The sequence below is a fragment of the Berghia stephanieae genome, chromosome 5 (assembly GCF_034508935.2).
Source record: "Berghia stephanieae isolate SIO BIC M18660-M18661 chromosome 5, UCSD_Bste_1.3, whole genome shotgun sequence".
NCBI lineage: Eukaryota > Metazoa > Mollusca > Gastropoda > Nudibranchia > Aeolidiidae > Berghia > Berghia stephanieae.
Window position 1 is genome coordinate 42,371,806 of NC_088364.1, and position 144,179 is coordinate 42,515,984.

The 144,179-nt window shown below is 35.5% G+C and overlaps 4 protein-coding genes, 2 long non-coding RNA genes and 1 other non-coding gene across 10 annotated transcripts in view; 3 read left to right on the forward strand and 4 right to left on the reverse strand.

Annotated features, from left to right (window-relative positions):
- Positions 1-16,182: 16,182 nt before the first annotated feature.
- Positions 16,183-36,947, reverse strand: LOC144972954 (uncharacterized). Its single transcript, XM_078914807.1, has 14 exons — positions 36,788-36,947; positions 32,049-32,370; positions 30,698-30,794; positions 28,036-28,169; positions 27,118-27,189; positions 26,611-26,681; positions 25,657-25,730; positions 24,937-25,097; positions 23,796-23,968; positions 22,363-22,473; positions 21,278-21,339; positions 20,527-20,586; positions 19,770-20,024; positions 16,183-16,518 (listed from the first exon to the last, which is right to left on the reverse strand). Exons 1-14 carry the CDS (start codon positions 36,826-36,828, stop codon positions 16,277-16,279), a joined length of 1,875 nt encoding a protein of 624 aa, XP_078770933.1. The 5' UTR covers positions 36,829-36,947; the 3' UTR covers positions 16,183-16,276.
- Positions 36,948-45,483: 8,536 nt separating this feature from the next.
- On the forward strand, positions 45,484-67,329 carry LOC144972955 (putative ATP-dependent RNA helicase DDX5). Its single transcript, XM_078914808.1, has 13 exons — positions 45,484-45,637; positions 55,764-56,052; positions 56,375-56,471; positions 56,753-56,886; positions 58,281-58,346; positions 59,507-59,648; positions 60,213-60,373; positions 60,666-60,838; positions 61,395-61,505; positions 61,695-61,756; positions 62,275-62,334; positions 65,423-65,656; positions 67,073-67,329. Exons 1-13 carry the CDS (start codon positions 45,597-45,599, stop codon positions 67,246-67,248), a joined length of 1,746 nt encoding a protein of 581 aa, XP_078770934.1. The 5' UTR covers positions 45,484-45,596; the 3' UTR covers positions 67,249-67,329.
- A 6,870-nt stretch (positions 67,330-74,199) lies between these two features.
- On the forward strand, positions 74,200-81,794 carry LOC144972956 (uncharacterized). Of its 2 annotated transcripts, none has more exons than XR_013645460.1 (4): positions 74,200-76,083; positions 77,362-77,474; positions 78,002-78,063; positions 79,141-81,794. It is a non-coding gene; the product is annotated as an uncharacterized LOC144972956 (long non-coding RNA). The 2 variants fall into 2 exon arrangements; XR_013645459.1 differs by having other exon boundaries at positions 74,200-74,530.
- Positions 81,795-84,525: 2,731 nt separating this feature from the next.
- On the reverse strand, positions 84,526-87,516 carry LOC144972957 (uncharacterized). The gene is made up of 3 exons (XR_013645461.1): positions 87,403-87,516; positions 86,202-86,381; positions 84,526-85,872 (listed from the first exon to the last, which is right to left on the reverse strand). It is a non-coding gene; the product is annotated as an uncharacterized LOC144972957 (long non-coding RNA).
- Positions 87,517-102,583: 15,067 nt separating this feature from the next.
- On the reverse strand, positions 102,584-111,013 carry LOC144972958 (group XIIA secretory phospholipase A2-like). Its single transcript, XM_078914810.1, has 4 exons — positions 110,770-111,013; positions 109,584-109,651; positions 104,085-104,253; positions 102,584-103,561 (listed from the first exon to the last, which is right to left on the reverse strand). The coding sequence occupies exons 1-4, from the start codon at positions 110,963-110,965 to the stop codon at positions 103,449-103,451; spliced, it is 546 nt and encodes a 181-aa protein (XP_078770936.1). The 5' UTR covers positions 110,966-111,013; the 3' UTR covers positions 102,584-103,448.
- Positions 111,014-111,270: 257 nt separating this feature from the next.
- On the forward strand, positions 111,271-111,342 carry Trnag-ucc (transfer RNA glycine (anticodon UCC)). Its single transcript has one exon. It is a non-coding gene; the product is annotated as a tRNA-Gly (tRNA).
- A 5,153-nt stretch (positions 111,343-116,495) lies between these two features.
- Positions 116,496-144,179, reverse strand: part of LOC144972959 (equilibrative nucleobase transporter 1-like) — a 41,425-nt gene continuing 13,741 nt past the window's right edge. For 2 of the 3 annotated variants that reach the window (XM_078914813.1, XM_078914811.1), the window contains exons 2-11: positions 141,329-141,624; positions 139,651-139,806; positions 133,800-133,846; positions 132,916-133,085; positions 132,146-132,329; positions 131,097-131,279; positions 129,963-130,064; positions 128,441-128,630; positions 127,742-127,856; positions 116,496-125,744 (exon numbers count right to left, since the gene is read on the reverse strand). In XM_078914813.1, coding sequence (XP_078770939.1) covers positions 125,640-125,744; positions 127,742-127,856; positions 128,441-128,630; positions 129,963-130,064; positions 131,097-131,279; positions 132,146-132,329; positions 132,916-133,085; positions 133,800-133,846; positions 139,651-139,806; positions 141,329-141,585 — 1,509 coding nt within the window. In that variant the 5' untranslated portion in view covers positions 141,586-141,624 and the 3' untranslated portion in view covers positions 116,496-125,639. The remainder of the gene's footprint in view (positions 125,745-127,741; positions 127,857-128,440; positions 128,631-129,962; positions 130,065-131,096; positions 131,280-132,145; positions 132,330-132,915; positions 133,086-133,799; positions 133,847-139,650; positions 139,807-141,328; positions 141,625-144,179) is intronic. The other variant, XM_078914812.1, reaches the window with a different exon arrangement.

Sequence of the window (144,179 nt, forward strand, 5' to 3'; positions counted from 1 at the left end):
ACTTGGTCATTTGTCGGAAAGCCTTGCCTTTCATTGTGACGTAAAACACAACGTAGAGATATAGTCAAGAAAGAGGAGTAATTCTCATTGTTGCTCATACAAAAGGTAGGCATTATGGAGACCCAATGATAATCTCCCTCAATATCGCCATTATTAATCATTAGGAGGGTCTCCCCAATGCCTTTTCCCTCCTGATATTAGGGAGACTCCCAAAATGTGTAAAAAAGACAATTTTTCATGTCAAAATTTCACATTTTCAAAGGCTAAGTTGCCTCCCTGTATCTTTAATTCTTTGAGGTAGGCATTTGGTGTTGCTCAAATTACGCGATAAATGGTGTTATGTTCGGTCTCCCACAACGTGCAGGACAATTAAAGTATCTTGTAAGGTGGTGTTAAGCCCCCCATAGACGCCGACATCCGCTGGTAGCGGGACGGATGACCTATCGCTTTGACCCCATCCCTGCGTTTATCGCAGATGATTTTTGCCCACATACGGGGAGATATTTTTTTTAGGCGATCGGCGATCGGGGGCGTGGCAGTATAAAAAAGTGGACAATTTTTTTCGGATTTTCGCTGTTTTCACGTCGGATTCGTGATCAGCGTCAAATTTACAATAGGTTTGATACTAAGAACTGTGTGTTTACTCCAAAAATTGGTGAAATTAGAAATAAATTTAATTAATAGTGAGGCTATGTGGCCGACAGAACCGATCCCAGTTACTGTCTGTTATTCCATCTTTCGTCTTGCCACAATAGTGATTACTTCTCACTAAATTATATCAATTAGACTGTTGAAGGAACGAAATTGACATCATTCCACTCTTTGTTATTGTATTAAGGCAGTCATTTTGGTAATTAGTTCTCACTAAATTATATCAATCAGACTTTTAACGTTCAAGGTTACTCGTAGTTTTGTATGACGGTACGTTATTTCCGACTGGTGGATGTTGCGAGCATTTTACCTAAACTCATAGCATCAATAACCGTCCAAGATATTCGCATCATATGTAGCAATAGCTATAATAATCTAACATGTCGAGAGAGAGAGAGAGAGAGAGAGAGAGAGAGAGAAGAGAGAGAGAGAGAGAGAGAGAGAAAGAGAGAGGGAGAGAGAGAAAGAGAAAGAGAGAAAAATTTACTTGCGCTATATATACCGCTATATTCAATAAAGGTGCTCAAATCACTTTATAAGGGTCTTTGGCCAACATAAAAACATGTTAGACGAGACATGACTGTTAAGCGATATTGCAATTGTTTCCCGACAGAGACGACGCTGTAAACAGCGAGGTACTCATTTTAACAGTGAACAAGGTGAGAGAATGCGAGTAAAGAGCCTTTTCCAAGGACTCAATTATGCGCCACTCAGAGCGGGACTCGAATCCAGTACCGTCCGATCCAAAGGCGAGTGTCATTTCACAAGATCACATGCATAGCCGCACAAAAAAGTGATGAGAGAATAGATTCATATGTATTGAAGGAGGAGAGAGCGGATGGAGTGAGTAAAGTTCTTGGATATTTATAGAAGGAACCAAATTGACGTCACTCATCTCATTGTTATTGTTTTTTGACACCCTTTTTTGATTAGTTCTCATTAAAATATATCAGACTATAACGTTCAAGGTTCCATGTAGATCTTTGGGCTGGAGTGATATTTATGGCTGGCGGACTTTGTGAGTATTTTAATTTAACACAGAGCATCAATAGAAGGAATGAATTTGACGTTAGTCAACCCGTTGTTATTGCTTTTAGACAGCATTTTATAATTAACTTATCACTAAGTTATATCAATCAGACAATGAACGTTCGCGTTTGCAGTTTTGTGTGTTAATATGTTATACCCCGATGGAGATGTCGTGAGTATTTTTCCAATACGCATAACATCAATACATTTGCAATCCGATTTAAGTTTAAAAGCAACGTAGACCACGGAAATTTTTCCATTTTGTGGACAATAAAGATTTTTTATTTATCGTCATTATTATTATTATTATTATTATTATTATTATTATTATTATTTATTATTATTATTATTATTATTATTATTATTATTATTATTATTATTATTATTATTATTATTATTACTATTATTATTATTATTATTATTATTATTATTATCATTATTATTATTATTATTATTATTATTATTATTATTATTTATAAAACAAATCGACAGTGTTCCCGTGGCAGGTTAAACGGGTACTCCTCGGGACTACTCACATTCGCACCCCCCCCCCCCCACCACCACCACCACCACCACACACACGTACACAGCTCTTTTCTTTTTCTTTTTTTTTTTGGGGGGGGGGGGGGGGCGTTGTTTGTAGATTATAATTCAAGGTTACAATGCCCACCCCATTCCAAGGCTTTTTGGCATCTGCCAATCCCAAATGTCTGTGTCAAGGTCGACCGTCATGTCGCGTCAACGGGTGAGGAGGGAAAAAAAAAAAAAAAGAACTGGCATATTATTATATCATTACATTGAAAATTATGAAAACTATTTTTTATTTTGTATGAAATCCTTTATAAGTTTTACGATGAACAAGAACGAAACTTTTGCCATCTACCTCTTCCTGGCGCAACATTTATAAAAATATTATTAAAAAAAATAATAACACAGCATTTATTTGGCGCAATATCCACGTGCTCAAAGCGCTTTACAAGGGGTCCCAAGGCAACAGCAATATTAGACTTGAAAGACGAGACATGACGCCTGTCAGGCGATGTGACATTTTTTCCCAACAAAGACAACGAACGGCCATGTTCTCATTTTACACCTGAGTACGGTGAGAGAATGTGAGTAAAGAGCCTTTTCCAAGGACTCAACTCTGCGCCACTCAGAGCGGGTCTCGAAACCTGAACCTTCCGATCCGAAAGCGAGAGTCATACCACTTGATCCATCACAAAACAGGGAGGGGCACTTTTCTGTCGGCCACATAGCCTCAATATTAATTAAAATTTATTTCTAATTTCATCAATTTTTGGAGTAAAAACATAGTTCTTGGTATCAAACCTATTGTAAATTCGACGCTGATCACGAATCTGACGTCAAAACAGCGAAAATCCGAAAAAAATTGTCCAATTTTTTATACTGCCACGCCCCCGATCGCCGATCGCCTCGAAAAATATTAAGCAAAGCGGGCTGTGCGGGCGATCGACCGTACCTAGGTTTATCGGCCAGGTATTTGGCCACACACATTGCGTTTTCACCCCGGTTTGCCTGATCGTGGTTCGGACGCCTATCAAAACCGTGCGTGTATGGAGCCTTTTAGATATCTCGAGAAAAGTGTATGCGTTGCATTGGTAGCACCGATTTTAGCGAGATTGTCGCTGGGATTTACCTCTTACTTTAAGTTGATGGTCTCTTAAACAAATTGTAGTTACAACAGATTTATTTGGCCTTATGTGCACCTGAAGCACCAAGAGGATAAGTCTGGATGGGGTTCCTGGCCTCATATCCCCCTATATCTGTTTTCCAACATGCCCTCAGTCTTTGTCTTAGAATGTTTGGTTTGTACTGGCGCTGGCCGGATACCCTAGCTGGGAGGGAAACAGTCAAATAAATGTATAGTTAACATTTTGGGAGATGATATTTTTTTTTCCTTGTAAATCATCTCTCTGTTATGTACTGTTTTTTAAACATATGATTTGTAAACATTTGAGTGTGTTCCTCTTAGTGGGATCTTGTGCTGGTGTCTGGGTGAGACTTTTAGCTAATCTTAAACTGAGTACCCTGACTGATAGTGTGCACTCGGAATCTACATGTGTTCTCAATTTGTACAATTCCCCTTTGTTTTACTTTTTTCTCAAGTCCTTTTAACTGTACATCTAGAATATTTAATTTTCTTCTTTTTAATAATAATAATAATAATAATAATAATAATAATAATAATAATAATAATAATAATAATAATAATAATAATAATAATAATAATAATAATAATAATAATAGTCCGTAACAACGTTCCTACACTCATCGATATCATCATTGTCATACATGAACACATCCCACTCCGTGCAGTCAAAACTCAAAACCTCGTCGTTGTTGTTAATACAACATAGTTCAAGTTAGGAGACTGGGCTATAGGTACGGGAGGTAGGGTGGGAGGGGGGTGGGGGGGGGGGTAGGTACTCTTGAATGATACTAATACTAATACCAGGTGAGATAGAGAACATTAAATTATTTCATGAATATGCGTGAAATCCAGCGCCCCCCCCCCCTTCTTCTTCTTCTTCTTCTTCTTCTTCTTCTTCTTCTTCTTCTTCTTCTTCTTCTTCTTCTTCTTCTTCTTCTTCTCTCTATCTATCAATCTATCTATCTATCTTTCTATCTGCCTATCTGTCTATCTTTATCTCTCTCTTTCTATCTCTATGTATGTGCATGTGTGTGTGTGTGTGTGTGTGTGTGAGTGTGACAGTAATTGGGTTAATCGTCATCATCGTTTCATCATCATCATCATCATCATCATCATCATCATCATCATCACCATTAGCAACAGCAGCCGCAGCAGCAGTCGTCTTAGTAGTAGAAAGCTGACCACAGACATATTGTTTATTGGACTGTATGGATGTGAGAATGAGAACTGAGAAACACGCTGGTTGGAGTACCTTGGCCTTTCCAAACAAGGAGACAAAGGAGGAAATGGCCACTTTTTTTTCGGAAACATGATGAGATTTTGTTTTCAAGAAAAAAGAAAAACCAAAAAAAAAAAAAAAGAAAGAAAAAAAAAAAAACGATATAAGAGAATTGAAAAGTAATTAAATGACACATCCCCCCTCCGAAAAAAAAAAATTTCTTACCGAAGTCATATTATTTGAACAAGGGGCATCCTACTCAAAGTCCAACACCTTAACCACTACACTGCAGAGCTATCCATTCAATGGCAATATTTAGTCATGACTATCTTGAAGATTAAATATTTTGTAAACACTGAGAATGCCCCTTTACTTAATTGTTTTAAATATCAGTTGCCCGTAATTTATATTCGTAATTACTATTTGTAATGGCAAACTCAGACAGATATAATTTTTTACAGCTTTAAAACAGTGAGTACGTGGGTGACTGTTGATCGGAAGTTAAATCCTATTTATAGTCATATTCGCCGGGGAACGGAAACAAAGCTTGTCTGCGCGTGAATGACAGACAGCATTCGGGAGGTCCTTCGCGGATATCGCTAATCACGTCCCATACAAAAGACAATGTAAGCCTACACCGCATCGATGTTACTGTAACTGCCTTCGGTGAAAACGGCAAATTGTCCTTCAAAGTTATTAGATCTATGCAGCTGGAGTTTATCCCGGTTGCTATAGTGTGAAACATATCAATTGATCGGTCTCGTGTGAAGCCTCTACCAACTGAACTCTCGGGGAGACCTGGGTACGTTCGCCCACGGGTCACGTTCGTCTTTTTGTTTTTATATTCCGACCACACTGTGGAAAACCCATCCCATTTCCGCATGTCATAATACATCACCAGTTACAGAGGTTGAGAACCAGCGACATCTGTATATGAAGTCCTAGGTCACGCGTCATAGACCTTAAGGCGCAAAAAGACTTTGGGGTGGTGGGGGATTGAGGCCACAAAAGACACACCCGCTGTGCACAAGCGCATGCTCCTGTATAAGAGGGAAGCACTCGAATGCCAACGGATATATCAATACCCTAACTACATACAAAGAGACGATTTACAATGGAAAAATCATCCCCCCTAAAAAGAATAATACATTATACTGCACCCTTTCGGTTAAGGATCACAGATAAGGCCAAGGCAAAACCATGCAATATCATTCTCAGACAAGTCCATAAAGCAGCATGGAAGTGAAAACAGACGTTGCGGAAGTAAAAACATGAAGTCTTGGAATTATATCAGTCTCTTAACCATCACCCCAACTCATTCTTGATATTCTCAATCCCCACGTCTGGGTGACTGGTAACCATTAACATCTCTAGATGATAGTGCTGGAAACCCACAGCGAAGTAATAGTAAGTAACAAAGAGAACTTAGCAGATAACGGAAAAAATTCAAATATTGTGTTTAATACATAAAACATTCTCTTAACAAATGAGAGGGATGAAAACAAATGTGACCCATCACCTCAATATGGCATGGTATTATAGCGGGTTGGGTCAGTTGGCTAATTGAGATTTTAAAGTTAAAAATGATCACAATTGTAAGAATTCATTTTTTGTCACTTTAGAAAACATGCATTGATTGTCCCCAAGTAAAAAATAATTACATAAAAACCAAGTCTCACAGTTTTAACCGTGAATTCTACTTTAACCATCTTACCCCCCCCCCCCCCCCACCACCATTTAATACCGTTTTGAAGTGGTGGGTCACGAATTTGATAGAGAATAATCAAAATAAATTGACGCGTGCAATTTTGCGACCACTTCTGAAATAGTAGTCCAGCCAGTTTTTTTTAGCAACATTTTCTCCCTGGTCCTTTACTAGCAGGCGACCAACTTTGCCACGGTATGGCAAGCCCAATGGGATAAGAAGTCTGAGCATCATACTATAGCCAGAAATTTTTTAATCAGTACTTGTCAGGTTCTATTATTATTATTATTATTATTATTATTATTATTATTATTATTATTATTATTATTATTATTATTATTATTATTATTATTATATCGCCTGACCCATACAATATAGCTTTTGGCGCACAATTATTGTGACACGCAATATACCTTCATCACAAAATTCACTTTTACATATTATCAAAATCATTTAAAAGAAAATAATACATAATGATCATAAAAATGTAATTAAAACGTATGAGATGATACCATGCCGATGTAATTGCATGTGTGTTTGTTTTTGTTTTGTATTTTTTTTTTTTTTGGGGGGGGGGGGGGTTGCTTTTTCTTTCAAAGATCCAACTGTCGTACTAAATGTCATAAATAATGTAAACACGCTCCTTTATGAGAGTTGTAAACATACCCATGGTTCAAGCTGAACAAAATTATCTATATGGATGTTCGACATTTCCAAATCTCAGAACACTTTTTTATTATGTAAGACGATTTGAGCAATGTGACCAATGAGTTGAACACGTACGTGAAAAAAATAATATAGATCGTCCGCATACTTTGACCACATGTCTTGACTTGACAGGTTAACCCTCTTTATCTACAAGTCCTCTTCGCGACCTCCTGTTATCAATGACCAGCTTGGTCAGTCTTGGTTATCTTTGCCTTTATCAGCTTATGGTAGATCTAATTAATGTAATCCTCCGTTTTAAATGGAAACACCTACTGTCTGAAATAGGTACTGTGCCATCATTTACTTTTTGGCAGGTTTGATAATTCAAATTGTTATGGGCTCATCGTTGTTACTCTCAAACCAACAAGAAATATTGTCAATCACAACGGTGTGCTCTCTGCCAACTAACTACGATCAGCTCTGTAATGTTTTTGTTTATTTTTAAAACCCTGTTGCGGCTGATTTCAAGGCGAGCAGTTTTGTCTTGCATTTGTGTGTGGAAATGGAAAATAATAATGAGTGCCAAGCCATCAGCAAAGTCAAGATCGTCAAGCTGCTTCCAGAGAGAGAGAGAGAGAGAGAGAGAGAGAGAGAGAGAGAGAGAGAGAGAGAGAGAGAGAGAGAGAGAGAGAGAGAGAGAGTCCAATGTATCCCATCATTCTCCCTGCCCGTTGTACCTAGTGGTCCTCATGATCCAGTCAATGACCAGGAGGAAAGGGAATTGTGACAATAGGCATCCCTGGTGGATTCCGGTCTCAACCTCAAAACTGACCGATGTATGGTTGGCTTGTATAGTATAATCCTCAGCTATATTATGCACATGCCCTTACAGAGAGAACGTAAACATGGTTTTGCGCATGCGTCTCTCGTCCTCGCTTCCGGTGAAGTGTCTCATGCCGCTTTCAAGTAAGGTCACCTGGAGGAAGCTTAGGCGTCCTTAAATGACGAAGCGTGCTTTAATTCAAAGTAGACATAACACAAAAATTTCCATAATAAATGAAAGTTGATGATTTATTTACCTTTATAAGTCATGATAGCGGAACGCCACTCGATTCTGCAGCGTTATTTACCGTTATAGTAGAAAACGGTAGGGGCTGCCTGTGATTGTGAAAATACTAACGAAAGAGTGAAAATGGAGAGGCTTCATATAGGAACGATACAGACAATGGACGTTTCGGGTACAAACCCTTCGTCAGCACAATACACAAATTAACGTGGAAAACAAATGAAATAAAAGTACTACATAAAAAATGGCTGCTATTTCTCTTGAGCAACATAAAACATATGGCTAACAAAATATCGGTAAAATTACTCAGCTCGGCAAGGACCACGTTTTTAAGTAAGCACCGAAAAAAGTTTGTTACGGGTGTCGTATGATAAAAAAATAGATTGTTCAAAGCATAAAGTTAAGACCCATTTTTATATGAAAATATTTTCCACTAAGATTTAATATTTTGCATTATTATGGCCTATGTAAAAGTTAAAGAGGTATCTAATTAACAATATATGCGGCATAGTGGTATGACACTTGCCTTTGGGTTGGAATCTCCTGGGTTCGAGTCCCGAGCGGTGCATAGTTAAGTCCCTGGAGCAGGCTCTTTACTCGCAATCTCTATCCGTACTCAGGTGTAAAATGAGTACCTGGCCGTTTTCTATCAGGAAAATTGTAAGATCGCCTAACAGGCGTCATGTCTCTTCCTGCATGTTAAGTATTGCTGTTGGCTTGAGACCCCTTGTAAAGAGTGTTGAGTGCTTTCAGTGGATATTGCGCTATATAAAAGCTCAATTTTAAAAATAATCATATCAGTTATAAGAACACCAAGTTCCCAAATAAACCACAATCTTATCTCTTGGTCTATGCGCCATGATATACGTCAAAAATGCCAATAAGGAGTCGACGGAGGGCACGGTGATGGTAGGCCTACTAGTGATGATAAAAGGTACGACAGCAGAAGTTGAAAAACGAAGGTGCACTAACCTTTCGCACCGTATAGACCACAAAATTTAAAAACTTTTCAACTGAGGATATCTTTCCTTTGGTTAAGGAGATTTCACTAATTATGAAAAAGAATTAAAGAATGAAAAATAATTCCAAGCTTTAAAATATAATATTATTGGGGTGAGAGAAAAAAATGTTTAGAATTAAACACACGGTTCGATAAAACTTAAAGATCGCTGAGAAACGATTTAACTAACCGCGCGATTTCACCGGAAGCCATGAAGAGAGACGCAAGCGCAAAACCATGTTTACGTTCTCTCTGTAAGGGCATGTCTATAATGCTACCTTTATTTTTTCCACATAGACACCGGTGTACCACGCGAGAATGACTCTACCAAAAAAATCTGTCTCGCGGCCGCCAGATCAACTCTATCCACGCGAAAATGACTCTAGCCCAAGGGCGGATAACTGCTTACAGAAAAAAAAAAATCTCTTACGAGTTATTTTTTTAGTAGGGAGCGATGCGGGTACAGACCAGAGAGAGAGGGGCTGCGTCATGTATGTTTGTGCGATATGTGTGCGTGTTTGTACTCAGTTCACGGTCAGCTAATCTGGCCTTCGAGAACAACTCGATCATAGTACTAATAAAAAAAAATAAACAGATTAAAAAGTCACGTTGTGAACTCTAGCAATCGCGTGAAGGCAAGTTGACAACCGTTTTCAGCCACTTCGGCTGGGAGGCTATTCCATAGTCGAGCAGTGGAAGGGAAAAACGAATACATGTGGGCGTCTGTTTTTGATGTTGGGATGGTTACTCTTGCTGTGTGTCCCCTCGTAGTTCTTGTGCCGATATCTTTGATGTCGTTTGGAAGCTTAAGGCCCGAATTTTTGTAGTAGATTTTGTGGAACAATTTAAGTTTAGTTTTCTTCTCTTTTCCAGAGGTTCAAGGCCAATCCGTTGTGTTATTCAGACGCACTTGAGAATGGATCGAATATTTTTGTGATGCGTCTTGCTGTTTTTCTTTGGATGTTTTCTAATGTGTCGATGTTTTTCTTTTACATGGGTCCCAAATTGAGCTGCCATACTCCAAAACTGGTCTAAAAATAGTTTTAAAAGCAATGGTTTGAGTTGAAATTGGGCATCTTTTTAAATTGCGGGTGATGTAAGCACTTGTTTGGTTTGCCTTTGAAGCCAGGTGACATAAATGGTCTTTCCATTTGAGGTTTTTAGCAAACTCAATGCCAAGGTATTTTGCTGTCTTAACATGTTCCAGGTTTTGGCCACGAAGTTGGTATTCAAATGTGATCGGTGATTTCTTATTTGTGATGGTTAGAACATTGCACTTTGATACGTTGAATTCCACTTGATTTATTGTTTCCCATTCTTGTAATTTAGCTAGATCGTCATTTAGTGTTTTGCAGTCGTATGTATGTTGTTCTTATGTGATTATATAATGCTGTGTCGTCAGCAAAGAGGCGCACTTTTGACCATTTACCTCGTGGAAGATCATTTATATACACTAAAAATAGGATGGGCCCAAGGACTGAGCCCTGAGGTACACCCGATGTCACCATCCCGATAGTGGAGGTCTCGCCGTCTACAAGAACTTGTTGGGTGCGATTGTCGAGAAAAATGCAATCCATTGTAAGGTTTTGTTCCCGATACCAACGTCATACAATTTCTGGATTAACCGATGGTGAGGAACCTTGTCTAAGGTAGTCCAGTAGCACTAGATCAATTTGACCTCCATTATCAATAGCAGCTGACAGATCATGTGTTAATGATAGAAGTTGAGTTTCACATGAGCGGTGCTTCCTAAATCCGTGCTGTTCATCACATAAAATTCTGTTAGTTTCGAGATATTCCGTGATTTAGGATCTCACTATATGCTCTAACAGCTTGCAGCAAATGCAAGTCAATGAAATTGGACGATAGTTTTGAGCCCTGCTTCTATCACCTTTCTTGTAGATGGGTTGAACAAGAGCGTGCTTCCAAACAATTGGTATGTCTCTCGTTTTAAGAGAGAGTTTGAACAAATGTGTGAGGGCAGGTGCAAGTTTGTTACTCAATATCTTTAAGAAACGGGATGGTATTTTGTCTGGGCCACCTGCTTTCTTTAGATCTAGAGTGGCGAGGAGTTTGGAAACGCCCTCTACTGTCACATTTATTTCGGCCATAGTGTTGTGATCGTTTTCTTCGCCTTGTGGTTGTTGAGCGGAAATTTTATTATGAGCTTTTGAAGCAAAAACAGAGCAGAATTGTTTATTAAGTATGTCTGCTTTTTCCTTTGCGTCAGAGTATAATACATGATCATGCTCAAGGGGCGCTATACCAACCGAATCGCACCTCCTACTTTTTATAAATTTCCTGAGCTTTTTGTTTGAGTCTTCACTGACAAGTTCCTTAACATGATTATGATAGGGTCTTCTACTCTCTCTTTGGGTTTATTTTTTCAGTCGGGCATAATTGTACCAGTCTTTCTTACTGGTGGACTTTCTCGCTCTGCTCCATGCCTTTTGTTTCCGTCTGGATAATCGTTTGACGGTAGTGTTTATCCATGGTTGGTGAAATTTCCTTGAGCTTTCCTCCGTTGGTGCATGTTTGGACATCATTTATTAGGTGGTCGTTGATGGCAATCCAACCGTCCTCAGTGCTTTTTAGATGTTGATTTATTATGTTTTCACTAAAAAGACGTGTTTCTGTCCGCATTTCGGCGATATTTGCCTTTTTCCAAATAGTAATAGGGTGCGATTTTTGTGTGATTTTGTTTGCTTTGATAGTACTTTCCGTGATGATGATGTCATGGTCACTCATGCCTGGAATCGTTGTACACTTGACAATTAAATTTGGTCGGTTTGTGATAAATAAGTCGAGGATATTTGTACCCCTTGCTGGATTTTTGTTTTATTTGACTAAGGCCAAAATCTTGCAATTTGTTAATAAATGCTTGGTTTATATAGATGGGTATTGGTAACTGGTTATTTTTTCTTGTTCCCAATTGACATCAGGTAGGTTCAGTACTCCGCTTAACCTGAGTCGAGTACATTCTTCGGGTCAAGGCTATTAATACAGCGTGTTGTCTCAGTCATTTGTTCCATAGTTGAGTTTGAAGGTGTTTTGTACATAGCACCCACAGTGAGTAGGCCTTTTCTGTTTTGATATTTACGAACACCGATTCTGATTTTGTTTGAATGTCAAGCTTTAATACTGAGAGGTTCGTTGTTGTTGCAACCAGCACCCCACCGTGCCTATCTTCTCTGAAATCTGTTTCTGGTGGAAATATTTCACTGTCCTTTATTTCAGAATGTAGCCATGTTTCAGTACCTATGAGTATTGAGTATGTCTGGTTTTATGTCTGATATCAATTTCCAAAATTCGGGTAGTTTTGGAGTTATACTTTGAAAGTTCATAGTCATAGTTCTAAACATGTTTCTCGGTTCACCATTACGATCACTGTTAGTTTGCCTGTTTGCTATATTAAGCGTGTTATTGAGTTGATTCGGTTATTGATTGTTTTTATTTCATTTGGCCTCATATTGACACCCTTCTTCCCCTCTTTGTTGTTATTGTCTTATTTTCAGAGGTCACGTTCTCATTATGTTCACTTAAATCCTGCATACCATCAAAATGATCCGTTGTTGTCATTGTGTTTTGTTGATATGTTGATGTGACGTTTTCATGTTGTTTTGAGTGTCGTTTACTGGTAAGTTGACCCGAAACCTTGGTCACCGTTGTGTGTTATATAACTTTGAGTGCTCGATTAGAATCAAAGGGCGGTGATCTGTGATCGCACACCACCACGATTTGGTCGTAACTGCTGGCTATTGTTACCGTGATACCAAGACGATTCTGTGTCAAAACATATACGGATAAAAATAGATATGGACCATCGTGACTATAAATCTTAACGTAAATGTAAACAATAAATGTCTAATAAAATACTTCAAACACTGGGATCTACACCACTAAAATGTTAATTTATCTAAAAATCCTCTTATGAATTTCCAAGAAATATGTATCACAATATAGAATAAAACTTTATTAAAACGACTGTATAAAAATATTCCAGACTTTTGTTTTAGAAATCAATTTAAAAAATCACACAATTAGGGAGAGAAATAAGAACACTTCTGCCGGTTAGGCGAACTACACACAAGACCCACTTGTATCCATATCTCTGAGTCCCGGGTTCGCACCTCACTGGTGTCCATCTCACATTTTCCGATCCCAGGTTTACTCTCCCCTTGTGTCCACCTCCCCTTGTCCCAGGTTCAATCACCTTTGGTGTCGGCCACTCACAGTCCCAGCATCAGTCCCCACTATTGACCACCTGCAGTATTACAGGTACCTCTCCACTGGGTGTGTTGTTCATCAGCCTTCGTTTCACTCCCCAGAATTGGCCACATCTCACAGTTCCTGGTTCACTTACCACATATATATCTCATCCTATAGTCTTGTGTACATTCCAGATTGGTGTCCACCTCCACAGTCCCAGGTTCATTACCCACTCATGGTATCCACGTCTTGGTGTCCTCAGTTCGTTCCCTACTAGTGTCCACTTCAAATAGTCCCAGGTTCACTCCCCACTGGTGAAAACCTCAGTCTCATTTTCACTCTCCACTGAGTGTCTTCTTCCTTAGCCTTGGGTTCACTCTCCATCGGTGTCCACCTTCCATAGTCCTGAGTTCATTGCAATAGAACCTAAATTTACTGAAACATGGAAGCAAAAGAATTCGTGCGAAGAATTCAAACAATTAAAATGACTAGCTTTTGTTGTAGCTACATAATGAAATTTCTATATACTTGCCTTCACTCATATACAATATTTAACCGAGTTCATGTCATTATTTTTTACCACTTAAGATAATAAAAAGCATTGTTCTCGAAGGTCTTTATTCTCGATAACTCAACACAAAGAGCCAATCCATCTTCTGTCACAAATCTCTGTCAGTAGGTAAAATTCTACAAGACTGGAAATTAGCCAATGTAAGTACCATTTATGAAGAAAGATTATAAAAACAAATCTCAAAATTACAGACCTATTACTTAAATGTGCATTTTATGAAAACAAATGGAATCCATTCTCAAAGTGTTTCTTTTGGCGTGTTTTGTTACCCAAGGCAAGGGAAAACCCGGAACGTCCAAATTATCTGTATTTATAATTAAATGAAAGCTTCCATTCCATTTGACTATTATTATATATCTACTACTGCTATGGAAAGGATCAGGGGGTTTAAATTTAAAAGGATTTTATAAAATGAAGTAAGTCTTGCTTCAGCAAAAAGTAAGCGACTGACATGTTCCATTTATTGTGGTGAATGATTTAAAAAAAAATATTATGAACAAAAGAACCCCGATAGTCTAGGCTGCAAGCATTAAATAATATGAACACACCAATCAACCTGCCTACACTCTTTACTTTAAATAACAAATTAAATGAGGCAGACTTCTTAACCCCCCCCCCACCCATTTTTTTTTCTCCCCAAAAAAATAACTCTCAATTTCTCTTATATGCAGTGCCAATGCTCAGCTTCTCGATTTTGATATTATCGGCAAGTTAAATACCACTATTACTGGTTCTTAGTCTCGATACCACTCGACAATAGTTACATTTTAGAAGACGCCAGTGTTGCCAATGGAGTCTGATGAGGATAGTGCACCATTGGGACCAGTTTCCGACCATACCACTATAGTAGCTATCAAGACCCTAGACTGTTTTGCACAGCAACTTCAAGAGGGCGCTTCTTTATTTCACGTCCTTGTCAGTGCTAAAGAAAGGATCCATAAAAATATTCTTTGCTTTCAGAGACAGACCACAATAACAGACTTATTAAATAATAGTCAAATAATGTGTGAACTTTAATAAATTTCAAAATCAGCCCTTTTAAAGGCCAACAAATCATCAAGATTGACTTGCCTTGATATTATCTCCCATTTTCTCATTTGTTTCCCTTTCATTTTTTGGAAAGACTTGATCTGATATATCGACATCACGCTCATATCGACATTTTAACACGGTCCCGACGATGTTGATATATCCGTTCTCGACTGTAAATCCTCATATTTCAATTTTTTTATTTTTCTACTGCCGTAAGGTTCTGTCTCGAGTTTGATAAAGACTCAACCAAATCAGGAATTCAATTTCTTCCCCTGATCTTATGTCCTCCCCAGTATTCCCTTTTCCAAGTTGCTTTCTGTATTTGTCTCGGAATGAGATTCGTTGGTCATTGTCCTGGCCCTGGGAAATAGTCAAATGCCTAGTATTAGTTTTAGGAGATATCTATTTTCCATGTAAACCATCCTTCTCTTAGGTAGTTATATTTTTTTTTTTAGTTTTGAACGTTAAAGGATTTGTAAACATTTGAGTGTATTACTCTTGGTGGGGTCATGTGCTTGTGTCTGGATAATACTTTTGGGTGATCTCAACCTAAGTACAGTGATAGGGTGCTCTTGGAATCTACATCTGTTCCCTTTTTAAAACATTACTCTTTGTCTTACTTTTCCTTGTGTGCTTTTAATTAAAAAAATTTAGAATTCTTTGACAATCCCGTTTTCTTACTTTTGTACTCGTGCTGAATTGACCTAAATGTGGCACAAGTGTCGTCAAACCCTTGGAAAACAAACAATTAAATCACATTCCTCCCGTTATCCCACCTGGAGAGAGAGAGAGAGAGAGAGAGAGAGAGAGAGAGAGAGAGAGAGAGAGAGAGAGAGAGAGAGAGAGAGAGAGAGAGAGAGAGAGAGAATTGCTGGGAGTTAAATAATACTCAAGACACGCTTAGGGCATATTAGCAGGGGAAAAAGAGGAATAATTTTTTTAAAAAGAAAATGGCCATAGATCTAGAGATAAGCATCCAAGAAAAACCAAGACAAAGGGGATAGTTCAAACAGACACGGGTACAGAATCCCCACCAAGGATACCGTCAAATTGCCGCAGTATACAATAAATGATTAATAAAATCAAATGACTTACAAACAAAATATCTCCCACAATGGTAAAGAAAATAAATTTGATGACATATATATTTATATAGGACCCTAACCAGGACATGGAGGAAACTAATAAATAGTCGCATTCCAGGACAATGACAAATGGAAGGGGACAAAAGAGTGGGGGCATGGAATGTAATGAATCAAGAGTTTACCTCATCCACATCCCACCAGAAAGGAGGGAAAGAAGCTCTAAATGAGATGCAAATTTTCTGCTTCGAAATTTAAGTTACGCTATGTAACAGAAAAAAACAAACCAACAGCTAGATAGGGGTGTGAGTTAAAAGTCATTGTTTATTTACACTGTACAACAGCTGTGTCAAACACAACTCGACACAAATCCATGGTTTTAACATTGGGATCTATTTTGATGACCCACTACTTCCCCATTGAGACTTAAATGAGGAGAAACTGCTGGATGCCCCACCTCCACCACCACTCTTCTGACCTTTGACTTGGTTGTTAGATTTGCTGGAACTGTTTGCCCCAGTACTAGAAGATACAGATCCACTATGCTTGTTTCCTACGATCGAAGTCTGCACACTGCTGGCGTTTTTGGACAAGTTTCCTTTGAAGCCAAATCCATCAAATCTGTCAAACTTGTCTAAAACAGAAAAAAAAATGCAATTAAATCATTCTATTATCATATTTTTAAAAGGTGAAAAGAAAAGAAAAAGAAACAAAAAACATTCACAAATTTAATAAGAATATTAATAATAATGATAATAATAAAAATAATAATAGTAATAATAACAATAGTAATAATAATAATACAGTCCTGTAAATGGTTGGTGAAAAAATTGTCGGAACTTTTTGAACACGCGAAAATAGACACAACAGGACAAAAATATAGACACAACACAGATATGACACGTCAATTGACTAGTCAAATCATGTCACTTTCCCCTACTTATTTATAACGAGGTCCTTATTTTATGGTATCAAAAAAAAAAAAAAAATCCCAATTATTTGAAGTCCCAGGTCTGAGTTAGTTGTAAAATGAAAGGAAGAGAACAATTCCTACCCTTTTGAAGGATGTGTATCTAGACGTCTAGTGCTCGACGCGGGAAGCTGCGTATCTTCGCTCCTGTTTGTGTTAAATGTTTACGCTGATTCTTTCGTTTATTTGGATTAATTCTTATAGAAGAAGAAGAAGAAGAAGAAGAAGAAGAAGAAGAAGAAGAAGAAGAAGAAGAAGAAGAAGAAGAAGAAGAAGAAGAACAAGAGGAGGTGGTGCAGTGGTGTGAGCCGAGAGCTTTCGAAGAAGAATATATATTTCGACGAAAAATAATTATTTCGCATTATTTTTTCCCGTCTCACATCGGGATGGAACCAAAGAAATATAGAGACTGAGAAATAAGAACTGGAGATATGCATGTGTGTCGGTAGCAAAATAGAGAGAAACCGTCCGGTCCGGTTCGACACACTTCTGTGTGTGCGTTATTTACTGACTAGGTGTATGTGTGTGAAGACGACTCGCGCGAACTTCGCGACCTCTCTCTTGCTGGCTGTGGCACAGTAGCCAGGCAGTGAATACATAAACGTCTAGTGGAGCGTATAGGTGGCATGATAATATTATAGCTAACTGATTGACGGCATGTTTTGTCTTTGATGCGACAAATAAAGTTTTTTTGTTTTGTTTTTTTAAGTCGGCATTTGAAATGGAATAAAATCTAATTTTTTCGAGGAACAACGAAATAAAAGTCTTTTATTTTCTTTTTTATTGGTTCTGTTCTTTGGCGTTACGAATTTTATTTTTACTATTATCTTTTATTTTTTTTTTTAGCACTTATAGAGCAAAATCATACTGTCGGAAATCCGACAATAGACGGAAGATTTACAGGCCTGATACTGATAATAATAATAATAATAATAATAATAAGAAGAAGAAGAAGAAGAAGAAGAAGAAGAAGAAGAAGAAGAAGAAGAAGAAGAAGAAGAAGAAGAAGAAGAAGAAGAAGAAGAATAATAATAAACTATCGAGATTTGACTTGAAAAAAGAAAAATTTTCATCTCCTATTGATAGAAACATGAAGTCCTTCTCTCAGAGACAAGGACAGAAAGCTATGTAAAGAGGGAGTCTGTTACCATATACCTACATATTAGTTTGAATTTGTTCATAGACAACATTTGGGCATCCATTTTAATCTTTCATGTATTATAAGGCAGAATATAGCACATGATGTTTCAAAAGAGCCTGAAATCAAATTCTAAGAAATCCAAAAAAGCCTGAAACTTATTTTGAAATGTGACCTATTGCCTCAAAAATGGTATATGTTAATGCTGGAAATAAATTCCATTTTAAAAAACCGGAAATTTTGCACCCATGCCACAGACATGATACAACCAATAATTGTAAAGTTGAGTATTAGAGTTGTCTGCTCTAGCAGTAACAACTATTGATTTATCCCTTTATAATCTAGCTCCTCCCAAATGGTTTCTTCAAAGGACTTTTTGGTCTCTTTAGTTATCCCACACTTTGTTTTTGTTTTTAAGGGTTATACATCGAGTGCGACACGTTGAGGTCATTTCAGTGCCAGTAAAAAGGAAGAAAATGGGATAGTAAAAACAATTACAGATTTAAAATTGAAAGTTTTCAAGAAAAAGTAAGAAAAAGGGGAATGGTTTAAATAGGGAACAGCGGTAGATTCCAAGAGCATAATATCATTGTCCTTATCAAACTCTATTGATGTTAAACACAGAAATCTCGAACAAATTGAACCTTCATTTTCGAGTTCTTTGATAAAACTCTTTTGCCTATGTTTCTATTGAATAGAAACGAAAGCTGCCATCGCTCTCCATTGGCATTAACTGTGTAATGTGTTTTCAAATGCATGTGTGGATTAGTGTCTTATGCATGCAATGCTTCACTCTATCTAATGTGTACCAGTACCATTGGGAGACTAGCGAGGCAGTGATGACATAGGCTGTTACTGTTATGTATTAAAATCAAAAAAGTGATTAGGGATGGTGAAGATTGGGTGAGAAGAGACACATGATAGAGATAAGTGAGAAGTGCTAGTGATTAGGTACAAAATTTGTAGATAAAGACATCCAGTGATGAGTGCTTAATCAACAACGCAATGTGCTGACTTTGACCTCATTATATGAGACCAAAAGGGGACCATTATTCCACATGTTATTGAATGAAACACTAAATGATGCATCTTATTAAAAATGAGACCCTACCAACCCCCCCCCCCCCTCCCTCTCACATTCTTTGTAAAATACTCAACATGGAAATCTCGAACAAATCAGCCCGGTCCCAACTTCTTAGAGATTTCCATGCTGCACTGTAATCTCATTCAAAGACAAAGAGAGAGCGAGCAAATTGCAAAACAGATATAGGGGTATAGAAGACATTGTAAGTGGCCTCTGTGCCCACTATGGGAGAAAATTGCCTGTAAATTAACTTTCTATAAATAATCTAGTTCAAAGCTACTCGTGGTAAATTTGTAAAAAAAATTTTGATGTGAATGTGTATAACAAAACAGAAATGAAAATGAATCACTAATTTTTATTTTACAAAGATAAAAACCATTTTTTGTTGTTGTTGTTGTTATTGTTTTGTTTTTTAAGGGTTTTTTTTTAATTATTATTTTTTTTTTTTTATGATTTTAAAAGACAATTTTAAGTGCAATTTGACAATCATTTTTCTCAAGAGGTACAATTATATACACCCAACAGCATTACTGACAAGAAATTTGTTGTTTACCACACTGAACAAAATACATAAATGAAATGTAAAACACTTACTGAAAGTAACAAAAAAATTCCGAAATTGACCATAAGTTGAGAAAACCTATCAACTTCCAACAATGGCAAGCAATATAAATCAGAACAACTTCAACTTACTTTTACTTTTACCCTTCTTGCTTTTCCCCTTCAGTGGTTGGCTATTTTGTAAATCTGTCAATTTTGGAGGCACCTTTTGATTTGCTTCACTCAACACCTGTATCAAATCTGATGCCTGATTGACATTTTTCTCTGTAAAGAATGTGTATGCTGTGCCTTTATTACCAGCACGACCTGTGCGACCGATACGATGGACGTAATCTTCTGAGCAGTGGGGGTAATCAACATTTATGACATATTTAATGTCTTCAACATCTGGCGAGGAAAACAAATAGAATAAACTTTCTTTATATTCCCAAGCCCCTCCCTTCCTTTGGTTAAAAAAAAAAAAAGTGAAATACTCTGATCTTTCAATTAAAACAGATCTATAATTAAGAATTAAAGCAAGTAAAACAGAAAATTAGGCATAGTTGTGTTACAATGGTGAATTAATAGTTTGGACTGAGAAATCTGAAAAAAGAGCGTTTGCCTCTTTTATATTATGGGAATTAAAATCCACATAAAATATAATTTTCTACAATAACCTTCAAAAATTTTCAGATGTTAAGTAAAATTTTTCTTTTTTTTTAAAAAAAAAAAAGAATTTTCTCAAGTTTTCTTGGACATTTCAGTATTAAAATAAGGCCCTGGAGGAAAAAAATTCAAATTCAGCTTATTTTGTCAGAAAAAGAAAAATTATCTATTTAAAATTTACAGGTTCATGTGGCATGTCCATAAAAGTGTTTACTGCATATTCTAAGGAAAATAAATTACATACCCAACCCTCTGGCTGCAACATCTGTAGCAACTAGAATTGGATTGGTCCCATTACGGAAACCTGAGCGAGGTAAATGTAAAGAAATCAATGAATAAGCATATTAAATAGGTCACACGACACACACAACTGAAATGACTGAGAATGATAACACAGAATAGAGACAAGTGGATTCCTTTCACAATATTGACCTGCAAAACAGATGAAGCTACAATGTTGGACTACCTTGATGGTAAAAGTAAAAGGCAATAAGTCAAGAGTCAGACATTAAACAGGTAAATGAATAAATAATCAAGCATATAGTTATAGATAATAGTGGAAACATAGATAGATGGTAGGTAGGTAATTAGTTAGATAGATAGGTAGGTAGATAATGTAGATAGGTATTTGATCATGTCATGATGTAAAAATGATACTAAGAGTACTCGACATATTGACAACAATAATGGAGCAAAGTATTAAGAAATTTATCACCATACTGTAGTCTATATGTCTACAACGATGTTTTAGGCTCGTTTCTAAGCAGGCCTGAAACATTTATTTTGACATACAAACTACGATATTGTTGTAGATAGATAGATAGATAGATAGATAGAAAGACCGATAAATTAGATAAATAGAAAAATAAAGACAAAATTATAATAAATAGATTATTAAAAAATCACAACAGATAAATCTGATGAAGCTCAATATCTAATTACATTTAATCTTTGAGCTCACACATAAGTAGTATTTTTTTATGAAAGAAATTTACCATTAAGAGCTTCCTCTCTAGCATCCTGTGTCTTGTCCCCATGGATACAAACAGCTGGCCAACTGAGGCATTTAAGAGAAGAGAAAAAAAAATGAACTGGGATTGGGGAAGAAAGGATGTAAAAAAAAAATCTAAACTTTGAATTAAATTTTAAAAAAGAACAAAATTCACAAATAAATACTGTACCATCGCTATCATCCAGATTGTATACTACAAAAAAAATGCTACCAGGCAATGAGTTTATCATGTCGGGCATTATTTTTAATTTAGAAGCCTGGTAGACTTATCTTAAGTGGATGGAAATTAAATGGAGAAAGTATTAAAATGAAAAAGAAAAGAAAAAAAAAAAAAAAGAAAGAAGAAAAATACAAGATGCTGTTGTTGAATGTATTTCCTGATTCTATTTCTGCTGTTTCGAGTAAATGTATCCTTCACAATTTTTTCATTCAATACATTATTATCTTTGATGGTTTTAGGAAGAGAAATGGTACTTTGGAAATCTAATCAATTGTTCTTTTGGATACATGTGTGTATATCTATGAGTAAAATTGTGAAACTTGTTGAGCATTAAGTGGATACATGAATAGTAATATAAATAAAAGCTCAATTTTTAAACTTATTGTTTACACCAGTTGTTTGATTTCTGTCGAGGTAAGAGATTGTTAAATGGGTCTCCTTATACATTTGCTTACAATAATCTTACCATGGTAACAGGTGGGCTTCATGCCATAATGTAAATGTAGACATTGAATGCTTATCATGATGATCTATTCTGTCTATTCTTTTGTCATCGAAATATACAATACACTGCAGCCTATCTTTTTACGGGTGTTGTTTTGTCGTGTTTATTGCAAAAATCAGTTATAAAAACCTGGCCCTATGAACTGGGAATTTTGATTCTTTACTGGTGTACAAGTACTTTTGAAATATTACCTTGTGGTCATACATTGAAATTTACATAACATGAGCATACAAACCGAATTTAATTTATCTATCAGATCACAATGTTTAAGAAATAATAATAATGTTTATCTCTATATAATGGAAACTCCCACCAATGGTAAATATTATCCACAGTTACTTACCCATCATTCACCATTCTGGTGGTGATTTCATCAGCTTTCTTTTTGGTCTCCACAAATACCAATGTCTTTTTATCATCTTTATCCATAATGTCAAGCAACAATCTGACCAGTCTGAAAATTGACATTCAGTTTGATAAGGAAATAAAACAAATTGAATGACTTGACAGTTAATAGAGTTAAATCTGTTAGACCATATTTGAGAAATCACACATCTGCTTAGCTTGCATTGGATTTTTAGTAAATGGAAATGACCACTATATGACATTTAAACGCCACCAACAACATTAACCCTTTAGAGGAAGGACAACAATTTTTTTTTTAGATCATAACTTTCCAACCTTATATCTTGTAATAACTTTAATGCATTTTAACTGCTCGCTTGGCAGCATTGATTAGAGGATGTTAGTTTACTTTGCAGTAGAAAACCCTGTATTTAAAGGGTTAAATACAGAGATTTATATTACAAAGAAAATCTGTATATTTTTGGATTTCAAGGATAAAAAATGCGTATCACCATATAATGCATGATTTTTTATCCCTTTTTCCCATGAATGACCACTTTAAAACGGTTTAATTTAATGTTATATAATTCATTTCAGTCGCATATAATAATAATAATAACAACAACAACAACAACAACAACAACAACAATAATAATAATAATAATAATAATAATAATAATAATAATAATAATAATAATAATAATAATAAATAGCACTTATTATAGCGCTTTACTTGTCTAAATAGGCGCCAAGCGCTTTACATTAACATCAATTGAAATATACAATTATACATATACATATCATCAATTATTAAATTTGACACAAGTGGGGTTTAGTTGAGTTTTTTTTTTAATTGAAGGGATGAGGATGACCTAAGGGATACTGATAGGGAATTCCAACATTGAGGGGCGACAAATTGAAATGATTGACAGTCAACCTTAAGGCCACACATCACAGCAGGTGGGACTTGACCTTGGTAACTTTTGGATACGAGGTAAAGACCATAAAGCTGAGCATGCCATCTCCCACAAAACTATACAGAAGACTTAATGTCTCTGCGATTGTAATTTGAGTAATATGAATGAATTTATGAGAGAAGAAAAAACAAATGAAGAGTTTTTTTTTTTTTTAAACACATCAAAAGACATAAAATGAAACTGAAAGAAGTCTTCTAGAACCACATGGTTGAAGAAGCTTAAGTTTATCCTGGGTTCTGTGCATTAAATGAACCTTTGATTTTTAAAATATATTTATATTTTATTTAAACTACACCCTACTGAGGCATAATTAGGTGCTGTTGCCCACGCATTCCATGAAGGAATAAAGATAATCCATCAAACAAACCTATGATGTCAAAAGCAAACACCCATGTTGTCCAAAAAGAGAAGAAAAAAATGACTATCAACTTGGAACAAAAAAAAGTGTACTCACTTTCCCTCTTTATCCCTTTCTGTACAAACATCAACAATCTGTTCAATGTTGTGGTTGGCTGTCAGTTGCAAAGCGCCTATCGTCACTTGTATGTAGTCACCTAAGAACTCCTCAGCCAGTTTGCGTACTTCTCTAGGCCATGTAGCACTCCACATAAGAGTTTGTCTGTCAGGCTGAAAAAAGAAAACATGCAAAATCATCATGACTTCAGATCTGCCAATCACCAAACCTGTAATTCTTTGAAAACTCTCAAAATGTCAAGACATTATTACATAAATTACTACTTTAAAATGATTCATAATAAAAAACATGTAGTCCCAATTCAAAATCAAATTGACTGGTGAGTGAAAATAATCTGTTTTCCTTTTGATTAAATAACCAAATTTGGCCCCTAAAAACTATTTGTAATGACAGGTAATTAGTCATATTCCTATTCTCATACACTTCATTCAAAATACCCACAATATACATATCAAACATATAGATTGTAACAACGGCTTGAACACAGTGCCAAAAAGTAAACTATCTCTGTCCTCTTTGAAAGCCTTATAAAGAAGTCAATATGGACCCATTTTCTCATTAATAATATAAACATATAAACAGACATGACCTGCACAGGCAATGACCAATAAACCTGTGCCTATTTTGTTTAATTTGAATTTGGAAGAAAAAATTTGGCAATAACCTCATAGGCATGATTTCCATCCTTATTTATGTGAAAAATCACTTTAAAATGTATTAGGAAAGATGAAATATATTTCAATTTGGTCATGTGTCCATTTCTAAATAAAGTGGAATCCGCATGAAGCCAACACTCTTAAAAGTCAACTTATGCAAGTCACCACTGCTTGCCATTACCAAATGTTCTGTTCTTTATCTAAGTGTGTTCTATTGATAATGGATAAAGTCAACTTTGCTTAAATTCAACCAATCTTTCTGGTCTGGTAGTGTTGGCATTATCAGGATTCCATAACAATATCTCAATTTTTCCTCAAATTTTTATTTTTAAAAATCTGAATCTTTTTAAACAATCTAAATCTGGAGGAAAAAAAAACAACAAAATGTGACCACATTTAGCGAGGTGAAAATAAGTATATGTGGTAGATCTAGATAAATTTGCAGTGACAAAAAGAGAACTTACTCTGACTTGTTCCAGAATTTTTGTAATCTGTGGTTCGAACCCCATGTCCAGCATTCTGTCGGCTTCATCAAGGACTAGGTATGTCACACGCTTCAGATTGATCTTACCACATCCAACAAATTCAATAAGTCTGCCTGGTGTGGCGATGCAAACATCACATCCTGGGGAAATAGATATGGAAAGTGTGGCAACAGTTATGCGGCTATGTGGTCTTGTGGTATGACACTCGCTTTCGGATCAAAAGATCCTGGAGTCGAGCCCCGCTCAGCGCATAGTTGAGTCTGTGGAAAAGGCTCTTTACTCACATTCTCTCACCATACTCATGTGTAAAATGAGTACCTGACCATTAACAGCGTTGACTCTGTTAGAAAAAACTGTAATATTGCCTAAAAGGCATCATGTCCCATCCTAAATCAAATGTTGCTGTTGGCCAGGGACCCCTTGTAATCAGCTTTGACTTTGAGCATGTTTAGTGAAAATTGCGCTTTATAAAAGCTCAATTTTTTATTTTTTCCATTTCATATTTATGGTGATTCAGCCGTTTTTCCTCCCCAATGAAACCGACTACCATAATTTTATTGACAATTTTTATTTAAAACTTTAGCTTACTACTACTACTAATACTACTACTACTACTAATACTACTAATAATAATAATAATAATCATCGTAAATTTCCGTCACCAGCATTATCACCATATTCAAAAGCCTGTTTACTTACCTCTTTCCAAATCCCTCAACTGTGGTAGTTTGGGCGTACCTCCATAAAGGCAGACACTTTTGGTACCTGGCAAACTGTTGTAATTAAAAGGGTTTACAGTATAATAACATTATGACAGAACAGAGAGAGAGAGAGAGAGAGAGAGAGAAAGAGAGAGAGAAAAAGAGAGAGAAAGAAAGAGAGAGAAAGAAAGAGAGAGAGCTTCAATTATCTATTCCTGACACTATGACAATATAAAAAATAGAAACAAAGTATGTTGCCTATTTATTACTTGATGACACTTATCCTGAACCTAACCTTAATTTACTTTTTATTTTATTCCCATAAACCTTGATTAAATCTAACCTTCAAAGAATGAATTTCTCTAACTTCATCGGTTTTCACATTACCTAGGCTGGTTATAACTGCAGTCTTAACAGTTTTTCCTATATAACAAGTGGCAATACAACTTAAGTCTTAACGGCAATCTAGATTGGACTCTCATGGTAAAAACAATATCAGACTCATTGACAAAGAACAAAATAAATTATATTTTTTTGGAGGGTGAAAAATTAGAATTTCAATGTTGAAAAAGTCTCTTGACTTGAATGCAAGATGTTCATCCTATGACTATGAATTATCACTTTTAAACGCTTTACCATTTCTCTTCTCCCTAAATTCTGCAAACCACCCATGGTGTATTGTGGCAGATGAGGAATTTCAAAGATTAAAAGTGGCTAAAATGCTCTTTAATGTTCTGAATTGACTTTGCATATTTATATTTTGTCACTTATATATATCTATCATAAATAATATTTTCATCAATTTCTCACTATAATTTTGATTAAAATTTCAGTCTCAAGGGAAAATTAAAAAGAAAAACTAAAATGAAAGTGGCCCATTTGGATCCTGAAAGAAGCGGTATATGTGGCAGGTCTATATTAGATGTTTAGTCAAAAGACAAAAGATACAAACCCTGTGTCCTGGGCTACTTCTAGCACTTGCTGTGCTAATTCTCTGGTGGGGACCAACACCAAAACCTGTGGCTGGAGAGAGAATTTCAAACAAATTATATAAGTGCAATCACGATAATAATAATAATAATAATAATAATAATAATAATAATAATAATAATAATAATAATAATAACAATGATGATGATGAAAATAATAATAATAATAATAATAATAATAATAATAAAATACAGCGCATCCTTTTTAAAGTTCTCCGCGATATGACTATCTGGGCTAAAACCTCAAATCCTTAAGTGGTGATGACCAATTATAATAATAATAATAATAATAATAATAATAATAATCATAATAATAATAATAATAATAATAATAAGAAGAAGAAGAAGAAGAAGAAGAAGAAGAAGAAGAAGAATAACAATAATAAATAAATCATCATCATCATAAAAAAATGCACACATCTCATGAAATAGCTTTTGCGACTGTACATATTGTAAAAGCAAAAACTTACTGTTGGTGCTGATGCCTCACTGCTTTCTAAGTTAGTTTGGCTATCCATATGGACAACAGCTGGCAACATGAACTGTGTGAAGAAATAAAATATTTATACAAAGTATAGTGTCGATTAGGAAGTGTGATATTTGAACATACTCAAGTGAAATCAAAATAACATCAAATATTCAGTTAACCATGGGAAAACTACCTGTCTCACGATTCAATGTTTCTCTCATCAAAGATTTTGTCCTTCATATTTGTTTTGTCCAGAATGAATCTACAACATTTAAGGGCCATATAACCAAGTGGACAAGGCATAGGCATCTTGCTCTTTTTGGGTAGGAAATTTTCCCCTATTACTTACTTAGCAAAGCACATCAGCTGGAACCAATGTTATTCCAGTATGACTTTAAAATGGCAGCCTGGTAGGGTTGTATGTTTTATTGTGACCAGAGGCAATGAATGCCTGTACTGCAGTGTGGTCTTGAGCAAGTCACCTCACACCTAAACAAAGTTCATGACGACCCAGAGTGGTTCTTATTATTAAATGAAAAATTTCCCAAATAAGTATAAAACAGTTTGCTCATTTATTCAAAAAATAAAAACATCTTTAAATAGCCTATTAAAGAACTAATTCAATTCAAGTTTTCTTCATATATAAATTTCGTTTTGTCCAAAGAAATTTCATCCCCACATCTGACATAATTAACCTGCACACCTGCCATATTAAACAACTAAAATATTGATTCGAATCTTTTAAAATTCAAATTGAAAGGACAAAAACAGTATCAATACAACTGCAATATTTTCAACCTATTCATATGAATTGTGGTCTCAAAAGAATTAAAATTGATACATGTGGCATGTACAAATGCACTATGTCAGAGTTTGACCTTAACCTACAAAAATTATTCTAGAAACTATTCAAACTCACCCCAAGCGTTTTACCAGATCCTGTCTGTGCAATGCCAACTAAATTTTTCCCTAAGAGGGCAATCGGCCAAGCCATTGACTGGATGGGGGTGGGTTTTTCCCATTTGTTCTTGTGGATACGACTCATGATATATTCTGTGGATAGATTGAGATTAATCTGAATTATCTCATGTTTTACAAAAACTGGATCCAATAAAGAAAGGACAAACAACAAATAAAACCAAAAGCCAATGATCTATGTTGGTAAACAGATACAGGGGGATAGAAGTCACAGTAAGTGCCTCCCGGCCCACAAAGAAAGTGAATTAAGAGGACACCAAACCATTATGTAAATGGGGTAAATTAATACAAAAATGCTAGAATCAATATCAATATCACTATCTTTACGGGAGACAAAATATTACAAATTATGTGTCACACATAGAATAAGTACAAAGAATGAGCTGGTGAAAACATTTCATATTAGGTAATCAGTGATCTCCCCCCAAAAATTGGCTGCAACATGTGACCATTTTGAAGGATAAAAAAAAAAAAATTTCTCTTTTTTTTTTCTTAACTTATTTTTCTGTGTTTTTTGTTTTGGTTTGTTTCTTTGTTTCATTATTTTATTTGTGTTCTTCTTATTTATTATTTTTATTATAAAAAAAGATGAAAAAATACCCCCAAAAAACTGGACGGGGAGGAGGGGGTGGTGGAGAGGTATTTTCAATGCTGTGATAATCCATATTCAATATGGAGATATAGGTAGGTAACATTTTATAATGTACACATAAACAAGAATAATCACAGGGATCCGGGATCTTGTCATTGCTTTATGGTGAAAACTGAATCTAGTTTTGTTTGCTTCTTCTTCGTGCTTAGGTCAAGAGAAAATTTTTCTGAATTTCACATTATGGTATTATTCCCTTTTGTTTTGATCCTCAGTCATCTTTTGCTTCTTCACTTCCTGAATTATATCAGAGTCTGTAAGTCTTTGTCAAAATCTATCTGGAGATTAAATTCTTCATTAATCACATTTCCTAGTGCCTCCAGTATGTAGTCTCTTACAACCTGCCCCTCCATTCTCAATATGGTTAAAACCAGCTTTTTGGTAACTATATTGTTTTGTGGCCTGCTTTACGTTACTCCATGCTTTTCCAAGCATGTGAATTGCATCGACCAGCGAAATTTAAAAAATTGCCTCCATTGCGCTGGTCTCAATGTCGACATTGAGTTCAGAAGTAAGTCGTTTATTTTGTGGAGTTGAATTTAATATAATGAAATTACATATTACACGACAATTTCATATGGTGAAATTTTTCAACTTGTAGAAAAGTAATTTAAAACTCACCTTTACAATAAATACCCATCTCATCAGCATTTAAGAAGTTTTTTGCCTCATATCTGGAGAGCAGTATGGGGATATCGTTATGCTGAAACATTACAGCTGCTTCATTATTTGTTGCCTGTTTCTCTCAATGTTCTTTTTTAAACTTTAATCCAGACCGTATTACAAATCGGCTGATCCAATTACTATCTGAAGGCTAAAAGTCGTGTCCTATCTGGCTTGCAAATTCAATAGCTTTTTCTTTCAGGATAGGCTGATTTATCCTGACTTCTTGAGACATCTTAGTTTTATACCAAAGGTACAATGGGGCATCAACATCTTCCTCCTTGAACATACCTTCTTTATGAGTCATGTTGCCTTTCCTTCCCTCCTCTCTCAATTTATCTTTCTGGGCGACAATTCTGGAAACTGTTCTTCTATCAAATGAAAATTTCTTTCCAATTTCTGTGAAATTTGCCTTTCCTGAGAACCGTTTTACTTTGGTCACGATTTGTAGTTTTTCGCGAAATCAATTGCTGGTTTCGACATTTTGCCGACAGACACATTATCCTTCAAAACAAAACAAAATCTAGCTGGCCTGTTCTTTGCAGGCACCAGTAAGATCTCTTTGAAAACTGGACTTTGAATCCTAGCACTGTTGTGCCATTCCATGAATCCTCGTTCTCACGACTCGACATCTGACATAGATCAAAGAAGCGATATTTCCGTAATCTTACGAGTCACCACCACAATTCGTTATCACACATGATAGACACGAATGAATGTGTCAAATATTTATTAATGTCAGAGGGACGTTGGTCAGTTGTGGGGGCAAAAGGGAGGGGGGGGGGGGGCTAGCAAGGACAAGTAGATGATGGATTGGGAGGCTCATGTGAGCTAATCACTGCAAAATGGGAGGAGCGGACTAAAAGACAAAATTATTGACAGTGGATTCGGACTTCAGGGATGGAGACTTGTGGTAAAACAAAGGCATGTTTGGATGTTGGTAACTTTTCCTGTGTCAGCCAACAGAAGTCAGGGGAGAGAGAGGAGGGGTCTCTTTTCTTTATGTCAAACACAGCTGAACACATTGTGAAATTGTGCTGCAGTTTTGGGAGATTGAAAAATAAACCAAAAAAACATTGTCAATTTGTCAGAGTGGGCACTTAGGCAGGATCCGTTTTTAGAAGCTGGCATTTAAAGTTGTGTTTTACAGAAACGAGCATTAAGACTGCAGGCAATTAGGCGATCACTACTGTATCAGGGGTTTTTTTGTTTGTTTTTTATTGGGGGGGGGGGGGTAGCTTAGCAGTGTTAGTGTATACCTCTTCTCTTATTCCTTAATAGCAAAATTTACCTGGGAAATTTCCCTCCTCAAATTGCAGGATGGGATTTGGAATATTTTCACCTGCAGCCGTGATTTCATTTGCCTCTTGGAATTGTTTTACTTCTGCCTGAGAAAATAAAAATGTGAACAAAGAAATTACTATGAAGTGCAAATTATAATTATAAAACATAAACATAACCACTATTATTATCCACATTCCTGTACGTATATTATTTGTTTTTACTTTGACATTTTAAGGTCAAGAGCAAGTATTTTACTATGATTGTAATCTCTCACATTTGATAAGGATTTCATATTATTTCATTTCCAAATAACCTCCTGTATACAAAAAACTCTTGTGAATTGATAGGTCCAGTTTTTAGAGTTTAAGCCAAATTATCTTGAAACTAAAACCTGTACATCAACCATGAAATCAAATCTTCTAAAGTCTTTGCTGTTCATAAAAACAACCTTATTTAAAGTCAAGTTTAGAGATTGAATAATAATAAGTCAATCATTCATTCCAACTCTTATCAACGAGATAGTGCTGGACATATTTCAGTTGGAGTGAAGCCCTCTATAGGCTTCAACAGTCATGACATCACTTCCCTCGTAATGACGCAAAGTAACTTAGTAACTAGTTCTAAACTAATGAAACAATGACAGATGCCCTTATGAAATACTTCTCCGACGAGCATAAAAGTGTATCCAGAGGAGAAAAACTTTATAAACCTGATCATATGACATGTGAAAATGTTCTAGCCAGCATGAAGAATAAAAAGTACAAATATTATTTGTTTAGAACCAAGCTGCTCATTGCTGGGTGGACGTTACATCAGACTATTGAATCCTATTGCAATTAGTTCATCGACTGGTGAAGGTTATCCATAAACTGCACAAAGGGCCACCAGTGGTTTATATGAGACCCACCTCCTCAAATCGATATAAATATCATAGTATGTCGAGGTGTACTAGATGCAGAAGTGAATTTGAAATTTGAATGATCAGAATTATTAAAATTTAATTATTTGCACTTTAAGAAACCACACTCATTTTTTTCAATAATACATATATACTAATGTCTCAATCTCAAGTTTTTGACACTCTAAATTCAATTTTCAGTATTTCTATCACCTTGATACAATACCGTTTTGTAGTGGAGGGTCACATCATATGTTAAAATGTGTGAGGTATACCGACCTTATTCTAAGCTGACCTCTACAATGAATTCATCTTTAGATTCTATAAACATAGAAGCAGATTTAAAATTTAAGTGCCTGAGGATGGTGAATTTTAAGCACAAGCAAGCCTTGTTATTAAGAAACCATTAACAATCTTCACAAGCATTAGACATTTGTTTAGGGAAATGACTGCCACTTACAGCAGTTCTGTTTGCAACAGTAGGATTCTCTTTGTAGACATTTTTCTCAAACCCTGGCAGAGTCACTAGTTCCCACTCTGGTTTCACCAAATCTTTCCCGATATTATTTTTCTCTTTGATCCTTTCAAGCTTCTTCAATTCTTCATCGTCAGAGCCACTGCCGTAGTCGTAGCCATCTCTCTGCCGTGCCTTACTGCCGTGTCCAAATCCTCCTATCTTGCCATCCTTGATGCCTTTGCCAAATCCACCTTTCACACGACCTTTGTTGCCACCGCCACCTCTTCCACCTTTGCCGCTACCACCTCCTCTACGAAACCGTGATCTGTTTAATAGAATTGGGAACAGTCAGATTATAAGTATAAGCGACAGAAATTTCAAAGGATGATAACAGATAAAGATGAAATGATTAGTGTATCAAATGGTGTCCTCTCAAAATCAGTGTAAAAGTGGCAAGAGGGGAATTATTTGAAATTGTTTCAGTGAGATATTGGGGATATATAATCCAGAAGTGATACAGAAAATTGTTTCTCACGTCTAGCCGAGTTTTTAATTATGTAGTGTTTTTATGCACCTCCATTGACAGTGTATCTTAACGGATCGTTTTTATACACCTCCGTCACGCATGCGCATTCCACCCAATTTCATTAGCGATATTGTGTTTCTGTATTTGGACATGGCAAAAGTTATATTGTGACATCTGTAGGATGTTTTTGTTAATAAATTTATATAAAAATAATAATAATTTAAAAGATCGAAATATAAAACCAGAAAATAGAAGTTGCATTGAAGGTAAAATAATGTTTTAGAAAGACCTTATTAAATGTGATGAACAGGCAGGTGGCTCCGTAGCGCAGTGGACAGGCTGTCAGACTCCAACCTTGAAAGTACTGGATTCGATTCCCATTGTTGACATTTTTTTTTTTTTTGGATTTACTTTGTTTTTGTTTGCTTTTTTTCTTTCTTTTTTTTTTCTTTTCAAAAACTTTTTATCATGTTTTTAAAAAACTTTGATTTTAATTTTCTAAAATTATTTATTTATTTGACATCAGTATTTGTGTGCCATGTTTCTTTTTACTTTTGATTTTTAAAATTATTGTTATTATTCTTTAATTTATTATCATTGTACATCGGTAATCACTAAGCAGCATGCTAAACTACAATCTAAAACTATTTAAACCTCATGGACGTATGCAGCAACATTTTCATTAATTTACCATCACCGCCAACGGAGGTGCATAAAAACGGTGCGTTTTTGTACACCTCCAATGGAGGTGTATAAAAACGCCACCTTTTAATTATGTAACATTTGCGTCATATTATGTAATAATGTGTTAAATCTGAAATGTTTATCTTCCTCTTTATTAATGTAAATGCATTGTCCTCGATAAGATGAACATTTTGGTATACAATATATGATAAGAACTCCATATTGACTGTTTTAAACATTTTTTATTAACATCACGCGATTTCGGTCACAACTTTGCAATGGTAATTCTGGGGTAAAAATCTAGGCAGTTTAGTGAGCAGCAGCAGTGGCAGTCAAATTTTGACCCAACTCGCCCATAGGAAAGTTGTGACTGGAAATTGCCGTTCGCGTTTTGGGGGGTTCAATTAAAGATGCATAACTTCGTTATAAAGAGGAATATCGATGATATTTTGGTATCATTATTTTCGTCTTTCAATTTCCTTTTAAATGGTGCCAATTAAAGAAAAATCCATTAATAATTCCAGAAGTTATATGAAGTTAAAATTTGGCAATTTTCAAATGCATTTATTTTTTTATTTACCGCGTGTGTTTTTAAAATTTAAACGCTTGTTTTTAGAATAACATCTAAACTTTATTCATGCCAAATTTCAGGGCTCTATATCGATGCGTAGACACCTTTTAACTCTGCGCCGAAATGCCTTGTTTACATTATCTTCTCATCATGGCTGCCGGGCGATATCGATATTTTAAATTTAGTTTATGTATTATGTTAAATTTAGTCCATAATATTTTCAGTACTATTATTTACTATGTTTTTATTTTGAATACATACTTTCCAACTTTATTTATAGGCATATTATAGTTTTTGTTTTAAAAGTTTGTATATTTCTTCTCTTTGTGAAATCCGATATTAATAATATCGACAATTGCTTTAATTTAATTTTATTTTACTTTGCCATAAAGTCATCAAGTTTCTTTCCCATGTGTTTAGATATGTTTATCATTTGTATCCATATTCTAAAGGCCTTAGCCTTAATAATTATTATGGTAAGAAGTTCTATTAGTTTTGACACCCCCATACATTGAGAGAGAAGGGGGAGGGGGGGGGGGGGGATAAAATTATATTAATTGTCAGTTCAAATCATGTAATAGCAATAAACCCAAAGTGTTTAGCAGAATTTTTTTAAGTATTAAAAGCCAGAACTTTCCTTCTAATTATAATAGGGAATCTGTTTCAATTTATTTGAACTTTTTCAATCTACCATTTTATTTATATGCAATTAAATTGCCATAGGTAAAAATAAACTCATTATGTCATTACACAACATGTTTATATCTTTTCATTTAAATAGTCTCAAACCCTTTTTTATTCTCTCTATGTATTAATTAAAAGAGGGTAATTATTTGCAATTGTTTCAGTGAGATATTGGGGATAAATCCAAAAGTGATAGAGCAAATAATTTCTTACGTCTAGCCGAGTTTTTGATTAGGGAGTTTAATAGAAATTCTAAATGTACCTCACACACTTGAAACCAATGTCATATGAAAGAGCTGGCAACACAGATTACAAAACAGTTTGAATTTTGTTTGTATCTTGATTAGAAATGTAGTTACGGCAGTTCAAAGTCTGAAATTTCAGACCGATTTTTACCCCAAAATTACCATTGCAAAGTTGTGACCGAAATCGCGTGATGTTAATAAAAAATGGTTAAAACAGTCAATATGGAGTTCTTATAATATATTGTATACCAAAATGTTCGTCTTATCGAGGACAATGCATTTACATTAATAAAGAGGAAGATAAACATTTCAAATAAACACATTATTACATAATATGACGCAAATGTTACATAATCAAAAACTCGGCTAGACGTAAGAAACAATTTGCTCTATCACTTTTGGATTTATCCCCAATATCTCATTGAAACAATTGCAAATAATTCCCCTCTTCTAATTAATACATAGAGAATAAAAAAGGGTTTGAGAGTATTTAAATGAAAAGATATAAACATGTTGTGTAATGTCATAATGAGTTTATTTTTACCTATGGCAATTTAATTGCATATAAATAAAATGGTAGATTGAAAAACTTCAAATAAATTGAAACAGATTCCCTATTATATCTAATTAGAAGGAAAGTTCTGGCTTTTAATACTTTAAAAAATTCTGCTGAACCACTTTGGGTTTATTGCTATTACATCATTTGAACTGACAATTAATATAATTTTATCCCCCCACCCCCTCCCCCCTTCTCTCTCAATATATGGGGGTGTCAAAACTAATAGAACTTCTTACCATAATAATTATTAAGGCTAAGGCCTTTAGAATATGGATACAAATGATAAACATATCTAAACATATGGGAAAGAAACTTGATGACTTGATGGCAAAGTAAAATAAAATTAAATTAAAGCAATTGGTATTTTTAAAATATCGATATTATTAATATCGGATTTCACAAAGAGAAGAAATATACGAACTTTTAAAACAAAAACTATAAAAAGCCTATAAATAAAGTTGGAAAGTATGTATTCAAAATAAAAACATAGCAAATAATAGTACTGAAAATATTATGGACTAAATTTAACATAATACATAACTAAGTTTAAAATATCGATATGAATATCGATATCGTCCGGCAGCCATGATGAGAAGATAATGTAAACAAGGCATTTCGGCGCAGAGTTAAAAGGTGTCTGCGCATCGATATAGAGCCCTGAAATTTGGCATGAATAAAGTTTAGATGTTATTCTAAAAACAAGCGTTTAAATTTTAAAAACACACGCGGTAAATAAAAAAATAAATGCATTTGAAAATTGCCAAATTTTAACTTCATATAACTTCTGGAATTATCAATGGATTTTTCCTTAATTGGCACCATTTAAAAGGAAATTGAAAGACGAAAATAATGATATCAAAATATCTGCGATATTCCTCTTTATAACGGAGTTATGCATCTTTAATTGAACCCCCCAAAACGCGAACGGCAATTTTCGGTCACAACTTTCCTATGGGCGAGTTGGGTCAAAATTTGACTGCCACTGCTGCTGCTCACTAAACTGCCTATTTTGATTATGTAACATTTGCGACATATTATGTAATAATGTGTTAATTTGAAATGTTTATCTTCCTCTTTATTAATGTAAATGCATTGTCCTCGATAAGACGAACATTGTGGTATACAATATATGATAAGAACTCCATATTGACTGTTTTTATTAACAGTTGACATCACGCGATTTCGGTCACAACTTTGCAATGGTAATTTTGGGGTATAAATCGGTCTGAAATTTCAGACTTTGAACTGCCGTAACTACATTTCTAATCGAGATAGAAACAAAATTCAAACTGTTTTGTAATCTGTGTTGCCAGCTCTTTCATATTACATTGGTTTCAAGTGTGCGAGTTACATTTAGAATTTCTATCAAACTCCCTAGTATGAGTCGAGTATGAATTTCATGATGACGATGAGTGATGAGTTGGGAAGTGGACAACTTGTTACTCGTCGGACAAGTAAAATTTCTTTGCTTACCGGCGATATACTTTTTTCTCTCTGTAATCAAATACTGGCATTGTGTTTTCAACAACAACAAAACTGTTTTCGAACCAAATGTCACATCTTATTGTTCCAAATAGTTCTGATACAACGTGTGAGATTGTTTTCTATAGAACTGAAAGTAGAGATAAAGGCAAACATCCGGTAGCTTCCGAAACGGGAATTTCAATGTTCTAAATATAAAATTGTATCGCGTAGTAATAATTCATAGGTTTGAGGTTTTAATGAAGCCATCAGTTGGAGTCAAGGGAAAAGTTATTTTCCATATCAAAATTGTCGAACGTGAATCATATCTATTGTTGAAATGTATGCAGTCTCCTTATCAGTGATCAGAATGACTATAGTTCTCCTAAGCCGAAATAGTACAGTTGTCAAAATAGAAACTGTGTTTTCAGTCCACCAGTGGACTGAAAACACAGCTGTGTATTCAGTCCACCGGAAATAAAAATATTTATTAAGGACCAATTATCGTCTATACTTGCTATCTTAATCGATAATGACGCCATTGATACTGAGCCTATTGTATGTTAGGCATCATCAGAAGTGGACAGGCATAACAGTTATGACAATTTGACGGCTTAATAATATCATTTACAGCGTTTTATTTACTCTCGAAAAGTCTTGATTGAGAGTTGTTCGAAATCGGGAGCCTGAAACAGACAAATTCTTACCATGGTTGCCAGATGGCCAAAATTGGCCACACAGAGAATAATGTTTCTATAATTAATTTAAAATTGACATTTATATCTATTTTTAATATTTTCTAGTCCGTTAGAATTTTTATGATTATCAAAACCGATGAGTTTTCCAAGGAGATCAGAATTTTAGTATTGCTTGCCCAAGTAAGGTTTATTTGGTCACTTTTCACATCGATCACTGGCCTCGAGCACGCCTGTGTCCTCCCTTGGCAAAAAAAATTCTTAATTTTCAAGTTCAACACGTTGACGCCATTCCTGGTGACGCGAGAAGATTGATCGACCTTTATTTTTATTTTTTTAATTATTTAATTTTACTCACTTTTAAGATTATTATTTGAATTTAGAACACAGTGAGACGTCAAAATATATTGCCTTGTGTATTTCTTGTACGTAGCAATATGAATCCGGAGAAAACGAACAAACAAAACAAAACCAACCAAAAAAAAAAAAAAAAAAAAAAAAAAGAGAGAGAGAGAGAGAGAGAGAGAGAGAGAGAGAGAGAGAGAGAGAGAGAGAGAGAGAGAGAGGGGGGGGGGTTGAGGACTGCTTTGTAGCTACTTGTACTCGATTTATATTTTTCCTTTTGGTTCCTATCCTTATTTATAAGGTTACATCTTGGAACACTTTTGGTGTAGACAATATCGACGTGAGCAGCAAGGAAGATGACTCTACATTCTTTTAAGGACTCTTTTGTTTTTAAAGGTTTTATGGCGCTTATATAACATTGAGGTCATTTTAGGGCTAGTAGAAAGGAATAAATGGGATATACCAATCAAAGAAAGTATAGTTTTACAAGACATGATAGACGATAAACAATAGACCAGCCCTACAATTCAAAGGACAAGGACTGATTTTGAAAGAAAAGGATCTTGGAAGGAAGAAGACAAGGTCAAGACTGCCCGGGGCGGAGGGGGGGGGGGGGGAGAAGGGGAGTCCTCGAAGCACAGCCGTACGCGAGGCCAGTGATCGATGTGAAAAGTAACAAAATAGAACCTTACTTGGGCAAGCAATACTAAAACTCTGATCTCCTTGGAAAACTCATCGGTTTTGATAATCACACAAAAATTATATAGGACTAGGAAAAATAAAAAATAGATATAAATGTTCATTTTAAATTAATTCTAGAAACATTATTCTCTGTGTGGCCAATTTTGGCCAAATTGGCCAGGCCAATGGCTATCTCGCAGCCACGGTAAGAATCTCGTCAATGTTTGATAAATCGGTTTCGAGAATTGAGATCTATTTCAAAGCACCCTGTTTCGAACAACTCTCAATCAAGATTTTCCGAGAGTAAATAAAACACTGTAAATTATATTATTAAGCCGTTGAATTGCTATAAATTCTATGCCTGTGCATTTCTGATTATGCCTATAATAGGCTCAGTATCAAAGTCGTCACTATCGATTAAGGTAAGTATAGACGATAATAGGATTCAATAGTCGTACCGTCACTTCCTTCCTAATGACGTATGGTAACTTAGTAACACTGGCTCTAAACTATCGGAACAATGGCGGACGCCGTATGAAATATTTCTCCGGCGAGCTTAAAAGCGTATCCAGAGGAGAAAAAAACCCCATCAATTTGATCATGTTTTGACTTTTACACATTCTGATCACAAGGCACATGAAAAGGGAATGAAAAGTTCTCGCCAGCATGAAGAATAAAAAGTAAAGATTTTCTTTGTTTAGAACCAAGATGGCCGCCGTTGCCGGGCGCGTGACATCAGACTACTGAATCCAATTGGTCCTTTTTAAATATTTTTATTTCCGGTGGACTGATTACACAGCTGTGTTTTCGGTCCACTGGTGGACTGAAAACACAGTTTCGTCGAAATAACCGATGAGCCCAATGAAGAGGTGAAACGTGGGTAAAAGCCAAGAAATAGGAGAGCTAACGCAAGGTCTCCTATTTCTAGGGTAAAAGGAACGAGTGGCAGCACTGTAGCCTACGCAAATAATAACTCTCTTGGAACTGTGTATTGAGTCCACCAATAGACAGAAAACACAGCTGTGTATTCTCTCATTTCTCGATACCGATATATCAATTAGTGATGAGATTCTTACCATGGCTGCCAGATGTCCAGAGAATATTGTTTCTAAGGTCAATTTGAATTTATATTTATATCTATTTTTAATATTTCCTAGTCCGTTAGAATTTTTGTAATTATCAAAACCGATGAGTTTTCCAGGGAGATCAGAGTTTTAATATTGTTTGCCCAAGTAAGATTCTATTTGGTCACTTTTCACATCGATCACTAGCCTCGAGCACGGCTGTGCATAGAGTCTCAGGCCTCTCCCTCCTCCCCCCGCCCCGGGCAGTCTTGACTTTGTCTTCTTCCAACATCCTTTTCTTTCAAAATCATTCCTTGTCTTGTACTTGTAGAACTAGTCTATTTTTCATTGTCTATCATTTGAACAATGGCTACTCAGACGCATGAACCCTCGAGTTCTTATCTTGATTTATATGTCGGAAGAAAGTTTACGATATTAGATGAAATCTTGAAAGTTCTCGAGATAAGGAAATGAAGAGGTGAAACGTGGGTAAAAGGAACGAGTCGCAGCACTGAAGCCTACGCAAATAAATGCATAAAGAATGATGAGCAGACTATCCGGAGGGCCTTAGGATCAAAGTAGGCAACTACAAGTGTTTGCACAGTGGAACCGGTTCGTCAATCGTCATTATTATTATTATTATCATCATCATCATCATTATCATCATCATCATCATCATCATCATCATCATCATCATCATCATCATCATCATCATCATCATCATCATTATTATTATTATTATTATTATTATTATTATTATTATTATTATTATTATTATTAATTATTATTATTATTATTATTATTATTATTATTATTATTATTATTATTATTATTATTATTATTATTATATTATTATTATTATTATTTATTATTATTATTATTATTATTATTAATTATTATTATTATTATTATTATTATTATTATTATTATTATTATTATTATTATCTGCTAAATAAGCAATATTGTTGTCACATGAGTAAACTTATGAAAGTCATTACAATCATGGGGAAAATTTCTGAGCGACACCTAGTACGACCTCGCAGGTAACACCCTAGAAAGAGGAGCTCTCCTCTTTCTAGGGTAACACTTATATACCTGCCTATTTATAGGTCTCTTGATATGAGCTCATTTTTGCAATGGAAAAACGTATTTTCAATCCAAAGTAAAATATTGCCCCTGACAAAATTTTTTTCAAAAATTCCAGAGAGAGAGAGAGAGAGAGAGAGAGAGAGAGAGAGAGAGAGAGAGAGAGAGAGAGAGAGGAGAGAGAGAAGAGAGAGAGAGAGAGAGAGAGAGAGAGAGAGAGAGAGAGAGAGAGAGAGAGAGAGAGAGAGAGAGAGAGAGAGAGAGAGAGAAGGAGTTGTTCGTGTGCTGGGAGAAAAACCGAGAATGAAAGAAATTGTGAGTTTGCTTTTGGATTGTTTTTTTTTTTTTGTTTTTTTTTTAATAGAGAGCATTCATAGGAAAACAAAACTAAAACAACAATCAAAAATTAAGATTCTTTGCAGTGTGCCGAATTATCTGGTGATAATAGAATAGACACCCAAGTTTCGGGTGTTGAATTATCTGGTGACAAAATACACCCGAGTTTCGGTTGTCGAATTATCTGGTTACAAAATACACCCGTATTTCGGGTGTCGAATTACCCCCCAACTTTTATAAAAGTGTATTCAGTACACCGGAAGAGTTTAGAAGGGCTAAACTGTTTGACCGAGAGCGAGAAGGCAAGGTGGCCGGCTGTTTTAGCACAGCGTAACCGTAACCGGGGTGGGGTGAGTTAGGGGTTCGAGCTCCTTTCTAGGCATACTATTTTCTTGCTTTTTTTTTTGTTTGTTTTTACTCCCTTGGCAAAAATTCATAATTTTCAACCTCAACACGTTGACACAATTCCTGGTGACTCGAGAAGTTTTACCGACTTTTAACATTTTTTTATTTATTTACTTTTACTCACTTTTAAGTTTATTACTTTAATTTAGGACACAGTGAAACTTTGGATACTCTTCCCCGAAAAAGACCTGTAGTTTAATTCGTTCACCAGTAATTAGAGTAAATAGACATGAATTTTAAGGTGTTTTTTTTTTTTTTAATTATGTTTCTCTTACTTAAAAGGGTAGCCCTATTCGTCCTTAAGGTCGAATAGCATCAAACGTCGTTGCCGTACGTAAGGACAAATTAAATAGTGTTGCTTGCACTATTCGTCCTTCACACTAAACCTGGGCAATACTCCGGTTTTGTTTTTACTGAGCTGGATTCGAATCCACGTAATCATATGATATATCCATATCGTCTTAAATGTTTTACAAACCCCACCCCCTCTGTTTGTGAGTCAAATAATCAGTTGAGTGTGTATGTTTGAGGTGTGTGTTTGTGTACGTATTAATTTCGTGGGTTTTTGTTGTTTTTTTCTTCTTCTGGGATATGATTTTTATTCCAGAATGGTGATTGATTTCTTATAAGGAACTATTTTCGTGTTCTATTGGCAAGTATACAATGCCAGGTTCAAGCGAGGTTTGTTGGGACAATGACAACTTTATACTTGGTGAAATTGTTCTAATTCATTCTGACATAATTTAAAGATGAGAAATTTTCTTAACTTAAAATAAAATATTGCACAATTTAATTCGTTTAGTACTTTGTTAAGATAGTTATTGAAATTAATCCACGAAGTAATCTATTGAGTCAAAATTTATTGCCTTGTGCATTCCTTGTACATAACAAATGAGTCCGGAGAATAACGAAGCAAAAACGAACAAACAAACGAAAACAACCCCCCCTCCCCCCCCCCCCCCCCCCCCCCCCCCCCCCACAAAAAAAAAAAAAAAATTTATAGTCATAGGTTAGATTAGAGAGAGAGAGAGAGAGAGAGAGAGAGAGAGAGAGAGAGAGAGAGAGAGAGAGAGAGAGAGAGAGAGAGAGAGAGAGAGAGAGAGAGAGAGAGAAAGAGAGAGAGAGAGAGAGAAAAAAAAAAAAGGGGGGGGGGGGTTAAGAATTGGTTTGTAGCTACTTGTACTCGCACAATTTTTGTGTGTGGCTCCTATCCTTATTTATAAGGTTACGGGCTTGCGACACTTGCTGTTTTCTCTCATCTCATTCCTCTATACGTTTTCCAACTTGCTCTCGTCTTGAATAAAATTGCTTGGTTTTGTCCTGGCCGGAGACCGTGGCTGAGACTGAGAGTGAAGCAGTCATATTATGTATAGTTAGTTTTTGGAGATGATGTGGGTTTTTTCCTTGTAAGTCACCTCTTTGTTATGTAGTGTTGTCTTTTTTTTCTTTTTGTTTGTTTGTTATATAGTGATTTGTAAGCATTTGAGTCTATCTGTTTTAGTTGTATCCTGTGCTTGTGTCTGGATGAGACTTTTGGGTGATCTCAAACTAAGTACACAGATAGTCTGCTATTGGAATATGCATCTATTCCCTTTTGGAACCATTTCCCTTTGCCTTATTTTTTTTTCTCGTGCACTAATATGATTGTGTAAAACTAGGATTTTTTAAAACTGGTATCCCATTTTCTTCATTTCTACTAGCCCTAATATTACCTCAATGTTTTATAAATGTCTTCAAACCTTTTAAGACAATAGATTCCTAAAACGAATGTAGATCCCATCATTTTCCTTGTGGCTAACGCCGATATTGTCTAAATCAAAAGTGTCGCAAGCCCGTAACCTTATAAATAAGGATAGGAGCCACACACAAAAATTGTGCGAGTACAAGTAGCTACAAACCAATTCTTAACTCCCCCCCCCTTTCTCTCTCTCTCTCTCTCTCTCTCTCTCCCTCTCTCTCTCTCTCTCTTTCTCTCTCTCTCTCTCTCTCTCTCTCTCTCTCTCCTCTCTCTCTCTCTCTCTCTCTCTCTCTCTCTCTCTCTCTCTCTCTCTCTAATCTAACCTATCAAAAAATATATTTTTTTGGGGGGGGGGGGGGGGTTGTTTTCGTTTGTTTGTTCGTTTTCGCTTCGTTATTCTCCGGACTCATTTGTTATGTACAAGGAATGCACAAGACAATAAATTTTGACTCAATAGATTACTTCGTGGATTAATTTCACAATAACTATCTCCCTGTCGATAATGGGGGGGGGGGGGGGGGGGGGGGGGGCAATTACCCCTTGGGGACAAGTTTGCCATTTAAAAGGCTTACGTAGAGAGCATAGTCTGAAACAATTTGGCGGACATTTCCCACATTCAAATGGTTGCAAATGCGAATCATTATAAAACCTAACATATGCAGAGAACAAAAATGCCCCGTTTCTTTCCAGGCCCCAGGCCTAGGCTAAACTAAAAGGTCCAATTGAAGAACAGGACAGAAAGAGGTGACAGTCAATGACATGGAATCCAAATTGTATAGTATAGAGGGATTAGTTTAATCTGGATGTTGACCCATGAAGAGTCCACCAAGAGGGGATGTGCTTGTGACGAGTTGCGGTCGTTTACAATTTTTTTCTTCCTGTTGATGTAGCACATGCCTTTATTTAATATTTGAGCTTTTATAGAATTATAGATCATCTATATCTTATTTATTAAAAGCGCTTTAGAGCATGATTCATGGAATTTGCGCGCTATACAAATGATTTATCATTATTATCATTATTCAGTGACACAAGTGAGAAGCAGCAGCGGACCGCCAAACAGGTCAATATAAAAGTTACGTGTTGTAAATACGCACCAAAATATTTCGGATATTATTTATTTCAAATAAGCGTTGCTACGTAGTTGCCGCACCAAATGTTCACTCTCAGTCTCTCAGTGAGCATTTTTTTAAATATCACAAACCCGTAATTCAGACCAAAGCGAATACTTTTGCACAAAGTTGATCGACTGAGGTGAGCGCGTGAACTCTAGGCCTGGGATTAGAATATGTGGGATGACATTTTGTTTACAGACAAATTACTTTTTGAAGTGGATTCCAGAGACAAACACACTTCGTGCTATCGATGTTGAGGTGACCGTTTCAAAGACGAAACCATCAGTGAAATGACAAATCGAGAATATGGATCTGTAATGGTATGGGGAGTGATGATTGGTGGCAGAAAAACTGAGCTAATAATCAACCAATGTCTCAGCTCAGCGATATTCTTGAACTAATTCTTATTCCGTCTATTCGGAATCAGAATAATCAAGTGGTGATATTTCAGTATGATGCATTAGCGCATAGCGGTTGACAAATATCTGCTTTCCTAAACGAATTAAATTGTGCAATTAAGTTTTTAAAAAAAAAAAGTAACGTAGATTTCTCATCTTTAAGTTATGTCAGATTGAATTAGAATAATTTCACCAAGTATAAAGTCGTCATTGTCCCAACAAACCTCGCCAGAACCTGGCATTATAAGTAAGAGAAACACATTAGTCAGCCTAAAATGCATGTCTATTTACACCTATTTACAGGTGAACGAATTAAATTACATGTCTTTTTTCAGGAAAGAGTCCCTTGTATTCAAAGTCTTCACTGTGTCCTAAATTAAAATAATAAACTCAAAAGTGATTAAAAGTAATTTTTAAAAAAATGTTAAAAGCCGATAAAACTTCTCGAGTCACTAGGAATGGTATCAATGTGTTGAAGTTGAAAATTATAAATTTTTGCCAAGGGAGTACCAAAAAAAAAAAGAAAGAAAGCCAGAAAATATTATGCCTAGAAAGGAGCTCGAACCCCTAACTCACCCCACTCCGGTTACAGTTACGCTGTTCTAAAACAGCCGACCCCCTCGCCTTCTCGCTCTCGGTCAAACAGTTTAGCCCTTATAATCTCTTCCGGTGTACTGGTGGACGAAAAACACAGCTGTGTATTCTGTTCACTGGTGGACGGAAAACACAGTTCCTATCTTTATTTCCGGTGGACTGAATACACAGCTATGTTTTCTATCCACTGGTGTACTCAATACACAGTTCCTTAAAAAAGTAGTGCATTTATACATAAACAAAAACGACGACAACGCCTCCTATGTTTAGCGGATGTTCCTTTTCTTTTCAAGCCACCAACAAAGCTAAGCACGTTGTGTTTTGCTCAATCAATTTAAGGACAATTAGAAAAGCTTAAAACACAATGCCAGGATTTGATAACTCCAGAAACAGAGGAGGATTTGGGTATGGACAAAATAGAGTTATATTCTGTGTTTGTTATGACACGATTTCATGTTGTTTTCATTTTCTTCATGACTTCATTACATGTTCTTCTCGCTCATCAAACATATTTAGTTTAGGGACTCAGATAACATATTCAAAATTGCAGGATCTTTTCAAACTCTATATCTTAAGATCAAGCCCAGCATCACAATTCCAATGGTACCAGTTTCATGAAAATCGGATAAAAAGTTATGTAACAATAACTGGTATCTCTGGGTGAAACCAAGAATAAGAAACCGTTGATTTCGCACTCAAATTCAAATGTCAATAACTTTTATAAAGTTAAAGTTAGCTCATTTATTTTTTTCGCAGACACCTTCAGAAAAGTAATAAGCTTAAAAACAATAGACATTAATTTAATTATTTTTGGACTCCTGATCGTTACATAAAAATAAAAAGCAGATTACATAACATTACATAACGCGCTCCTAGCCTAGTCCTACACAAAGAAATTGGATTCACGATAACTTTGTCCCTATTTATGCTACATTGATAAAATTGGTATCAAGTTAAAGTTAAATGTCTGAAATAGAAGCAGAATCCACCGGGGATAAATTTTAGGTTTCATTGAAAGAAGAGAAGTTCAAAGTAAGTAGGGTAGTAGTAGAAAAAAATTGAAATAATAAGGCAAAACAATGCCAGTCGAAATTCTGAAAATATTTTGTAATCTTAAGCACACTACCCAAGCAGGTATAATATAAGAATATCAAGATAAATTTTATGGCAGCAAATAAAAGATAGTTTATAGATTCTGCTTTCAGTTTCTGTGATGTGTAGTGTATTTATACTGGCTTTGATTGATCGTAATGTCCGGAGTTCGAATCCCTGATAAACACCTTCACCCTGGCAACTGGCATTTTACACAAACCTAAATAATTCAGTAGTCTCCTTAGTGCCACATGTGGTTGTCTATGTCCAAAGATATTGGTACTGTACTAGGCACTTTGATAACTCCAGTCCAGTGGCCGCCGATAGGCTCACTGTAAGGTGAAACTCGTTTTTTGGAACTTTATTTTTTACCCTTTACTGTGTTGGTCACCATGGCGTTATTTGTGAACCTATGTGGCTAATTTTGGTATCATTATAAAGGGCACAAAACAAGCTTTCTAACGGTGTATTTCATTCTTAATTCCTGATTGTATTTCTCAAAAATCTTATGTAATACAAATTTATAAATTTTTGAATTATAAGAACTTTTTAAATTATGGATACATTTTAATTATACTTTATACATCGATAGACAATTAATTGTAGAATATCTCTGCCAAATTTCATTAAAATTGATACACTCGCTCATTATTTTATTTTTCCCGCCATCAACCCCACTTTTTTGGACAAAACCTCATATTTTTTTCCATTTTCATTTATCCTTAATTTTTTCCATATTTTCCATACATGAAAATTATTTATATGAAAATAAAGCTTATTTTCTGACCTCTAAAATGATACCTAACACTTGTCATTTATTTTTTAATTGAAACAAAATTACAGTAAACAATGAGTGGGCCATGTTGACTGCAAAACTCAAAATTTCCCGATCGCCGCAAGATGCTGGTTTTGAGGCAGCGGTGAGATCACAGATTCTCCCTGTAAAATTGACAAAAAATTTCAATAGAAAAATATAGATAACTCTGGAACCGTAGGTCGTAGAGAAACAAATAAGGTATCAAATTTTGTTTTTTCAAGTCCCATCCCCCTGACTGAGTCAAATCAATATATTTTGAGTTTGAAATTTTATCAAAGTGCCTAACTGTACAGCACCATTGAAGAAAGTCAAGCAATGATGAGTGTGATCATAGAGTAAATAGGTGACAATTACAAAACTTGCTCTGCGTGTCCTTGGATGAGATTCATACATTTCTGTAAATAAGAGCCTGGCCATAGGCAGCATGCAATAGACTATAAAAGTGTGAGCAAAACAGATGACTTATGCGGCGTTTTTATGCACGTCCGTTGGCGGTGCTGGTAAATTAATGAAAATGTTGCTGCATACGTCCATGTTTAAATAGTTTTAGATTGTAGTTTAGCACGTTGCTTAGTGATTACCGATGTACAATGATAATAAATTAAAGAATAATAATTTAATAACAATAATTTAAAAAATCAAAAGTAAAAAGAAACATGGCACACAAATACTGATCTCAAATAAATAAATAATTTTAGAAAATTAAAATCGAAGTTTTTTAAAAACATGATAAAAAGTTTATGAAAAAAACAAAAACAAAGTAAATAAAAAAAAATGTTAACAATAGGAATCGAACCCGGTACTTTCAAGGTTGGAGTCTGACAGCTTGTCCACTGCGCTACGGAGCCACCTGACTGTCCATCACATTTAATAAGGTCTTTCTAAAACATTATTTTCTGGTTTTATATTTCATTTTTTAAATTATTATTATTTTTATATAAATTTATTAACAAAAACATCCTACAGATGTCACAATATAACTTTCGCCATGTCCAAATACAGAAACACAATATCGCTGATGAAATTGGGTGGAATGCGCATGCGTGACCGAGGTGTATAAAAACGATCCGTTAAGATACACCGTCAACGGAGTTGTATAAAAACACTACGAGAAAAAAAATAAATTCTAATTGTATTTTTTTTTTTTTTTTTCATATTATATTTTATGTGTACTGTATTATCCATCAGAAGATAAAGGCATTGTTAACTATATGGCAAATTAAATTGTGAGCCATAATATGTACATAGGATAATCAAAATCTTTATTATCATCATCATTATACAGGCCTGTAAATCTTCCGTCTATTGTCGGATTTCCGACAGTACGATTTTGCTCTTAAGTGGTAATATTTAAAAAAATAATAGTAAAAATAAAATTCGTAACGTCACAAGAACAGAACCAACAAAAAAGAAAATAAAAGTCTTTTATTTCATTCCTCGAAAAAAATAGATTTTACTCTGTTTCAAATGCCGACTTAAAATAAAACAAAAAAAACTTTCATTTGTCGAATCAAAGACAAAACAAAACTTGCCATCTATGTTAGCTATTATATTATGCCACCTACACGCTCCGCTAAGCGTGGATGTATTCACTGCTTGGCGACTGCCACAGCCAGCGAGAGTGGGTCGCGAAGTTCGTGCAAGTCGTCTTCACACACACACCTAGTCAGTAAATAACGCACGCACAGAAGTGTGTCGAACCAGACCGGAAGGTTTCTCTCAAATTTGCTACAGACACACCACAGCGTACACAACGACAACAGTTTAGTTGAGACGGTATCCCGTTCCTGACACCTGCTGACCCGGTCACGTTGAGCGGTCAATCACAGAGAGGAATTTACCTAACGGGGATTGCCGTTTCACTCAATTTAACAATGTTTTGTTTTATTGTCTGTTAGACACCCATATTGAATGAGTTGAAATATCACTACTTGGTATAAAAGTTTATATTTTCTTCTTTTACTGTGTGTTTTTTATTTTTTCATAGTATTACTAGATTTCTCAATATAAGTTATCAATGGACGGTAACAAATTACACAAAAAATATAGCTGGTGCAACATTTAAAAAATTAGAGAAAAAAAACGTTGCTATGGATTTGTCTGAATTTTATGTATTATAAAGACAAGATGTAAATACTTCTCCTCACAAAAAACGTATTTTTCCTCAACAAAAATATATCCGCTACGAGCATTCAAACTCGTCAGTGTAGTTTGGGGCTGGTCTTTAACTGCATTGCGTTGATGACAAATCGCATTTTATTCATATCATTGATAATGCCGGATGCTCTTTTTTTTTTCCAATTTTGCTGTTGTTTGGTGACAGGTCTCTGTGCCTTGTTCTCCAAGAAGTCTAAGTCTAAACTTATATTGAGTGATGTGTGGTATGCAGTGGTACTCAAGGAGGTGTTGTTTTGGATTATTTTGTTTGGAAAATATTTTCTGTATGTATCCGTGTAATGTTTTATTGCACTTTGAATATATTGGATTGTGTCTGCTTTGATTGATTTTGAGTGTGAAATAAAGTTGTGCACATGACTATAGGCCTTGTTTATATTGTCGAAAATTAATCCAATACTGCATGCGTCGTCAATGATGAGTGGGTCGTGGGTTCAGTTCTTTGTTTGTTGGATAATTGTAAGTGTAGACTTTTTCTTGTAAGTATTTGTGGCACTGGTTGCCAATGAATGACCTGCTGTGGTAAGCCTGTGGTGTAATGCGGTATTCTGTCCAATTCAGAGGCAATAGGACCATCCCTGAGGGTCAGTGGCTCGTGCATGAGATTTGAAAGTCTCTCCTGCGTTTTGGAGTTTGTTGTTATATTCTACTCTGTCGATATCAAACATGCAAGTGCAACCCATTTCAAGGTTGATTTATTTATTATTAGCGTCTTGGCAATGAGAAAATACAAAGAAGCTAATGAGTCGTGTGTTCAATGTGCTTTATAATGTGTACATTTTACACATAAATTATGAGTGTGCTCCTTGCTTGTCCAATGCCGTGTCAGTCCCATAGATAAAAGAATGTCATTAGAATAATTTGAACATTTAAATGGTTTCTTGTGGGCATGTTTCTATTTCTGTGTTAAACAAATCATACCACATGTCCTACATAATGAATTCACTGCTTGGTTATGACTTGCAATTGTGTGGTCCATGCTGTAAGAGAAAATTCAAAATTGACTGAGCGATGTAAGCAATGATATAGTGAATTAATGAATAAAATGAGTTTTAAAACACTCTGTATTACTTCTCATATCCACGCATACATAACAGCGTACATAAAATTTGGAAAAAGAAAAACCAAATACTTCACCCAATTTGGTGAAAGAAAGGGGGGGGGGGGCAGGAAAATTCTAACAAGCAGTTGAGCTAAGTTGAGGCCCAACACACAATGTCATTTAAAGTTAAACATTAGCAAGATAATTCAAATTATGCAATTTAAAAATCAAATTAACTCATCATTGAAAAAAAATAAAAAATAAAAATATAATTAACAATAAAACCGCAGCGAAATATTACGTTTCAAGAACAAGGCTAAAGAGTAATATCATTATTACCTGACCTACCGCGGAAAAATAATCATTACAAAATAATGTAAACTGAAGAGTAAATGAAACTTACCTCCTTTCGTAGTAAAACTTGTGCCTTGTGAATCACACCAAAAAAAATTTGAAGTTTATAGCAACGTTTTTTTTAGAATCCTGAGGTAATTACAAGTAATTTTATTTAAATGTTATAGAAAAATAGGTGAATTTGAATCACGGCTTGTGGAATAAGTACTGGAGATATTGAAATAAAAATTGGACCGATGGAAAGAGGAGGTCTGTGAGAATTCTTTGCATTTTGGGTGGAATTGCATTGTCACGAAGATCGTGAGGTTAATTGGTACGGAAATCATCCATTGGTATCACACAATGCACGTCAAATCTACGTTCTGGGAATTGATATCGGCTGACCGCTGTTGACCCCGGTTACCTGTCGGGTGAGGTTACGTCGGCGCTCGGAACAGCGGGAAACTAAACGGTCAGATTTATAGTGCAGTTTAGACGCCGTGACACGTGCATATCTTCGGTTCTTATTTCTCAGTCTCTATATTTTTTTGGTTTCGTCCAGGTGTGAGACGGAAAAAAAATAATGCAAAATAATTATTTTTCTTTGAAATATATATTCTTCTTCGAAAGCTCTCACACGACCGCACCACCTCCTCCTCCTCCTCTTCTTCTTCTTCTTCTTCTTCTTCTTCTTCTTCTTCTTCTTCTTCTTCTTCTTCTTCTTCTTCTTCTTCTTCTTCTTCTTCTTCTTCTTCTTCTTTTTCTTCTTCTACTTCTATAAGAATTAATCCAAGTAAACGAAAGAATCAGCGTAAACATTTAACACAAACAGGAGCGAAGATACGCAGCTTCCTGTGTCAAGCACGAGATACACATTCAAAAGGGTAGGAATTGTTCTCTTCCTTTCATTTTACTAATTCAGACCTGGGCCCTCCAATAATTGTGATTTTTTATTTTAGTACCATAAAATAAGGACCTCGTTATAAATAAGTAGGGGAAAGTGACATGATTTGACTAGTCAATTGACGTGTCATATCTGTGTTGTGTCCATATTTTTGTCCTATTGTGTCTATTTTCGCGTGTTCAAAAAGTTCCGACAATTTTTTCACCAACCATTTACAGGCCTGATTATATGTTGATTTATTATTATTATTAATATTGTTATTTTCATCATCTTCAATTTGACGATATTTGCTTTTACTTTAATGTATAATCATGGAAATTAGTCCTCAATAGTAAGGTCAAAGTTTTGTTCTGCCAAAAAAAGACATCAATTATTGATCCACTAAACAGTCTGTCAAACTCTTCCTCTGTGTGTGATAATTTTCAAGTTAAGCCAGTAGAGAGAGAGAGAGAACTAAGTAACTCCATTTCAGCTTGGACTGCCATGGTCAGCGCCGTTCATTGGCTCCTAGCCTCGTGACGTCACAGTGTTTCAAGGGAATCCCCTTTCGTTTTTTCAGTCAGGTGGAGCCCAGTTTCAGGCTGATTCCTATAGTAATTTTTGGGGTGTTTTTAAGGTATAAAAAATTGAATGACTCTGCTTCTAAATAACCTAGAGACAAAATTTAAATGGTTTTATCAATGGAATGGTATACTGCATCAAAGTAAACCAGATTTTATACTGTCATTTGATTTTATGGAACGCCCAAAGGGTATCCTGAAAGCAGTTTTTATCATTGAAAATGCTTTCATGGGAAAGGAAAATGGTTGAATTTTATGATTTTTATATTGTTTTAAGGGAATTTTTTCATGAATGAAAATATTACAGCTTAATTTTCTTGCCCACTAAGCCTTAAGCTATCTTTCCATTACATTATCTTCTAAATGAATTTAAAGAGGATAACGGGGATTGTACCAAATGATGGAGCGTTCAATGTCCTTTATTTTGGTGTTTAATTTTATCAAATTCTGTAAATAAACACCAGAGATATCTCAATTTAACAAGGTCATGGTTGTTTTAGCCAAGAGCTCACAAACGATAACTAGCCGTCACACAGGTGAATGGGAGAACTGTCACACAGATTTAGCCCATCATTTAAGTGGCTACTTTGTTGTTTTGGTTCTTCGCTGCCATTTTGTTTTTTTGAAGTATTGAAAGCTAGTGCAGGGCAGTCCTAGGTTTTATTTTTCTATTAGTTTTATCTCGAAATCAGATTTTTTTTCCTATTAGGGTTATTTATAGGTCTTAGTACAGGTGCTCGTATTTTCTTTTCCTAATAGGGTTAGTTAAAGGTACTAGTACTAGGTTTTATTTTTTCTTTGATATTATTTGATATCTGATGTCTGGAAAGAATTTGGTTGGCATTGCACAAACAGGATCTGGCAAAGAATAATATCAAAGGGTTGTTTCTCATAGCATGCAGAGCTTATGGAAGGCCTCCCATCTAGCTAGCAGAAGTATATATTAATAAATAGTATAGTATTACTATTATGTTTTTAAAAAAGTTGGGCATTTACAAGATGCGCTATTGCGTGGCCAAATTTAGTTTCCATTTTTGAATGTGAAAAATTTAGGGACATGTTTAAAATATTCGCTTTTCATTTTCTGTGAGTGAGTGTGAAAGGGAATGGCAATTATTAGTTTTATTAAACATCATTGGAAAGGACATTAAATTCTGTTTAACAGTAATTATTATTATTATTATTATTATTATTATTATTATTATTGCTGTTATTATTACTATTATTATTACCTTTAATGTCCATAAGTTGATGTGCTAGTCATAATATTGATTAATCTTTGTGTAACAGTGAATGCATTGAATTCTTCGATCTCTTAGTCTTAGCTTTGTTGCCACTTGGAAGTATTTTTCCTAGGCTTTTTACTTTTACCCTTACCAGCAATATTTTTGCTAATGTGTGTTTCAAGACTTCTTCCCTCATCATTACGATCACTACTACTTACTTACTCATAGTCATCTTCTGTAAATGTGAGAAGTACTGCCTAAACCTCCTAGTCTGGGTGGGGATCCTGACCTCCCATAGTGGGCAGGGAGGTACATGCTGTGTCTTCTATCCCCCCATACCCGTTTTCCAATTGTTTCCTGTCATTGTCAGTAGGCTTTTAACGAAATCGGGTCGAACGCCGAACCCGAACGGATATAGCCTTCTCACGTGACCATGAACGAGATCTGGATAGTGAAGACTCTCAAGCGGTATGCAGCATCGGATCTAAGGTCACGTGATAGAGGATAGCTTGGGTTGCTGTTGGCTTGTGTTAGGGGAGGGGCAAGGTCAGTGTCATTCAATAGTATATAATTGTGCATGTGGCGCTCTATACAGAGAGAAAATTATAAATTGATTACGGGGGAAGGTGGGGGGAGGGGGGGGGGGTTGACCCACAAACGATCGAGGTGTTGGGCTTCGGGTAGACCATGATACGAAATCAAAGAGAAAAGGCCGCTGGTACTTGGATGGTGGAAATGGTTGGGGGGGGGGGGGGGTAGTGACAATCAGCATGGGATGTATATATTAACATTAATAATATAGGCAATAGATGACCAGGGATGTGTATTGTTTGTATATGTTTGTGTGTGTGTGTGTGTGTGTGTGTGTGCGCGCGCGCCCGCGTGTGTGTGAAAGGGATTACACAAAAACACCTTTCTCTGTAGCTTCCAAATGATTACGTATACGATAAATTTGAAACCCACATTGTTTGAATCAGCTCACTAATTAATTCCTGAGCCTTGAGATGGTGACGCAACTATTACATACAAGACCTTGCAGTCGAGACGGCAGGGCTTTTGGGTTACACAACCACTATTTACCCATCGGTCAGCGGTACTCTTTGATGTATACAACACTCACCGCCTTTACGCAAAGCCGCCTGCCCATAAATCAAGAGATGGTCTCCTAACTGTTCACAAGCGAACTGTCAAACGAGCAATCGATGATTGGATAAGAATCTCAAGATCTCATATAATAAGGTAAGTTTTGGAGAGGTGATATCCCCCACCCGTCATCGGACAGAACTTTCATTGCGTTATATCATATGAGCTCCGCCTCCTCTTTCTATTCCGGAGTGACGAGATTAGACGAGAGGACGCGAGAAAAAAAATGGTCACGTGTTGGGCAAGTCGTTCGTTAGGCGAGCTTCGGTGTCTAACTATAACTCCGTAGTCTTGAAATGAGATTACTTAGTTTTGTCCTGACCCTTGCCGGAGTTCCTGGCTGGGAGGGAAACAGTCGAATGTCTAGTTATAGTTTTGGGAGATGATATTTTTTTCCTTGTAAATCATCTCTCTGTTATGCATTGTTTTATGTTTAGTTTATTATATGATTGGTAAACATTTGAGTGTATTCCTCTTAGTTGGGACCTGTGTTTGTGTCTGGAAGAGACTTTTAGGTGATCTCAAACTAAGTACTTTGACGGTGTGCTTTTGGAATCTACATCTCTTCCCTATTTCAACCAATTCCACTTTGTCTTACCTTTTCTTTTGTGCTTTAATTGTAATTCTAGAACTTTTTACTATCCCATTTTCTTCATTTTTACTGGCGCTGATGTGACCTTAATGTGTTGCAAGCACCGTAAAACCCTTAAAAACAAACATAAACCTCCTAGTGCAGTATCGCATGCAGGAATTGGGGGGGGGGGGGGGGGGGGGCACGTGCATGCATATGGCTAGTTATCCATGTCCATAATCGTAATGTCTTCTCAACTCTTCCCATAATTTTTTATTGTTTTTTTTTGGTTAGCAATGCAAACGTTTTTTAGTGAGACCCTCATCTATTTTACACTAACATTGCTGACATTTGAGCAAGGTATCTGGATGGATTTAGGGGAAGTTTGATTAAACTTTGGTATGAATTGAATTTCTTTAACAAAAATGATATTGATATATAGTATTTATAGCGCATAGCCATGACTATGTGCTTATTTCTTCAAAAGGTTAAGAAGATGAGCCACGTGCTGTAGGAATTGGCTCTGACAATTTTTTAATGTTTCTTTTTTTTTTAAAAAACCTTTTCTTTTTCTTTAATTAGTTATTTCGAAGGTCATTTTTAGTCAATCAATTTTTTACACACCTTACTTCATGATTATGAAGGTATCTACTATTCTTTGTCTGTAGTGGTGGTGGCGCCAAATATTTTGGCAGTGGAGGTGGACGCGACAGAGATTATGGCTCTCGTAACAACAGAGATGGTGGAGATGACGGGTTCCGCAAAGGCAACAACTATAACTTTGGTGGAAGCAGTAACAGGGGTAAAGATGAAGATGCATCCCGAAATGGTGGTGCCGGTTTTTCCTTTGGTACTAGCTCATCTAAAAGTGGCAGCAACTTTGGAGGACTTGGATCTTTACCAAAGTTTGAGAAAAATTTCTATAGAGAGAGCCCAGCAGCTGCAAACAGATCACCAGTGAGTGTCTTAATCTTGTTACTCCATCTTCTTCTTATTGTTGAAACTTAAGGAGGATCTGCATGTTACAAAAAAAATAATATTGATATGCAGACCTCATAGTGAGCTGGTAAAAATTTGGGGAAATTACAAATGTATTGGTTTAGTCATGTGTTCGATAATCTTTTTGACAAGATGGGGGGGGGGGGGGGGGGGGGGGGGTAATTCTAATATATCTATATTTCTACTATGGGCAAAAGGGAAAATAATTTTTTTGAGCTTTGTCAAATTGTGGCAGACTGAATTTTTGCATCTCCAATCGTGTATTTTCATCTGATTCCAGGCAGAAATTAAAGCTTTCCAAGAAGAGAATCAAATCACTGTAGCAGGTCGGGACATACCAAACCCAGTTCTGCAATTTGAGGAAGGAAATTTTCCAAGTAAGACCCAGCAGATTATTTTACCATTATTTCTATATGACGAGACAAATAAACCTCTACCCATACCTTAAAACAATTTTTTGTTTTGTTTTGATTTTATAAATCGTATTGTTGAATATTGTTATTGTTAGCTTCAGAAATGTTTGAGCTCTAAACTATATATAAATATATGGATTTTAGAAGTGTTACATTTGGAAACCTATGGATTTTAGCTTTTTTAAAAAAAAAAAATATATATATATTTTCATCATTTTTATAAAATACTTCTTTTGAATAAACAGAGTCAGTGATGAATCAAGTCCGCAAAAATAGCTGGCAGAAGCCAACAGCGATTCAGTCCATGGCATGGCCCATTGCAATGTCTGGAAAGAATTTGGTTGGCATTGCACAAACAGGATCTGGCAAAACACTTGGAGTGAGTAGATCTCAAAACATTCTTAATTACATAAATTGAATTGACAAATTTTCTTTTCTTATCAGAGAAATATAATTTCTCTCTACTTGGAATAAATGTGTTTCTCTCGAGTGGTGGTAGTAACCTAGATTAAGAGTTCTCAGGCATACAATGTTGCTGGTGACAGATGACACTAAAATCAATTATACTCAATATCAGCGAAACAGTCTTTATAAACTCAAAAGTTTAAGTTTTAGAAGGAAAATCTATGCTTTTGTCCCATGAAACAGTATGATACAAGCATTAAGTATGAGCTTTAACTTTTCGTGTTGGCGTCTTAGTAATGTGCTGTGTTTAATTACACCAAAGGTCACAAGCAACAGCAATTTAAAAAAAAAAACCTTTGTGAAACTTAATCAGACATGAAATATATTATATTGCAATTGTATTGAAAAGTAATTTTTGACTTTGTACTTTCAGTCAGATTTCAATAATAATGTGTACTAAAACATCACATTTGATCTGTACACTCTTTCTAAAAGGTGACGAGTTGGATCTTGTTTTAAGTACATGCCAAAATGCATTCAAATTACACTTTCAAGTTGTTTATTTTATATTCTGTTGAGCAGAGTATGTTTAGCAATCTCATTTTATCTCTTCTTCATTGTGAATTGATTACAAGCATTAGCCCTCCTATATGGGCAGGGAGTACTTACTGTGTTTTCTGTTCCCCCAATTTATATTTTCCACCATGCTTTCTGTCTTTGTCTTGGATTGAGATTACTTGGTTCTGTCCTGGCCCAGGCTGGATACCCTGGCTGGGATGAAAACAATCAAATGTAGAGTTTTGGTAGATAATTTTTTTTTTGTCTTGTAAATCATCTCTCTGTTATGCCCTTTATTGTTTTTAGTTTTACATATATATATATGATTTGTAAACATTTGAATATGTTCCTCTTTGTGAGGACCTGTGCTTGAGTCAGGATGATACATTAGGTGATCTCAAACTTAGGACAATGATAGTGTGTTCTTGGAATCTACGTCTGTTCCCTATTTGAACCATTCCCCTTTGTCTCTCTTGTTTCTCCTGTGCTTTCAATTGTAAATCTATAACTTTTCTGACTTATTTTTTTTTTTTTTTACTAAAACATTGAAATAAACAAACAAACAAGCATTAGCCCATTTAAAACTGTCCATAATTTTAGTTAAAATAAAATTGTCTTAACACATGTATGAGGATGTCACCTTTTGACCTTGGCTCATATTGAATTCTTTTATTTTTTTTATTTTTTTTTCACAACATGCAGATGACGTGCTTTTAGTACTTTTAATGTTGCCTGATGATTGATATGGTCATGCATCTTTTTGTTGTTGACAGTTTTGTGTATTATAATAATTTCCAAATTTTTTAACAGTTTATGTTGCCAGCCATCATCCATATGAGCAACCAACCGTGGCTGGAATATGGGGATGGACCTATGGTAAGCTTACCTATCAATATTGTTTTTTTAGTTGTTTTTTTGTTTATGAGGAAAGGGGGGGGGGGGGGGGGTGTGAAGTGACCCAGTGGTTAAGACATTGCATTGTGGATTGGATGGATTATCTATAATCCTTCATGGAATGCCTAGACAAGGGCGTCATTTAATTTTTGTTTTTTTTTGGGGGGGGGGGGGGGGGGGGGTATATTTATTTTATTTGATTATCCTTTAGTTTCATATAATTATTTTAAGTATTGAACCTTTGTGAAGATTTAATTTAGTGGTTGTAATTGTAATGGCATGGTAATCAGAAGTAGGAATAGCCAGTGCTAAAATTAAAGTGGACAAAAATAATTTATGTGCCTCATTTTAAAGGTATTTATCTTAAATGTGTTTAAAAGAGTTAGAAAAGCATGCATAGAAAATATCAATTTGTTTCAAATTCTTAGAATTATCTAGTGAACCTTGATTTCTCAAAGAGTCCTGACAGCTCAGTTGGTAGAGCGCTCGCTTCACACACAAAGAGACAGAGATTGACCTGGGTCGGGTCAGATTTTTTTTCTATCCACCCGGCAGTGATTGGTTAGCTGGGTCTGTTAGATCTTGCAGAAATTACTCTGAATACTAGCATCATATCCAAAGGATTAGCAAGCAAATGCTATTGTCCTTTTCATGCTATAGAAACTGGGATAGCGGGGGGTTGGATGGGAGCATCACCCTTGAATCATATACCTATGATGTTCGCATGGGTGTACGATCCGATAGTGATGTCGCTTCTTCTTCTCCTTACTAGCCTATCCTGCTTCTTTGGTTTGTGATTGTATTTTTGACAGGGGATATTTTTTTTCTGTAAATCTTCTGCCTGTTTGTTCTTGGTTATTTATAATTTAGCTTATGATATCTTTAGGTTATGATTTTGATTTACATTTGTACTATTTTTGTTAGATTGCTTGTTTTTTTTTGTTTCAGCGGTCTCTCATATAACCTCAATTGTGTTGGAAGAGACCTAAAGCAACAAACAAAAACTGGGATAAACTCTGGCTCCATGGGCCTAATGGTTCTGAAGGATTACTTATTTTTTATTTCTCTTCAAGTGTCCTTTCACTTGTTGCAATACATGATAAATATGCTGAAATTGAAATATTTTTTTTGCTCTTGTATAGGTTCTTGTGCTTGTTCCTACAAGAGAATTGGCCCAGCAGGTGTTGGATGTTGCAGTGGAATTTGGCAGGTCAGCGAATGCTAGAAGTGTCTGTGTTTATGGTGGGGCTCCCAAGGGACCACAAATAAGGGAACTCAGAGCAGGTAAAGTTGTATGATGACTAAAAGTAGTCGTTTTATAAATATTTTTTAAATTCCAATTGAAGCAGAATATTTAATGAATTTAAAATTACTCTTCCAAGATTGCTTACAAAATTCTGAAACCATGGACACAATTTTTCAGTTTTAATTAATTTTTTTGTTTAGTTAAAAAAACATTTTTTTTTTTTTTTACCTAAAGATTTGAAATATTAATATCCAAATACACTGATGGACAAACGTATGTAAGATTTGTAAGGAGTACATTATTGGTCTTAATCCTTAAGACGTTAGCAAAAAAAAAGTACTTTTTAGAAGTAGGATTACTATTTTATCACCGCTCCCTCTCCCCTCAAAATTCCAAATTTTAAAGTTCATATTCCATTTCTGGCACATGCTCATTGGCAGAACTGCTGTTTTATTAATCTGTTCAGTAAACATTACAGCAAGTGAATCAAGGTGGCATAAAGCTTATGTTTTCTAATCTTGATTTGTAGCTATATAAAATGAAATTAAACTTAAAGCCAATTGCTTGATTCAATCTACTCTTCTTGGTTTTTTCACCCCCAGGAGCTGAGATCTGCATTGCCACTCCAGGCAGGTTGATAGACTTTTTGGAGAGTGCGAAGACTAATATGAGACGAGTCACCTATTTGGTACTTGACGAAGCTGACAGAATGTTAGACATGGGATTTGAACCACAGATCAGAAAGATTCTAGAACAAATCAGAGTAAGTCCTATATGGTTTTTTATTATCCCACATTAAATATAAATTATTTCATGTCAGACTCCTTTTTATTTAAAGATCATTCATATTTGCTATCCATCCATGTCTTGAAAAATTGGCTGAGACATGCAGTTTGTGAAGAAAATTGATATTAATTGTTGATTCATTACACGAGGATGTCAATAATTAGAATTTAATCATGTCCTTTATTATTTAAACAGTACAGCCTTTTGAAGTGGATATAATATGACTGGGTTAAATTTTAGCATGGTAATTTCCACTTTGCTTTCTCTAGCCTGACAGACAGACTCTTATGTGGAGTGCTACTTGGCCCAAAGAAGTTCGCAGACTAGCTGAAGAATTCCTTGGTGACTACATTCAGATTAACGTTGGTGCCTTACAGCTGACTGCTAATCATAACATTTTACAGATTGTTGATGTGTGCAAGGAGTATGAAAAAGAGGAAAAGTAAGTCTGCTTCATTTGTGGTTGGTATTTATATTTGATAATGGTGATTATTTGATGTGTTCACAAATATTTGCAATATTGGCGAAATAGCCAAAAGGCCAAAGAATTATTTGGGCAATGTGGCTAAATGGGCCCGGGTTTATTTAGGCAATATTATAAGAAAGATTGAAAAAAAAAATAAAAAAAGAACATTTGGCATATGATTGATAATAATGATAAGGAAATAGGTTACTCAAAAAAAAAAGACCTTCACAAGATTTGATCTTGAGTCTTTTTGGTTACAAATCTAACAACTTAAACCATACGCGATAGGGGCTGATTGCTTTATGGCAATTTTTAATCCTGCACTGATGTAAAATATTGATCTCCGGAAGTGTTCAGAATGTGATAAACTTTTATACATTTTTACTGTGGAAGTTACTTATTTTGGAGCTTTGGTTTTCGAAGTACGTCAAATTTTGGTTTTGGTATGGATTTAATTTTTTACTATACTCATTTTCATAGCTAATTTTGTGCAGTTGTTTTGATTTTGTTTTTGTTTTTCTTTTTCTCTTAGATTGGTAAGATTGTTGACAGAAATCATGAAACAAAAAGACAAGAAAACATTGATATTTGTGGAAACCAAGAGGAAAGCAGATGATCTTCAAAAAAGAATGAAGGGGGATGGGTAAGTAATAATTCCTCCCCCCCCCCCCCCCCCCTCTCTCTCTCTCTCTCTCTCTCCTCTGCTATATGTGTGTTCAGAACTTTTTGTCAAATTAATTTTGTTTGTTTGTTTTTTGTTTTTGTAGGTCCTTGGTGTTTATTGTCAGATGAGATAATTTTTTCATCAATTATATCTTTATTTGCTGAACAGATGGCCAGTTATATGTATTCATGGTGACAAATCACAAGACGCTAGAGATTGGGCACTAAATGGTACGTGTCTTTCGTATTGTCTCTTCTTTCTTGCTTGCTTTCTCTCCTTTAAAAAAAAAAAAGAAAAGCATTTGTATATTTGTTTATTTTTAACATTTTTCTTTTTATTCACTTTAAGAATATCTATTACATTGATTTATTCTTTACCACAGTGGTGGGATATGAAAAATACATTTTTTTTTGTTCTCCAATTATGTAAATTTGATTTTGCAATGTATGTATGTTTGTTTTTGGCACCATATTTAAAACAAATTTTAATTCATATTTTGACAAATTCTTATTGTGTATGCATGCATCATTTAGATATTTTATTACTAGTTAGCCACTTTTTAAGTTTAACTTTAAGAGGCCCACTTCATTGTTTAAAGACTTTCTGTAAAAATGTTTGAATTGGAAATTTTGTTTCTACTATCATAACTAATCAGTGATAACTTACGACATTTCATTTGAATAGAAAATAAGATAAAATATACAATTAAATGGAATCTTCACCAGTCTTTTGTCGTTAACACTTTCAGGTTTCCGTAATGGGAAAAACCCTATTCTTCTTGCCACAGACGTTGCTGCTAGAGGTTTAGGTATGTAGAGGATATAGTCACTCAGTGTTTGATGTTGCTGTCATGGTTGTTCATCTTATTTCTGGTTGTTGGTTTTCGGTTCAGTTGAATCACTGACATTGTGTTGTTTTGTTTGGAACCTTTTTTAAAAAAATGAAACATTCCCTCATCAGCTAACTTAGTTTATATTGATTATTTTGTTATTCACAATGTCCCAATCAGGCAAATTTAATGCACAGGGCCTGATTTTTAGTTTGACCTTTTTATCTTTATGGATTTTTATTTTCACATTGTGTACATTTTGTTGAAATAATATTTATTTTATGTCTTGTTATGATATTTATTATTTTTTATTTAATGTATATGTTTTAGAGCTCTGACTGATGTTTTTGTTACTAATCAGGGATGTTTTTTTTTTTTTTTTTTTTTGTTTTTTATTTTGTTTTGTGGGGTTTTTAAAAAAAAAAGTTATTTCTCTGAATATTTTCTATCTCAGTATAAGTGTAGTTAGACCTTGTTTTTTTCACCACGAGAGTAACAGCAACATGGGTGCATCACTGTTACTGCTTTCTTGGTAAAGATGTGAAGGTAAAACTTCAAAAGAATAACCCTTTGTATATTTATTTCACCGTCAATGCCTGACTCCTCTTTGTTTATATTTTCATTTTTTTTTCCCTAGAGGTTTCGATATAAACATGATTTCCAAACTGTCAGATTTGTCAAATTTTAATTTCCTTGATGTTAGAAATTTTGTTACCTAATAATCTTTGTCACAAGCTTGCATCTGGATTTGATATCTGGAATTTGCCTTCCTGCTAAGGTTAGTGTCTGTGAATAAGAGGCTAATGGTTGTTTTATGCCATTGGTGATTAAAGGACTCAATAAGAAAATGATCTGCACATGAACTGATGACACATTTTTCAAGTATTTATTTCCAAAATTTAAATTCTTTAAACTTTGTCCATCATCATACGGTTATCTGAGACATTTTGGAAGCCACTCATACTTTACTTTTTGCCATTGGCTCCTAGCTTATGGATCATTTGGCAAATGAAATTTGAAATTGATAAAAAGTGCTCGTTTTGCCAGGTTCCATAGTTATTAAAATTGAATTGTCTTTTTGCACCAGTGTCATGAAAATGGCCTTTTGTCAGCCTCTTACAAAATCTGTTTAAATCAGGTGAGGTGTACATGAAAGTAGCTTCTGTTTACTCTCTAACAGATCTTCTCTCATTTTACAAGTACCTTTTGCATATTTGTAAATGTAGTCATCAAGATGCCATTTTAATAAATGCATTTAGACAGGCAGGAGATATTAAGTTTACAATAATGCACTGTTTTTTGGGGTTTTTTTTTTTTGGATGAATTACATATATGAGATGATATTGCTAACTTATTTGCATTATATATTTTTTTTATTTAGCCTGATAAAAGTGAGGCTGATGATGGAGGATCTGATTGCCGACATCAAGATCCCACTGTGGGCACTGACAAGGAGAGGCGTTTGGAATCTCGAAGTCGATGCCAGTTCTAGTCGTCTTACGACAAAAAATAAACTATGAGCTGGTCGTCAGGTAGTGTGAACCGGGCGTAAGTACTGAGTGGCAATTTTCTGGGGTGGTGAAGATGATTTCGTAAACCCATATGGTATTCTCTTTCACTCATAAGACTTGATTCAAACTCAAAGATCAGATAAATGAAAGCAAGCGTGATGCACTTTTCTGAAATTTGTAGGGGAAGTATTTCTATTGGTGGATTTCACAAAGCAGGTTTAGTTTTATAGACAATTTATATTGAATGATATAAATGAAGAGGGCTTTGCTTACTTAACCAGATTCAACCTTACCACTATTGATGGATTCTTAAATAAGTCATTAGTTTAAGATAAGAGATACATTCAGAATTAGATTCAGGGTTAGTTGGGCTTTTTGGGAATTTCCCAGAGTTATTTACATTTTGTATATAGTTCATTTTCGGTCCTGAATGCAGTAATTTGGATTGTTAAATGAAAGTTCTTCTCTTAATTTGCTTCATTTTCGATGCATTTTCTTTTTTTCTCTCTCTGAAACCTAGATATTTAGTTCAGTATACAGCATGTCTGCTGTTTGTCATATATTTAATAAATGAAGTCCTAGATGGCTCATCTGATCTCATCATAGACTTGATAGTTTGATTGAACACCAGAATTCTTCAGTTCAATTTGGTTATTAGGTTCTGTTTTAAATATCATGTCCCATTATGTTACGGCACTAAAGAAAGATATTTTTTCAGTACTGCAGCCAGCATATGCTGTCATTGTTAACGAAAGACACAACTTGTGATTACCATTAATTTTATTTTCTGTCAGGTATTATATAGGTATAATTAGTCAACATTTTTAGTGGGGACCAAAATTGGCTAAATTCAGGTTTTTTGTTCCTAGTTTGGAAGTTTTAACCAAAATGGTATCAGCAAAGAAATACAAATATTTTACTTACAAATGGATAAACGACTAAAGAGAACTACAACACTCATTTTAAAGTAAAATGTCTTATAAATATGAATATAAATCTTGCATTTTGGGTTGATGACAGATTTTTATCATGGAATTCAGATATACAGATTTTTTAAATCATTGCTTTTGGCAAGTCTTCATTAAATTTTGCATTGGAAAATTGGTTACTTTATTTTGTCAATTGGTGACATGCCATATAAAGGTAGACCTGTATTATGTGTTGGGCCTTTTGCAGTGTCCTACTATATCTTGTGAAATCTGCCATTCCCTTTTCCTATGTGTTTCGTGACTGCATGCTGTCTTTCCTGTGTAGGAGAGAGGTAATTGATCCACCCCTTCGAGAATCTATAACATTATTGCCACCAGTCTAACAAAGCGCTTGGATGAGCACTTGATTGAGATTTCTACGCTATCTCTGTGTTAAGACACATTGTTGTGGGCGGTTTCTTAACATTTAGAGTTTAAAACTGTGTAGATTCAAATCTGTTAACTTCAAATCTTTCATATGTAAAGAAGGAGAAAAAAATTAGCTTTATTGGAATAAACAATCTCTTTTCTTTATTTTTTTCCTCCGTGATTTCACCAGTTTTCATTTTTTTTGTTGATATTCCACAGATGTTGATGATGTGAAATATGTGATAAACTTTGATTACTCAAATTGTTCAGAGGACTATGTCCATCGTATTGGCCGCACAGGTCGTGCTGGTAATACAGGAACAGCCTACACATTTTTCACTGATAAAAATGCAAAGCAAGCCAGAGATTTAATCCAAGTTTTAAGAGAAGCCAAGCAAGAGGTCAGTCAAAAGTTGGAAGAGATGGGAGCAATGCGACAGTATGGAGGACGAAGTAAGTTAATACATTTTTCAATGTTTCTATTGCTTTCTTAGATATTTTTAACATCTTACAAAATAAATTTTGTTTGGAAATTTAGTTAGGAAAGCATCAGTGATGATAATCTTCCGCTCGGCTAAGTGGTGGTTCAGGGGGAAAAAACAAAACAATATGCCTTGTGTCATTGTTTGACACCTCTGCTCAGTTGCATGAATTTTTGTGACACTCCCATATTCATGACGTTTGTCTAGACACACTGGCTCCAAATGTCAAAAGTGGCACAAGACACGTGGTGGCCTTGGATGAGAAGATGATCGAAAGGGAAGGGGATGGAGCAAATGGGTGTAAATATTGTTGTACTTTTTAGCTGTAGCCATATTTGCCGATTTTATGCTTTTATCATATCCTTTATAAAATACTCAACACGGAAATCTCGGAACAAATAGGCCCAGTCCCAACTTGTTCGAGATTTCTGTGCTCGAGTGTAATTTGTTACAAGAAGTTGGTGTGTGTGTGTGTGTGGAGGAAGGGGAGCGGAGTTGCTGTATCACAACATTCATTTACTGTTGTAGCCAAGCATTAGTAAATCATGGCATGTGGTATTGAAATTAGAAAGAATGGGGAAGTGATAAGAGTGAACAGAGATGTGTCGGTTATGCAAAATGGCGATGGTGTTGTGTGCATATGTTTCACATTGTATATATACACACATGCAGTGTAGATAGATACAGCATACGTAACCAACTGATAATGTCACAGTAAATTAGTGGTTGAAATCACAGATTGCATTTTTTAAAAATCCTTCAATTAATTTAATTTTTTTAATGCTGGCTGGGTGAAATTAGTTCGAGGAAGGGATGGTATGGTAACAAATGATAATAAGGAAAAAAATTGGGACATTCGAATGAGTTCGAGGAAACTGTGCTGGAGTGTATAATTCTTTTTTAAAATAGCAACTAAATATAATTTCTGACAAGAATAAATTTCACACATTTTGATGTATAGTGTATTCTGGTGCAGCATTCAATACAATTGGAAAAGTCTGGTAGGCATCAAGACTTTTCAGGAATTCCTAGTACAGAGATGTTTCCTCTGATTAAACTCAAAAGAAAAGAATAATTCTAGTTGAGCACAATCTCGTTGACCCTCTGCATCATGTCCCCTGTACAATATTGTCCTTGTGAGTAGGCATACGAAATGTCTGGTTTACTTACTTTTCCTGTGATATTTTGCTTTGAGGGAATCATTTCATCCTCTTTGCTTTGAAAAAGAGTATTACTTTTTTACTTTTTTTTATTACAAATTTTTTTTAATTTTTAGTATTAGTATTACAGGTTATTCAAAGGTCAATAGACCTACTCAACCCATATTTATGATACTTTAATTTATAGTTTTTAATTTTATTCCCCTTTCTTCTCTTCTCTCTTCTAGGTCGTTGGGGAGGTGGTGGCCGAGGAGGAGGTGGTGGCTTCAGAGGAGGTCGTGGTGGTGGTGGTTACGGTGGTGGAAATCGGTTCCGTGGAGGTGGTGGTGGTGGTAGCCGAGGTGGCAGTGGTGGCCGAGGTGGTGGTGGTGGTGGCAGCTTCAGGGGTGGCCGACGATTTTAACCATGCTATAGATTCTCATCCTTCTCATTTTTTAGCTTGTATGATATGACATTGTTTTATGTAATAAAGTGGTATAAACTATTTTTGGTTTTATTTTGTTCAAATTGATTTTTTAGCTGGAAAATATGGGTAGTTTATGGGACTACTGGTTAGATCTCTTCTAATGTCTGGTTGTTCTAATGCGACTTGATGACACAACTCGACAGGAAACTTGGGTTTTACCCAAACTGTTGCCAGGTGGGCAGACTAATGTGCATATTTTTTCTTCCTCTCAGTTTCTGTTGTAAGACAAGTGTTGTGGGTGGAATTCAATTTAGAGAGGCGGGTGGTTGGATGGGAGCATCACCCTTGAATCATATACCTATGATGTTCGCATGGGTGTACGATCCGATAGTGATGTCGTTTCTTCTTCTCTTTACTAGCCTATCCTGCTTCTTTGGTTTGTGATTGTATTTTTGACAGTCAGGGGATATTTTTTTTCCTGTAAATCCTCTGCCTGTTTGTTCTTGGTTATTTATAATTTAGCTTATGATATCTTTAGGTTATGCTTTTGATTGACATTTGTACTATTTTTGTTAGATTGCTTGTTTTTTTGTTTCAGCGGTCTCTCATATAACCTCAATTGTGTTGGAAGAGACCTAAAGCAACAAACAAACAAACAAAAAAATTTAGAGAGAGTGAAACGTTGACTGACTTGGGACCAGTTGATTCTTCTTTTATCCACAGCCTAATTTTATAAGATCTTTTGTTTAATTCTGGATTATTTTGGAGGCATTTTAGGTCTCTATTCAGGACAGTCTGAATTGACGTGCCTTCATATTTCTTTTGTCCAGATGGGGTGAAAAAAGTATTCATGGCTTTATTATAGACCTGCATGTGTGCCGACAATTGTCGGTTTTCCGACAATCACGGCTGTTGCGATCTCCCGGATCACTTATTTTTTTATTGCTAAAGTAATCTGATTGCGAGTGACGTCAATTGTCGGAGTGTCGGCGATCCCCAACTCGACCGGCGGTGAGCACTCAAGTGCCGACGAATGGGCGTCGGATTGCCGACAATATTGTCGGCACTCTCAAGCGCTCGTTCGGCAATTATCGGGAAACTTCGCTAGTGTCCGATTTGACCGCAACTCTTCACTGTCTGAAAAACGAGAAGTGTGTCCATATAATTGAGCTTGCGCAGTTCGTTAACTTTCGTTTTCATACTTTCGGTATTCCATTCAAGTAACTTTTGTTTTTCAATTGAACGTTGCTACATTTCAATTTTATACTCTATCAATCAACTTTCTGGATTTGTCGTTGTATATTTTACATTATTTTTTTGTTATCATGCCTGAACAATTCTTTGACCGTTCGTCAGATCTGAAGTCAGTTGAGAATGGTGTTCGAAATCTATTCAAATGGGATCTGGAAGAGAAAGACTGCACCGATGATTTTCTCTCGGAGTACGTGAGAAAGCCAGCACAGCCGGGTGCTGCATTTTTAAATTTATTTCTTTTTTTTGCCAGTGGATTAAAGTCTAATGATTGGGATGGTTATTGCTCTTTAGAGATAAGATCAATTATTCCAGGTTAAAAACTACTGTGGGGGGTCCGATTACGGTGGCAAAGGAAAATCATTCATGTCATAAAGAGGCATTCTCAAAGTGAAAGTGAGTAACACAAGTACAAGAGAAAAAAAACAACTCAGTTGTTGCAGCTGTTTTCACTGCTGAGACAGAGTCTCGTCCTCTCTCCAAGCTTCACAAGGAACTCACTCAACCCTAGCCCTAACTGAAACTGATTCCAGTCTGTAGGTAGACAGGTGCCGATTAGCCATTGGACAAGTGAGCGCAACTTTGGGTTAAAATTTGAATAACACAATTTCACATAATCACTGTTGCCATTGCATTATTTTTCACAGTATATGAACGGCTCTGGTATCATTTTAAAGGGCAGAGATCAAGATTTCTTTTGATGTGATAGAAATCAATGTTGACATATTGTATCCAAAATTATAATTTGATAAAAATAACGTCATTTTAAAACTTTTGAAATCTTTTTCAAAATTGAGATAGCAAAAAATAAAAGTGAAGGCAACCAGATAATTCATTTGTCTATGTCTATATCAAATTTCATAAAGATTGAAGACAGAGCAGTATGTTTAATGTTGACCACAAGTGACCAACCATCTTTTTTTCGATGCTAAAATCCCGTTTTAATCAGTAGTCACCTTATCGAGAGGCTGTCCAGTGGGGGAATTCTCAATCAATTTTGAGCTTTTTGTAAGAGTAAATTTAGAGTAAAATCATAACTTTGGAACCGTTTATCCTAGATCCTAAAGTAAGGTATCTTATTAAATGGTTTTTAAAGGCCTATCTGTCTATGTAAAAAAATAATTATAAATTTTTATTTTTGAAAAAATATCAAACTACCACTCTACCTCCATGCTGTCCCTTCTCCCTATAAATTTTTGGTACTTTTTAACATTTTACAATAAATATATGCTGTAGGACAATCCAAAAGAAAAATGTATATGACTAAATACTGAGTTACAAAATAAAAGGTCTCGTAATGCGATATGTGTGAAAAAGTTCAGACAATTTGGTCAGGACTCACATGCAGGTCTATTATTAGCTGGTCTCTCCTGAGGACATTCTCAAAAAAGTTGCCATCTTGCCTCCAGGATTTGAAAAGATAAGGGTCTTTCATTGCACTTTTTATTGTTTTACTGCTTATTTTAGTGAGGAATCCCAACTCTTTAAGTTATTTTATTTGGAATCTGTCTCATCTTTGCTCTTCATTCCGGTCAGTCGTAGTTATACATAGCACTGATTTTACAAGGATAGTATAATTTTGATTTTGATTTTAGTGTTCATTTTTATTTTATCTTTTCTAATCCATATATTTATTTATCCCATCATGGGCAGGGAGGCTGGGTGGGGTTCCCTACCTCCACAGTGGGCAGGGAGGTACTTACCGTGTCTTCTATCCCCTTATATCTGTTTTCCAACATGCTTTCTGTCTTTGTCTTGGAATGAGATTACTTGGTTTTGTTCTGGCCCTGGCCGGAGTCCTAGCTGGGAGGGAAACAGTCGAATGCATAGTTATTGTTTTGGGAGATGATATTTTTTTCCTTGTAAATCATCTCTCTGTTATGTATTATTATATTTGTTATTTTTATTGTATAATGAAATGTAAGCATTTTAGTGTATTCATCTTTGTTGGATTTTGTGCTTGTGTCCTGATGAGACTTGTAGGTGATCTCAAACTAAGTACATTGATGGTATGCTCTTGGAATCTACATCTGATCCCTATTTGTTCCCAGTTCCCCTATGTCTTACTTTTTCTTGGGTGCTTTAATGTAATTCTAGAACTTTCGACTATCCCATTTTTTCCCTTTTTACTGGCGCTGATATAACCTAAATGTGTTGCAAGCGCCGTAAAACCCTTAAAAACAAACAAACAAAACATGGGCAGGGAGGCACTTATCTTCTATCCCCCTATATCTACTTTCCAACATGCTTTCCGTCTTTGTCTTGGAATGAGATTACTTGGTTTTGTCCAGAAACCCTAACTGGGAGGGAAACAGTCAAATGTATACAGTGGAACCTCCCGATAACGACATGCCACGGGACCGAGTTTTTATGTCGTTATTTTGAGGTTTCCAAGATGGCGGACAAAGCGGGCGTGGTAAGACCCGCGGGACCAGTTTTTATTTACATTGACAAAACAAACAAAACATTGTAGTGTATTCTTCTTAGAGGGTTCTTGTGCGTGTGTCTGGATGAGACTTTTAGGTGATCTGAACTGAGTACACTGATAGTGTGCTTCTGGAATCTACATCTGTTCCCGATTTAAACCATTCCCCTTTGTCTTACTTTTTCTTATGTCATTTCAATTGTAAATCTAGAATGTTTTTTACTATCCAATTTTCTTCCTTTTTACTGGCGCTGATATGACATAGATGTGTCACAAGCGCTTTAAAACAAACAAAAACGGGTAATTCGGACGCTGCGAGTTAGATAAAATTCCTCCTCCTCTTCCTCCTCCTCCAACAAAAACACTACCACTACTTCTATTATTATTATTATTATTAATTACTACTACTACTACTACTTCTATCACCACATAATATCACATTTTCCAAGATTTTGTGTTTACTTGCTTACACTTACATTTATACCTTGGTTTTTATTAATGCATATCAGCCAAGATTCGTAAAAAAAAAAAGCTGCGTTCTCATTGCAGTTCAAGCAGGAATCGTTTTTGCAAACTTTGAGTACTCATACTCGGTATTTTTAGTATCAAATATCTACGAAAACTGCCGAAAATCGCCAAAATGATGTCGTTATTCGGAGGTTTTATCAAAAAGTGCGTCGTTATTTGGAGGTTGTTTATTTTTACTGATCTTAAATAGAAAAAAATCGGGAAAACGGGTCAATGTCGTTATCAGGAGGTTGTCGCTATTCGGAAGTGTCGTAATCGGGAGGTTCCACTGTAATTAATTGGAGACAAGGAAGATGTAGAAAGAAGAAAAAGTTTATTTATTGACGATTGCGCTAAATAAATTATTTGTTTTTAAGGGTCTTACAGCGCTTGCAACACACTCATCAAGGTCATATCAGTATCAGCGCCAGTAAAAAGGAAGAAAATGGGATAGTAAAAAGTTATAGAATTACAATTAAATCATCCAAGAAAAGGTAAGACAACAGGGAATTGGTTCAAACAGGAAACAGATGTAGATTCCAAGAGCACACCACCATCAAAGTACTTGGTTTGAGATCACCTAAAAGTCTCATTCAGACACAAGCACAGTCCCAACTAAGAGGGCTACACTAAATGTTTACAAATCACATAAAATATGTAAACAAAACAATACAGTGCATAACAGAGAGATGATTTACAAGGAAAAAAAAATATCATCTCCCAAAAGTAACTACAGTATCCTACTTTTTTCACGGCTCTCCATCTTCCTTTCTTGACAGTAATGTTACAACTGGAATAGATATTAATATTAATATTATGTCTGCCGCCTTCAATATCATCAATCACCAATTGTGTAAGGTCTCTTGTGACCCAAAAAGTCTATAGGCAGATCAGTTTTATGTATATCAGCGTAGTTTCCTTAGTTCTTTATTTTAAATTTTTTACTCAATGAATTCAGAAGTGTTATGTTCTAGGGGACTACATTATATTTGGTTTCGTGTGGAGTATTATGGTGGAATCTTTTTGTGAGAGATGAACGTTTTTCCATTATTTACTGTCATTGCTAGTATTTTTCTGTATTACGTTTATGTAACCACTTAGGTTTATCCCCTTTGGTGGGTATCCCGTTGCAGTTGCAGTCCGGAATGTGGATCCAGATTAGCTACATTGGAGAGAAAGAAGAATATTTTTACTCTATGGATCAGAATGTTGGAAGATCACAAAGTATTATCCATAAATTTGAGCTATTCCATAACAAATGTTTACGAGGAATCTTCATGATCTTCTGGTCGAGTACAATCTCAAATGAAGACATGAGAGGTGGAGTCTCTGGGTCTGGAGACTCGTTAAAAGGAGATGATGGCAATGGTTGGGGTGGCATGTGTTTCTCATAACTGACGAAGCATCGAGGCACTGATGAGGAAGGCTTTGCGATGGACACTCGAAGGAAAGAGGAAGCCAGTCTGCACCAAGGAAACCTGGAGAGGGACCTAAAGCAGAGAGGTCTGTTCCTCGAAGTGGCCGCAGGAATTATCAGCTGACAAGACAGATCCCTTGCGCATCGCCTCAAGTGCCAGCAGGCCCAGAGATGAGTGCGTGAGAGTTTGGCTATAGAGAGTATGCCGATGACGTCACGCATTTACCATCCACGATTACTTCCCTTGAACTAAGAGCACTGTAACTTTCTATCGCGTTGTTTACATTAGAGAGAGAGAGAGAGAGAGAGAGAGAGAGAGAGAGAGAGAGAGAGAGAGAGAGAGAGAGAGAGAGAGAGAGAGAGAGGTTCGTTTTATTGTGTATTCATTGGAAGGAGGATGGGGTCTTTTGAGACAATAAAAATGTGGGTGAAACCAAAGAAAAAGGGGAGGAGAGTTTAATAGCTGACAACTGACCACAAGGGGTTGTGATAACTAGTGGACATATCCTGAATAGCTTGAGGTTGCAGCTCAAACAAGAACATTCAATTACAGTTACAACAGTGTATGATTTCATGTAAGTCATTACATATTAAGCCCCACCCCCTCCTCTTCAAGCTGTCATCTGACTCAAAATGGAAAGTATGCAACAAATGATTTGACCAGTCCCATTTAAAAAATTGCAATCTCATTGGTCAATATGTTTCCCATTGATGGACTTGAAACGAAGGGCTTTCTTATACTATCCCGACCTATTCTTTGCTCCACCCCACCTCCTTTTCCCCCTTTCTTTCAACCAGGCGCTCTCTCTCTGTCTCCCTCGTGGTTCTTTCATACATACAAACACACACATAATTATCGAAGTGGTTATTTGTACTACCACTACAAATAGCGAAAACTACCGCTTTTCACTATTTGTACTCCCAGAACTCTTATGTGTTTAAAGTTGCAAACCACCGCTCCTTTACCTCTTTGTAGCTACCTACTCCCAGCACTCTTATGCGTTTAAAGTTGCATTTGTGAGCTTTCAACAGGGTTCCCAGTTTGGCATTTTAAATGCCAGATTCCAAAAATCTGGCATTTTTGAAAACCGTTTGGCATTAGAAAAATCATTTGGCATTTGGCATTTTCATTTGGCATTTTCTTTTCTTGTATATTATACTTCAAATGACACCTTTTCTTAATTATTTCTAAACGCGTAAAAACAAACATCTTCACATTTCTTTTTCATTCTTAAAATCCAACCGTGGTGTAGTGGTTTAGCACTCCACTTAGTAGTCAGTAGGTAAATAATTACCCCAACAGGAAATTTAGTATAATTCAAAAAAAAAAAAAGAAAAAGAAAAGAAAACACGCAAGCCACCAGGATATGATAGTAAATTGTCTATCAAAAGTGAGTAGTTTTCTTAGTGGGGGTGGGAGTCAACAGACTTTGGCATTTTTTTGAGTGTTTTTGGCATTTTTTGAGTCTTCCCCTGGCATTTTGTTGAAAAATAATCTGGCAACCCTGGCTTTCAAGGACCAGCCGACCAGCCTCCACTTTTCGCGGTCTTTCTTTGAGAAATGTGAAGCAAAAAAAAAATGGCCCTCTCGGTAAACGAGACATTCTCATCTTTTCTCCAATTTGAAAACATTCGAAAATGAGAATAATGTACTTTTTATTAAAAAGTCAACAAAGAAGGTAAGTAAACTAGATACGACAATTTTTTTCCTTAATTAAGTGGCAACTCATTTCTCGTCATTCTCACTCTATCTCTATCAACTAAGAAGAGTACACCACCTCAAACATTTGTCAGTTCATATCTTTGCTTTTATGAGGTCTATTTTCATTTTGAAAAGTTCAAAGTGAACAACTAAATGACGCCGATTCAGTGGTGTATTTGGTCTATCTTCATGTGAATAAATATTTTATTATTGACTTTTCCAAAATTCCAATAGGTCATTCATTTGTATGATACTCTATGTCGTGATCTATTTCTCCTTGATTTCAGCTGTCTCAGCTCTAAACTATACTTTTCTTTCTCAATAAATAATTCATTTTCTGTTTGCAATGTATTACAGAGATGTTGATTTACCACATGTAAAAATTTCAAAGTTGTATCTGAAGCTGTTTCTGAATTATACGTGATTATCCATTGGGATGCTGTGCTTTGGTCACATTTTTTCCTATTACTAATTAAGCTATCTATATATAGAGATTTTCCACCACATAAACGGTCATAACTTTTTAACCAGTTGAGACAGAGCGATAATTTTTCACTCTAATTAATGTTTCACTCCCCTTTATTTTTCTACGCTAAATTAATACCCATAGCCACTATTTTGAAAAATTCTTGCAAGTGCCTACTAAGAGGGTTGAACTTGAACCTGAACATGCTCCTTCTTCTTCTTCTTCTTCTACTAATAACTACAACTAGATAGGTACTACGCCTCTCCTGAATGATCGGAACCGTTTAAGAAACTAAATTACGGGTTCCACCGGCGCAGCTCTCTAGACTTCCAGTCCCACAGTGCCCAGTATGGGCGGGAGACCTTACCCCCGATGTTCCTCGAGCCTCGAGGTAGTTTCACTTTATAGTTGTTTTAGCTTTTGAACTGTGGATCTTTTGTCAAACGTTTTATTTTAATTTTTCAAATTTAGTAGCACTTTAAAGGTCTGCGTTAGGTATCGCTCTGCTGTACTGTAATTGTAAGAGCGTAAGAATAACATGATAAAAGTACTGTAAAAGTATGCTGATGAAAATGATATTGACAATGAAATTATAATAAAAAGAAGAACAATAGAACTTATAAACAAATCAATAAAGAAGCTTTTAAAAAAATGAAATTTAAAAGAAGAAAAAACTGCCTCAAGAAGTGAAAAAAATTGTCCCTGTTGTTGAGATGTGAAGTGGACATAATCGTGTCTGTTAAGAATTAGAAGAAATGAAAGATGCCACTTTTTATTTTAAATGTAGATTGCACATTAGCAGAACACTAAAAAAAAAAAGTAAAGAAAGAAAATCCAATGTGGCAACTTGGTTGCTAGTGAAAAAAGTAAAATTACTCCGCTCAGCATTGCTGCTGGTGTGATGTCTAGTGTTAGTTAGGTGTCACTATATTAGAGTGATATCTTGTTACTTCATATTTTCATTTTAAAACCTGTAGAACAACTTGATTGATTTGTAAATTTCCTTATATGACCATTGTTTTAGTTTTCCGCAGCCATTATAATTCAATTTGAAATATTGAAAGGTACTGGAGAGGAGTCTTAGCGGGGAGTTTTTTTGTCTTGTTAGTTTTAGTTATAGGTCATAGTGCAGGTCCAAGTGTTGGAAATGTACAAGGTTTTATTTTTTATTTTAAGGTTAGTTGAAGGAATACTTTCCTTAGCTCAAGGAACGTGCAGAAGACCTCCCCTATTTACTACTTACTACTACTACCCAAGTACTAGTGCTAGACTACTTCTTCCGCCACCTCACTCCTAAACGGACTGACACCACAGGCAACTGATATTATTCTCTCTCTCTCTCTCTCTCTCTCTCTCTCTCTCTCTCTCTCTGAGTGTGTATCTGTCTGTCTATTTCTGCCCATCTCCCTCTTTTTACTAATTAGTTTGTAGGTCTTTGGCAAATTCTCAAGAACAGCCAAGATATATGCGGCTGTGTGGCACTCACTTCCGGATTGGAAGGTCCTGGGGTCGAGCCTCGTCAAGGACTCACGTTCTCTCACTGTACTCATGTGTATGATTTCCTATCCGCTAAGAGCGTTGTCTGTCAGAAGAAAAACATCGCCTAACGTTCTACTTGTTACGTGTTGCTGCTAGTCATGGATCCTTAGTAAAGTGCTTTGAGCATGTTTGGTGGATATTGCGGCTTATGAAAGCTCAATTCTTTTTTTAATATTTATATATATATATATATATATATAAAAAAGATGCAGGATGATGACGGGCATGCGCTACTTTATGATGTAGTATAAACCATTCCTAATATATGATTTTGCTAAATAGGCCTACACTCAAATTTTACGAGTGTATCTGGTGGCAAATATTAGACACTCGTTGCCACTGTGATTTTGATGAAACTTGGCTTATACACAGATACATGAATTTTCCTAATACGGCTTCAAACATGGGATCTGAACTTCAATTTATAATGAAGTAATTTTTCGACAGCTTGATTGAATGTGACAAGATCCTTTTACTTAATACAATTCAATTTAGTGTGGTCTGTAGTTGTTTGCCTAATATTAGAATGCACAGAATTTGAATTTTTATTGACTTTAAATATTGAAAACAACATGCCTTTGGCTTTCCATTTGTGCCATTCCATTCAGCTTTTGACCTAGTCCCTAATTTGAGTACCACGTCACAAATTTAAGTTCTTCGAGAAAACTCTCGACTTACTTTCTTATTCTTCTAACGTACTGAACTGTAACACCTTTGTCTCAGTTGGAGAAAATATTGCAATTTTTAAACTTAATATTTAGGTATTTATGTTATGATCTTTATATATATTCCGTGTTTTTCAGCTTCCATCATATCACCCTGAGGAAAGTTGGCTAATTTATGACTTTTGTGTCTATGAATGCAAGCAGGGCAAAAAGCAATTGACTTCAAGCGAAGGAGTTCGCCCTAACCAGAGGTAGGAGGTTGTTTTTGGACGGGGGCAGGAGGTGTTTTTTTACTTTTACATATTTTTAAAAAAATGAAAATATTATATGCACAAGGTTATAATATTTCAGAATAACTCGGAAGTAAATTATCACCATCAGCTTTTCTATCTTGATTGCCAAGACAATTTTAATAAAGCAATCAAACTGATTCTGAATTTTAAAACATCCAGAGGAAGAGGCAATGTGTGCCTATCTGCAGCTCATTTACAGTCTTCAGTGGGCGGGCTGCACGATGTAATGCAGCAAGACAATAGTTCAACTATTACCAGAACAGTTTTAAAAAGTGAAAGACTTGATTTGTTCAAAAAATCTGATTGCGCTGGATTAGTATTATTATTGAATGTCTTATTAAGATTTATTTTCAATTGCTCTATAATCTGCATGTTGAAATCCTTCACAATTGAGTTATGCAAGTGACAACGCTATTAATATTTTATCATACTATGTTGTGGATAATTTTATTATTTTGTAATAAAAAGTTTTTCTTACCATGCAGGACTCTGAAATTAATACTGGCTTCTGAGGGTTACAGGGGCTAATCACCCATGCGATAAATTGGTAAGACTCATTCATTTTATACTTATTTTCCATCGACATTTTGTCCCTACAGTTTTTCGCTGCCGAAAATTTTACACTTGACAACAATTAATCGCAAATTCTATTTTAGTCGTAATTAGACTCAATTTTTTGTATAAATATGTATTATTTTTTCTTTTCTTGTTACTTTATATTTTCAGTACTTAATTGTCCCTCCCCCCTCCCACTATTGAGTGTAATCCATGTTGCTCCCTGTCTTTGTTATGGATTAAGATTGCTCATTTTTTTCCTGGTTCTTGCGGGGTCTTTAGTTGGGATGCAGACAGTCAAATACAGTACCTTTCTTCTTGAGATGATTTTTTATACTGTAAATCATCTCTCTGTTATGTACTGTTATAGTTATAGGTTTTGAATATTATTGCATTATGTAAATGTTTTAGCAGGATCCTTTGCTTGTGTCTCGGTGAGACTTTGAGGTAATGTCAAAATTGGTACATCTTTGAGGTGCTCGTGAAATCTACTGTTCCCTATTGAATCAGTCACCATATCATCATCCTTTTTATAATGTTGTAAGCGCTATTAAGTCCTGTAAGACAATATAAGCAGATCTAGGTGGTGGTATTTTTTTGGGTCTTTTTTTTTTTGTCTTTGTTTATTTTTTGTTCCAGATAAGGAATTTTAAGATTTGATGGTTGTCCATAGACTTTTAAAAATAAAATTTGACTTTGACTATGAGTACGGTGCAGTTATAAGTGCTTGATTTCTGAGGACTAATTATAAATGGTGACCACTCTATTGCGTTTTTGTATGCCATGAAAATGTTACAAAGACAATGAAGCGACATTTTTTGGGAATTCTGCAGTCATTCATTTAACCCTTGAATTTGATGAGCGCCTGTTGCATTTTAGTTCATTCAAGTATTTTAGAGTGACAAACACAACTCGTGCATTATGGGTTTATATTTATATGCAGATTTTTGTCTTTAAATTGTCAATAAAAAATAAAATGCTTTTTTTTTGTTTTGTTAGCTGGCAGGTCTGAATTGAATGCTATTGCATACAATTTTGTACTTTTAATCTTTTTTCTTTTTACATTTAGCCATCCTCACTTTATCCGGAGAATCGCCTGCCCCTCGTGAATGAGACAGTGAAGGCTATGGCTAAAACAAAGGTGTCCACAACCCAACTTAGGCAATACATTCAATCAAGCCAAGGATAAAATGTATTGCCTAAAGATGTCGAAGATTTGCAGCGGAGATTGTTCAAGACTGATATTGACAGGACGGACGGTGAGACGGTACAGGAATTACTGAGAGAGATAGAGGAGGAAGGAGGTGTAACAAAGTTCAGTGTGAATGAGGATGGTGGTTTTGAGTATTTGTTTTAAGTAACGGGAAGAATGAGGCGTGATTTGAGTGTTTTTTGTGATGTGTTTGTTATGGATGTAACATACAAAGTAAATCGATATTTGTATCCACTTGTGAATATTATGTGCATAGATGATGAGGGTCATGGCGGGCGAAAGACTGGAAATCCATGACCAACCTGAAACTGACATTGTACAGTAGAACATGAAAGTAACGTACTCGGAAATAGCGAGTAAAATCTAAATCCCCGTTTTTTTCCCTTATTTGAGTCAATAAAATTAGCATGAAAGTAGCGAGTATGAAAAAGAGGTCAACTCGGAAATAACGAGCATTTCCTGCCCCAGCCTAGGACTGCGAACGAAGTAAAGCAAAACAAGAGACAATGGCAATTTAAATCTTTTTAGCCTAGCCTCTTTTCTTTTCTTATTTTTCGTTACGAGTAATATTACATAGTAGCCTAGTCTGTAGTAGTACATAATAGGCGAAACAAATTTGGGTGGGGGTTGGGTTTTGTCTGCGTGTGTGTGTATTGGGGGTGGGGGTAAATTATTCACCTAATGTGGTGCCACGCGACGCGCGAGGTAAGCACATGTCAACATGCCTCACTTCGCAGCATCGGTCAGCGAGTAGCATCGTTAACGAACGACACGATCAGCGAGAGAGGGGAGTGTGGAACCATTATTTCAATGGGTCAGTGATTGAGTGATGCGCTTGCTTACCTCATCAAACATGCCGAGTGCATACAAACACTCGCGCGCACACGCACACACACACACTTCTATGTTCTTGTTTTTTCTAGTCATGATTTTACTTGAAAATAAAAACAAAAAAAACAAGCATTCTGCCACTTCTGTGAAGAAATTGAAATAGGGGCGACGGCTTTTACTCGAATTACACACTGAGGGGAATAACCAGCAATATTATAACCTTTCCTGGCAACTCGGGAATAGCGAGAACTCGGAAATAGCGAGTAATCAGGAGTGGACCCGTCGAACTCGCTATTTCCGAGTTCTACTGTACCAGTATGACGTGTGACAAATACACAGGAAGGACTGTATCGAATTGTATCTTCAGTGACAAACAGGATCAATAGCTTGTTTCAAGTTATGGTAGAACATCAGTTTCTGCAAAGAATCTCCCAGTTGGAACAATTTTTGACTCTTGTCTCTGAAGATAAAGACTTTGACATTGTCGACATGACTGACTTAATACAGACAAATCCCCATTCTAACCCTCTTTCTGACTTTTCAGAGACACCAGACATTGTAAATGCACGTACTGACCAGAGACCACAGACATTATAAATACACACTCTGCCCAGACAGAGACCACAGAAGTTATGGACACACAGACTGACCAGACAGAGACCGCAGACGTTATGGACACACAAACTGACCAGACAGAGAGACCACAGACGTTATGGACGCACAGACTGACCAGACAGGGACTCCAGATAACAGAGACATGCGACCATAAAGATGCCCTTGACACAACAGAGACAGTTAGACTGCGAAATTTTTCAAATGTGACTCTACACAGGAAATTTCATACAGAATTCCCTTAATACCTTTACTCATTGTCCATTCGTAAAATTTATTTTCATGTAATAAACCACCAAAAAAGTAAATTTTTAACGTGGGTGGGGGCTGTCACGTTACTGTAGAACGAGCTTAAGTCTCAATGGGATATTAGCTTTAGGCAACCACAAGTTGGTATTTTTCAAACCTGTTGCTATGCTATCTTGTAATGACAACGTCTCTCAGTCGCCAAACGTCACTAGCTATCCTTCACATAATGCAGGGTTGATTGTGTGAAGTACGTTTGGGGCCGGAAGATAGCAAGGCATAGTGCAGGCTACTGTACTGTGTCAGTCCGTGAACGGGTGACCAATTCATAGTACAGAGAAGGCAAATCTGTTCCTATATGTCCCAATAAAAATATAACACAGAGAAGGCCGAAACTGTGTTATACAGGTCGGTACAGAATAAAACAAATATAACACAGGAGACCAAACACTGTGTTGTAGAATATCAAAATTTCAAAGGTGGTCGGTCAGTGACGAAATAAAAAGGGACATTATAAGTCGTAATATCACATCCCAATAAAAGAGTGTGATAGTAAAAAGGTGCCCGTTAACAGTTGAGTCTGTCAAGTCTCTATCCAGATTCAAAAGGATAGTGCAAAGTCCTGTATGTAAAACAAATTTGAGAAGCATGGTTGTTCTCAATACTTGTTGGGTCGTGATCGGTATAGAGTGAAGTAGTGTTCATGATACACATCAGAGCAATGCTGTGTCAAGATTACAGAGGAGCAAGAAGACAAGATTTGTTTGTGTGTCTTTATATGTTACGGAATAGGTACATTTTGGTTGTCAAAACTTTCATTTTTATTTTGACATTTTCTTAATCTTTTAAAATAAAATTATAATTTAATTTAATCAACAGACTTGTTTAATAATTTAAAGATATACTTTTGTGGGGACCTTTTGTAAAATCATTAGTCCGATTGTAGTTGTAAATCTCTTTATATTCTAATGTCATAAAATCAGTGACACCACTGAATTCCTACCAGCGCTTTTACTCACTGAGTCCCTACCACCAGCGCTATTACTCACCCAGTCCCTACCACCTGGGCGGGGTTCCTGACCTCCCATAGTGGGCAGGGGGGTTCATACTGTGTCTTCTATCCCCTTATATCTGTTTTCCAACATGCTTTCTGTCTTTGTCTTGGAATGAGATTACTTGGTTTTGTCCTGGTCCTGGCTGAGAGGGAAGCAGTCGAATGTATAGTTAGTTTTGGGAGATGATATTTTTTTCATTGGAAATCATCTCTCTGTTATGTACTGTATTATGTTTTATTTACATATTATATTTGATTTGTTAACATTTGAGTGTATTCCTCTTAGTCGGGACCTGTGCTTGTGTCTGGATGAGACTTTTAGATGATCTTAAACTAAGTACTTTGATGGTGTGCTCTTGGTATCTACATCTGTTTCCCATTTGAACAAATTCCCCTTTGTCTTACCTTTTCTTGGGTGCTTTAATTGAATTCTATAACTTTTTACTATCCCATTTCTTCCTTTTTACTGGCGCTGATATGACCTTGATGTGTTGCAAGCGCCGTAAAACCCTCAAAAACAAACAAAACAAACAGTCCCTACCAGCAGCGCTTTTACTCATTGAGTCATAGAGCTTTTACTCACTGAGTCCCTACCACCAGTGCTTTTACTCTTCCGAGTCCCTACCACCAGCGCTTTTACTCACTGTCACTGTCCCTACCACCAGTGCTATTACCGAGTTATAGAGCTTTTACTCACTGAGTCCCTACCACCAGTGCTATAACTCACCGAGTCCCTACCACCAGCGCTTTTACTCGAGTCATAGAGCTTTTACTCACCGAGTCCCTACCACCAGCGCTATAACTCACCAAGTCCCTACCACCAGCGCTTTTACTCATTGAGTCATAGAGCTTTTACTCACCGAGTCCCTACCACCAGCGCTATAACTCACCGAGTCCCTACCCAACGCTTTTACTCTTCGAGTCCCTACCACTACCACCAGCGCTTTTACTCACCGAGTCCCTACCACCAGCGCTATAACTCACCGAGTCCCTACCCAGCGCTTTTACTCTTCGAGTCCCTTCCACCAGCGCTTTTACTCACTGAGTCCCTACCACCAGTGCTTTTACTCTTCCGAGTCCCTACCACCAGCGCTTTTACTCACTGTCACTGTCCCTACCACCAGTGCTATTACCGAGTTATAGAGCTTTTACTCACTGAGTCCCTACCACCAGTGCTATAACTCACCGAGTCCCTACCACCAGCGCTTTTACTCACTGACACTGTCCCTACCACCAGTGCTATTACTGAGTTATAGAGCTTTTACTCACCGAGTCCCTACCCAGCGCTTTTACTCTTTGAGTCCCTACCACCAGCGCTTTTACTCACCGAGTCCTTACCACCAGCGCTATAACTCACTGAGTCCCTACCACCAGCGCTTTTACTCACTGAGTCATAGAGCTTTTACTCACTGAGTCCCTACGACCAGCGCTATTACTCACTGAGCCCCTTCCACCAGCGCTTTTACTCACCGAGTCCCTACCACCAGCGCTATTACAGAGTCATAGAGCTTTTACTCACTGAGCACCTACGACCAGCGTTATTACTCACCGAGTCCCTACCACCAGCGCTATTACTCAGCGAGTCATAGAGCTTTTACTCATCGAGTCCCTACGACCAGCGCTTTTACTCACTGAGTCCCTACCACCAGCGCTTTTACTCGTTGAATCCCTATCACCAGCACTTTTACTCGCCGAGTTCCTACCACATGGCTATTACTGAGTCCCTAACACCAGCGCTAATACTATTAGCCACCAAATCCCTACCACCAGGGGGGACAATATAAGCTCAAATTAGACCCCAAAAATTCTTACAGTGATGCAGAAAAAAACAACGAACAGATCTCTTTCAAATTTACACAAAATGTTTCTTACAACAAGATGGATAGGTTTAGCAATAGTCTTGAAAATAAATTTTTCAGAATTTTTTTTCGATTTCTTAGTGAAAATTTGGTGTGACTGACATGACAGGAAAAAAAAAATTGATTTAAAAATTCATAAAACTGCTAAATTTTTGTTTAGCCCAAAACCCAACCATCATGATGCAAAACACATCATAAGAAAAATTCTGACCAAATTTGAAGACAATCTGATGGGAAACAATCCAGATGTGAATGTTAGAAAATCAGAGAATGACGCACAATGAAATTTTGAGAAAATGAAAAATTTGTCTTTAATTTGATAATAAAGCTAATTATGCAGACAAAGGCCAACATTCATCAAGTATAACCAATATGGAACAAGAAAACAGTAATATTTTATAAATTGATCAAATTCGGAAAAAAATTATAAACGATTCGCTAACCCATACCTCTAAGAAAAAAAATTGCGAAATAATTTAATATCTGCTGTTATTCACCAAAAAATTACTTTAGTGGTCAAGTATGCTTTATAGTTCTAAAATTCTTTAATTATATCTCATGAACGAATAATGTAATGTATAATTTAATGCTAAACACCAAAAATAACTGAATTAAAAAAACAACTTTTTTAAGGGGCAACATAAGCTAAAATTAAACGTAAAACCCTAAAATTTCTAACATAGATGCACCAAAAACTAGCATATAAATTTCTTTCAAATTTAAACACAATGTTTCTTTCATAAATAGCTATATCATGAAAACTCTTGGAATAATTTTTTAGAATTTTTATTTGATTTCAACTGAAAATTTAGCGCGGATCGACAGGAACAAATGAATTTTAAAATTTATAAAATTGCTAAATTTTAATTTACCCCCAAACACTTACATCATGATGTTTTTTTTTTTGTTTGTTTGTTGCTTTAGGTCTCTTCCAACACAATTGAGGTTATATGAGAGACCGCTGAAACAAAAAAAAAAGCAATCTAACAAAAATAGTACAAATGTCAATCAAAATCATAACCTAAAGATATCATAAGCTAAATTATAAATAACCAAGAACAAACAGGCAGAAGATTTACAGGAAAAAAAATATCCCCTGTCAAAAATACAATCACAAACCAAAGAAGCAGGATAGGCTAGTAAAGAGAAGAAGAAACGACATCACTACCGGATCGTACACCCATGCGAACATCATAGGTATATGATTCAAGGGTGATGCTCCCATCCAACCACCTGCACATCATGATGTAAAACACATCATAGAGAAAAGATTCTGAATAAATTTGAAGATAATTTAAAGGAAAATGATTGAGGTAGGATTGCTAGAAAATCAGACAAATGCCATAAAACAGACATTTGAGAAAGCGCAAGCTTTTTCTATAATTTGACATAAAGTTAAAAGGCTGATTTTGCAGACAACTAAAAGAAATGATCCATCAAACTTTCAAATATGACCGTAATAGGACAAGAAAACGAAAATTTTGTAGATTGATCTAAGTCTAAAAAAAATTATAATCGGTTCACTAACCCATACCCCTTAGATAAAAAAAAATGCTGTAAAATTGATTTTTTTACGCCCAGAGATAAAATAATTTTGTGGTCAAATATGATGTCATACCTTATGAATTCATCATTATAATCACAAAACCTAATTATTTACTGTATACAATAGGTTATACAGATGATTTCTAGATATATTAAATGATTTTTCAAAATATGATATGGCACGCTATCCTCATTTTTCATTTTTTTATTCTACTTGAGAAACAAGTCGTATAAAATTAGATATCTAGTCAAGTTGAACTGCAAAATCAATTCTATTTTAGACAATAAAACAGTTAAATAGTGCACTAGCTCTGAATAAAAAGCAATTTGCTTTCCCAAACCCTTGGAATAAAAATCTCTTTCGCCTCAATACAGAAAAAGTCAACACTACTTGTTTGCCACCACTTTTTTTGTAGCTCCACAAAGAGGGTTGATCCTGCTCTGGATGGAAAAATTGAAATAAAAAAGAGACACATTTCATTAGCAATTTTTGAAAATGGCATTATTGTCATAAAATGCATTTGTCAAAGACATAGCAATTTTTAAAAAATGATCATTATTCACACCAACACACTTGAAATTTCATTGGTTTTACATCCATAGAACAAACTCTTGGCAACAAACTATAGTCTGTCGTTAAGTTAATACATTCAGTAGTAATTCAATTCAAATGATGCTTTGCCATTTTCATTTAGAAAAATGAGCATTTATTTTATTGATCACCAATAAAAAATGTAAAGGCGCAATGGAGATTTGAAAACATTACTAACCATTGTCAAAAAGTGCATGCAGACACTCTGGTCTGCTGGCCCAGATGATGGTTTGCTGATTGATGAGTTTTGCCACAGGCAAAGGTTTGCCTCAACACACCTTGCCAGAATAGCCCTTGAGCCAGCATCTTTATGGATTGTCAGGACACCAGTAACGTCAACAGTGTTCTTTCATGTTAGCTGTCGATGAAAACAAAAAATTAAATTTAATTCACTACAGCAAAATAGGCACATACATGCCAATGCTAAAGTTTATAACAGCAACACTTCGCATGTTGAACGGGACATAACGTCTGTTAGGCGATATTACAATTTCTTCGGACAGAGACAACGCAGTTAACGGCCAAGTACACATTTTACAACTGAGTCCGGTGAGAGAAAGTGAGCAAAGTGCCTTTTCCAAGGGCTCAACTATGCGCCGAGCGAGGCTCGAGCCCAGGACCTTCCGGTCCAAAAGCGAGTGTCATACCACTACGACATAGCCGTACGTAATTTTTTAAAATATAATAAAAATAATCACACTAATATAATTATCTCACATTGTCATCATCATAGGCATTTCAAAACTACTAATAATACTACCACTACAGATATCTTATCATTATAAAATATTACTCTCTCTCTCTCTCTCTCTCTCTCTCTCTCTCTCTCTCTCTCTCTCTCTCTCTCTCTCTCTCTCTCTCTCTCTCTCTCTCTCTCTCTCTCGTCTCCATGAACATATACAAAACCCAATTTTCCGATATAAAGAAACAGCCCCCCCCCCCAAAAAAAAAGTTTTGAAAAAGTATGGACGATGCATGCTGTGTCGGCCATAATAAAGATAATAACAATAACTGAATGAAAAGTATTTTTTTAAAGGACCCTGAGCCTGGAATGTCGTGAGTACTCGAAACCTCTTGATCTTGATAAAATTAGCAACCTTTTGACTGGGGATCGAACATTGAAACGCCTGGTTTTAATCGCCTGACATGGAAGGCTGATTTAAAATATTTGGGGGGGGGGGGGGGGGGGGAATTAGTATTTTAATTTTTTTTAAGCCCTGTTATTGTTATTTTTCACAAAATAAAGTAATAAAGTTAAGTAATTCGCGGTAGCGACAAATGTGTCGTCAGCTGATGCACAATCAACAAACACACAACCCCAAAGCATGTTTAGTTATAAAAATAAGAAATGAATTAAAATGTGCATTTCGTATGCTTACCTTGTAAACTGAGTATTCTGTGACTTGAAAAGAGTGAAGAATTACCAAAGTCCGTCAAAATCAACTTGTAATAATAGATGTGATGAGATGAAGTGGTCACTTTTTGACTTCCAGTCCAGACAGGGTTGCCAGATTATTTTTCAACAAAATGCCAGTGGAAGACTCAAAAAATGCCAAAACACTCCAAAAAATGCCAAAGTCTGTTGACTCCCATCCCCACTAAGAAAACTACTCACTTTTGATAGACAATTTACTATCATATCCTGGTGGCTTGCGTGTTTTCCTTTTTTTTTTGAATTATACTAAATTTCCTGTTGGGGTAATTTTTTACCTACTGACTACTAAGTGGAGTGCTAAACCACTACACCACGGTTGGATCTTAAGAATGAAAAAGAAATACATTAACATGAAAGGTAAATACGTAAACAGTTAAATAATTATTGACAATTACGAAAACTTACTGTTTCGTGTTTCTTATGATGTTTTTTGTTGAATCTGGTTCAAGTGCAGAGTAAAGGTGTCATTTGAAGTATAATATACAAGAAAAGAAAATGCCAAATGAAAATGCCAAATGCCAAATGATTTTTCTAATGCCAAACGGTTTTCAAAAATGCCAGATTTTTGGAATCTGGCATTTAAAATGCCAAACTGGCAACCCTGGTATGGGCGGGAGACAGGGTTGCCAGATTATTTTTCAACAAAATGCCAAGGGAAGACTCAAAAAATGCCAAAACACTCAAAAAAATGCCAAAGTCTGTTGACTCCCACCCCCACTAAGAGAACTACTCACTTTTGATAGACAATTTACTATCATATCCTGGGCTCTGATTCATGGAGCGGGACTACGACGATAGTCCTAGACTAAATCCGTTGTCTCAGACTAAAAGGCGTTGTAAGATATTCATGAAGCCGGACTACGCGAAGTCTCAGACTAAACGAGGGACTAAACGGGTGAAATTTACACCCGCGATTTAGCAGGTGTAAATATCGTAGTCTGGGACTAAATTTCAAAATCATAATATGTGCTATACGCTGGTGGGAGTAATTGTACTGCGATTAGAACAAGGCTACCCGACAGTTTTTGATTTTATTTCTATTTATTTATTTATTTATTTATTTATTTATTTATTTATTTATTTATTTTTATTTTTTTGATTTTGTTTTATTTTATTTTATTTTCTCGAAGATTCAACAATCGCACATACACTCCTCATCGTGTCCATTCCAAACACTTTCCAGGTACACATACTGTTTCATAGTAACTTACTACTACTACTACTACTACTACTTTCACTATTATCACTACTACTACCACTACTACTACTACTACTACTACTACTACTACTACTACTACTACTACTACTACTACTACTACTACTACTACCACTACTACTACTACTACTACTACACTACTACTACTACTACTACTACTACTACTACTACTACTACTACTACTACTACTACTACTACTACACTACTACTACTACTACTACTACTACTACTACTACTACTACTACTAACTACTACTACTACTACTACTACTACTACTACTACTACTACTACTACTACTACTACTACTACTACTACTACTACTACTACTACTAACATACTACTACTACTACTACTACTACTACTACTACTACTACTACTACTACTACTACTAACTACTACTACTATCTACTTTACATTTCTATTATGTCTTTTATCGCCCATTATTTTTTTTCTAGAAACTTCACGTCTCTCACTGGCCTCATCATTTCTATCACACCACGCTAACGATTCGTTCACACTCCAACCATCGTTGAGTACAGACGATGCAATTTCTTCTTATTTGTTTTCAACGTTTATTTGTTTATTTTTGTGCCGACGAAGGGTTTGTACCCGAAACGCCCATTGTCTGTATTGTTTCCACCGATTCCTATCCATCTTCACTCTTTCGTTAGTATTTTCGGGACCCCATGCTTCAGGCAGCGCTCACCGCTCTCTACTTAGAACAATGCTACACCGTTGATAAGAATCATTTAAGTGCCATCGTTATTTATATTTACTAAAAACATAACACACACACACATTCTCAAACAATTTTTACACCCTTAAACTTGTCTCACACCATTTTTATTTGTGGGGCAAAAACAAAACAAAAAACAACAACAACAAAAACGATCAAAACAAACACGAAGAAGAAATAGATATGATTTCTGTGCCACTTCGTATGACGCATGCGCAGCTGGAAAAGTAACACATTTCTATGACGTTTTGTGATACGTTTCCGAGGAATCCCCAGTTAAAAATAGATTGACCTCTGTAGTCTGAGACTTCGCAAGCGTAGTCAGAGACTTGATAGTCAGGGACGAAGTCTGACCCCATGAATAGCTTACTTTCCGTAGTCTCTGACTTCCCAAAGTCTGAGACTACAAAGTCTCAGACTTTGCTTTAGTCTGAGACTACCATAGTCCCGCTCCATGTATCAGACCCCTGGTGGCTTGCGTGTTTTCTTTTCTTTTCTTTTTTTTCTTTTTTAAAAAATTATACTAAATTTCCTGTTGGGGTAATTTTTTACCTACTGACTACTAAGTGGAGTGCTAAACCACTACACCACAGTTGGACTTTAAGAATGAAAAAGAAATACATTAACATGAAAGGTAAATACGTAAACAGTTAAATAATTATTGACAATTAAGAAAACTTACTGTTTCGTGTTTCTTATGAAACTTAATTAAGAAAAGGTGTCATTTGAAGTATAATATACAAGAAAAGAAAATGCCAAATGAAAATGCCAAATGCCAAATGATTTTTCTAATGCCAAACGGTTTTAAAAAATGCCAGATTTTTGGAATCTGGCATTTAAAATGCCAAACTGGCAACCCTGAGTCCAGATAATTCATTGTATATTGCAGTTCTATCCGTATAAAATGTTATATTTTTAGTAATTACGCAAATTCTATTTTTAGTAAGAGTACAAATAAGCTCTGGCGTTATTTGCAGTGGTAGTACAAATAAGCGTAGCACATAATTATATCTTTATTCTTTTTAGCTCCTGCCCCCGACAATGCACATACAAGCAGTCTCTCTCTCTCTCCCCCTCCTCCTCCCCCCCCCCCCAAACAAAAATGATACATCTTTAATCATCACCACCACTACTACAACTACCAACACTATTACATATTTTAAAATAAAATATCACAAATGCTTGACTTCATACTTATGCTTATATACTAGCCGCCTCTTGTAACGTGCAAGTTTTGAATATTTGGTTTTCAGATCGGATTCGTGAACTGAAAATAACACATAAACCATATTGGCATCATTTTCTTATTGTAAACAAAGTGAATAAATGGCAAATAGTGAATTAATTTTATCCCCTCCATTTGCACACTGCGTGAAATGTATTAAATATATTTCAACAAAACACATTAAGAGCTTTGTAATTTATCATTCTTTTTTCACTTGTTAAAAATGCCAGCTTGTGTGTAATATAAAACCATACAAATTGTTCCTGTACTCATTTGGTTTCAAGTTTTATGTTTAAAAAAAATAAATTGGTATATATAAATATAAACGAAATTCTTGAAACGGTTATTGCTTTCTTCAAACATCACGCTGAAATGAACCATTTTCAGCAGCCATCCCAAATAGAACATTTGTGGGACTATTTGAAATGCAAGATTGATGGCTGTATACCAGGCCCCAAAACCGGGATCCGCTCATCCACTAGCATTGGCGGAAGAATGGAATGCTAATGTTATTCCTCAATGGTGATTTCAAAATCTCATTCAGAGTATGAGAAGCAGATATCCAGAATATAAGCGAAATAAATGAGCCTATAAACGTTATTAGCTAGAAGACGTTTTTTCTGAAAATAGCTTCAAATGGCCAATTTCTTGGTTACTTATTCTCAGCAATTAAAAATCATTATATAAATAATATTAATATTACCGACTGAATTTTAAATCGTTAAATAGACTGTGCATTACAGGTGATGGCTAGTATAGTTAAAAAACGTAATAACCCAACATTGTTGTCATTTTATGCGGATCTTTTAATAAAAGTTTTATATCCTATAGTTCGGGGCTTGATTTTAGTTAATGTTGATTGTTGTTTTTAAGAGTTTTACGACATTTTAGGCCATATCAGTGCCAGAAAAAAAGGAAGAAAATGGGATTGTAAAAAGTTATAGAATTACAATTAAAAGCACACAAGAAAAGGTTAAGACAAATGAGAATTGGTTCAAATAGGAAACAGATGTAGATTACAAGAGCACACTATCACTATCAGTGTACTTAGTTTTCGATCACCTAAAAGTCTCATCCAGACATCAGAACAGGTCTCCACTAAGAGGAAGACACTCACACGTCTACAAATTGTATAATATGTAAACAAAACATAATATAGTGCATACCAGTAACACAGAGATGATTTATAAAACAAAAAATATCATCTCCCAAAACTAACTATACATTTGACTGTTTCCATCCCACTCCCAGCTAGGGTATCCGGCCAGGGCCAGGACAAAGCCAAGTAATCTCATTCCATAGTAAGTATCTCCCTGCCCACTCTGGAAGGGTTCTAATTCTAGTTAAAATGCAGACCTTGAGAAAATCTGATTTATCCAGAAAAATATCGAGTAATTTGTGGGGAACAAATGCTTTTGGCCCTCCTCAAACTGTTTTTCTTTGTTTTTAAGGGTTTTACGGCGCTTGCAACGGTCATATGTAAAAAAGAAGAAAATGGGAAAGTAAAAAGTTCTAGAATTACAATTAAAGCACCCAAGCAAAGGTAAGTGAAAGGGGAATTGGTTCAAATAGGGAACAGATGTAGATTCCAAGAGCACACTTACTTAGTTTGAGATCACCTAAAAGTCTCATCCAGACACAAGCACAGGCCCCTACTAAGAGGAATGCACTCAAATGTTTACAAATCACATAATATGTAAACAAAACATAATACATACAGTCATACAGTGCATAACAAAGAGATGATTTACAAGGGAAAAAATATAATCTCCCAAAACTATACATTAGACTGTTTCCCTCTCAGTCAGGGTATCTGGCCAGAGCCAGGACAAAACCAAATACAATGTAATCTCATTCCAAGATAAAGACAGAAAGCAAGTTGGAAAATAGGTATAGGGGGGAAAGAAGACACAGTAAGTACCTCCCTGCCCATTATGGGAGGTCAGGAACAACGCCCACCTCTTCAAACTAAACAATGAATAAAAGCAACAAATGCATAAGATAAAATATATAATTTTCATTCACAAAAGGGTGAAAATGTCTTGCCCAGCCACCAAGAATAACAACAAAGATAAATATTAAATATGGCAACTTAATATCAAAAGCATGCACTATAAATATGCAGCATTGAGTTGTTATAAAGTTTTAAAATCCATGAATTTATTCAGTTACATATTCCAAATATAGTTTTTGTTATTTTTAAGTAAATCCAGTTTAAGTTTATCTGTACTAATCAGAATAAAAAATGTACCCATCATTAAAAAAAAAGGGGCAGTTATTTTCCTGCTTTACCATTTTGATTGAAATATTTTGATTACAATTGATGAACCGATCCCCTCACTTTTCCTCCTCTTGTTGATTGGGATGGAGGTCAATTTCTGTGGTAAAAAGTTCTAGAATTATTACAAGTACTTAGTTTTAGATCACCTAAAAGCCTCATCCAGACACAAGCACAGGTCCTCACTAAGAGGAACACTTTCAAATGTTTACAAATCATATATCATATGTAAACAAAACATAATGCAGTGCATAACAGAGAGATGATTTACAAGAAAAAAAAATATCATCTCCCAAAACTCTAACTATACATTTAACTTTAACTGTTTCCCACCCAGCTAAGGTATCCAGCCAGGGTCAGAACAAAACCAAGTAATCTCATCCCAAGACAAAGACAGAAAGCATGTTGGAAAACATATATAGAGAGATAGAAGACACAGTAAGTGCCTCCCTGCCCACTATGGGAGGTCAGGAACCCCGCCCAGTATGTTTGTTTTGTTATGAGAATTTTCCAAATAAGGGTTGAGCAATGAAACAAAAATAATTAGACTGACAAAACCAAACCATCTTTGCAAAAAAATTGTTAGAAAGGGCAGAATTTTCAAATTAGTCCTTAAACATTAAATAAAGCACTGATGCAAAAGAGGGTGGGGGTGGGGGAATAATAATAATAATAATAATAATAATAATAATAATAATAATAATAATAATAATAATAATAATAATAATACAGGGTGTTTGATAAAAAAGGGTAGGATTATAAATTGAGATATCTCATCAATGAATAACACGTTTGAACAAAGAATGTATCAAATGATTGGAAATTATCTAAAGTTTTGTTTAGTTAAGCATTCCAGTCTATTTCAGTAACTGTTTTCATGAATGGACCCAAACATTGAAGGTCACTCTTTTTCACTCTGATCGCATTAAATTTTGTTTGTTTGTTTTGTTTTTTAAGGGTTTTACGGCGCTTGCAACACATTTAGGTTATATCAGCGCCAGTAAAAAGGAAGAAAATGGGATAGTAAAAAGTTCTGGAATTACAATTAAAGCACCCAAGAAAAAGTAAGATAAAAGGGTAACTAGGAACAAATAGGGATCAGATGTAGATTCCAAGAGCATACCACTAATGTACTTAGTTTGAGATCACCTATAAGTCTCATCCGCAAGCACAAAATCCAACAAAGAGGAATACACTCAAATGTTTACATTATACATTAAAAATAAATATAATGATACATAACAGAGAGATGATTTACAAGGAAAAAAATATCATCTCCCAAAACAATAACTATGCATTTGACTGTTTCCCTCCCAGCCAGGACTCCGAACAGGGCCAAGTAATCTCATTCCAAGACAAAGACAGAAAGCATGTTGGAAAATAGATATAAGGGGATAGAAGACACAGTATGTACCTCCCTGCCCACTATGGGAGGTCAGGATCCCCACCCAGGCGCATTAAATTAATTCAGTTAAGAATATTAGTCCATTTCAGTTACTGTTTTCATGAAATTACCCAAACAGCAAAGGTCACACTTTTTCACTGTGATCACATTAAATTGTTTCAAAATACTGTTAAAAAATGTCCCAAAATTTCGGTCTTGCATTCGAGTTTTGTATTTTTTTTAAAAAAGCAATTTATTATAGAGTATAATTATAATTCTGCACCATCAGTGAACGCAAATGAAAACAAGAATGAAAAGGAAGTAACCCCTTTTGAAGGGCAATGTTTGTTGACTGCTACGATTGAGGAAATGGCCTTGCAAAATCAACTCAAAGCAAAAATTTTGCAGTAGTGTTTCGAAACCAAATCTGTCAAGTCAGTGATCAGAAAATTACTGTCGCTGGCTTAGGTCGCCCAAGACATTCCTTGTGAAAGTTTAATTTGAAGAATTGTAAGTAAATTCAAAAAGCACAATGAGATATCACCAATGAACAAGGGCTGGTCTGGCAGAAAGCAAACATGAACAAGGGATGAAGTGTTAAATGTCCATGAATCTGTTGGAAAGAACCCCAAAAAGTCGATCAGACGACGTTCATAGGTGCTAGGATTGAGTTGTTAAACAGTTCATACAATACTGAGAAAGGATTTGAAATTAACGGCATACGTAGAACCTGTAAAACATGAGGTTCTTCGGAGGGATCAGTTAGCACGAGTGGAAATGATTGCTTGGTTTCAAGAAAAAGTGAAGAATGATCCCGACTGGATACATCACATATGGTTTTCCAATAAAGCTAATTTTTATCTGAATAGCAATAGCAACATCAACCAACGTTCAAATTCAAACATCTATTGGGGTAAAAGTAGACCAGATTCAGTGAGCCAGAGACCATTACACAGCCCAAAAGTCACTGTGCAGTGAGCCATTAACAGCACTTCCATCATTGTGCCATGAAGACAACGATGGACAGACAGTATGACTCAATTGAACTATAGAGGAACTGTCAAAAAATGTATTCAATGCTTGAAAAAGAAAAAAGTTAATACGGATAAAGAATGGTTCCAACAAGATGGGGCCACGCCTCATACAACCTGCTGCAACCCTTAATTTCTTACAAGGATCACTTTGGTAATTGAAATTGGGTAATTTCAAGACACATTGAAAACAACTGGTCCCTTCATTCTCAAGACTTACGTCCAATGGACTTCCTTTTGTGGGGATATTTGAAAAACAAAGTGTATGAAAACTCACCTGATGATAACAATATGGAGCTAAAGAATGAAATCAGCCATGTCATTCAGGAAATTTCTTCTGATGTTTGCCAGAGAACTCTTGACAATTTTGTGAAATGCATGGACATTTGTTTGAGTCGAAATTTTCACTTTTTCTGTTTGGTTCATTGTTTGTTCTGTGACTTTGAAAAATCGTTTCAATCATTGCGTTCAAAACTACTCAAATTTGTGTTCAAAATGTTTGTTTTTTTTTTTCAGAAAAAACAGTACTTTTAGAATTATTGAAATAAAATAGCAATATAATATTAACACCAAACAAAACTTTAGATGATGGCAGATCCTATGATATGTGTTACATGATTTTGTGATAAAATGCCGCTAAGTTATTAAGTTTTGTCATCCTACACTTTTAAAAATAAAACATACTGTGATGATAATAATAATAATAATAACAATAATAATAATAATAATAATAATAATAATAATAATAATAATAATAATAAAGATATAATAATAATAATAATAATAATAATAATAAGGGGGTGAGGTGGCCGATGGTTAAGGCATTTCGCTGCGACAGGGAAGGTCCCAGTGTTTATTGTACCACTGTAAAGTAAGATATCTGTACATTATGAATTGGCACTGTTTTATATAAGATAAGAGTGGAGATAACAGTGGCAACACAATCACATCGCTTGCAAAATTGGGTTGATATTAGTCGTGGTTTATACAATTTATAACAAATATTTTAATTTTAAAGGTTGAATATAAAGCATTTCAGAACTCAAAACTATTGTGCGATTGATATTTCCCTCAGCCTGCATAGGAAATAATAAAATAGCATGAATAAAAATTTCAATTTCATAATAAATCACATACATATATGGCTAAACAAACAAATTAAAAGTAAATAGCAAGCCAACTATTTTGAACAATTAATTAATGAAAAATAAGTGTTTTATAAAAAAAATATTCTAATAAAAATGACAAAAATAATTCAGACAGAGGTGTGGTTGAAAAGTCTTGACACATAACGGATATTTCCGATTGTATTGAACGCACCAGGATACACAATAAATCAAAATGTTCGAAGTTTATTCTTCCATTATGTCATCAAATATTGTTTAGCTGATATTTCTTATTCTTAAATTATCATATTTGAAACATTGAAAGAATCCCTGTTCCAACATTTCAGTCGTAGAGATCACTTAATAGGAATTATAATTATGCATCAAACAGCAGGCTGTAATGGATTTCCTTTCTGCAGAGAAATGTGCACCCATAAACATTCATAAACAGCTGAAACTTATTTATGGTGACTCGTATGGAGGCATTTGAACAGTTCAAAGGTATGTTAAGTGTTTTACTGAAACTGATGCTGTCTCCAACATTAACAGCCAGGTCATCCACAAACTGCATTGACTGCAGCATATTTACCAAAAATTGACAAACTTATCTAAGCCAATTGCGGATACTTCGCATAGGCTTGGAATTTCATAGGTAAGAGTTTTTTTTTGTTTTTTTGTTTTTGTTTTTAAGGGTTTTACAGCATTGGTTTTTTGTTTTTTGTTTTTAAGGGTTTTACGGTGCTTGCAACACATTTAGGTTATATCAGCGCCAGTAAAAAGGTAGAAAATGGGATAGTAAAAAGTTCTAGAATTACAATTAAAGCACCCAAGAAAAAGTAAGACAAAGGGGAATTGAGAACAAATAGGGATCAGATGTAGATTCCAAGAGCATACCACTACCCCCAATGTACTTAGATTGAAATCACCTACAAGTCTCATCCAGACACAAGCACAAAATCCAACAAAGAGGAACACACTCAAATGCTTACATTATATTATACATTCAAAATAAAAATAATAATACATAACAGAGAGATGATTTACAAGGAAAAAAATATCTCCCAAAACAATAACTATGCATTTGACTGTTTCCCTCCCAGCTAGGATTCCGGCCAGTGCCAGGACAAAACCAAGTAATCTCATTCCGAGACAAAGACAGAAAACATGTTGGATAACAGATATAAGGGGATAGAAGACACAGTATGTACCTCCCTGCCCGCTATGGGATTACAGCACTTGCAACACATTTAGGTTATATCAGCGCCAGTAAAAAAAAAAAAAAAGAAGAAAATGGGATAGTAAAAAGTTCTAGAATTACAATTAAAGCACCCAAGAAAAAGTAAGACAAAGGGGAACTGGGAATAAATTGGGATCACATGTAGAATCGAAGAGCATACCATCAATATACTTAATTTTAGATCACCTATAAGTCTCATCCGGACACAAGATCCAAAAAAGAGAAATACACTCAAATCCTTACATTATACATTCAAAATAACAAACAAAATAATACATAAGAGAGAGAGATGATTACATGGAAAAAAATATCATCTCACAAAATAATAACTATGCATTTGACCATTTCCCTCTCAGTCAAGACTCCGGCCAGGTCCAGGACTAAACCAAGTACAGTTCACTCCTCAAAATTTCACATCAGTTAATCGCATACACCTCTTATAGCTACACATTTTTTAAAAACTGAATTTTTTTCGATATAATCGCTCTGCTTAACCGCACACCATATCTGCTCAATCGCTACACCTTGATTGGAGTGACAACCAACAGCCATATGAAATCAACGATGCTGTTACTGTTCTACGCAACTTTTCAGCCAAAGAATTCAATGAATTCGTAACAATGGACAACAATATACCCATCAGCAGTGAACTGACATCTCATGAACCACTGGACTCTGTTCAGCCACACAAAAGACAATGCCTAGATAATGAAGATGAGTCATCAGAATGTGACACACCACCCCTGACAAAAAACGCCACTTCATCCAAGAAGAACGCTTGACAGATGATCTACATTGGCGAGATTGGAGACAATGATTTATAAACAGCTTGCACAGAATTGAAAACAATCAATGCTTCGCAATTACTGTTCTAACAAACAATAATGTCACATTTCATTGTCGATAAAACATGAAAAAGAAACGATTTTTAAAAAAGAAATAAAAGAAGAAAATTTTAAAAATCAAAACAACCCAAATAAATAAATAAACACAATCATTCAATTCTAATGAGGTCATCTTAGAATTTTATGGTCCTAAGCCCATAAAAAACTCAGAAGTGGAGGTCCTACATGAATGGCACATGAAAGTTGGTGCTTATATGCTATTTTTAGCTTCTGCACTTAATCGACACATTAACCTGTACCCCCGAGGGTGTGCGATTAAGCGAAGTCGACTGGAATCTCATTCCAAGACAAAGACAGTAAGCATGTTGGAAACAGATATAAGAAGATAGAAGACACAGTAAGTGACTCCCTGCCCACTATGGGAGGTCAGGAACCCCATCCAGAGGTAAGAGTTTGAAATATTGTTAGAGAAATGGTTACAAAAAGAAGCAAAAAATGGAAAGAAGCAGTTTTTGTGAAGTCGTAGAACACCCTTGTTGCAATCCTGATTTAGCTCTAAGCGACTTTTTCGTCTCAGGACCTAAGAGACAGCTCAAGTTGACAATTTTTGGAGGTGCAGGTGGAATTGACTCATGCAACGTGAACTCTTTCTACAAAATGCAACAAAGGTACATCATTGGCAGCTCTATGTGAGTGGGAATGGTGACTATGTTGAAATTTAAAATGATAAATGGAAAGGAAATGAACTAAGCTTTGTTTTGATACCTTTGTCATTTTGTTTGTTTTGTTTTTAAGGTTTACAGCGCTTGCAACACATTTAGGTTATATCAGCGCCAGTAAAAAGGAAGAAAATGGGATAGTAAAAAGTTCTAGAATTACAATTAAAGCATCCAAGAAAAAGTAAGACAAAGAGGAACTGGGAACAAATAGGGATCAGATGTAGATTCCATGAGCATACCATCAATGTACTTAGTTTGAGATCACCAATAAGTCTCATCTGGACACAAGCACGGCCCCCACTAAGAGGAATACACTCAAATGCTTACATTATAAATTATAACAAATATAATAATACATAACAGAGAGATGATTTACAAGGAAAAAAATATCATCTCCCAAAACAATAACTATGCATTCGACTGTTTCCCTCCCAGCCAGGACCCCGACCAGGGCCAGGACAAAACCAAGTAATCTCATTTCAAGACAAAGACAGAATGCAAGTTGGAAAACAGATATAGGGGGATAGAAGACACAATAAGTATAAGTACCTCCCTACCCACTATGAGAGGTCAGGATCCCCACCCAGCCTTTGTCATTTTCATAGCATTTATAGTTTAGAAAAGCGTTGTCAAGACTTTTCATCCTAACCTTGCACTTATATTTGTAATAACAAAAGAAAAGAAAAAAAGAAAAAGAAAAACAAACTAAAAGTAAAAACAAAAGCAAGAGAAATTAAAGCATAAATAAATTAATCAGATTAAAACAAAACAAAATACAAACAAAAAAGTTTGCACACATAATTCAATAATTCCAATTAAAAGATAATATTTTTAATATCAATACTGTTCTGTTTTTTAATGAGTATTTAATTCTTTTGGAGGAACATATTCCTTGGAATGAAATTACGAATGCCCACATTGGTAAGTCATATAAACCGTTTTGTCATGCTCAGTGCGCTTTGCAACGTTTCATTTATTCACCTTGGTAGTAAAATTGAATCCCACCTTTAGTCAAAGAGATATTCTGATCAATATCAGACAGCAACCAATTTGGATATAGCAATCTTAAACTATCAATTAGCAACCATTATGTTTATGGCAACCTTTACATACACTATCAGTCAATATACATGTTTATAGCAATCTTAATGTACATTTTCAGGTAGCAACTGTTAAGTTTATGGCAATCTTTGTGGATATTGCAAGAATTTGAAAGACAATATTGATAAAATACATAACTAAAACCATACAAAATAGTAACACAGTTCTCCCATACAGTGCAGCATGGAAATCTCGAAATCATAGAAATCTTAACATATCTCAATCCCCCTTTTCAAACCCCTTATTTTCAAATATTGGCAACATGACAATATTGAACACTTTCGGAGACCAGCACGAAAATCTCCAACAAACTGGACATTCATTTTCATGTTCGTTCAAATATTTCTTTTGCCTGATGTTTGTTTTGAACGAAAACAAAAGCTATTATTGCTCTCCTTGTGATGTTAAGTGAATTTGTGAATGTTTGTTTTTGTGTTTAAGGGGCTTACGGCGCTCGCAACAAGTATACGCGTAAAAAGGAAGAAAATGGGATAGTAATAAGTTCTAGAATTACAATTAAAGCACATAAGAAAAGGTAAGACAAACGGGAATTGGTTCAAATAGGAAACAGATGTCCATTCCAAGAGCACACTATCAAAGTACTTAGTTTGAGATCACCTAAAAGTTTCATCCAGACACAAGCACAGATCCCACTAAGAGGATTACACTCAAATGTTTACAAATCATATGTTAAAAATGAAAAGAGTAAATAGTACATAACAGAGAGATGATTTACAAGGAAAAAAATATCATCTCCCAAAACTATAATTATACATTCGACTGTTTCCTTCTCAGCCAAGGACTCCGACCAAGGTCAGGACAAAACCAAGCAATCTCATTCCAAGACAAAGACAAAAAGCAATTGGAAAACAGATAAGAGGGGATAGAAGGCACAGCAAGTACATCCCTGCCCGCTATGGGAGGTAGGAACCCCACCCAGGCTACCTTGAGTTTGTGAATGTAACATGTGTGCATTTGTCTGGAGTGTGTGTGTGTGTGTGTGTGTGTGTGGGAGGGGGGGGGGGGGGGGGGGGGGGGTTGCCAGGCATATTTTTTTGACCAGTGTCTTATCACACAACTCGTTACTCTGTGAGGGTGTGTGTCTAGCAAGGCAGTGATGACCTGAGGCTGTTACTCTTGTATGAATATCAACAAGTATTTGAACCAGAGGTAAACGGAGAGGCACTGTGGTGATAAGAGAGGAGTGATAATGACTAAGTACTGCATTTATAGGTAAAGATTGCATGTCCTGAGCATACTATCAACAATGTGACGTGCTGGCTTTGTCTTCTTACAATAGACTCTAAATTGGAACCTTATTTCACCTCTGAATGTGACAGGATGCACATCTCATTATAATGAGACCTTACCAAAACCACGTACGTTTACCTGCCTCACTTTCCTCTTCATATTCTTTGTAAAATATTCAACACAGAAATCTCAAACAAATAGGCTTGGTCCCAACTTGTTCGATTCTTCTGTGCTGCACTGTAATTTGCTTTTCTAGCACTCTGGCAGTTTGATCATTATTCAAAGTACTGGTCAAAGGAAATGATCAAGTTATATAGTCAGGATGACAGAGATAGTTTGCTTAATCTAAAAAATATATGTTGTTCACATTCTCTCCCACCCAAAATATTAAATTCATAGGATATTGATATTATGCAATATGTGGATTTAAGGTATACTTAACACTGTGCTACATTCTCATCAATACCATCACATTTTCAATACAAGAGAGTACTTTTAAATAAAAACAATTCGAATATCATCAATAATAATCCCTGCAATCATCCAGTTGACCAATCGAGGCGTTATGAAAAAGGTGGTAGTGGTAGGCAAAGGGAAATGTGGAGGCTAAGTCAGTGTGGAGAGAGTTTTAGTAAGTGAAGATCCCAGAAATCCCATGTCTTTTTTTTAACCTGATTGAGGTGAGAGAAAATGACCATGAAATCAAGATAAATTTCCCTATTGGGACTCAAAATGCGTAATACTGGTCAAAATCCTCATCCATGTATATTTTAAAAGATGAAAAAGAGAAAAGAAAAGAAAAAAAAATAATAAAAGAATAATAATGAAAAGAAGAAAAAGAAAAAAGAAGCACAGCCACATTTTTCTTCTAAGGCCCAAAGAAAAGTTCATGTAAAATTTCAATGTAAGACAAATTAAATGATTTTCTAAAATTCTGAATGATTTGTTTTAGAAAAACAAAACACAACAAAAAAAAAACAAAACAAACAAAACAAACTTGTTCTTGATCTTAATTCAAACTATGCATCACTGAGAAAGTTGGTTGACCTGATCGAGATACCATCATAAAAAAGGTAGGAAAACCTTTCAGAGATAACAAGAGGTGCATATTAATATTAATCTATAAAGGGGCGTAGACATTAAATTATTGACATAAAAAGACATACAATTTTGTGCTCAGTAACTTTGATTAAAAAAGTTTTACATGAAATTTGACAAAAAGGAAGACACAGCGTGTGCCTGCAATCAAGGATAACATAACTACTATTTTTATTTTCACATGGGCATAAAACTAATGATAGATAAATATTAAAATAACAAATGAATAAGTAAACACGTAGATAATAAATCAATTAACAGGGATTATATGTATTTACATAAGAGTCATATGACGCCATTAAAAATAAAAAAGTTTGATACCCAGTAACTTTTTATTAAAGTTTTACAAGAAAATGGATAAAAGGGAGGACATTTGTGCCTGCAATCAAGGACAACATAACTTCAATTTTTTTCACACGGACATAAAACCAATGATAGATAAATATTAAAATACAGAAATGAATTTTAAAAAATAAAATAAATAAATAAATAGGGACTAAATGCACTTATTTAAGTGTCTGAAAACCCAAAATTTTAGGTTGCCAGATTGAAAATGTTCTCAAATTTACTCAAAATATAAACACCATGACAATTATATTTTTTTAAAAACAAAACAGAAAAAAACCAACCCATAAGCAGTAATGAGTAACAAAACATTTAAAAGTATACACGGAACACGGAGTCATTGGATCTTAATATTCATGTTCCACAGGATTCAAGAAGAGGGAAAAAATATATTAAAAATAGACACAAACACACACGATCACAATTCATAATGCCGTTCACATACACACGCATTTTTTTGAGCATCTTTGTAAGGTTTACAGCCTAGGGCCACTGTGCCAGCATACATAATGTCGATCGTCTTCTTGCAGCCTGAAACCCAAAGATTTAATAATGAATGAGCTGGTAGAGCAGCAAGCAAAATGTAAAGCACATTTAATCTCTAAGACATGCCCTAAATTGTTGAACAGATACCATATTAGAAATCTGAAGAGGTTGTCAAACTTATAAAACAGGCCAGTCGAAAAGGTTCTATTTTATGTTGAAAAGGAATAAAACTTTTTATACAGTCTCTTCCCCCCCCCCCTCCACTCCCTCTCTATATACCTATGTTCTCCTTCCCTCTCATACACATAGATACACACATCCATACACACGATCACACATAAATGCATCTGTATTTGCACACACACAAAAATCACATCTGTATAGATTTTTGTAAGTGTAAGACATCGATTTAATCGAATATATTAAAATCTACAAATTTCATGATGACAATGGCAAAAGAAACGCATAACAATAATAATATTATAAGATAATACTACTTCAATCTAATAATTAACTAAGCCGAAATTCTATTCATAATTCTTTTGGACGTTTTAATAGGGGCATTTACCTTTATATACATCTTTGGACAACATATTTTTGGCCTTGATGCAGATAAGCTGCAAACAACTCTTGAAGTTTTTGTCACATTCTTCCTTCTTTTTGTTGCAAGTGTCGTAACAGATATCATGGTCATCACAGCATTTAGTCACAGATTTCACAGATATCTCAGAGTCAAACTACACAAATAGAAAGCGGAAAATATATAAAGTAACACAATTCAATTCATATATTTATTGTATTACATTAATAATTCCTTGTTTTCTCTTTTAAAAAAAACATAACTATATTGTTGAGTTGTGAATATTAACTTTCCCTCTATATACCACTTGTTCACACACTCACACACCCCCCCCCCCCCCCTCTCTCTCTCTCATCAATTCTAAAGCCAATAAAAAAAAAAATTATCCTATCTTTAAATTTCAATTCAATCATCCCCCTTTTGATGTATAATTAAGTTTTGACATAAAAAACCCCCAACAAAACAAAAAAACAAGACAAACAAAAACAAAACAAAACAAAAATAAAGAAAACAAAAGAGCAAAAAGAAAAGAAAAAAATATTACCCCCCCTCCCCTATCACTTCTTCAAGACCACTTATTTCTAATAAAAAGTAAAAGCTCCATCAATGACTTTTACTTTGTATAGTTTTGTCTCATTAAGGACCTGAGCAAACATCAGTCAATCTATCTCTCTTGTTACTCTTTTACATAGGTACTCTTTGACTCTAATGCATCGACATCATTCCAATATAAAAGTTATGATCACACTCAATTTCACACATACTCTTCTAGATTTTAAAAACAAAATACAGTGCAAGCCGCTTAATTGGAACAGCGCTTACGCAGAAATAGGTCCAAATACACAGCATTCCAATTAACTGATTCTACAAGTGACTCACATAAGCAGAACAACCTATCAAGACTATATACAGTTTATCATGGTAAATAACAAAAGCAATACAGAACATCCTTTCAGTTGTTTGTCTAAAATTTTATCCTTCATTCTTTATAACATTTAACATAACATGTAGAAGAGAATGAGTGATCATATCTAATGATCACACATGTATAATGAACTGTCAACCCTCCTTTCCTGAATACAGGCCAAATGAATCGAAGACATGAATCCTGTTTCATCCTAAATTACAATTTTAATCATTACAGCATTAAAAGCAAATAAACCATTGCTACATAAACCAAACTCTCCTAAATTATTTGTGGTTCTCTATGACGGTTAAAGGTGTAAAGTTTTACATACTACCATATAAAGGGGAACTGATGGTAATAGGCTTGATGCCATTTTTATTTAACATTTTATTTTTCATTTCAAGACAGGATTATGCCATTATTGTCATCCTCAATAGGGGTATTCATATTTTTGATTTGTTGGACAAGGGATCAAAAAGGGACTTGAATAGAAGGTAAAACACTGAAATCAAAATGTAGGGGACAATGGGCCACTTAAGATAAGAAACAGTTTGAGAAGAAGCAAACATCTCCTCGCAATTCTAATTTATTTAGCAATCCTCTTTAAAAATGAACTCAAAACATCAGGGGGTGGGGGGAATCGAGGGGGAAGGGGGTGGCAGGGGTGAGGGTTTCCTGTATTTTTCTTGTCACACATTTTTGTTATACATCAGTGCCTGTTTCCTAATTTGTCACTTTGGTACTTCCAAAAAAAATTCATTTGAATCCCTCTAATAATACTGTCTTCAGTGTATGGAAAAAGTACTGGGGTGTTCAAAGCGAAAGTTTTAGGTAAAATACTTGTCCATTATCAGACTTTATTTGTGTGTTTGGCCTTGATTTATGAGACCAAGTCACTTGTCCCAATTTGGACACTGTGTCAAACGAACTTACCTTAACGATTAGGGTGGACTGACTTGATAATTTAAATATAAAGTCAGTTTATGAATTCAAGCATTAAAAAGAATGGAAAAGGATTAATGATTACGGAAAAATACTGATTAGACGATTTCAAGAACCTATGATGTACTTATAAATATTGTTTTGTAAAAGAGTTTGATATGGGGTGATGTATGATGAGAAGAAACTTCACTCTATTAATGGTTCAAATTGATTGTTTGCAAAGAAAACCAATATTCTATTCTGAAGACTCTTCAAATTAATTAGTAAAAACTTTTAGAATAAAAATTGAAAACAAATAGACAGCAAAACGGAGCAAATCGAAAAAGTCATGTTCGAATTCGAACAACCGGGTGTCCGTTAAGAAACAACTAGGTGTTTGAATTGGAACAGTTGGGTGTCTGAATTACAAGTGGTGAATTAGTGGGACACGTTTTAAATATCTAATTTAATAAATAAATAGAGAAAAAAGAAATAGATATACTTCGTTTTTGGTTCCAAGTGATGTTTGACTGCACATATTTTCTGTCATCTGCATTTTTTGCCAAATTGGGACCTAAAATTTGCCAAAATTTGCCCAAAAAACCCCCAAAATTTGCCAAGAAATTTGCCAAAAAGACCAAAATTTGCCCAAAAATTTGCCGAGGAGAACTAAGCGTTTCAGTAAAAATTAACACGCGATACAGAAAAAAATATATATAAAAGACAATTAATTACATTTAAGGGGGCTACATTTATTACAAAGTTGTTACAAAGATTTTAAAGGATCATTATCCGTAGAGAGTAGCTTCCCTTGGTTTGGGCCCAGGCAAAGCTGCAACATTTCTCAAGTTTCGCACTTTTTTTCTCTCGTTATTTTGTTTTCGCTTCTTTTTTTCCCCAAAATTTGCCACGCGAATTGCCAATTTCCCCAAAATTTGCCACGATTTGCCAATTTTGGGAAATTTGCCAAAATTTGCGGATCGCCCTGATATTTGCGGCCACAAAAAATGCAGATGACAGACAAATTTAAAAACAAGTTGAGAAAAATACTTTTCAATAGTGCAAATTTATATTGCAAATCATGCTGCTTTATATTGCTATGTCGACTGTAAGATGCCTTGTATTTGTGAAAAAGTGATGACTGAGTTAAATCAGAACCCAGCTCTATATCATAAATCTTATTAAATTTAGGCCTTAAAATAGACGGTGAATAGACGGATCACCATACCCTAATATTTTATGACAATTTAAGGCTACAAAAGAATCCATACAGTCGGAGCTTTTCACAGTTTCTGTAGCATTAAATTGCTTGTTCCTCTTTTATCAAACAGATCCAGCTACCTGGTAAATTATAAATGAGCGGTGTAAGAAAAAAAAAAAACAATTTATAAAACCCAGAAAAAATAACCCCCAAAACCAAACCATTAGAAACGAAATAAAATCTAAAAAACAAACAAAAAAAAACAACAAAAAAGACTACATCTACAGACCTAAATATTTCACCATGAATACCTTGGACTCAATGAAGCTGAGTCGCATTGCTGTAACTGTGCTAAAGATGAAAGCCGTAAAAATTCTTAATCCCAAGTTTGAAAAAAGAAGTGATCACAATTGTACAAAAGATTACAAAGTTTCATTCAAGTGATAATGAGTGTGATCAATGACTGGACGGGTGACAAGGATTTTAAAACTCTAGTCCCTGAGCTGCATCTTAGGGTAAAGCACTGTAAAGCACTCTTGACTCAGGATCTGAATGCATAGCTGGCTATAGGCAGTGATAGATATTAGAGAGCTAGCATAGAACAGGTGCTTAACACTAACAGACTTTTACAGTAGAAGATGGAAATTCGGTTCCATATGGCCTTACAGGCGAATAAATGAAGCATTGTGAAGCACATTGAGTAATTCAAATCTGTGGAAATGTGATATATAATTATAGAAACGTTAACATTTATTCATTGACTTACTTTTTTTAAATTGATGCATCTGTCATCTCTTTTAAAAAAATCTTCATAATTCAAACTTGACATTAGATCTTACCCTTTTCACCTAAAGAGTATTAACGGCAATGTGACTCAAACTTCAAAATTTTGATCAGAAAGTAAATTAAAATTTTAAAAACAAAACAAAATACGATCCATAGCTAAATCTTGACCCAAATTAAACATGATTACTGCTCATTCCAGTGTTTGATCGCATGCGCACTTGCCAACCAAAAATCATGCTGTCTCTACTTATTCATATTTTGAACTAAAATAATAAGAATAATAATTTTTTTAAATCCATCCTTTTTCATTTTGCATAATGAACAATTCCACTTTCTAATCATATGGGTCATTTCTTTAGGTATAGCCGAGCAGGTGGCAGGAGGACATTGAAAATTGTTAATTAAGACAGCTTAAGACTATTCTTCATCATCAAAATATAACATTCCTTTTCCCTTGTATGTGTCAAAATACTAATATCACATTTTGCTCACATCAAGGCTTTCATTATACATACTTTGGACCAAACAGCATCATTCTTAAATAACCATTTTATCCCTTGATATAAAAATAAAATAAATTATAGTAATTAGTAACATTTTTCAATTTTTGTAATATTCTAGTTTCTATTAGAAAATGAATGAATGAACAAATGGAATTTGGCCGAAAAATAGATAAGATCATAATGAAGTCTTAGGCCTGTCCATTTGACCTCACCACACTCAAGCCATGGTTATCTTCCGATGCACAGAGTTGTATGATTGAAGTAGAAGTATTTCAAAACACCTAATACTGAAAATATAAATTTCATTTTGGTTGGAGAGCGCATATGATCTACTACCAAATATTGCAGTGTGCAGCTAATTCTTGTTGTTGACAGTTGAAGCAGTTTTGTAAAATGGAAAAAAAAAATAAATAAATAAAGTCGGCAAGATTGATCTATTTTTTCCCACCTGCTTACCTCTCGGGCAACTTGGAACTAAATAAAAACAAAATTTATCAGGTTGTTTAACAGATATATTGATTTGAAAATCTGTCCTACTTCTGGAATGGAAAGATGTTCGAAGCTTGAAATAATGATTAGCAAACTTTTACTGAGGGCATGCATCAATGTGACATTCAACCTGGTAATTGGTTGGCACTTGGATAAATTGTGAAAAACTAATCCTATTGACAATTATGGACTTTGTTTGTCATAGCAGTGCCCAGTGTTCAACTCTGAACAGATTTTTAAATAATTAAATTCATCACCCCGAGTGCTCGGCCTTCTTATCTCATTCCATCTATGATATGCACTTCTTTCCCCAATGATCAGGCACTTGGTCCAATTATTATTCATCAAAACGTGTGCCAACATACCAAATAGTCAATCAAGAATCTAAAAAAGTCATTTGGAGCCTTGACACTGGAGGTTATCCAGGTTTCCGTATTGTTAAACAGACAATGGCTATTGTTTGCTACCCTTTAGGATATTTGTCAATTACAAAAAAAAGTACTTTCCACCGTATTATCAGGCCTAGTGACCCTATCACTGCTGGGTGGCTAGAAAAATGTTGACTGCACTCAAGATCAATATTGGTCCTATTGGCGAGTGCTCTACCACTACCAGTGAGCTATGGTAACCTAATATGTTGGTACACCATTCATGTTATGAACACTAGTTACACAACAAACCTGGATGCCAAAAGCTCCACACCCATTGGAGGATGGTTGGTGATCACGATTAGCTACAGGTCTTGAACCTAAGGGTAAAAGGGACAAAACAGAAAAATAAATAAATGAAACAATACGTAACATAAAATCATTTTTTTAAAATGTAACATCTCAACTTTTTCAGCATTGTTCTAATCATCATTTTACTGGTGGCGTTTGACCTTACTCTAAATGGACATATATTTTTACCCTTTTATTTTTACAAAAAGAGAAGAAGAGTAGTAATCAACAGCAAAGCAGCTCTGACTGGATTCAACGGAAGCTTGTGCTGCATCACTATCGTTACTCTCATGGTGAAAATTGTAAGGCTGAAGGTCACAACCAGATGATTAAACAAAAATAAAGTATTTAATATTTGAAAGAATTTCAGTCATGCTGCTTAATTCAACTGTTGTGAGTTCCCATTGCAAATTGACTTGTTGAAAAAATGGTCTCTGGCAAGAGAGTCTAGTAGAGCTTAGAGCAAAAAGTCATCAGAGTAATTATGATAAGGCCAACACCACCAGACCAGAAATATTGGTTGACTTTAAGCAAGGTTAATTTTATCCATTATCAATTATCACTTAGATAACGGAAAATTTGGCACCAACAAGAGGTGTTGACTGTAATAGTAATAGAGATGAATTTTTATGTGGATTCCACTGTAGCCTACTTGTATCAGGCAACGACAAATCACTTCTTTGATTCTGAATTGATTTGTTCTATGTAAAAATTGTTATCTTTCAAAAATTATATTGAAATTAATATCAGGCCTGTAAATGGTTGGTGAAAAAAATTGTCGGAACTTTTTGAACACGCGAAAATAGACACAACAGGACAAAAATATCGATTAATTAATAAACACAACATAGACGTCTAGAAAGATAATATGATGACACGTCAGTCAATTGACTTCTAGATCACGTCAGTCAATTGTCTAGACTCTAGTCTAGACAAGATCTAGACTAGACGTCTATGTATGTGAATGTGATGTCAAAGGCCACCGAGCTATGGTCAGCACGTCAGCAAAGGCAACTTTCTGCTATTTCGGAACAAAATAAAACACCAAAAAAAAATCAACAATATCAATATGCAGTTTGAACAAATATCAGTAATCATATCAGCAGAACATCGAGACAGACTGACTGAGACACCACACCAACGTCACCTGCCGGACATCTGTACGCGCATCCATTATTATCCCCAAAGATGTCTTGAATATTACCGACGATGCCCTGAACAGACTTGAGAACAGATTCGACTGCATCAGATATTGCACGTTCGCCCTCAGAACTAGACACCAACACAACAAAGCTCAGTAAATAGATTCCAAAAACAATCAAAACTATGCGGGAGGAGGCCATTTCTGAGCGAAACCAAAAGTGAAAGTAACGGGTGGCATGGATGTAAATGTAAACAACCCATCATCATGTGACACGACGATCTACATGAGCCACAAGGGTGAAGGTCGTAGGTTCTTAAAACAGTCGCAAAACAAACGAGATAGCTCAACAAAATATCGTATTCACTCGTAACACAGAATAAAAACGGTTTTTAAATGAAAAGGAACAACAAGAACAACAAAAAATATTTTTTAAAGAAGAAAAAAACAAAAACAACCCATAATAATTTATTATACATATAAAGTTATATCTCTTTGATTCCGTAAGCGTCGGTGGTGTAACGGTCAGCATGGTTGCCTTCCAAGCAATCGACCCGGGTTCGACTCCCGGCTGACGCATGATTTTTTTTTTTTCTATTAAAATATTTATTCCATATGCCTTTTCCCCTGTCACTCAGAAGATTCTCTTTATTTCTATTTTTGTGTGCTGATCTCGAAGCATGTTTGAATCAAAGTTATTGCATACACACACACACACACACACACACACACACACACACACACACACACACACACACGTATAGATTACGCGTCTGTTTAACTAAAGCCTATCAAATAGAAGTGGTTTTGGCGACAATAAAAAAAACTACTACCACTACTACAGAGAGAGAGAGAGAGAGAGAGAGAGAGAGAGAGAGAGAGAGAGAGAGAGAGAGAGAGAGAGAGAGAGAGAGAGAGAGAGAGAGAGAGAGAGAGAGAGAGAGAGAGAGAGAGAGAGAGAGAGAGAGAGAGAGAGAGGTAGGTGTGAAGAAGAGGACTGATGTGTGGGAGAGAATAGGTTCATATAAAATATATTGACGGAATGAAGAACTTAGTAAAGTTCTTGGATGTGGATACATTTGCTATCAGTATTAATTTCAACGCATTAAAACAGGTTCCATGTTTTAGTAATTAGTAAAAGATGTCTGCGTTCATTGTGGAGTAAATTCTGAGGATCATAAGTGAGACCCACGCATTTCTATTAATGCTTATTATATATTTTCCACTTTGTGGACAATAAAGATTTAATACTATTATTATATCATATCCCAAAACTACAACTATACATTTGATTGTTTCCCCCCAGCTAAGGATCTGGTCAGAGCAAGTACAAAACTAAGTAAAGTCATTCCGCGACAAAAACAGAAAGCAACTTGGAAAACAGACATAGGGGGATAGAAGACACAGCAAGTGACCTCCTTGCCCACTATGTTTCGTTTTTAAAAGGTTTGGTGCCAGTACAAAGGAAGAAAATGGGATAGTCAAAAAAGGTAACGTTTTACAATTGAAAGCACACGAGAAAAAGACAGGCAAAGGGGAAGGGTTCAAATAGAAACATGTGTAGATTCCAAGAACATACTATCGGTACTTAGTTTGAGATCACCTAAAAGTCTCATCCAGACAAAAACACAGGTCTCTTACTCTCAAATGTTTACAAACCAATATATATATATATATATATATATATATATATATATATATATATATATATATATATATATATATATATATATTATATATATATATATATATAGTATATATATATATATATATATATAACAAATTACAAAAACAATATCATCTCCTCAAACTATAACTATACATCTATAATAATATAATAATAATAATAATAATACTTTATTGCATCCCAAAAAGGAAATTTTTTGTACAGACGTGTTATAATTTACACAATAAGATAAAAATACAATGGAAATAGGATGTATATATATAAAAAAAGGAGCAACTCTATAACCAGAGCTGCGCTTTATAATATGAATAATATCAACACTGTAAAATAGTTAAAACTGTCACTATAAATTGACAATTGAAAAGATTGCAAAACAAATAAATTAATAAATTAATATTTATATTTTTAAAAAGTAAAAATGAGAAATAATTATATAAAATGATTATTGCTTGTTGTTATAAAGCCTAATACTGGACGGCAGAAAAGATTTTCGGTGTCTCTCTGTTTTCGTTGAAATAGAGAAAGGGCGACCACTTCTTTCTGACATAATAATTGATGGTCTTAGTGGATGATACTGGTCATTTAATATTTTAGTTATTTTATTTATACAAAATTTCTCGTATAAAAGATCTACATCGTCAACATCATTTATATAGCGTTTAATGGATTTTTTAATATTTGAATTTATTTTGTTCCTTTCCACTGCTAAGCAATTGCCTCCCCAAGCTGTTATACAAAATGACAAAACACTTTCGATTACTGCTCTATAAAATAATGTGCAGAGGGTTTTATCTATTCTAAACTGAGAGAGTTTTGATAAAAAATATGTACGTCTGCACATCTTATGCCTAATTATTTTCAAGTGTTCATCCCACTTGAGCCTGTCATCAATCGTTACACCAAGGTATTTGTAGTGAGGAACTCGCTGGACGAATTGGTCCTTTAATTTTAACGGTTCTATCGGTTCCTTCACTCTCCTAAAGTCAATCACTAGCTCCTTTGTCTTGCTTATGTTAAGCTCTAGGTGGTGGGCATCACACCAAGACACAAATCTATCAATTTCTTGCCTATAAGCCACTTCGTTGCCATTTGTTATGAGGCCTTGAAGAGCGGTGTCATCTGCAAACTTTATTAAAGGTACACTCAGGTTTTGACTTCTACAGTCATTCGTGTATATTGTGAATAATACAGGAGACAATACACAACCTTGAGGAGCACCAGTATTTGTAGTTATACAGGAAGATTTGTTTTGTCCTAATTGAACATATTGTGCTCTCTCCGTAAGAAATTCGAGCACCCAAGCAATTATATACTTGTTTAAATTCAGACTAGTCAATTTTTGAACAACCAACTGAGGTTGCATTGTATTGAACGCTGAAGAAAAATCTGCAAAAAGCAATCTGCAATAGCTCCTAGCGTGATCTAGATGCCTGTAGATGTTGTTTGTAAACAGCAAAATGGCATCCTCTACGCCACGTCCTGGTTTGTAAGCAAATTGATGACTATCACTCAATGGCATAAACTGATTCCTAATTTTAACAAGAACAAGTCTTTAGTTTTTCTAAAGATTTCATGACTATTGAAGTCAGCGCAACAGGTCTGAGATCGTTCATAGTTTCAAGTTTTTCATTTTTTGGAACAGGAATAATTTTTGAAGTTTTCCAAATTTCAGGGATCGAAACGCATTGGAGGGACCAGTTAAAAATATGTGTATAAATGGGGGAAAGCTGATGGGCACATTCTTTTAATAGTTTTCCTTTCAATCCATCCGGCCCAGCAGCCTTCCTCTCGTTCAGTTTCGAAAATACGAATCTCGTTTCCTCTTCACTGACCTCAATAGTCATTTCATCTTCCAAAGCCCTGTCTAATTTATGTTTTTCATTTTCAATATCAAATTTGTTTGCTGTGTCGAAACGTGAATAAAATTTATTTAAAGTTTCAATTTCGATATCTTCTGATATAATCGTGGGCTTTGATTATAGTTAACAGCAGTTTTAAGCCCCCGCCACGTGTCCCGTATATCCCCAGAAGAAAAGCATTTTTCAATTTTATTTTTGTACTTGTCTCTACAACTAGATATTACCCTCTTTATCTCTTTTTGTTTTGTTTTCAGATCTTTTTTGTTTCCACTAGTATAGAGAGTTTTCTTTTGGTTCAATAAAAGTTTTAGATCTTTTGTTATCCAAGGCTTGTTGTTAGGATAATATTTTATTTCTTTTTTACAACACACTAGCTGTTCACAGAATTTTAAATACTCACTCACACAGTCATTCAGGTCATCCACACTATCACATGATTCGATAAAAACATTCCAGTCAGTGCATTCAAAACAACCACGCAAATCTTCACACACACTTCCGTTCCAGATCTGTACACTTTTCTTTACTGGTTTTACACGTTTAAAAACAGGGCGGTAAGTGGGGAGTAGCAAGAGCATGCAGTGGTCAGATAAACCTAATGGGGCACGGGGTAAACATTTATAACTATTTTTAATATTACACAGGAATAAATCTAATGTTTTTTTGTCCCTTGTCTCGCAGTCCACGTATTGATGAAGTCCCGGGAGAGTAAAATCGTTACATTGGTTAAAATCGCCAGTGACCATCAATACGGCATCGGGTGACTTAATTTGAATGTCCTGTATTTCTTTCCTCAAAATATTTTTCGCTGTGGTGTTGTCTGATGATGGTGGAATGTAGACGTTGATGATGATGACATGTGTATATTCCCGGGGTAGATAATATGGTCGTGACGAAACAGAAATTCAATATAGTCGTCACAATACATTTTCTTTATATGACAGTTATTGGGGTGGCACCATTTGTTGTTAATATATGTGCACACCCCACCCCCAGTTCGTTTATTTACATTAGTCCGATCTCCTCGAAATAGTGAATATTGTTCAATATTAAAACATGATGATGGTATGTGAGGAGATAGCCAAGTCTCTGTTAACGCTATTATGGAGGCTTGACGATAGTCACTATTAAAACGACACAGTGAAAACAGTTCATCAATTTTATTTTTCAGTGATCTTACATTACCTGTCACAACACAGGGTAAAAATGGACGAAAAGGCCGTCTGTTAAATTTTGTTTTTATTCCTCCTTTTCTCCCCCTCTTTCTTACTTTAATAAACGATGTGTCAATAGTGGGTGGTGGGGGTGACACGGGTTGGAGGGATCGGAGAGTCTCTGGAGTAAAAGTTATCGATAGGCTTTTGGCAGCAAAATTACAGGCTAAAACACCATTTATGCTTATAAATATACTAATAGATATAAAAATCAGGAACAATATATACTTCACATCCATTTTGAATAAAAATTAGGCGTAAATTCCGACGATTGAATGATAAATGAATAAAAATATGTGTAGAAAATAGGTAAACATTCACAACACGTCTGTTGTCGCCGGAAGCCAGCGCCATCTGATTGTTTCCTCCCAGCCAGGGCCAGGATAAAACCAAGTAATCTCATTCCAACTCGGAAAGCAGATATAGGGGATAGAAGACGTAGCGTGACCTCCTGCCCACAATGGGAGGTCAAAAACCCAACCCAGTGGGCAATTTCAAAGGTATGGGTTCAAAAATCTTATTCCAGAGGCAGAAAGCAACATGGAAAGGGAACACAAAAACAGATAATATTATAAGAAAATAGTCGTCACAGGAATATTTACCTCACTGGCTTACCAAAGGAGGCTGGTGCATAATCCAGATGATTTACAAGGACAAAAAATATCATCTTCCAAAACAGTAACTATAAATTTGACTGTTTCCCTCCCAGCCAAGGATTCGGACCAGAGCCAGGACAAAACCAATTAATCCCATTCCAAGACAAAGAAAGCAAAATCGAAAAACAGTTTTAGGGGGACATAAGACACAACAAGTGATCTCCTGCTCATCATATGAGGTCAGAGGACCCCACCTACGAAAGTAGGCAAAAGATAAAGGGGGATAAGATAAAAAGCAAGAGTTGGCTTTTCTGGCCCCAGAATAAGAAAATCATATTTGTTTTATTTTGAACAATGCAATGACACACAAAACATGAAATTTTCTAACATCTTTATTACAAAAAATAAGCATCAATTTATAAACAATAATCCTTATGATCTTTGTTTCTGATAATTCATCAGCTATTGCGACACTTTTAGTTCCATTAGGCCTAGCGTATTTTGGACTACAATAACATCATCAACTACCCAGTGCTTGTGAGACACTCCGAGGTCATAAGAGCCAAATAAAACAAAAAGGTTACATAATCCCAATTAAAAAAAGGAAGCGTAATTAGACACGCGAAACTCGGGTGTATTTTTCACCAGATAATTCGACACCCGAAACTCTGGTGTATGATATTGTCACCTTATAATTCGACACCCGAAACTTGGGTGTCTATTACTATTATCATCAGATGATTTGGCACCTTGAAAAGTTGAGCCTTTAATTTAGTTAGCTCTTTTTTTTTTTTTTTTTTTTTTGTTTTCTATAATTTTTGTCTATTCAAAAACATAAACTCGAAATTTCTATATCACTCTTGGTTTGTTCCCACACTCACATAAACCGTCAACTGTACACATGAACCTGTCAGTGTCATCTGCATTTTTCGCCAAATTGGGACCTAAAATTTGCCAAAAGTTGCCAAAAACCCCCCAAAATTTGCCAAGAAATTTGCCAAAAAGACCAAAATTTGCCAAAAAATTTGCCGGGGAGAATTAAGCGTTTCAGTAAAAATTAACACGCGATACAGAAAAATATATATATATATAAAAGACAATTTATTACATTTAAGGAGGCTACATTTATTAATTTACACAATAGCGTTGTTACAAAGATTTTAAAGGATCATTATCCGTAGAGAGTAGCTTCCATTGGTTTGGGCCCAGGCAAAGCTGCAACATTTCTCAAGTTTCGCACTTTTTTTTCGTTATTTTGTTTTCGCTTCTTTTTTCCCCCCAAAATTTGCCACGCGATTTGCCAATTTTCCCAAAATTTGCCACGATTTGCCAGTTTTGGGAAAATTGCCAAAATTTGCGGATCGCCCTGATATTTCCGGCGGCAAATTGCCATTTGCGGCCACAAAAAATGCAGATGACAGATGAACAACACACACTCTCTCTCTCTCTCCATCAAACTCTCACAAATAAACCTACACTCCTCCCACCTCTCTCTCTCTCTCTCACTCATAAAAACATATACAAATCCATCACGATTGCACATCTACATGCATAGAATTAATATAATATAATCTTCATCTCTTGAAATTTTTCATCTCTGTGCACACTGACCTACCCCAAATATTCCCCCGCGAGCAAGGCTTATTAGCAGGTCTGATGACCTTAAATAATTGTGGGATTAAAAAAAATTGTTGGAAGTGGCAATATTTTGCTTTGGATTCAAAATATTTCCATTACAATGAACTCATAAAATCAGACCTACAAATAAGTATGTAGTATTTCAGTAGTTTCACATCTTCCTCTCGGCACACCAGGCGGGCCGTATGGTCAACTATTGTAAGTCTATGGTTTTTGTTTCATTCAGACTCCAGTTAACAAGCAGCGAATACTACATTCTGTTTATTAGACAGTTTCTTTGTTTTGTTATGCGGACGAAGGGTTACCATTCCCTTTTAAGAATTTTACAGTGCTTGCAACACATTTAGGCCATTAAACAGGAAGAAAATTGGATAGTAAAATGATTCTAGAATTACAATTAAAGGGACTTGAGGAAAAAGTAAGAAAAAGGGGAATTGGTTCAAATAGGGAACAGATGTAGATTCCAAGAGCACAACATCAATGTACTTAGTTTGAGATCACTTAAAAGTCTCACCCAGACACCAGCACAAGTTCCCACTAAGAGGAATACACTCAAATGCTTACATTATACATTCAAAATAACAAATATAACAATACATAACAGAGAGATGACTTACAAGGAAAAAAAATATAATCTCCCAAAATAATAACTATGCATTTGACTGTTTCCCTCCCAGCCAAGCACTACAGCCAGGGCCAAGGCAAAACTTAGTAATCTCATTCCAGGACAAAGACAGAAAGCAAATTGGAATACAGATGTAAGGGGGTAGAAGGCACAGTAAGTGCCACCCTGCCCACTATGGGAGGCAAGAGCCCCACCCAGGGTTTACATTCAAATTGTTCATTGTTTGCATCATTTCATCCCTAAGCATTTTGATTAGTCCCTGCCTTCAGACACCATTTAGCCCTACCACCATGCTGATAAATTCACACGACGGAAGTTGTTGAGGGTAGCTAATTCTAAACATGCGCATGTGCGACTCAGATGTCCAATAATCTGGTGACAAGATACACCCAAGTTTCAGGTATCGAATAACACTCCGTTAAATAAAAAAGCACACTAAAAAAAAAAGAAGATAAAAGTATCCTTCTCTTAAAATATAACAAGTACACTGGTAGTTTAAATGCAAATAAATATTCAAGAAATACTGTTGTCTCTGAGCTAGAATGTGTATTTTGTTCGGGAAAGAAATTGGACCTTATCCAGTGTTAAACATTTTGATTCAGATTTTTCAGCTTACAGCAATCAGTGATGAGTGAATGACAGTAGCTCACAATTATTGTCATGACAAAAAGAGTCTCCTGATCTGAATACCAATGGAATTTAGGCATAATTTTCAGAACTGGATTCAAACTTTTAACATCAATCTGTCTCTCCAGGAAGATGCGGCCGCCTCTTGCGGCCTTCCGCATCCGTCAGCAAAAAGCTAAAAAAAAAAATGCCTCTTTTTTTTTTTTACAGAAAATGTTGGCCTTGTATTTTCGTTTTCAAAGAAATCCTTTTCAGACCGCAGACGTTCTTTGAGTGAGGATGACCTCAAGGGTTTTGTTTTCGTGTATTATAACAATTTCATTGATTCTTTGTTGTAAATGGAAATATTTCTTAATTTATTTTTCGCAGTTCACACATCTTTGAAAGTTTATTTTCAAAGATATTCATGTGATTTTCAAAGATATTTTTTAGGTTCTACTCACAAGAATTAGCAGTTCTTGTCATAATTTCAAATAAATGCAGTCTCAGTATTGCCAGTAAGAAATAAAATGTTGTTGTTGAAATTTCGTTTCTTTTTTTTCTTTCATTGCCATTCATGTGTATCTTGTCTTTTCCCAAATCATTTGCCATGTAACCGTAAGCTATTTTAGGTGACATTTTTTATTTAACCCATTCTTAACACGCTACTCTGCCTTGGGTGGCCTCTTTCTGACTGCCACAGAAGCTGGTGTAGCATGCTGAAGGTTAAAATCAATGTTCTTTAAAATAGTGTACTTCTACATTGTCAAGTAGTGGTATATATTTCTGCTTTTTAGTTGTTTTTAATGAAACGAAAAAAAACTTAATGTAGCTTTTAAACCTATCATTAATCATATTAATTGTGAAAATTAGGTTTTTCGCAGCATGGGAGGTCAGAGCATGGGTGCCAGCAGGTAGAAATGCTGAAACCTGAAAATAAAATCTCGGCACTTTGCCAAACCTGAAAATGTTCCTACTGAAAATGCGGGCTAAACTATACTCTTATTTCATCACCGTTTTTATACCATTATTAAATGATTACACAGCAAACATATTGACACAATGAGGAAATTAATTTGATTTTAAAACCAACGTATAATACATAGTGAAATACTCACAGTGCAGTTGTCTCTTTCTAGGGGAGCCAAAGAACAGAGAGAGACAGAGAGTACCAGAGGTACTCCCTCAACATTTTTTGAAAAATTTAGTATTTTACTCAAAACACTGAAACCGGAGGTATTTGACTTAGAGATATCGCGAAACTGGAATTCCGACATGAACCGGAAAGCTGGCACCCATGGGTCAGAGAATCCCACCCAGACGGCAAGTTTACATTATTTTGGAAAAACAGAAAATAAACAAAAATATAAAGGAAAGAAAGATAGGATAAAAAGTGAAATAATAGGTATATATAATAAATTAAAAAACACACCAAACCTTTTTTAAAAATGCAACACAAGAAAATGAAAAACAATATATACAATGTACAAATATCTGTCAAAAAAAACTTTTGAATTGCCTTTTGAGAATATAGTTTAAAATTTATCACATAATATCATGAGACAATTAAATTTTTATACCAAAATTAAAAAAACAAAAACAATACTAACACATCAAAAACAGCATGTAAAATAAATGCTTTTCGTTGGAAGCCTTGGTTCTATGAGTAAGATGAATGTCCAAGAAGTCTTTGAGGGAAATGCCTGTAACATCAAATCAAATCAAAAATATAAAAATGGAAACATCAACAGCAAAGGAAGAAGAAAATTAAATTAAACTATCCTAAACACAGTTACACCTATGTGATGAATTATTTTGATATTTATTTGTTTCATGGCAACGTTTCACTCATTTACGTATTAAACGTTGTATGATTGTTCGTATTAATGAATGGTATGTACTTCAAACTTTAACGTTTAGAGTTCTGCTTCAAATCCTCGGAAAAATCGTTCGTATCAATGTTTTTGTCTCAAGGAAATCGAAATGGCGGCGGCCTTGTTTACTTCCGACACAAAAGTGCACCACTAATTTCATCTTATTTCGCGATTTGTTGATTGAAGACCTATCCTTCGCTTAATATTATATAAAGCATTGTATGATGATTTAGAATTACAAAGAGGCATCAAAAATAATAAACCATCCTGTTGATGAAGTAGAAAGAATTCATGGAAAAGCAATAGAAAGGACAGCATTCTCAATTACCAACAATAAAAAAACATATTTTATACCATGAATTTGATATTTTGCCATCTGGGAGAAGTTTTTGTCAGATTAAATGTGGAACTAACAAGTATAAATCAACGTTCGTTCCATCAGCAATAAAAATGTTGAATATTTCATATGGTACAGCAAAACCAAGGATTGATGCGTTGACTGATTGACTGATTAATTTGTTTAATGTTAGGCTAGATGAAGTGACCAATTGATAATGATGATAATATTTGGTGTTGAATTGCCAAGAATGTAACGAATTGAAAATGAAATGAAAATGTTGATGTTGTGTATGTCGCATGCGTGAAAGAAAGAGAGGAAGAGAGAGAGAGAGAGAGAGAGAGAGAGAGAGAGAGAGAGAGAGAGAGGGGTGTCTGTTCAATGTTATAGTTATCATATAACGTTATGACAAGTGTAACTAAATGACAAATTGCCATATTTATGGACAATAAAGATCTATTATTATTATTATTATTATTAAACACATCATTAAAAAATCACACTTGCATGCAATAAAATAATCACAATGATGATAATATGAATACTGACACAAATATATGAACAAAAATAAGGTAAGAGATTAAAATCTTTTTTTTTTAAAGTGTGTAAGAGAATCATTCAGTGTTAGTCAAAACAGATTATAAAAAAATACAAGCAGAAGGCTGACTTTTTTTTAAAGGATATCTTTTTAAATCCTTTTTATTTTTAAATATGCAATGTCTGGCACTGTATCATTCTCTCACACATCTTTTTCAGATTTCCACACAACAAAAGAGTTAAAGGGAAAGAAGGGAATCTCCTGACGTGAACACCGCAAGGATAATCTCAACATAGGAAGTCAAAAAAATGTTTATAAAAAAACATTTATCATTAATAATTTTAGCTAGGATGAAAACTTTACATTTTAATCAAATTCATGTATTGTCTCATTCATATTCTATTAACATTCATATAAAGTTTTAAAGTATTTTTTTTTTTAAAAAGAAGAAGGAAACAAAAACTTTAAAAAGTCTATACACACACACACACACACACACACACACACACACACACACACACACACACACACACGAAACAATGACAGATCTTTAGTGAAAAAAAGAATATTTTGCTTTTTGGCAATTTGTGTCAAAATAACAAATACCGGCACTCTATAATTATATAATGTATTTACAATACAAGGCCATCTGTACTTACATGGCCATTTCACATTACAATAAATTATGTCATAAAAAAAATAATAAAATAAAATAAGAAAAAACAAAACAAACCCCATTGTCTTTAAGAGTTTAGTAATACTTGTTATTCATATAGAGAGAAATATGACAGGGCAGTTGAAAGGTTGTAGATACAGTTCAATGGTGAATCTATGCATCTAGTCTAAGAGAATCCAATTGTCCCACTAAGACACCAGTATAGGATTCGAAGCTGGAAGGCGTACACGTCATCCAAACAGAAAACTGATTTCGATGAAAAACTTCCCAAGAAAAGTTTGACTGTTTCCTTCTTTGTAAAGGATATTAGTCAAGGCCTCAAACAGGCCTGCCACGGAAAGCAAAGATGCCTGTTGTTAAAATAAAAAAAGTTTGAGAATTTTTCTCATAAAGAGCATGAATGAAAATATTTCGAGCACAGCCTTTCTTCATTAAATAGTATCAGACTTAAATCATAGAAAAGGATACATATCATCTAGCTTCTCCTTAACTGTTGCCTTTAAACAACCAATGCTTTCATCTTTTTAAAAATCAACTGAACAAGGTCAGCGGAAAATTTCAAAAAGCCAGTTTTCCGTATTTAGATGGGAAAATGATATCCCTGGGAGAGCTAACAAAAAAATGTGTACATTTTAAAGGAAAAATCCGAATTTGAAGAAAAAAAATAAAAATATGTATAAACCTAAAATGTATGATTTTCAAAAGCCTTAATTATATGAATTGTCACTTGAATTACTTAAGGCAGGTCTGTAAAAACTGCCCTGGTCTGTGACAAGGTCAGGAATCTTTTTTTTTTTTAACAGCAACATTGAAGAGAAGAGGGGAAGAAAATAAAAGATTTAAAGGGATAGAGAATTGGTAGCAGGAATGTCCACAAATAAGAGGAGGAAAATCATCTAATATTACAGCAAAGCTGTCGACATAGTCTATCCAATGCAAGTTGTTTGTGACATCTTTCTAAAATTGCACAGATGAAACAAATCTGTAAAAAAAGCGCACACAAAAATAAAATCAATATCAATACAATACTGGTGATAAAAAAAAAGCATCTTCATGTGACCAATTGCAGCAATTAAGAACATAAAATGTAATTCAATCCAACAGCATGGGATGGTCACCGTGTTTTTAAAAATGAAATATTGATGACAACAGTGACATTTTGTATTAAGAAATGGTTGCCCTGAATAAAAATGTCACAAGAGATAAGCACCAATGACACATGGGACTGACTATTGAAGTTCAAGCAATACATAACAATATGTATCAAACTTTAAGGTCATGGTGTGACAGCTATTTATCAAATTACAAAAATTACAAAAACTCAACTGATCAAATGGTATTAAGAAATTACTGCACTTAATAAAAATATCATAAGCACCAATGTTCATGATGTGACACCCCTTAAAACTTGTACTTTGTACAATACGCATCAAACTATCAGGCCATGTTACTGTCAAATTACAAAAAAAAATATATCAAAATACCCTTCTGATCATCAAGACTATTGTAGACATTAGACGACCCCCCCCCCCCCCCCCCCAAAAAAAAAAAAAAAAAAAAAAAGAAAAAAAAAAGAAAAAAAGAAAGCTCTGTTTTATTCCCACTCATCATGTTCTATTAAAAAAATAAAATTTTAAGAGGTTTTACGGCGCTTGCAACACATTTATGTCATATCATTGCCAGTAAAAAGGAAGGCAATTGTACAGTAAAAACATTCTAGAGGTACAATTAAAATGATTTGAGGAAAAAAGTAAGGCAAAGAGGAAAGGTTCAAATAGGAAATAGGTAACAGATGTAGATTCCAAGAGTACACTATCAGTGTGCTTTGTTTAAGATCACTTAAAAGGCTCACCCATATACCAGCACAATATCCCACTAAGAGGAATACACTCAGATGTTTACAAATTATATGTTAAAATAAAAAAAAAATAACAGTACATAACAGACAGATGATTTACAAGGAAAAAAATATCATCTCCCAAAACTCTAACTATACATTCGACCGTTTCCCTCCCAGCCAAGGACTCTGGCCAGGGTCAGGACTAAACTAAGTAATCTCATTCCAAGACAAAGACAGAAAGCAATTGGAAAACAGATACAGGGGGATAGAAGACACCGCAAGTACCTCCTTGTCCACAATGGGAGGTCAGGAACCCCACCCAGATTAAGTGTTAGTTTGTGGAGATTGGGTGCCCTTTAACTGATCTATCCGTAAGGCTTCCTTAAACCTTTAAGAAATGTGTGCATGATTTTGAAAAGAATGAGTAGGGAATGGGAGTAATTTAGATTTGGCAGAAAATACATTGTCATGTAAGAGACCAACTCATGTACAAAGAGTAGATAGAAGTTGTTACTGATATTTTTATGGTACAGAAAGACACTGATTTATAATAATAAATAATAAAATTTATTACTTTAATACTATTTTCCATTTTCCAACAATTCTAGGCATTTCTTTTATTTTAAAAAATCCCATTGTAATAAAAAATCAAGTCAAAACAACCTCTCTGAACACACGGTAGTCAAAAGACAGACATTTAATATGGCATTTTGGTCTACAACAACACAATACCATCCTATATTGCCAAACCTGTGAGGAAAAAAAATAAAAAAAACCCCAAAAAATAAAAATAAAAACAGTCTCCTAAAAATGTTCAGTATTCTGGTGAGAAATAGCACATAACACTTCTCTTTGTGGATATTACCGGTTTACATGAGATTCTAATTGGCCTAAATAAAAATTCCATCCTCTTAATGGAGCACATCTGTTGTTTTACAAGCTAATTTCTCAAATAGATCAGGAAATATGAAATCATACTTGTGAAACAGAACATGCATACGTCCTAGTAAGCCATGAACATTAAAGCTAATGATACTACCATACCAGTTCTTGTAACATATCTTTTCATTTCATTATGGAGTATAAACTTAACAAAAATTAAAAGGCAGATCTACAAATGCATTTATATTTTTCAAATTAGGAAATAAGGTCAACAAATCTGGCAATTTTAGTAATTTGATCAGAACACTCCATAAACTGAAAAATCATGATTTTCATAAAAATACGAATTTTTCATAAAAGTTGGCGAGTTTGTCGAAAATAGGACAGTATTATAAGTTTGCAAGTTTGTCGAAAATATAAACTAATCTTGTATACATTAAACATTCAACTTTCTTGTAGTCAAATCTATTTCTCTTCATTACCACATAAGTCACTGAGACCGTTTCACTCCTGTACTATTAGACTTTGCTCAGCTCTCCTGCTGACCCACCACTGGTAGATAGGATGTAAGAAGGTCACACACACCATAATCAACACAAAAATGTTGACCTGAAATTAAATACAAAATCAAAGGTCATGGTTTAATTAGAAAATACTTTTAAAATAACACAACATTGTTGATGGAGAAAATTTCAAATCTATCCCTTTTAGATAAAATAATTATCATCTACAATCGACTGCTAGTTGTTTCCTTTATGTAGATATCCAACATTAAACTGTAGTTACAAAATAGATCAGTCTTTATTTGTAATAGGTTTAATATCCAGATTTTGGGCCGTTCTTGTCAGGAATGGACAAGGCTAGATAAATGGCTTGAAAACAGTTGTATCTTTTAAAAACTAAAATTTAACCCAATTCTACTATAAATCATATCAAGAAAAATCATAACATTTAAATAACATTAAAATGATATCTGACTATAAAAATTCTAAGTGTGGAAAATATACCCTTTATCTCCAAAAAACTCATAATTTGCCTTGAAAAAGTCTAAATTTCTTTCAAATCCTAATCTCTATAATCATTTATTGTCTTGATTTAACTGTACACTTTTCATCAAGAATACAGAAATTAAATTGTGATTTGGAGTAAATGAAGCCTTTAAAAATTACCAGCAGAATTCAGATATACATTGAATATTTGATTTGAGAAAAAAACAAAACAGAAACAAAACCTGCAAGTATAATCTTAAAAAAAAAATGTTTATCTATATCTTTTTGTAAACATATTGTGAATTATCTGAAATACAGTATCTAGAATACAAGAATCTGACAAGGCATCCCTATTAATCAAATATTTTTTTTACCGATGTTCCATGTCGGACACGACGTTGGAGATCATGGTTCACCAGCTCTCTCTCTCACCTGCGAGTTTTGCACATTGATTTATGGGGCTTCCTACGTACGCTGCGACATTTCCAAGCCAGCTTGTCCTTCTTCGTCCTCGACCACGCTTGCCTTCTATCTTTCCCTCTGCAATGGTCTTCTGTAGTGAGTCGTGCCTTCTGATGTGGCCGAAATATCGGGTTATCCTCTTTCTAATAGTTGAAATGATCGTTGTTGATGTTATTCCTAAAGTTTGGAGTACTTGATGATTTGTTTTCTTTTCCTTCCAAGATACCCTTGCAATTCTTCTATAGGTCCACATCTCAAATGCTCTGAGTTTCTTTTCTAGTGTCTTTGTCAGAGACCATGTTTCACATCCATAAAGTAGTGTTGACCAAATGTAGCATTTTGCCAGACGTGTTTCTGTGGTAAGTGATAGGTCATGGGATGTGATTAGGGAATGCATTTTTGAAAATTTACTCTTGGCCAATGCAATTCGTCTGATGATTTCTGCATCGCATTTTCCATCTTCTGTCAATAATGCTCCTAGATATTGGAATGACTTTACTTGCTCTATGATCTTTCCATCTATTTCAATTGATATTTTCCCATTGTTTTTTCTCTTGCTAAATAGCATTGTCTTTGTTTTTTTCACATTCATGAGCAGGCCAAACTTTTCACTTTCAGTTTTGACTATATCTACAATGGCTTGTAGATCTTGTTCAGTTTCTGCTATAAGCACTGTATCATCAGCATAGCTGAGATTATGAATATTCACTCCCCCGACATTAAGACCAGGCAGGTGTTCCACGTTCCTGAATATTATGTCTGTGTATAGGTTGAATAATGCTGGGGATAATACACATCCTTGACGTACTCCTCTTTGAATGGTTAGGGGCTCAGAAATATCGTTGTTGATTCTGATTTTTGTTACCTGTTGCCAGTACAGGTTTGATATTACAGCAATGTCGTTATCATCTATATATAATCAAATATAACTGATCAAGAAACAGGCCTCAAATTGGACAAAATGTCTGAAGATATGCAACTCAATCTCGAATTGAGCTAGCAGATTTCTTGGCATGCTTTTTTTTTTTTTTTGATTACTCTACCCACTTTGACTAGCACTGAATAAGGTTTTTTTTCAGATTCTTGATTCATACCAGAGCCCGCTCCCTCTTTTTTCACTTTCATTTTTATAAATATCATCGTCACACTGCTCACCTGTTCAAAGCTCGAAGCCTCAGCCCATTCAAAGAAGGCATACTGGAAAAAGCTGACAATGCCTCCAACAAGTATCATGATACCGTACAGCATACCGAAGTACTCACCAGGGAATCTGGAAACAGAAATAGGGTAGTGTGAAAGTTAATTTTCTTTTAATGGTATGCGCTTTTCATCACATGATAGTGATATGTTTGATATGTTTTAAGGAGCTTTGTAACCATTGCTATCCACCTGATCTCTGACCATGCTGAACATTGCTGTTACGTGTTGTCATCATAATATAATTTGGACAACAATAAGGTTTATGTAAATGTCCAATTGTAGATAGTATTGTAAATATAATAAACAAACAAGGATGTATTCAGGTTAAGATGAGTACTTTAATAAAATAGTACATACATGATATCAATACGAGAGTAGGAACACAACTGACTATAGGCAAATACTACTAGATATAATATAGGTTGGACAGGACGCTAAGGAGAGAGCAGGGTACAATGCATTCCATTGTCAGGTGTGACAGAGATGGGTACTAGGGAGAATGGTTATGATTAATGACTTATATTGAGAAGTTGGACAGGTACTACAAGGATAGTGCTACCAGTGTATATGCACGTAACAATTACAACACAAGACCTGTTCTGCTAGGCCACTGAAACAACATTATTAATACGATATATCACAACCGATACTTACAAATTGCTTATAAATCCTGCTCCCATTGTGTATAGGAAGGACCTGAAGAATAGCACAAGGACAAAAACCAGATAGAACATTTCTGGTGTTCTGATAATGATCACACCCGATAATAGAATACACAGCAGTGTTGTCAAAGCCAAAGGAATCACCGCAGGCATTAGTTGTCTACGCACTTTGGACTGACTACCTGAAATGTAAGAAATGTTCGTTAAAAAAATAAAAGTAGTCATAAAGAGATGATTTACAAGGATGAAATATCGCCTCAACACACAAAAGCAAAAAAGAAAATAAGAAGAAAAAAAAGAAAAAAGAAAATAAAAGAAAGAGAAAAAAATAATAAATTGACTGTGTCTTTAAGATGAATAATCTCATACAAGGCTAGGGCAAAACCAAGCAGGTTTTGTGACAGGGATAGAGAACAATGGGGAAAATGAAAACACGATTAGCATAGCGGCTAACTTTCAAAGAGCTAAAACTAGACACTATAACGGACAATACCGTCATGATCCAGAACAGAATTATGTTTGGGCTATAATATCATATAATCTAAATTAATAGCTTTTTCTGTTCCTTGTTTTAATTTGCTAGACAAAAAAGCATAATCCTGGGACAAGCAAGGTCACACAAGCAGTCAATTTTTTTTCTTCATACATTTTACTCAGATTGCAAAATCGGGACAGTCCTGATTTTATCAGGACAGTTGGTGTTATGAATTAGGGATATAGCTGGCACACCTGTCTAGCAATCAGAGGGTAGGAGGTTTGTACCCAAGACTGTATTGTCTAGGACTGCATAAAACGTTTTTATCAGAGTTTTTATCTGGCATCATCAGTGTATGTTTCACAATTTTTCATAGGTTTCCAGTACTTTGATGGGATTAAAAGCACCATTTCAAAAGGTCGGATAAAGGGGTTTTGTTACAACAATAAAGAACAGAAGTTGATTCCTAGAGCAATCTATCAATGAGTCCGTTATGAAATCCTTAAAATCACCCCCCCCTCCCCAGACACAAGCACAGTACCAACTAAGAAGAATACAATTGAAAGCTGACACATATAACATCATTAAAAACTAACAGCTCTTAGTCTTATAACAGAGAGATGATTTACAGAGGAAAAATATCATTCCCCCTCCCCTCCACCAAAAAATGGAACTATACCTTTTGTTTGGGTGCAAGTAGGTAAGGATAAAAAAGCCTGAAATCCATTTCCAACAAATTCAAAAAGCCTGAAACTTATTTTGAAATGTGACCTATTGCCTCAAAATGGTATTATTTTGTGGTGATCTAAATGCCGGAAATAAATTAAAATACATTTTAAAAAACCAGGAATTCGGGTTAAGTCGAAAACCTTACACCTGTGCCTTTTGTTTCCCCTCTTTGCTAAGGTTGTGAGACAAAGCTACGCTAAGACCCCAAGTGATCTTATACCATGATAGGGAAAGAAAGAAACAGATAAAAAAGTCACCTCTCTGGTCCACCAGACTTAAAACCCACATATAATCTTTGTTCATCGTTTACCTTTGAATAGTCTGATATGGAAATCGTAGACCATGCCAGCAAATGGAGAAGTAAACAAACCACACATTAGCGTGTACATCATCACATTGGTGTAGTGACTCACTGGAAAGGAAGGAAAATGGAATTGACATTAATTAACACACATTAACGTTTTCAATATTCAATTAATGAAATATGTGACCCAGAAAGCTCAACTTTCTTCTATTCATCTTGAATATTGTTGATTTAGTACTAATATAAAATACTCAATTTCATATTTTATCTATTAAAGATATAACTATTTTTTTTTTTTAATGGAAAAAAAAGAACACCCTTCCAAAGTGAGCATATTGGGGGTTAACAATCTTGCCCTAGGAAAAAAAAAAAAGGCCATGTCTGAAGTTGGGATAAAACCCAGGTACTTGTGGGTCACAGTGCAATGCCTGAACCACTCGGACACCAACCCCCCCCCCCCCCCATTTCATTTAATAGCTTCATGAAAAATCATAATTCTTTTGTTTGTTTGTTTTCAAGGGTTTTACGGCACTTGCAACACATTAAGGTCATATCAGCACCAGTAAAAAGGAAGAAAATGCGAAAGTAAAAAGTTCTAGAATTACAATTAAAGCACCAAGAAAAGGGGAGACAAAAGGGGAATTGGTTCAAATATGAAACAGATGTAGATTTCATGAGAACACCATCAAAGTACCTAGTTTGAAATAACCAAAAAGTCTCACCCAGACACCAGCACAAGATCCCACTAAGAGGAATACACTCAAATGTTTACAAATCATGTTAAAAATTAAAAAAAATAACAATATATTACTAAGAGATGATTTACAAGGAAAAAAATATCATCTCCCAAAACTATAATTATACATCGGACTGTTTCCCTCCCAGCCAAGGACTCCGGCCAGGGTCAGGACAAAACTGAGTAATCTCATTCCAAGACAAAGACAGAAAGCAATTGGAAAACAGATACAGTGGGATAGAAGACACTATGGGAGGTCAGGATCCCCACCCAGATTCTTTGACTTTACAACAATAGAATCCGAGCAGAAGAACGGACAACACATGTGTTTTTGAATTGAAAATTTTGGTGTGAAAGCTGATGTTTCCAGTTCCATTATCTTTTTAAGATCACAAATTGCTTACCTTCATTGTGATCAAGTCTCATTTCCATTAACCGGTTGAGAGAGGCAATCAGGTAGTAAAACCGTAACTGAAGAATGGCGAGCCAAGCAACATGAAGCATATAGGACGGGGACAGTAAACAGCTTCTCAATGAGGGAATGGGACCATCACTGGAGTCCTCTTTGTCTTCTACCTTTTGGCTGGCTGTGGGGTAAGATTAGAATCACATCACGTTAATTCACTAATAGAGGTTTTGTAATGAGCCCTTTACAATGAAATTTTAAAAAATTGAGATTTATATATCCATAGTATACAAATCGCAATCCCATTATATATTTGCTTTGTTGTTGGTTAAGAGGACTTTGAGCCCAAAATGTTCCTCATTGCAAATATTGTTATTTTTTAAAGGTGTCAGATATTCATTTTTGTTCAAATTTAAATTTACTGGGCTGAAATTATGGGAAATCATTTTTTTAAAAAATTTTTTAGACAAGAACATGCTTTACAAAGTAGTCGACTTTTCTGAAAGCAGAAATAGAACAACAAAGCATGCGCAACCACCTTAGCCAAAAAGGCAACATATCAATTATCATTCTCAAGTTTATTCTATGACGGTTTGTCGAGAGTTACTACTCCTATACATTAGTTACAACCCCTGTAATTTTGTAAGCTTCATTATGAATTTCTGATTGGCAGCAAAATTAATTCATATATCTATTTATTGAACACACCCTTTATAATGCAAAACAAAAGGCAAAGGTCATTTAAACCCAATCAAACTATAAGTCATGCTGAATTCACGTTGTATGCAAACAACTAAAATATTAAAACTAATATTGGTTAAGTACAGTACAAAGATTAAGAAGCTCTCATGAAAGTAAGTGTATGGCACAATAATGGAGAAAAGATCTATCTATAAATACAGATAGTGTAACAATTATGTAGTGGCGGAGGCCTTACATTTTGTTTTTGATGCTTTTATGTTTTCCTCCTCATGCAATTTTACTCGTCTCCTGGAAGAACAAATTGTAACATTTACAATTTTACCGTGACTATTGGCCACTACTTACGGTCAATCAACTCTACTCCCGTGTCCTCTTTGTCGGCAACTTGCTTGGAATTTTTGTTGACCTCTGTAGGTTTCTTGATGAAGTCTTTGGGCATGAAGAAGAATGTGCTCACTAATGTCAAAAGATGAGCACAACTCAAAATAATGTAGGAAGTGAATCTAGTGACGCCATTCTCATAGCCAAGCTGTTTATGATAAAAAATTGTTTATGTTTTAGAACTTTAACGATCCTTTCCAACACTTTTAGGTAATTTCATGTAAGTGGTTGAAAAAGGTATATTTAGAGCAACAACATTCTAAAGTACAGTCGACTCCGCTTAATCGCACAAACTCGGGAGTTCAGGTTAGTGTGTCGACTAAGCGGAGTGTGCGATTAAGCAGAGAAGCCAAAAAAAAAAAAAAAAAATCTAAGCACCAGACTGTAGTAACTTAAGTAGGACCTTCCTCTTTGAGTTTTCTACCGGCTATGGTCTTATTAGACGTTTTTTTGTTTGTTTTTTGTTTTATTTTGGTTGTTTTTTATTTTTTATTTTCTTCGGGTTTTTTTCTTTTTCCTTTTCTTTTTCAAGTTTTATCGACAACAAAATGTGACATTATTGTTTGTAAGAATAGTTATCGTGAAGCGTTGATTGCTTTCTATTTTGTGAAACCTGTTTATAAACCTTTGTCTACAATCTCGCTAATGTTGGTGGATCATCTGTTAAGCATTCTTTATTCTTTAAAACTATTAAAAAAGAATGAAATCTATCCAAATTTGAATGAAAATCTCACCTTCACCATCAGCTGTATCCCAGAGGATGCGTCAAACCCACCACAGAAGAGGCCCACCACTGCCGATCCACCAGCAGGAAAGAGCAGTGATATCTGTGCATTTGTCATCAGGTAGGTGATCCCCCCACCGCCCAGTAGGGAGAGACCAGGAAATATCAACCAGGGAACATCTGATGGGATAGACAATTGGAAATTAAAAATTCATACATTGGAAGTCTACACATGACAGACAAATTGGGTTTCTTTTCAAAGCAAAAATGAAAAAAAAAACAACAAAAAAACTCCCCAAAAAACTTCAACTTTTATATAGCGTGCGTGCTCAAAGCGCTTTACAAGGGGTCCTGACCAGCAGCAACACATAATGTGGAGAACAAAACATGATGCTGTTAGGTGACATTACAATTTTTTTTCTGACCGAGGCAACTCTATTATTGACCAGGTAATCATTTTACACCTGAGTGTGGTGAGAGCATGTGAGTAAAGAGCTTTTTCCAAGGACTCAACTATGCGCCAAGTGAGGCTCGAACCAAGGACCTTCTGATCCAAAAAGAGTGTCATACCACTAGACCACATAGCGCACAACAACATTTTTAAAAAACCAACAAAACAAAATCCTCCGTGTGAATAAGTAATTAGCTGAAGAAAAGGATTATCTTGTACTTGTACAGAGTGCAAATGCGAAAAAACCCAAACCTCCCTCCAAGAAAAACAACAACAAAAAACCTACCAAAATGATGGATGGTTTCCTGTATAGAATGAAAATTTGGTTCCATATCGCTCACTGGGGGGAAATATAATGATTCATGGCCAAACCACAGAAATGCTCTATACAAATGTAAATATTATTTCTATTTAATACTTGTACAACTGTAAATTATACTCACCATTTGATGTAAATGCTACCATCAAAGTGCCTGATATAAATGCAGCGCTGAAAAACAACCAACAAAAACAAAATAATTTTAGCTTTGCCGAAAAAAAAAAAAATAAAAAAAAAAAAAGAGGAAAAAAGAAAAAGAAGGTACAAACAAGGAAAGACAAGAAGTTTGTTTTGATCTATATGGAATTCTTTGTTTGATTTTACAGGTTCTCGCACAATTAGGTCATTTCAACACCAGTAAAAAGGAACATATTTGTTTGTTTTTGAGGGTTTTACAGCGCTTGCGACACATTTAGGTCATTTCAGTGCCAGTAAAGAGGAAGAAAATGTAAGACAAAGGGGAAGGTTCAAATCGGGAACCGATGTAGATTCCAACAGCACACTTTCAATGTACTTAGTTTGAGACCACCTAAAAGTCTCATTCAGACACAAACACAGGTCCCCACTAAAATGTTTACAAACCAATATTTATCCATACTATAACAAAAAAAAAAAAAAAAAAAAAAAAAGTAACAGTAAAGAATAGAGAGATGATTCATAAGGAAAAAAATATCATCTCCCAAACTATAACTATGCATTTGACTGCTTCACTCCTGGTCAAGGACTCCGACCAGGGCTAGGACAAAACTAAGGGATCCCATTCCAAGACAAAGACAGAAAGCAACTCGGAAAACAGATATAAAGGGATAGAAGACACAGCGTGACGTCCTGCCCACCATAGAAGGCCACAAGACCTGACCCAGAAAAGGAACATGATATAGAGAACACGTTGTAGGTCTGAAATTAAAAGTATAAATGAAAAGGAAGACAAAGGGTACTAGAACAGAAGAAATCCACCAATGTGCCTATTTGACTCTACCAAAAGTCCTATCCAGGCACAAACAAAGAATTCCGCTGTGATACACTCAAATGTTTACAAAGTACAATACATTCAAAACTAATCATTATAATAGTGTGTAACTGTAACAGAGAGCTGATTTACAAGATATAAAAATATCATCCTTCAAAAAAAATATATACTACAGTGATGATAATGGCAATTTGTCAAAAAGGAGGAAAGTGTATCAGTCCGTCGCACTAAAACCAAATCGAAAATAAAATAAAATAACATGGTTACTTAATATTAGACCCCGTGTGGTGTCCGGGGTCCCTCAACTGAGAGGGTCAAGAATAGCCCAACGCCAAGCCAGCGTGTCGTAAAAGGCGACTAATGGTGTGTGATTCCTCCATCTTTGAGTCACCTGGTCCTCCAGGTTGGGGTTGGCAAAGGGTTAACACCCCTTTCCGTTAAACTCTAACCGTTACAGAAACACAGACAGACAAACCAAATCCTTTTTTTAGCTTGGGCGACCGAAGAGTTTCTGGAATATCAGAATTTATGAAGGACAACAGACAAAGCCGAAAGGACTCTGCTGACCCGATGACGTCTTCGCCAAACAAGCAGCTTCGAATTGCGTCGTGGAACGTTCGCACCATGTATGAAGCAGGAAAAAGCTCTCAAGTTGTGACTGAGATGAGAAGATACAGGCTGCATATACTTGGAGTAAGCGAAACCCACTGGATACAATCCGGACAGAAACACCTCAAGTCTGGGGAGAAGATTTTATATTCAGGGAGAGGGGACGGGATTCATACACAGGGAGTAGGAATAATTCTAAGCAAGTTTGCCCAGAAGTCACTGAGAGGATGGGAACAATGCGAAGAAAGGATCATCATGGCGTCCTTTACAACACGGAGTAAGAAGATCAGCATGAACATTGTACAGATCTATGCCCCAACAAATGATGCAACAGATGAGGACAAAGATACATTTTATGGTCTGCTACAACAAGTCATTGACAAGTTGCCAAGGAAAGACATCAACATATTGATGGGAGATGCTAATGCAAAAGTGGGACAGGATAACGTAGGCTATGAAGGTATCATGGGACGTCATGGCATGGGAGAATGAATGATAATGGTGAGAGATTTGCAAATTTCTGTGCATTCAACAGTTTGGTGATTGGAGGATCAGTGTTCCCCCATAAGAGGATCCACAAAGCAACTTGGGTCTCACCAGATGGTATGACAGAGAATCAGATTGATCATTTTTGTATCTCTCGTAGATTCAGACGTTCATTGGAAGATGTGACAGTACGGAGAGGGGCAGATGTTGGATCAGACCACCACCTGCTATTGGCAAAGCTTAAGCTCCGACTCAGAAAACACGGGGCCAGATCACATACAAGAAGAAAATTCGAGGTGAATGCACTTGATGGGGAAAAAAATGAGGAATTCAAACTACAATTGAGTAATAGATTCCAACCTCTTACTGAGCTCGAGGAGGACATAGATGTAGAGTCACATTGGGCAAAGATCAAGGAAGTCTACATAACAACTTGCCACGAGGTATTGGGGGTAAAGAAATCGGAACATAAAGAATGGATAAGTCCAACCACCTTGGACCTTATTGAAAAGAGGAGAACAAGGAAGGAACAAGTGAATGCAAGCCGAACAAGGGCTTCAAGACTGGATGCACAAGAGCAGTATCGAGCCATAGCTAAGGAAGTCAAAAGATCTGTGAAGAAAGACAAGGAAGCATTCATGAACAGACTTGCAGAGAAAGCAGAAGCAGCAGCGACTGGAGGACACATGAGGATCCTTTATCAAACTACCAAGACACTTGCTGGAAAATATGGGAAACCAGAGGTACCAGTCAAAGACAAAGATGGGAAAACTATTTTTGGAAAAGAGGCTCAATCTGAACGATGGAGGGAACATTTCAACTGCCTTCTGAACAGACCACCACCAGACAACCAGCCAGAAATTTTGCCTGCAAGGAATGAGCTACCAATTAGCTGTGATCCACCATCGATAGCAGAGATTGTGGGTGCCATTAACAAGATGAAAAGGGGGAAAGCTGCTGGACCAGACCAGATTCCACCGGAGGCTCTAAAAGTTGATGCGGAAAGAAATGCTGAGGCCCTGCACCCACTATTTGAGAGAATCTGGAATGACGGGATATTCCCAAAGGATTGGAAGGAAGGACATCTTATCAAGCTTCCAAAGAAAGGGGACCTCAGTAATTGTAATAATTATCGAGGCATCACTCTTCTTTCTATCCCAGGAAAGGTTTTCAACCGTATTATTTTAGAGAGAATTAAGAATGCAACAGATGCTAAACTGCGGGACGAACAGGCAGGTTTTCGAAAAAACCGTTCAACCACCGACCAGATTGCCTCTCTGCGAGTCATAGTGGAACAGTCTATAGAATGGAACTCTCCTCTTATTGTCAACTTTCTGGATTACGAGAAGGCTTTCGACAGTATTGACAGAGCAACATTGTGGAAAATTCTGGCACATTATGGACTCCCTGAAAAGATAGTAAACCTCATTAAGGAGATGTATGAAGGATCAAGTTGCAGGGTTGTACATGAAGATCAGCTTACTGACAGCTTTGAAATTAAGACTGGTGTCAAGCAGGGATGCTTGCTCTCTCCATTCCTGTTCATCCTTGCCATTGATTGGCTAATGAAGGAAACCTCCAAAGGGAGAAGAAATGGGATACAGTGGACCCCCTGGACACAGTTGGATGATCTGGATTTTGCAGATGATCTGGCTCTTTTGTCCCACACCCAGGACCAGATGCAAGCAAAAACCACAATTATAAACAGCCTGTCGGAATCAATTGGTCTAAGAATTCACCCTGCAAAGTCAAAGGTCTTGAGGATAGGTACGCGTCAAAGGGAGCAGATCAAAGTTAAAGATCAGGAACTCGAAGATATAGACACTTTCTGCTATCTCGGAAGTATAATTGACAAGGATGGAGGCACGGAAGCAGAGGTGAAAGCACGAATAGGAAAGGCACAGGCTGCATTCACATCTTTGAACAGAGTTTGGAGAACTAAAGATATCTCCCTTCAACTAAAGCTAAGACTTTTCAACTCAAACGTGAAGTCTGTCCTACTGTATGGATGTGAAACTTGGAACGCATCACAGGCATGTATAAGGAGGGTACAGATTTTCGTAAACAGGTGCATGCGTAAGCTACTCAGAATAAAATGGATGGATAGAATAAAAAATGAAGAAGTATGGAAAAGAACACAACAGAAACCAGTGGGAGAGGATATAGGAAGAAGACGATGGAGATGGATTGGACACACGCTTAGAAAGAATGACTCAACTATAACAAAGAAAGTATTGGACTGGAACCCTCAGGGCAGAAGATCAAGGGGAAGGCCACGAGGAACATGGAGAAGAATTAAAGAAGCTGATATACAGAGAAGTGGTAAGACCTGGAATGAGATAAAAAAGTTGGCTCAGGATAGAGAAGGATGGAAACTGTTTGTCTGTGGCCTATACCCTGACCCAGGGTGAAAAAGGCAATGATGATGATGACTTAATATTAGAGAGAAAAATGGATAAGGCAAAAAGAAAAAGAGACACAGATAGAGACAGAGAGAGATAGATAGAGAGAGAGAGAGAGAGAGAGAGAGAGAGAGAGAGAGAGAGAGAGAGAGAGAGAGAGAGAGAGAGAGAGAGAGAGAGAGATTTTGTTTGTTTGTTTGTTGCTTTAGGTCTCTTCCAACACAATTGAGGTTATATGAGAGACCGCTGAAACAAAAAAACAAGCAATCTAACAAAAATAGTACAAATGTAAATCAAAATCATAACCTAAAGATATCATAAGCTAAATTATAAATAACCAAGAACAAACAGGCAGAAGATTTACAGAAAAAAAAAATCCCCTGTCAAAAATACAATCACAAACCAAAGAAGCAGGATAGGATAGTAAAGAGAAGAAGAAACGACATCACTATCGGATCGTACACCCATGCGAACATCATAGGTATATGATTCAAGGGTGATGCTCCCATCCAACCACCCGCAGAGAGAGAGAGAGAGAGAGAGAGAGAGAGAGAGAGAGAGAGAGAGAGAGAGAGAGAGAGAGAGAGAGAGAGAGAGAGAGAGAGAGAGAGAGAGAGAGACAGATATACAGAAAAAAAGAGAGACTACTCTGCTAGAATAGTACATGAAATGATTTTTTTTTTTCAATAGAAGGAAGCTGTAATGAGTTTTTTCCTTTTTTTAAAAGCAGCTATAACTTACATATAAAGTCACCAACTGTAGAATCATGCTACATCAACTTAGAAAAAAATAATATTCAATTGCCCCCACTGGTCCCTTCACTTTCGACCATAAACTCATTGAGGACCATGACTGGTCTTGTGCCACTTTAAAATTTGGCACCAGTCTGTTAAGGCTGATGTCATAAAAATGGAAGTGTCACCAAAATTCATGCAATAGAGCACAGGTGTCAAAATATGACACAAGACATGATGGTGATTATTTTTCTGCTGATCCACCTTTTAGCGACCTGAGCTTTTATCTGAGGAAAATGTTTGGCACAGCAAAAACAGCAGAAATTATATGAGAAAATCCTAAAATCCCTGAATCTTGGTACCTTCACTGATACAATACACTTGATTTTCTCCATCCCAGCAAAGGATTCCAGCCAGGACCAGGAAAAGAAACAAGAGCAATCTCAATCCAGAACAAAGACAGAGAGCAACATGGAAAGGGAAAACAGATATGGGGGATAGAAGACAAAACAAGTGACCTTTTTGTCCACTGTTTGGCTTTTTAAAGGTTTGTGACGCTTGCAACGCATCTAGGTTATCCCAGCACCAGTAAAAAGGAAGAAAATGGGATAGTCAAAAAAGTTTTACAATTGAAAGCACACATGAAAAAGACAGACAAAGGGGAAGGGTTCAAATAGAAACATGTGTAGATTCCAAGAACACACTATCAGAGCACTCTTACCAGTCAGAAATTCGAAATATAGTAAATTCTAACCAAAATAAATACTGACTTACGCAGCACAAAGCCTGGTGACTCTGGTACCAAATTTAAAATTGATTTGGCCCATGACAAAACAGGCAACACAGAACATGGCACTAGCCACAGTAAACACCAATGCCAGTCTTGCATCTCTCGCATCACATTTTTTGTCGTCATCTGACAAGGAATATCTGATTTAGTTTTTTTTTTTTTTGGTTTAAAGAAAAGAAAATCAATATAATCATAAGAGAAGTATTCAGCAAACTGTAAAATCAAAATTAAAAACAAGCAAAACAACAACAAACATATACCTAATACAAAAGAAAAAAAATGCCTAAAAGTGATAATCCAGGAACATTTATTATTATTCTCCTAATAGTTTACATAAAAATACCTTTCAGGCACATTGTGAAATTTACCATAGCCACTAAATAGTAGGATATTCCCCATCATATAAATATGGGATGCTTGTCATATGACAATTCCGGGGATGTTTATTGCCAAGTAATAACATGCTGACTCAAGCCATGGAGAGTGGGGTCAATTGAATGAGGATGAGTAACAATTAAGAAACATGTGACCTCGACTTGTGTCCTATGCCCTACTCCAAACAGTGTAATTCACTAACCAACTCTGTGTGGCTATTTGGTCTAGTGGTATGACTGACACTCGCTTTTGGATCGGAAGGTCCTGGGTTCGAGCCTCACTTGATGCACAGTTGAGTCCTTGGAGAAGGCTCTTCACTCACATTCTCTCATCATACTCATAAGTAAAATGAGTACCTGGCCATTAACAGCGTTGTCTCTGTCCGAAAAAATTGTAATATCGCCTAACAGGCGTCATGTCCCGTCCTACATGTTAAATGTTGCTGTTGGCCAGGGACCCCTTGTAAAGCGCTTCCAGCATGTTTAGTGGATTTTGCCCTATATAAAAGCTCCATTTTTTCAACAACAAAAAAAGAAGCTCAACTCTATTTGTGATATCATGATTAAAAGAACAAAACATAATGTGCAGTCGATAGGTCACAACAAGTTTAACAGTCGATGCTTGCAAACCAGAATTTTTACCCAATTTTTCATCGCCTCCCCCCCCCCCCCCCCCCCCCCCCCTCCCGAAAAAAAATAATTTATTCATTTAAAGGTGCATGATGTAAAAGCTAGTTTATCAATAAACATCATAACACAGAGGTTAGACCTTGGTTTTAGTCAAGCTGTGTCCAGTGGCTACTCAAATTGCATCAATGTCGTTCCTCATCCCTAAAATGTGTCAAAACACAAGAGAGAAAAAATAAAAATCCCAACATGAAATCTAATCTAACTTTTTTCTTAATACAGTATAGGGACCCACTCGTCAATCCAATCCAGTATTATGTCAGAAAATTGAGCTTAAAATCAAAATAACCTTTATTAGGAAATATTAGTGTTTTAAATGTTAACTCTCTCGAGTTCATATGAAAGAGAAATTGAAAAAATTTGTTCGACTTTTAATCAGTGAGAGTTAAGGAACAAAACTCACCCTCTACAATGAAGGCACATATTCTAGCTCAAAATTTAAGAGCAAGCTTCCAGTTCAATTACAGGCAAAAGATTCGCTCTGACAGGATACTACTTTGTAACGATTGATCTCAAATTGAAAAATAAATCAAAGATTTGCTTACTTTGTGAAAATGACCTGTCAACATAATTTCAAATCAGTTTGCAAGCCTGCACTCACCCAGACGTCACACTAGGCGTTGGATTGGAGCTATTGTAAGAGTTGGTGGAATTCCCGTCAATGCTGACAATAGTCACAGCTGTTACTTGGGCTTTATCTTCATCATCGCCACAGAGGTCCAGGTAGAGACCCTCATCCTTCAGAACATACACCAAGGAATTCCAGCCATATATGAGTCCACCAAAACCAAGGCACTCTAAGAAGGCCCAGGCTGCGTAAATATAGCGATACTTGGGGTTTCCCGGTGTTATTCCCATTTCCCACCTACAGATATATCAAATGTGAAAGGCCAATATCTGGTTAAGGAAATTTAAAAAAAAAAAAAAAAAATGATTAAAAAATAGACAGAAATCTTGTGAAAGATATTAAAACACAAGACTTTTTAGAATGTGATGCGACTGTGATAAAAAAAAAAAAGATTACTGAGCCGACACCAGACACACCAGAAATAGGTAATTTGCAATTCAGTAAATTGATGGTGTTGGAAAAGGCCATTTCTCTACCAGCTAAATTAAGATGTAACTAACCTGCGGCCAATAATAAGGTTACCAGTTGCCTAATTTGACCAAAAATGTTTTTCAAATGAAACCTTTCACATCAAATATTAATCACAATGTGGATGACCCCAACTGTCCAAAAGACTGAAATGTTCGGATTTAGTTGGATTTTTAAAAAAACAGAAAGATTATTTCCCATCATTTCAGCACCCGTAAAATGAAGACGGGATAGTCAAAAAATTATAGATATACAATCTCCTAGGGAACTGGATCAAATAGTGAAGAGAACAAAGAAAAATCTATCACTGTGCTTAGTAAAGTTTAAAAGCACCAACGTCCTATCCAGTCACAAGTAATGGAACATCAAATGCTTAAAAAATGTTTATATAATCAAAACAATATACCGTCCCTACATGAGAAGAGAGAGAGAGAGAGAGAGAGAGAGAGAGAGAGAGAGAGAGAGAGAGGGAGAGAGAGGAGAGAGAGAGGGGAGAGAGAGAGAGAGAGAGAGAGGGAGAGAGAGAGAGAGAGAGAGAGAGAGAGAGAGAGAGAGAGAGACGATTGAAATTGGAAAAAAAAATATCATCTCCAAAATACCAATACAGATTGACCGTTTCCCTCTCAGTCAAGGACTCCAAATAATAATAATAATAATAATAATAATAATAATAATAATAATAATAATAATAATAATAATAATAATAATAATAATAATAATAATAATAATAATATAATAATAAAAAGATTCCGCTGGGGTCAGGATGACACCAAGCAATCTCATTCAAATATAAGGACAGAAAGCAAACTGGAAAAGGAAAACAGATTACATAGGGGGAATAAGAGAAGACTGCAAGGGTGCTATCTTCGCACACAATGGGAGGTCAAAAGACCCCACCCAAAATGTATCCTTGTGTCTAGTTAAAACAAACAAAAAAAAAAAAACAAAAAAAAAATTTAGAAAGTCACAAACCCTTTGCCAAAGGGCATTCATTCAAAAATTTACATAAATTATATCAAAACAGAAAAACGTAATATAAAATGGAGAAATGCTTGACAGTACTAAAGAAAACAACAACAAACATTCCAATGAAAGTATTCCGCCTTAGCACAAAATCGCTGATAAGGTAAAACATAAAGGTCCCATTCAAGTGAAGGAACAATTTATATTATATAAGGGGGGAGGGGAGAGAGAGAGAGAGAGAGAGAGAGAGAGAGAGAGAGAGAGAGAGAGAGAGAGAGAGAGAGAGAGAGAGAGAGAGAGAGAGAGAGAGAGAGAGAGAGAGAGAGCAAGATACACCCTTACCTGATAATAGAAGTCAAAGGAATTCCTGCCACATAAGATTAAATAAATATTACTCATTTACTTAGGAACCTTTAGTCACATATATTTACAACATGAAATGTTATAATATGGACTTGGAAACGAAAGCACGGGTACCCCTATCAAAAACATACGTTATGTAACATAGAGAAACACCCCCCCCCAACTCTCTCTCTTCTTCTCTTAATAAAAAGAGAATGTGCGTACGCGCACATACATTCCCACACACACACACACACACACACACGGTGGAATGTAACAACGTGTTATTACAGGACACAGAAAGCCTTGGTAATTGCTAATACTACAGGGCCTTGACCCCGCCCATTCTCGTAATAGTCAACATTAGGAATCTATCATAAGACCCCGTACCTGTGTGGAGATAAGGTCATAAGCAAGACTTGATGAATTCCAATGGCAATAATAATAATAATAATAATAATAATAATAATAATAATAATAATAATAATAATAATAATAATAATAATAAATAATCAAATAAAAATAATAATAATATCATCAACATATCATCATGATCATTATCATCTCCACCACCACCACCATCATCATCATTCGTGGGGAGACGGGGGTTATTTTTTTTATATTTTCTCATAATAATTAACAAATCACATGTCCAAGAATAACACTAAAAGGTAGGAGTAACGTTTGGTTAAAGCAAATATTTAAAAACTTCTTACTTGTGGCTAATATTCTTTTTTCTTTGTTACGCGTAAATTGGAAGTCACAAATACCTACCATAATTTAAATAAAGCAAGTAATCACCAAATTTGACCCAATTAAGCACTAATCAGCAGTACTCTGAAAAAATACAACACATTTTTTTTTAATCGGCCAGAAAACTAGTCTTATCTTGACAAAAACTCTCAAACCTGGGAGTTCCTTGAAATCAAGTTTAAACGTCTTTTGACAATATGAGGGGCATTTTAATGATCGATATTTGAAAGACCAGTTTGTTAAGTAGTAGTAGTAGTAGTAGTAGTAGTAGTAGTAGTAGTAGTAGTAGTAGTAGTAG

Excerpts from the sequence above, each read along its gene's own strand:
- LOC144972958 (XM_078914810.1), bottom strand. The coding sequence starts at position 110,965 with ATGGCCTCCTCCCGCATAGTTTTGATTGTTTTTGGAATCTATTTACTG. Across the intron at positions 109,652-110,769 it reads CGCGTACAGATGTCCGGCAG|GTTCAAGACCTGTAGCTAAT; the intron begins GTGACGTTGGTG and ends TTTTACCCTTAG. Across the intron at positions 103,562-104,084 it reads GTCCAAAGATGTATATAAAG|GCTGCAAGAAGACGATCGAC; the intron begins GTAAATGCCCCT and ends TTTGGGTTTCAG.
- LOC144972955 (XM_078914808.1), top strand. The coding sequence starts at position 45,597 with ATGCCAGGATTTGATAACTCCAGAAACAGAGGAGGATTTGG. Across the intron at positions 61,506-61,694 it reads AAAAGAATGAAGGGGGATGG|ATGGCCAGTTATATGTATTC; the intron begins GTAAGTAATAAT and ends TTTGCTGAACAG. Across the intron at positions 62,335-65,422 it reads CGTTGCTGCTAGAGGTTTAG|ATGTTGATGATGTGAAATAT; the intron begins GTATGTAGAGGA and ends GATATTCCACAG.
- LOC144972954 (XM_078914807.1), bottom strand. The coding sequence starts at position 36,828 with ATGCCAGTATTTGATTACAGAGAGAAAAAAGTATATCGCCG. Across the intron at positions 26,682-27,117 it reads GTGAGGCATCAGCACCAACA|CCACAGGTTTTGGTGTTGGT; the intron begins GTAAGTTTTTGC and ends TTCTCTCTCCAG. Across the intron at positions 20,587-21,277 it reads TAGAGAGGAAGCTCTTAATG|GTTTCCGTAATGGGACCAAT; the intron begins GTAAATTTCTTT and ends TACCTCGCTCAG.